The sequence below is a fragment of the Siniperca chuatsi genome, linkage group LG5 (genome assembly GCF_020085105.1).
Source record: "Siniperca chuatsi isolate FFG_IHB_CAS linkage group LG5, ASM2008510v1, whole genome shotgun sequence".
Classification (NCBI taxonomy): domain Eukaryota; kingdom Metazoa; phylum Chordata; class Actinopteri; order Centrarchiformes; family Sinipercidae; genus Siniperca; species Siniperca chuatsi.
This window is the reverse complement of record NC_058046.1, coordinates 11,877,724-11,992,200: the sequence shown is the minus strand read 5'-3', so window position 1 is coordinate 11,992,200 and position 114,477 is coordinate 11,877,724. Positions and strand designations below refer to the sequence as shown.

At 40.5% G+C, this 114,477-nt stretch overlaps 4 protein-coding genes across 10 annotated transcripts; 2 read left to right on the top strand and 2 right to left on the bottom strand.

Annotated features, from left to right (window-relative positions):
* Positions 1-2,545: 2,545 nt before the first annotated feature.
* slc15a4 (solute carrier family 15 member 4) lies at positions 2,546-26,396 on the bottom strand. Its single transcript, XM_044195738.1, has 9 exons — positions 25,939-26,396; positions 25,108-25,737; positions 22,548-22,840; positions 21,735-21,876; positions 21,403-21,483; positions 18,770-18,950; positions 14,949-15,107; positions 10,767-10,925; positions 2,546-3,813 (listed from the first exon to the last, which is right to left on the bottom strand). Exons 2-9 carry the CDS (start codon positions 25,684-25,686, stop codon positions 3,662-3,664), a joined length of 1,746 nt encoding a protein of 581 aa, XP_044051673.1. The 5' UTR covers positions 25,687-25,737; positions 25,939-26,396; the 3' UTR covers positions 2,546-3,661.
* Positions 26,397-26,417: 21 nt separating this feature from the next.
* glt1d1 (glycosyltransferase 1 domain containing 1) lies at positions 26,418-43,675 on the top strand. Of its 7 annotated transcripts, none has more exons than XM_044195744.1 (13): positions 26,418-26,777; positions 27,109-27,260; positions 27,406-27,511; positions 29,038-29,089; positions 30,017-30,053; positions 31,997-32,053; positions 36,817-36,915; positions 37,611-37,660; positions 38,868-38,930; positions 39,743-39,786; positions 40,253-40,368; positions 40,977-41,075; positions 43,107-43,242. In XM_044195744.1, the coding sequence occupies exons 1-12, from the start codon at positions 26,710-26,712 to the stop codon at positions 41,042-41,044; spliced, it is 912 nt and encodes a 303-aa protein (XP_044051679.1). In that variant the 5' UTR covers positions 26,418-26,709; the 3' UTR covers positions 41,045-41,075; positions 43,107-43,242. The 7 variants fall into 7 exon arrangements, with proteins under 7 accessions (XP_044051679.1, XP_044051675.1, XP_044051674.1 ...); XM_044195739.1 differs by having other exon boundaries at positions 26,424-26,777; positions 40,185-40,368; positions 43,107-43,675; XM_044195741.1 differs by having other exon boundaries at positions 26,425-26,777; positions 40,248-40,368; positions 43,107-43,675.
* A 529-nt stretch (positions 43,676-44,204) lies between these two features.
* LOC122875981 (transmembrane protein 132D) lies at positions 44,205-74,062 on the bottom strand. The gene is made up of 9 exons (XM_044195737.1): positions 73,506-74,062; positions 67,363-68,239; positions 58,285-58,422; positions 52,759-52,957; positions 50,297-50,440; positions 47,097-47,302; positions 46,571-46,835; positions 46,131-46,322; positions 44,205-46,043 (listed from the first exon to the last, which is right to left on the bottom strand). The coding sequence occupies exons 1-9, from the start codon at positions 73,576-73,578 to the stop codon at positions 44,727-44,729; spliced, it is 3,411 nt and encodes a 1,136-aa protein (XP_044051672.1). The 5' UTR covers positions 73,579-74,062; the 3' UTR covers positions 44,205-44,726.
* A 34,447-nt stretch (positions 74,063-108,509) lies between these two features.
* Positions 108,510-111,815, top strand: fzd10 (frizzled class receptor 10). Its single transcript, XM_044196971.1, has 2 exons — positions 108,510-109,199; positions 109,327-111,815. The coding sequence occupies exon 2, from the start codon at positions 109,333-109,335 to the stop codon at positions 111,082-111,084; it is 1,752 nt and encodes a 583-aa protein (XP_044052906.1). The 5' UTR covers positions 108,510-109,199; positions 109,327-109,332; the 3' UTR covers positions 111,085-111,815.
* Positions 111,816-114,477: the final 2,662 nt, after the last annotated feature.

The window sequence follows — 114,477 nt, the reverse complement described above, 5'->3', positions numbered from 1 at the left end:
ATATACCTGGCTAGTATGGTATTCCTCAGTGTGGCTGAGAAAGATTGATCTTGATAACTGTACTGTTTCATGGGAGTCAAGCCCCATTCTGTACAAACAAGATTCTCTAAACCTGCACATAATAACCAAGGTTGATGCCGTAAATCCAGATGGATGCACGCTGTTAAAGCATTTTACGGTTCCTTATTTCACAGATCATCTGTCTAAATGAATATCCTTAAACCCGCTGCTGTGCTCAGTCCCAGTGACAGTGAACAGTGACAAGACTAGCAACCTTTCTGGAACAGGAGATTGTGAGAGGCTCTACATATGTTTTCTTTTCCATAGCTCATATTCTCAGCATGACTTCACTGGGGATAGCATGATAGAAACAGATCAACCCTGAGTTAAACCACATTGTCTCTTGTCTACACTGGTCCATTTGGAATCTCGCACAGAAAAGGCTCCAGGATGCCGACCAACAAAGACAGCTCAGATTAGATAGGTCTATGTAAATGCAGATGATTAGTACCTAAAGATGGGCGATTTGTCTGCTTGGCCATTTACTAAACATTGTGTCTGCAATAGCTTATCTTAATTAACATGTGATGATACCTCTAACCCTAACCCCTGATCCACCAATTACTGGAGGAAAATCTTCTGGAGCATCTGCTGGTCGCTCATTACACAGGTAAGACCCAGTAATACAATTAAAAGCAGCTTAACATTCTGTAGATTATGTTAGGCTGCCACGTGCCCCCAAAAATCATTTAGAGGAAAATGGTCTTAATTAAGCAATAAACATAATGGACATGGAGATACACACCTTTAAAAAAATCTTTATTATTTCCTACCAATTATGAAATAATAAATAAGACCAAGAGTCTACAGCCATGCTAGCGGCTTTGTGAGACTGTAGGCACAGCAGTGCTTTGAGCTAAATGCTAATGTTAGCATGCTAACATGCTCACAACGATGATGCTAACATGCTAATGCAAAGCAGGTATAATGTCTTAATGTCCATCTTAGTTTAGCATGTTAGCATGCTAACATTTGCTTATTAGCACAAAACAAAGTACAACTGCAGCTGATGGGAATGTCATTATTTCATTCATTCAGGTATTTGAACATGAACCAAAGTATTAGACCAATTGAAAATTTGACTTGATGATGGCGCTGGATGAAAAGTTAAGGGATCACCAAAATTATTACCATTCATGCTGAGGGAGACATGAATGTGTGTACAAAATTTCATAGTAATCTATTCAATAGTTGTAGAGGAGAAGTCAGGGGATCACCAAAATCATCGGGATACAGCCTCTGGGAACCATGATTGTCTGTACAACATTTCATAGCAGTCCATCCAATAGTTGTTGAGATATTTCAGACTGGACCAAAGTGGTGGACCGACAGGCCGCCAATGCTGCCATTGCCATACCTAACCCATGCCACTAGCATGGTTTAAAAATATATACTATCAAATTGAGAACTCTATAACCTTCAAAGGCAATTACCTTGGCTCATAGAACATCTTCAGTGAAAAACAAACAAACAAATTAACAAAAAAACAGTAGCAAGTATAATGTATGCAGGGGGTGCTCTCTCCAAGGCACTGTGTTTAAATCCTGGCCAATAAATTAACTTAAAATATTGGGAGGCAAGTACCAAAACTATACATCTTAGTTAGTTATTGCCTTGCAATTCTGCCTTCATAACCACTTCGATGTGTCAGAAATTCCTCTCAACATGAGAAACAAGCCGCCACACTAGAATTATGACCTGGAGGCAATGTGTTGGTTTCAAACATCAAGCTGTCTGTTCAGTCACGGCTATGTGGGCTCCCTGACCAAATTTAACAGGAAATGGCCTCTGCGAGCCTCACGGCTGAGAGGGCTTAGCATTAAAAAATTATCTGTGATGACGTGTTGATTTCAATCTGGCTGATGAAACTAAGAAGAAACATGCCGCCTTCCCCAATGGGAATGCAAAACGAGCCTTTACACCTCTTGTCTGCAACCTTTTTAACAAGCAGCTTGCCACCAAGTGTGTTTTTTGTAACATAAATAATTTAAGCACTATACTTTGAGTTTCCCTTAGGACCAACAAACCATAACCCTGATCATGAAAGCACCCTGGCAGGCTTTAAAGGCACAATCCATGAATCACATGTAAACAACAGGGTCACCCCTCCGCCTGAATTTAAAACAGGACTGGAACATGTTATTACTGAAAGTTATTGTTTTCTTATGCATAAAGTATTTGTTTACACCAGTAATATATTTGTGAACACAGGTGTAAACATATAGATGTATACATTTAGAATAAAAGGAGGCTACTCATTTTTAATTTATATTTAGAAATCCTCACTGCACAACCTGTAACAAAGCAGTGCTGGCATACAAGAAAAACTAATAAATATGCATAATAAATGCAGAAAAAGGGGATAAAAAGCTTTTTACACCCACTGTGTTAACTAACAGCAGGTAAGGTGATGTGACAGACATCTGAACTAGCTTTGCAAGTCGTTCCTTATTTAGACAATGGCTGAAAATGACAAACACAATTCTCAATTTTATATACTTTAATGGCCACAAATATAACCACTAAACAATATGCCAGTTCTGTAGCATTATGAAAACAATATAATTCCAAAATAAACGTAATAGAGGACTGAGATGACAAAGCAAGTGTATATAAAATATGCAATAAAACAAAGAACATCCATTTATCCGACCAATTACACACAAACTAAAATCACTCTAACAGGAGCCACATACTGTCAGTGCGATAACTTCTTGCTTTTTATGTGCTGTTACAAATGTAACTTTATTTACACTACAGGGTAAACACTGTTCTGAGCTCCCAAAGGCAGTTTAACATTTCTTGGAGAGTTATGTCACTCGACACTATTCCTCAAGTCCTGAGTGTTGTCTTGTTTTAATAAAATTCAGTACCTTGTGCTATACCTATTCTGTGAATTGAAAAAACACACGCACAAGCATTTTCTTTCTCAATATAAAGATAAAACAAATGCATCACAGTCTAATAAATACAACAACAAAACAGAAGCTTCTTTTTCATGATTTTCTGGCAAAGCTGCAAAGCCATGATAACACTGTACAAAGTTCCTGACAACAAATACTGTAAAAGTTGTAATTTATTTTGCTATGAAAGTCTAAGTATAAATATGATGTCAATGTGAATGGGTTACATTGTTTAATTTGAATGTATTAAGTCCAGCGCTCCTTTTCATCACGATCCAAGCGTTAATGCAGTGGATATTTTAAGAGCTACACCCAAGGTTGTCTGTTAAGCTTAGGGTTAGTTTCTAATTTGCCATGTGGACATACAGTTTTACAGCTTGACCAGAAATTAAAAACTGCCTCGAAGTTTCAGAGGAGTCATGGAGTATTTTTAACATGAGGAGTTACCTGTGCATTTATCCAGTGATGTAAAACCATTATTGTTATAAAAAAGGATAAAGAATCCCCACTTAAAAGCTAAAATAAAAATAAATAAGAAATATATAATCGACAGGATCATTTGTGACTGACAGAGGTAAACCTAACTTTTGTAGGATTTGATTAGTAAATAGTAACTATTCGACAGGGTCTTTGGGCACTGAGCAATATGACTGGAAAAGGCAGGTGTGGTGAGGGGGATATGGGGATGTGTGTGTGGGTCAAGAGGATGTGTGTCTCTGCCTTTGGCTTCCTGCTCTACCCCTCTGCTTGTCATACTTGACAGAGACAATAAGGAAGAACAGCAAGGTGATGCCCTGGATCCCTGCCAGGAGGAAGAAGTAGTAGTGCAGAGAGCAGTCATTGATATTACCTGGAAAGAGAGAAAACAAGGACATTATTAGAATAGAATATGTAACGCCTTAGCTGAGACTCCAAACTGCTAAGAAGCAAGACTGGCATTCAGATTACGCTTAAAAACTGTGAGCCGCATGGCAAAATGACAAATATGGAAATTTGGAGAACAAAAGAGTTGCGACATATTCAGAGGGGGACAGCAGGAGGGTTCTTTTATCATAAAGTACTACTCCATGTTAAAAGAACACCAAAGGCAAAGGTAAACGGCCACAAGCTCGCACGTGTGTCAGGTAGCTGTGTTTTTACTAGACATAAAAGGCAGGTTTGAAATGAGCAGGGCAGGGAAACATGGTTCTGTCAGGAATTAAGATTCAGCGGAGGGGCTTGTTACTTCTCATCTCACCACAGCGTGAAACCTTCTGAAAGTGAAGACGGTTGACCCTGCTCTTCACCGTTGATGCAGAAAGGGGGTATTGATGATGTGGGACTGAAGTTTCAGAAATAACAGCGCAATAGCCAGGGAGTCTTTCATCTGTATTAAAGGATGGTTTGTTTTCTCATGGGAATGGGATGCAATGAAAAGGAGGAAAAAATAAACTGATGCTTCCACTGTGATTTGCTGTATGACTTGTGTACAGGAGGGAGGGGAAGACAAACAGGTCGTGCTGAGACTGACAGACGCACAGTAGGTTTCAAGCATTCAAAAATGGAGAAATGCTATTTCTTGACATTCCCTACCCATTTTGTCCTATTAGGCCTGCAGAATTCAACCAGCAGCCTTTTAAACTCGAACTGTCTTAACATTTGCTGCACTGTTGATTGAAGTTGTCGTCCTCAGGAGGAAAGCTCTAAACAAATCCTGTTTTCCTCTTGCAAGGGTTTTACATGAAGGGCAAAGCTGACGACAGTACAATTGTCTCCGCTGTTCAAGTATGGAGACAATTGGATTGGCATTAGAGCAGCTTTTGTCCTCTTGACCATGTCAGACAGACCAATTGACTTTGTAGCCAACAGCATTAGATGAGGCTGTTTGCTACTTTGCTGGACAAGGGGACATTTTGGGGTGAGCTGGTTGCCTTGTATTGAGCAATGGAGGATTCAATTTTCTTTTTCCTGCTCAAGCATATTTAAGAACATGTCTTCAGTTTATGTAACAGGCTCTATGTAAGGCACAGTTTCATCAGTGGACAGAGATACCTATAGCTTACATCCTACATTATCGTCAAATGAGTAAATGTGAAGCCCCGGAGCAATCTACCGTCTTCCTCAGAAAGCTCCTATTAGCTCTTCTATGTGGAGCTGTCACAACGAATAAAGAGCCAGAGAAAGAGAAGCAGGCTTGATTTTAATTAGATATGGGGGCAATTGTCAATTCAAGTTCTGCCTATTCACATGGCACCTGTCAATTTAAAGTTAAAACAGGATTTCTAAAGATTTTTCATTTATTTCACACCTTACTTTTTGGCTATTTTATTGAATCATTTTGGAATGTGTTCAATGTGATGCAGTTATACAAGCACAGCAGACACTAGATACGTCTTTAAACTAGACTGTATAATGTCAACAGCTGTGATTAAAACATGCCAGAGTTTCACACCAAAGGCCTGTATAACAGCCACCTCTATGCATTAGAGGCAGCTCACAACAGATCCTCCGCTAACACAGAAACCTACATGTCCTAGTACATGATTTAACAGGGCATCCCTTGCTACAGATCAAAGAGCAGGATTAACTCATTTGAAACAAGTGCATGATCACTTGCGATCAGTAGAGTAGATCACAGTCACATGTCACCGTTGTGCGATAAATAATTATTTTTCCAGTCTCTCTTTTGTATGCGTGCTCTTGTGGATAATTAGAAATCAAGGGAAATAAAGACACACTGTGATGATAGGATGCATCACACGGGAGTGATTCTTCGTCAATGCTCTATGCACTGGGCCATTTCTATAGCTTGAAACCTTTGATCTAGGAACAGAGAGCTGACTGATCACTGTGAAGTTCTGCCAGAGCATTAATGAAATGAGTGGCAAATGGAAGACCAGACACTCCTGTTGTCACCTTAATGTGGTCAAAAGTTTAAATTGCGAAAAACCAAATCAGTGTTTGAATAATTCATGAAATGCAAAACAATGTGTTTGACAGGAGAGCACGGGAAGAAAAGGGAAGTGCATTTGCAGGGGGTGCGCTTCTATTTTAAATCGATAATTCACCTTAAGAGTCTGCATCTGCAGTCTTAATTAACAGAGCAGTATCTTAGAAAAAGCAAGGAATATAGCATACAAATTCGAGGGAAGACGTATACTGGCCGAAAACAGCAATATCCAGAGCGTTTAGTAAAATATGATCTGTTTAAAGTAGAATGTGGACAGTATGAAAATAAGTGCAGGATTTACAGGGACATATTCAACACTCTATTCAAAGTTTGCTCTTAAGCAGGTACTGAATGTCAGTATGAGGCATGTAACAAATCCTGATTTTAGGACATTTTTACTCCTGTGCCTGATCCTTTACCGCAGCCTTAAGATTATTCTGACAGATGACTCTCAACCTCTGTTCCAGATTTCATAACGTCTCTCTTAACTAGGACCTAAGGAATAGAAAAAGGGAACTGGCAAAAAAGCAAACATCAAATTTTTTGGAACAGTCCTGAAAATTGTGCAAGGTTTCAGTTTTGTAATGGTTCTTGTTCTAATTTCATTATACATTAAGTTAGGCTCTGCCTCCTCCTTTCAGCCTCCGTCCCCCAGGGTCCACTTGGCTGCTAAGCATTTTCAAAAATATGGAAGGCTAATTACAGCAGCAAAAGACTAAACAAGGACTTGCTGTAAAACACATTAATGAAGCCCATAAATATTTGACAGTTATTTTAAAGGCAAATTCTTAGCAAGGGAGAAAGTAGTGCAAACCAATCAGAGTGGGGTATTTTCTCTGAGACTTCTCTGTGTGCTCAGATGTCCTGTTTTACAGCACTGAGTTAGTAAATGACAAGTTTGTGATTACACTGAATGTCCCGACAGAAGGGGTCAGCCATCTTATATCTGATTGATATAAACTTGTGGGACAATTTACCTACGAGTGGGTTTGAGCAGACCATGCGAGTCCAGATGAAACGGGTCAATATCAATTTAATATTTGAAAATGGATCAATTGATCCAGAACTTCAGTGCAATGACCCAACATTTTAATGCTTCAGTGCATTCAATGCCATCCTCTGCCTCAGAGTGAAATCAATGCATGTTTGTTTCAGCTATAAATATAGTTATTTTCTGCAGCTCTCCTGTTGCTCGTAAAAACTTTATGATTGATGCTGGAGTTTTGTAAATGGCCACAACATGCTAACAATTTTTATATGCCCTCTATTGCCTCTGACATGTCTAATACATGCACCAAAAATTACATTATCAAATAGAGCACTTTCAGACAGAATAAGAGTTCATGTTAAATTTCCCAGATCTGCCATTAAAGGCTTCCATTAAAACATTGACATTTCACTGAGTGTGATCCAACACTTCATGAGCAGGATGTGCGAATGTCAGCTTACTCTGAACACGTCCCAGACATCTGATATAAGTCAGGACTTGAACACTGGCCAAAGAAAAAGGCAATTTCCTGTCATGTGACCATCGCGGCTTACAAAAACCATTCACTTTGAGGGAATGATACTCCCACAAAGGTGGAACAAACTGAATGCAACAGACATTTTCTAGAAACAAAACCCTCCTTGTGTGTAAAGAATAATGCTAGTGAAGAAAGTAAAGGCTGATCTTTGATTGACTTGGCTTATGAGGTTAAAATGGCTCCATGCTGTCTCTGACAGGAAGGGATGAGATGGTGTTGTACCGGGCCTATAATAATACCAAATAAAAGAGTGTGATGGATGACTACTCAACCAGATGTAACCACAGCGGGAAACGATGTGCTGTGGGATTTGAAGGATCAATAGTTTCAACACATAAGCTCACTCTGTTTTAAGTTTGAGAACAGATGTGGCTGAAATACTGTATAATCATTTTCATCACAGCGTTACAGACTGATGCCACAGGCTTTCAGTCGCACATGTGGTCATTCACTCCAACATGCTAAATGGGAAAGTCACTTATGGAGACTCAAAACTCCAAGAACAAGAGGCTTAAAGAAGAAGAACTTGTTCTTCGGTAACGTTCTTGCTATGAGTTTGTGAAACACACATACTACCTGTGACATACCTGACACAATTGGGATTATGCTACACGTTTTTACGGTATTCTTTTTATATTTACAGATGTTTTCATATTGTTGTTAAAAGGTTGGCACATTTGAACATTTGATGAATGAAGCTGAAACCAGTGAACTTTGGTATTTTGCTTAGAAATGGCCAATAAATTTTCTGTCCATCGACTATTAAATCTGTTCGACTAATTGTTTCAATTCTAGCCTGCATAAACTTATGCTGTATATTTCAAATGAAAAATTCTTTTACGTCAATCACATGATTTTATAGTGTCTTATTATGTACAAATTGATGACAGAATAGTTGAGCCAATAGGCTACAACATACAATGGGACTCCACAGTTTCCTTCTCATTAGGACCATTAGCATCACCTAGGTATCATTCAAACCATCACAAAAAGACAATAAGTAAAATCATACATGTGCAAACACTGGCCTAAACTGAAACAACCACACTATTCACTAAAACATGTACACTGTTAAAATTAAAAGAATTTTAAAACATACATCTCACTTGCATGCCTACAACAAAGCGCACAATAGTAAGAAACATCCTACAGTTATCTGACTGCCCCCCTACCCTTTAGTCTGTCCTCCATTAGTTGCCTGTTAAGTTTAACTGAGAGAGGGACAAATGGATTGTTTGTATGATTTTGCTTACACAATGGGACCCTATACCTCTTTCCAGAATTTATTTTCACACGGGGTATTGGGGTATTGGGGTATTGGGTATCCCATGATCTGCCATCTTTACCAAACCAAGAATTTAAGACTTGAACTGACTTGAGCTGGTAATACCGTAACAAAGGATGGACTCAAGGACTCTTCGCACTTTACGTATGCTGACTAACATTAGTTAGTACAAAGCAGGGAGAGATGGAGCTACAGCATGACTGGAGAGCTGAGCATCTACCACTGTGATGCCAGACTAGCAGTGCCATCCCCATGTAACGCTCCAGGGACAGCTTTACTTAAGAGAAGCAGGGCTATGTAATCAGACCCCCAGCCTGTGATTAATGTTGCTCATCTGTCTTCAGGCCCGTGCAGCTCAGTACAACTTAGCACAGCTCACCCAAGATGCTGTTTACTGCACACCATTTTGCCTGCAGCCATGGAAATAAGCTGAATCCATTCCACCTAGAGAGCCATGAGATGTGGAAGAAGCTAGCATCCAACAAACTGAAAAACCGCCATGAAAACAAACAGCATGATTCCTGACTGTACTTAATGCCTAAGCTTTGTGCCATGTGTCTTTTATCAGTGGCCAGGAGGATGTTTTGTTCCATTTCTGCAGCTCACCTTTTAAATGACTTGTTTTCGGAAGCAAAAAGAAGTCTTACAGGCAATCCGGCTCTAGTTTAACTGCCCCTCAAGTGAAGCAAGGCTGAGCGAAGGATGGATTTATGATGCATGCCAAGCATCTTCCAGTGCTAACATCATCAAAAGTACCTCCCTACCTCTCGGCACACTGTATTAATGAGCTATTAGGTGTTTGTGGGTAAACAATTTACAGCGTTGGCTTATTTACCGCATGCTCAGGGAAAAGTGCATCTGGGTTGGGAGCCTCCTCTCACTAGGGAGCCCATCCATCTGCTGCCACCACCACGCTATTCATTCTACCACTTGGACAGATTTACACAAACCTTTTGTCGTTAGTCTGACATGTCTATTTATTATGGGAAACTCTTAAAACAAGGGAACTGCACAGAACATTGCAGCCCCCCCGCCCTCATGTCGAATCTACAAAGTCTTTAAGTGGATTTTAAATCAGCACAAGCTATGAAAATTCTTAAGGTATGTCCCTGGAAAATAAATTTCTGTATTCTGAATCGATACCAACAATTCTATTCCTACGAGTCCATACATACAGTCAATGTGCAAAGTAAATAGTGCACGATACATGCACTGGGCACCTAACAGCAGGTTTGCTCATTTCAGGAGGATTATGGACATCCCTAAGAAAACTGCACGAGTAAAGATCAATCCCCTCTGTGCTGAAGATATTTTGAGAGTAGCATCATTCTTTAAGTTTAAGCACAGACAAAGTCATCTCATGTAGGACTGAGTCACACACTGGAATCTCACACCAATTAGTTCAATTGCTTTTTTCTGTACGTCAGGACTGCATAGAGCTTTATATAGAACTGCACAACTTTATTAATATTTATTCAAAGCTACTTATTCAGGATAATATCAGTATTATTATGGAAGTGGTAAAGAATGATGATTGATCAAATAAAAAACATGTTAAGCTTTAAACCTGCATGTTTTAAGTTAATACAGTGAACCGGTTAGCTAACAGTTGCCTATTTACACATCCAGCAGTTACAGAGCAACATTAACATTCATTTGGAGTTGTGTTTCTGACCACCTGGTGATTATAAATCTAAAATTCTCTCTCCATTTAGTTCTGTTTAGTCTCCACCAACTCCGACGGAAACATCTGGCTCCTTAGCTGGTAAATGCTTCACTATGTTCACCAGCTAGTCGCTAACCTTGTCTGTTTGGTGCTGAGCAGATAGTGGGTTTTTAGAGCTGAGCAGAGAGCAGAGTCAGGTGAAAAGTCGCTGTGTGTTCATAACTAGGAGCGACTACTTTCACATTACAAATAGTAATTTGAGCCATTGTTATTATAAAAATATAGATTATAGCTGCTTTACTTTGTTATGTTTTCTTCGTCTTGGTGGTAGTTTGCAACAATGACTGCACACAATATATTATAAGCTACTGTTTTGTACTGTACTGCTATCTCTTACCAAAGTCTTTGTGGGATGACATCCAGCCAATCTCCTTGACAGAGACAATAGCCAACAAGCCAGAGCCCACGAAGGAGCCAATCCCAGAGAAGAAGAAGAAGAGCCCCATGATGGCACTCTGCATGGACTTAGGGGCTGCAGAATAGGCAAACTCCAGACCTGCAACAAAGAGAGTAAAAAGTCAGATACTTGTTGAATAGTTGTCGAATATGTAGAGTATAAAATATTGTAAAACCTGTAGCAAATTAAAGAGAAATCTTCACATGCAGCCAGTGTTAGCGTAATGTTGCCTGTAATATCATGTTATTTAGTCATATGCTTTGCCTGAACAGATACTGTCAAGTTCATGTCTGTGATAGTGGAACAAACACGGTAACACTATGTACTTGGGTATATGTCTTTATGCTGTAACATGATGGGTTTTGTTGACAGTGACTGTTTTCCTTTTAGTGTATTGTATGTGAGACCAAAAGGTTTCCTCAGCAGCTGCCTGACAGCTAATTTTCCATGGTGGCACTGGTCTGTGGTGCCATTGTTGGGTATCTACTCTGCTTGGTAGCTGGTCTCCAAAAAACAGTTATTTCTGGAAAACACATCACTCAGTATTTACTGTGTCTTGAAAGAAATAAAAAGACTGAGAAAATGGGCAAGGGACCTAAGAGAAAGAGATGAGGAGAGAAGAGAAAAAAACATAAAATATGTGTCTTTTTTGCCCAGAGATCTGACTGCCTGCAAGCTGACATTGATAATTTCATGGAACCTCAAACATGTGATTTTTCAAATGAGGCCCCATAGCTACATCTGTCGGGAGAGATTAGGGAGCTGTGGTTAAATACGTTTGCCGTTTAAGACCTTCCTTGGAGGGGACATTGTACAAATGAATGTGACAAACAGTTTCCTTACAGATACCTGCGCTAGTCGTGCAAAAGAAGCATTATAAGAAATGGAATGAGTTAAGAGCATGGCAAACATGAGGGAATTACTCAGTGGAAAACATGAATGACCTTTCCAGAAGTTCACAATGATACATTTGTTTATATCCTAAGATAACCTTTTGATAGCAACAAACACTGGTCAGTAGCTATGCATATCGCAGGGAACTGCAACATTTGGTGAGGATTCTTAGATACAACTCTGCACAAGTGACGTCCATGGCTTTCACCACACACAAAAAAGCAGCTTGACCTTTCTCGACCAAAAGGCAGAATTATTTAAGAAAAGAAAAAAAAAGAGAAAGGCATGGAAGATTTTTTTTTCCTCCCAAGAGCATTGTAGGGGTGATTTTTCTTTCTTAGAAAATAACATTAGCCTTTAACATTTTTAAAAAGTGCAACTTGTAATTAAAAATACTGTAGGGAATCATTTTGCAAAAGTTTTTGCATATTCTTATTGCCTGAAAGCAGACAAACTTGGGTGGTGTACGAACAAAGAATTACCCATCGTCCTACAAGACTGGGGATTGCAGCGAGGAAGTTTGATGTTAGATTTATTCAAACAGAAGGGGGAAATATTTCTCTTAACTACACATATGTCAGAATTCTGTCAGCCAATTTTCCTTGAGGTAAGCCCTGTGGGATGGTATGTAGGGAGAGAAGAGAATAAGTTTATTTTAAGGATCCCTATAGCTTTGTTATGTTCATAGGGACCCTGATAGTTTTGTGCGAATTCCAGTGTTTTATAGAAGCCTTATGAAGTTCTGTTCAAGGACTTTATAATACCTAAGCTTATTAAACAAATTTCAGTATTCATGGATTTTAAACTTAAAGATGATGAATGTGAATGTTCACTCCTACTAAAACTCTGCAGTGACTGCATCAGCTAGATAATCCCTCCAGTGTGGTGAGAAAAAAAAAAAGTCTTAAATATTAATGGTTCAATCTTCACTCTTGATATAGAAATAAAGCGAGTGCTATATGGCAGAGCCTACAACAACATGACCCATAGTAATAAGAGAATGACTCAATCATGGCTAGAGGCCTTAACAAACTCAAATCTAAGATAATTGAGGCCTGAAGCCATGATCATGACTGCAGAGAAAAAGAAAGAAAGAAAGAAAAAACTATAGACAGATAAAAAGATACAAAATAGATCAACACCAATACAAGGCAGATTTCTGTTGTGCATTGCAGAGTATAGTGTAGGATGGAAATTGGCCACAGCTGCCACATTGCAATGTTCTATATCAAATTAGTGCATTTCTCACAGACACAAACTCCCCTCTTTTAATAAAGGAGAATATTGTTGCTGTTGTTTCCATTCTTGTGTCAGATTTTGCGGCCGCAATTTGATATAACATTAGAGCAATTTCTCACTTTGTCACATTATTGTATTACTGGGGCAATATGGCCTTACTTCTCATAGCTTTTAATGAAACGACATTTCCTGTTTAGGTCAGGGCTCACAAAAAGAAGAAGAAGAGCTGGCTTGCTGAGCAGTTTTCAGTTGATACCCTGAACCTATCAAAAAGAAGTTTGCAGCTGTCAGTTCCAGCATGAACTATTCTGACCTGCTTTGATTCACTGCTTTTCTTTTTAATCATTTTCCGGAAAAGAACAGGGAATCTATTTCTCCGGGGAGAGCAAACACTGCTAAATTTATGGATGGCCTCACATTGATGAGCATGTGTCTTACAATGATATTTACTTGTCTGAGCAGCAACAGTAATATAACTTTGAATTCAAATCAGACCTGGGCCCATATTCCCAAGCTTCCTAGTGTGAAAAGCTGGTCCAAGTGCTGTCATTCTAAAAATAATTCTTAGAGTTGTGATGTTTTATAAGTACATTCTCCTATCCTCTGTTAGTAGGTAGAAGATCAAAACTATTCACACAAGTTCTCAGCCATTAGGATAGCTTCTAAGGTGACAAAATAATGGGGAGGAGGGTTATTACAAAATTTAGGACTTTCAGGAAGAGTTAAATAATCTTAATGACACTCCCAAGTAGTATCTAGTCATGCAGATCGTTTTGGTTTATTGTGCCAAAGTTTTGAAATATCTGTCTTTGGAACTTTGGCTGCCACTCCAATACCCCAATGGAGATTAATCAAATTTTGTTTGTGCTCTACAGTGAGAGATTTGTCAACCTGCAGAAATGTTTACTACCCATTACAGCATGGAAGCAATATCTCTGGTAGGCCATTGTGGGTAATGTTGCAAATCAATTAGCCAGATCATGTAATATACTGCTGGCTTTGCAGTAAGCCAAGGACTTCTCTTTTGTTCCTGCAGTCATTAGAGTCTACAATATAATACCTCTAAAAGTGGGAGCTGATGCATCACATTCTTACAAGGATGTTCAAGACTCATTCTCTGCCTCTTTGGTCTACATGCAAATATAACTGTCAGCACCCTCAAAGTGCTGGACATAATTAAATATACCATCATTTTCTGTGTATTCAAGTGGAATATGTCCCTATGAACAGCGTGTCAGCTGGGGAAGCATGCTAATTGGATAATTAAGAGTTGAACTTGCAATACAGTGTATGACAGCACAATCTGTCAGTATTATCTCTCTTGAGTGTGATTGTGTGTGGTGGAGGGGGCAGGGCATACACTGTGATTACTATTTCATATGCTGGTATATATTTGTGTTCATTTTGGTAAACATCAACACACCAGCTGACTGAACATGGGGGTTAAAAGTTTATGTTATGATATTAATTGTGCTGCCACTGTGATTATACCCTCAGGGATACATGGTACAGTATAAAAGGTACATATCTGTGTATTTATCCATCTTATCATCTACTGTATCTGTTTGGACAACAAGCAGAGGAAGAGCGCTAATATGAGTCCGGTCACTGTCACAGCTTTCATCATCATTTCAATTTAAGGTTACTTTATCCACACCTTATTTATAAAATGTCCCATTACCGAACATTGTCTTGCAGTTGTGTGAGAAAATCAGGATAATCAATTATCGATCGACTTCTTGAGCTATTTACTCTGGACTACAACCTGCAATCACATTAAGCTGGTGCAGTTTGGCAATGTATCAAATAAACTGTTCGAAAAGGGTTTACACATTAGTCTTCACAGTGCCTCAGTGTGAGGGTGAATCAGACCAGCTCAAGCCATGAGGCTCATCACTGGAGGATACTGTATTTTACTGGTAGTGTGAAACATCATGTCTACCTGACCACGGTGCTAAATGAGACACAGGAGATGTCAAACAGCTGTACCTGCAATGCTGGCAAAGATTTCGCTGATTCCTATCAGCACATATTGAGGCACTTGCCACCATATGGGTAAATCTGCCGCGTAGTAGATAACGTTGCCAAGCACCTGGTCAATGGTACCATTTGATTTGACGATCTCCAGGCGTTTTGTCTCCAAAATACCTGAGGGGACAGACACAGAAAAAATGTACATGAGTACAGTTAGCTGTGGGTAAATGAAAAAAATGGACAAAGCATTGTCCTAAATCACTACACACAAACACATAAGCTATAATTCTGCAAGATACATACTAACCAAAAGAAAAAAATGCAAATAGGTCATTGGGTGAATCTTGTATATTTCAGTCAGGATGAAGAAACGCTCATTAAAGTATCACCCTGAAGTCCATGATACCAACAAACAGCCAAGCACTGTCAGAGTTAGCGGAATCAGTGACAGTCCATTAAGCATTTAGCTAGTTTTAAGGCTACCCTACCACTTCATTAAGATCACATCTGCATGCATCCATATACTATAGCAGTTAGTAATGGATCAGTGCAGACAGTTCAATAATAAGAGCCAAGCAGTTGTCATCAACCACTGCCGCCTCCTAAAAGCTTTATTCGATAGCTATTATCATGTAACCAGCGGCTATTTTCAGATAACTCCCAGAGACAGCCTCCTATCATAACTACACTTAATACTGTATTTGAGAGGAGTTGTAGCCTTGTAATCCTACTATCCTATAATACCAGCCGTCCATCTCAGGCAGTGTGGCCACTGGGCTGCCCAGAGCAAGTCTCACACTATAAACACACATCCCTGCTTCCTCCCCCCCTTACAAAACATCACACATGAGACAACCGAGTGTGATCCCTGGCAACTCTGCTCCAGCTTTTATAAAAAAAAGAGATGCTTTTGGACACCTAAAAGTCATTGAGCTTTAACCAAAGCAGATTAGCACATAAAGTTAAGAGAATGTGATAAAACATGCTAAAAAAAAATCTCTTCAAAAGCAGTATCAGCGGAGCTTTTCAGAGCTGGCCCCAATATGTGGCTGAAGTCTAGGACTGTTGTACACAAATGAAAAGGGGATCAGAAACAGTCCACTGTCCGCTTGACAGCATGTCTTCAGCTGTCCCTTTGCACTGCATGGGAGGTCCAGCTGTCCTTGTGCCATGCATGTCAGTGAGCACGATGAAACCCTGTGAAATACCGCTGCACCAATGTCATCATGACAAAGTCCTGCACATTTCTTGCACATGGTGATGAAAGTGATTCTAACTCTGAACAGCAGTGGTGTGGCCAATGTTGTGGACACAGAGTGGCAGGCTGACAATGCAATGTGTTGGACTGGCTATTCTCTGGGCATGAGATGCCACACTTGGTCATTCATAACTATCCATCTGTCAGTCTCTGAACACAACATGATTTCAGCTAGTGGACAGATGCAGATAAACACTGAGGACACACAGAAAGCCAGCTGTGGTAAATACAGTTCAAAATGTAACAACAGTGTAAGGCAGTTTCCAGGAGTCAATGTGTGTAACTGAATTAATGTGAAGCAAGGAAATGCTGGGGATAAACAGCACACAGGCTCAGCAAATTATTCTCGGATGAATGATTGTTAAAAAAAGATGCAGATACAATATCATTAATACTGTATCTCATTAACTCATTTTACAAAGTACATTATTGTACACATCTGATCCAATCTGATATGACTCCTAAAATCCAGGTCAGAACTGTGTTACACACTAGTTGTGTATTCACCTACTGTTCTGTGACCAATGGCTACACCACTGCACCATCGTAAACCCTTTCTCTCCACTCTCAGGACTCAAAATTGCTTTCTGCAAAATTCTGAATTTATTTTGCCTGAATTCAAATGCAAGGACTAGACTTTCTTTCAAGAGGCCAAATGGAAAAGTAAATACCTGAATAGCTTTTGAACATCAGAAATGAATATGTTAGAGCACCTTTCCTTCTAGGAATGCTCATGTCCTCTGAAATGAAAATATTACTTTAAACCGAACACATTAGACATATTAGATTTAGTTAATAGACCTTTTACCACATCTCGCTGATTGAAAAGGATATTTTTGATGGGCTAAGTCAGGCTTAAATAACTCTCAGACTAGAACATCCAAAGACTCTCTTTCACCAAACTTTCTCAACTCTTCTTCACCATGTCCATATATAGTAAGGTACAAGGATGAGAGATGAAAACACACACAGACACCACACAGATGTTTACTATTCCCTTTAATCTATGGCTCATACATTCAGTCTATAGAACATAATCACCACTTACTGTATATACAGCTGCTTGAATCAGCCACTAGTAATATGTGAACTTAGATTTGAGTGGATTAAAAAGGCCCATAATGTGATAAGGTGAGCTTTTACCAAATAAGGAAAAATGTAATGCTCCTTTTTAGATTGATATTGAACCACATTTAAATACTGTTTTGGTCTGTTGACGATGTGGCATTTACACATTCTGCTGTCAGATGACTATAAAGAGGCAAGAATGAATATTTTTTTCTATGCAGACGAGGTTCAACAGAATTCACCAGTTTGTGAATATGACATGGCACATGTAAGTATGATCTTATTTGATGGCTCTAGTAATCTTGTTGTAAAGTGCATTCATGGGGCTGCTCATGCAGCATACACAACAGGTAAATTATATCTGATTATGTTGTGCTCAAATGGCATCTATGGAAATATTTGTTGGAGCTTTGCAATCTGGACTCTAAAATCACTTGATAATATAATTTGAAACAATGAACAGGGCTGCCCAGACCTCTAATAGGTACTTTAAGAGTTGAATTTCAAATTATATTATTTGTTGTATTTAAAATGTTGAACCACTGTACATTTGTTAGTTCCTAATTTATCTTCATTTTTGTTTGCATGGACAAAATATTTAATAAACTCACATTTTAAATTTAATTATCCCTCACAATAGTTGTCAAATTTGATTCAGTGCATGTTTAACAGTCAATTGGCAATCTGGTTGAAGCACACCAGTCAATATCTGAAAGGTCACAAATGACAAAATGATGATGTAGAATATGTTCATATTCTGTGTGGCGGATGTATTGTGCATCCGAGATAGGAGAAAGGGCAGTGGTTGTGGAAAATATAATGTGCAGTGGTTCTCAGGAGTGTTACTGATTTGCTTTCTTCCTGCCTCGAGGCTCGCCTGAATGTATCAATGCAGCAGCACCTGACAGGCCTGGCTGAGACTTTATTTCCAAAATAATCCACAGGCTGAAAGTGAATAGGACTGAGCAGCGCTGACGCATGCAGGCGCAGTCACTCAGGACCAAAAAGTGAGATGCCACAGCTCCCCCTGTGTTCTACAGGGTGAGGAAAAAGGCAAAACTCCAGGGGCTGTTATTGCTTTTGCCAGGTGGAAAGTGATGTTTTGATTCACAGACAATTAATACATCTGTGAGAGACCATCTGCTGAGTCCCACAAAAAGCAACACAGTAAAAGGAAATCATTTGTTTAAAAACCCCAAATCATACTTAGAGCAGATCAAAAGATGCCTCAGAAACAATATTCCCCACATAGCATGCCACATTTGTGAGGAACTGACATATTAGTACCATGTTTCAAAAGTCCTCCAAAAAACTTATTTAAAATTAAAATGAATAGATTATGTAAATGATGCACTACAGCCGCATTTCTCATTGCCTTGGAAGAACTGACTACATGTGGCATTTACCACAAGTTTGAACACAATTTCATTAATGTAATGTTGTTTCATTAGTGTTTGTCTGGTCTACTTATGTGACAGCATAGAGAGGACGTGTCTGTTAGTGCACTCACCCGCTGCTACGGCTGACCACATAACAAAGAACATCCCCACTGCAATCCTCTTTAGAGAGGAAGGCAGCAGGCCGCGGCGTTTCAGGATGGGGTCCACCACTTTGTCTTTAAGGGGAATCAGCATAAGGATGAGCACTGCATCAAACATGGTGAGCCAGGCGGCCGGGAAGCGGAACGTCATCTGGGGGATCCAGAAGAGAAAAATGAGGTAAAACTGTGCAAAAAGCAACAAAGCATGAAAACTACGGACAATGTCAGTGCATTCCAACACAGTTCACCAAGCGTTTGTGTGAGAGTGTGTGTACTTGGGGCTTGATATTGCTTTGGCACCCCCAGGTGGTCAAAACCAAACATAATGAAAAGAAAAACATTTATTCAATTCACAGTAAAAAAAAAAAATTTCAAAAAGCACACAGTCATATCAATAGTAAGTAAATAGTAGAATTAGCATTATTATATTATTGTTGTTGTTTTTATTACTATTATCATAAGTAAGCAGTAGTAGTATTGTTGTTTTTTTTACATGCTTATCTATTAAATGTGTAAGTGGCATACAAGACAAAGTGCACATAACTGAATCAAAAATAAAACTTTTCAGCAAAAATCTAAATCTATTAACATAAAGTGTAACATATGAAAGGAATAATTACACTGTGCAAACAGACTGGATGACATATCAATCAGAGCAAAAATCCATTGTGAGCATACAAAGTATCTACAAGTTAAGGCAATATCTCACTGAGTGAGCAATGAAAGACTGCAAACTGCAGGAGATGTTTTCTGCAATTTAAATTCCAAGTGCCATCTGAGCTCCTAATGTGTCTCTGGTTTAACACTTCTGATAGCATCATTTATTCTCAAATTGAATTTCCATTTCTTGGAGTAACTGCTGGCAATCTATACGCAGCTCCTTAGAGAGTGTTTTCCTCCCTTGTTTGTGCATTATCATATTCAAAATGATAGATAGTGCTAAGTGAGAATTTTCCTTTGTCAAGGAAAGCCTGGCATGAATGACGGAGGTGTCCCAGCGGGCCCAGGTCTGTGGTGGGCATAACGTTCTGCTTTTTCTATTGTTCTATTGTATGAATACAGTATATACTCTATATCATGGTTCCCAGGTTGTGAACTCAAGATATGATAAACAAGTTAGGAAATAAGAAAAAAAAGCACATTATCTTTTGGACAATTCAACAACAATATTTGCTTTTTTTGTGGAATACTGGGTAGTTTTACCTCTTCAGGCAGGAAAATGTAAACAATGTGAGAAGGGAAAAATCAATTTCTTTTTAAAATGTGCATTGCTTATAGGAATATGTTATTTATGAAAAGGGGCCATGGGATGACTTTGCTTTATATATAAAAGTCACAAGCCAAAAAGGTTGGCAACCACTCCTCTATATGGATCACAGTGTACCCTAAAGATGAATTAAAGGATAGTTTTAAATTTAAAAAGTAAAGTAAAAGAATAAATACCTTACAAAATGTAATTCAAACCATTAGTAATGCAAATAGTCAAAAATCATTTACTGTACATTCATGAAGACATGCCACTACAACAGAGTAGTAATCTCAGGACCTAATCTACTTTTAACCAATTACAGCACATTCACTCATGTCTCCCATTCTCAGTTATTATTATTAGTATGGGCTGTTTCCTTGAAGAGACAGTATTTGTTCAGCTTAGCCATTGAAATGTGTCAGGTGAGGTGAAAGAGCAAATCACAGAGGCATCTAATCTCACTTCCCTTTTGATGTTGAGAAGTGTCAAAGCTGGTAGCAGAAAAGGCTTAGTTCCGTTTTTTAACATACTAGGTAAATAGTATGCGAAGGGAAGAAAAAAACTCCAATATACGGTATTTCTTAAACACAGTTAAACACAGTGGAATATGAGTAAACAAAACTTGTGTATTACAAGTAATTGTGTAATTGTGAAATGTAAGAATATATATGCCATTTATACAACACTAGGTTAGATTGTGTGGTTTACAGGCAAGTGTTTCACTTCACATTTCCATGAAGTCAGTGCACTTCACTATCATCTCAAGCGTGCCTGTTGAAAAAGGGGCGTACTATACATATTACACTACCTAGTCTATTCCAATTTCATCACTTTTAAACCTATGATTTTTGAGTCGTGTATCATGTGGAGTGACTGAGGGGGCTTCAGTCATCAAAGCCCTCCAAAAACATGACATACAATCAGTCCGTGTTAGACATAGATACACCAGAAACACTAGTCAGGAAGAATCAGTTGGAGGTGATGCTGTGGGGATCACAGACAGGTTGCTTTTCTGTGAGGTATTAGTCTGTGAAGTAAAGTTCTGACTTAATCCACAAAGCATTAACAACCTTTACTGCTGCCTCCAGCTGTTGCCTACCATTGTGTGTCAGTGACCTACTGACTCCTTTAGTTTCAGCAGTGAAAAATCTAGTTCAAACCTAATTATGTGGAGGCAGGTTGGATCTCCAAACTCGTATGTTAACTCGAAGGAATTATATAGTAGTTGCTTAACATTGATTGTAAATAACAAATCACAATGTCAAGCCACAGATGTCACCACACTGATGCCAATTTTTTTTTTAATTAAATAAGAAACAGGTACTTGGACTGAGAGTGTCTGCACTTAGGTTACCTGGTGGGAGTCAGCAGTGCTGTTCGAGGCACTATCAGGAATCCTCAGATGGAGGCTCTGCAGGACATACGTTGTCTGCATCTGCAACACAATAAAGGAGATTAGAGTCTCAGCATGAAGTAATTCTCCACTTTATGATCACCAGGATATCTGGTGCAAAACCATTCTTCTCCAATATTGAAACGGAAAATAATCTTCCTTCATATTAACACATGTGTGTGCCTATCTGTATGCAGAAAGTTTATATTCCCATATTAAATTTCCTCACATTTTTCATCTTATTTGAAACATGGCTCATACATTTGGTTCAACTTAAAATGGGTTGATCTTACCTGGAAGTACACAGTCCAGTATGGGATAAGGGCAAAGAAAACAGGGAGGATTTTCACCAGAGCTTTCACTTCGTCTACTTTCTCTTCTGGAAATTTTCCTCCATAGGTCACTTTGGCACTGTCTAGTAGTGTTGGTTTGTGGCTTCATGGGATTAAAAAAGAAAAAACAACCTTTAAAATGATTTAAAACTACAGTGTGATTGATGGCATAAAAATAAACATAAATACATATATATTACACTAGAATTAGTCTAAACTCTAAGTGTGAGACTTAAGCAGCCGTTTTTGTGAACATCTTACCCTTAAATAACAGCACTTCTAGAGATAGGAAAAAAACTTTATTCTAAATCCTATAATCCCCATCTCTGGAGAAAATGTCTTAATAAAGAATTCTTGAAAGGCTGTGGGATTGGCCAACTTAAAATATTCAGTGTCAAGTTTTTGAACCAATTATGCTACTTTGGTTCAAAGTCAAGTAAGAGCACTTCAGAATAACTTTTCGCCACAGGGAATGAAGATGAATGCCTGGACCAAGCAGAAAAAAAAGAATTATACAGGGGGATCAAAGGAGGCTTTAACATAAAGGTCTACCAACAACGCCTAGCTGCGTTATTCCCCTGGATCAGTCACCATCTGACTAAACTTTGCCATGAACAAAACTTGCTACACTATTGGAAAGAGCCTTCCCATTGTGAGCGTGCTGTTTGTCATTGAGGGAATGAATTTACCACTTGTATTGCCTAACAATACAGTTTTATGTTATCTATTCCCCATCACTGCATAAAATTCTCTAAAATGACATGCCGCTCTCACCGGAGCAGGTTAGGCTCCTTTGGTTTCTGGGAACAGCAGGCGAAGCCCAGGATCTTGAACATATCTGTGAAGGCACTGCCATCAGCAGGCTTGGTGATGAAGACAGTACGTCCCAGGAGAAAGACCAGGAAGGAGACCCCGAGGCACACAGTGGGAATGATGAAGCCAAGCTCAAAGCTGAAGTTTTGCTGGATGTAGGCCACACCTCCCAGAGACAGGATGGCTCCTAGGTTGATGCACCAGTAGAACCAGTTGAAGAATCTGCGCGTGGCCTCTGGTCCTCTGTCTTTGACCTAAGATCACACACAGTGCAGGGTGACAGCAACCCATCATGTCATTGTAAGTCAGCCACATATACAGGGAGAATGTCAAAAAACATTGTCTCATAGAAAAGACCTTGTACTCTGAACATTGCTACAGTTGTGTGTCATACCAGTTTGATTGTCAACTAGCAGCATTTGGAAGCTATAAAAGAAGTGTGGTCATAAGCACATGCAAGTTTTCAAAGCCACATGAGGAAAATAACTCCTTAAAGACCAAATCTTATGCATTGAAACTGCAGCTGCATTGGTCAACAAAACTACAAAATGTATTATATACAGTAGACCAGCTTGAAAAACCTGACAATACATGACAAAAGAGACAAACTGCACTGACAAAGAGGAACAGTGATCACAAGCTGAAACTGACAGGGATGTGACATCTCATTTCATTCCACACCTAAAATGGTTAAAATGACTAATTATTAGTGAAATATTTTTGTAGCTCTATGATTGCATGGAATGTCTATAGCCACATGAAATCGGTAGAAGTGTAAGAGAGGGGGATTTTTCTTTTCTTTACGTAGGGGAGGGATAACCAAAACAAACAGCAACTTTTGCTTTATTCTTTATCTGCTTACTGTGGCTTTGAGCATTCTTACAGAATTTGCTATGATAGCCTACACCATTATCTTACCAAAACTGCAATAAATTCAGTTAAATGTCCATGCAAGCAAATAATATTATTCTCATAATGGCACTGATCCATTCCACATGCAGTTGTCCCTGTGGAGGAAAAGATTTTATCAGTGCATGATGAAGTGGATATGTCTTTTATATATGAGCACAAAAGATGCAGTGGTACAGCTACAATTAACTATTGGGGAGATAATGTCACAGCATTCACAAGCTGATGCTGAGCATAAATCTTTCTGGGGTCCCTCTCTGCAGTTGTGCAGTGTAATTAAAAAAATAATCAAGCTCAAACTGACCACCTGATTGCCATGTGTTACCAAGAACTGCATTATAACACATTTCAAAAAATTTCAGAGTTAAGTGGTTGTATTCCCTCCAGCCTTTAGTCATGTCAGGACATGACAAACATTTAACTTACTATCTTGTTTCAGTGTTGACCCTCCATCAAATACAGAACATGATCAGTAAATATATCAATGATTGTAGGCCAATAGACAGTACATCCGCAGTGACTCATAAAAGGACAAAAATACAGATTCCTCCCTTCTGTGTCCTGCCTACACATTCACATTAGCAGCCCCAGAAAAAACTGTAACTTTATGATCACTATGTTTAAGCTGCATATTAATAAAAAAAAACAAGCTCACAACATTGACTATGGCAATTTTCACACTGGAAGAGAGTACCATTATTTCTTAGACAGAAATCAAGCCGCATGTAATAGGAAATCTTCAGTTTTACTCAAACCGAGCAAATTTCAAGTATTAACAGCTTCCACTGCCACTTAACTAGGACTTTCAGCTGGAGGAGAATTAGTGGGAAAACTGTACCTTTAAGAGATGCAGTTCATATTACATCTTCAGTACTCCTAAAAAAATAACATGTTTTGTCAAGTTTTCTAATGATTTTTCGCTTGACAATCACTGGCACCAGCAAAATGTAGCTGGTTAATTCCTTATATTGCTGTTTCTCTTTTGGTTCTCGCCAATGTATGGATTTTGCTTGATGTTGTGTATTGTGTGTGTTTGAACATGATCAAAAGGTAATGAGCGTAGTGGGCTCAAGTACTAATCATATTCACCCCACTAGTCCCCTTTGAAAGGTTTTACCGACTCCTGGTTAGATTATTTTGAAAAACAATGACCCCATTAATGAACTTTCCCATTTCTATGACTGCTTCTTGTAGAGGGTCTTCTGGATAATCTGACATTATTTTGTCATCAAACTTACAGATGTGTTGTGTTTCATGTCTTATTACTACCAGAGTATCATCAAGGCATTGTTTGTATGTGTTCATTCACGTGAGTGAGAGAAAGAGAGGGTTTGTCATTGACTATAAATTATGCTCCAAAATGTCAACTTTATAATGAAAATACTTATAAGTGACCATGATGATCAGGGGCATGCATGTCTAAGTGAATTGTCATGGTGCAACAGATATCCCATGTCGGACCTCCATGATGTCACATTGCATACCAAATCTTATACAGGCTTATATCAGAAAACAAATCTTATTCAAAGAGCTTCTAGCCTATAATGAGATATCTGCATTCTTTATTTAATACAGACATTGAGATCTGAAAGTAATATTTTTCATACTCTACCTGATCTGCCCCAAAGGGAGTGATGTTGGACTTCACAGTACCCACACCTAACGCAATTAAAATAAGTCCACTGTAGACTACTGGGCCACAATATGGGGCGCGAATGGGGCAAGTCACATTGCTTGGAGGGGTACTGTTTGTGCTCAGACACTCAGCAGGTTGCACAGGAAATGCAACCTCTTCTCCACATAGGTGAATCCTGGTGTCTTCATTTGAAATGAAAGGGAAAAATAACATGCCAATAAAATATAGGATCAAACTTGAAGCAATTGTCCAAAATTTCCCAAGGTATGCATCTGCCATCCAGCCTCCAAAAGGTGAAATCAGGTAAGTAACTCCCATGAACATCAGAGGTGCCTGGCTCGCCTGAGTGCCCTCCCAATAAAAGGGACTACTATTGAGAAAAAGGACAAGATTGGATGTGATGCCGTAGAATGCAATCCTTTCTAATGATTCAGCCAGCAGGATGGCTGCACATGCCAGTCTTCTTCCCTGGAAAACTGATGGTGGTGAAGGTCTGGTCCCAGAACCTGAGTCCAAAAGAGGGGTGCTCTCATTGGCATCCCTGTTGTTAGCCATTCTCAACCAACTTAATGGCTTAGGTTCTTGTTGATTGTTAAAAGTTCCGACCTGCAAAGAAAATAACAGAGGAGGTTAAACAGTCTAGTGAAACGTTGTCATCACCGTTTACATAGAGAAAACAGCTGGCTGTGCCGAACTCAAAACATCTGAATAGTCCAAGGAGAGCCCCCTTCTTCATCACATGTAATACAAGCACTAGCTTTAGCATAACGTTAGTTTGGTAAGAGTTTGGTTTTATATTAACCTTACCTTTAATTATTGTAACACGTCCCAGTGGTCTTCAACTATCTCCATTAACCTAGATAATATTTACAGCTCAAATGTTTGCTTTGTCCCGTCTTAAATCAATACTTTGTCAAAGGAGAACTGGAAGTCAACAAAAAACACTGTCACAGTACTATCGCGTGACATATGGCTCATCAACAGACTGTCGCACTTGCGTGGCTCTGGAAACGATCTAAAAATGATATGTACCCGACGTGCCCTGTAAAGCAAGGCGAACAGCCTATCCATGTGATTTGGAACTTTGTTCCGTTTACGCAGACGTTGTACCATCGAGAGAAGGAAGTAATCGTGCGGTTTTTGTTTTGTTACGGCTGAATCTGGCATTGACAAACTTGTCAGGAGAAGGAGGAGTATGCTCTGTCGGTGTTTTTTGTGACTAAAATTGTGGTCTCGAAACAAAACACTGAAATGGGCCAGTAGTGTCTGTAAGTTACAGTACGTGCTACCGTCATGTGTTTCCAGGGGATCATATAGGAGACGGACTTGTAAACATGTCAAGCGTGGGGTGCACTGCCAAATAATGAGCTAGCCTTGTGGTGCTGGCTAGCTTTGCTCTACGTGTAAAATGTAGATGCAGGCATGGGTACAGGAAATGTGATAGGAGTTCAGTTTAGCGAGCCTACTGAAGCAGTACATAGACCTCTGCTTGCTACATTATTCCATCTGGTTTTCACTAATGTTTAGTTACATGTTAACTAACTTAGTTAGCTCGTCAGACCAACCTTTAGTGAAGATATGAAATTACTCTTTCTTGCCTGTCTCAGCCCCAAAACTGGGAACCACACTACAGCTGAGAGAATAAGGTAATTTACATTGTTGTTAAGTGTAGCTAGCTACAACAGCTGTGGCTAATTAACCAGGGCTATTTGAGATAGCCCTGGTTAACAGTTGTGTTGTTGTGAAACCGCCTACTTTACTGTACAATGGCTATAGTAAATCAGCTTTAACTTGATTAAGGAAAATGAAGCTCCAGGCAGGGAGCAGTGTAGACAACCGCAAGAAACAAACAAAACATTTGATGACTGCAAAAGGCTTTTGAGATAGTTTTAATGTTTGTAACTTTGTTTAACCATCCTGTCTTCCTACCAGCCATCCATATTCTAAATATTATTCAGCCAGATTCTTTTACTTTAGGTCCCACATTGAATCAGCAGGACACACTTGTGAGCTCAGAGATGCAGCAGAATTTCAGTCTCCTGCTGAAGTGGCAAACCTAGTGTCTCGAAATCCTCCATTTGAGGGTGCACTGGCCATTCATCTGTTCAGAGCAGGCAGACTTCTCTTAGGTAAACATTCTTGCTGTTATATGATCTGTTTACTTATCTCCATACCTTCAGTTAATTGTGTTTGTCAACATAATAGACCATCAAATATACTGCTACCTGTCAAATGTCAGGACCTTTCTGTTTTATGTCTTAACCTTTACACCAGACATCCAAGTACCCTTTGGCGTTATCTTTGGCGGTACGGACATAAATGAAGATGTGAAAGTTGAGCAGAAGCGCGTGGTTATGGAGCAGGTGCTACTGAAAGCCAGGTGATGTTGCTGCAAACTACTATTCTAACCCATTTAATTCCAAATAGCTCCAAATTGAGTACATGAATTTTACTTCGTGATTCAACACATCACAAAGACAGTTTGTGAAAATATGTGCTGTTTTCTTGACCACTGTTGTTATCTGTGGAGAACTGCAGAGTCACAATTTGCATAATAACAAATATACATGATGAAGAATAGGTTTATATATATATATATAATAATAATAAAAATAATATATATAGTATAGAATATATATTATAAATAATAAAATATATATATAATATATATTAATATATATATAAAATATATGTGTAAAAAGGGCCCTGTTACTGTGCATGCTCATACATTGGCATTGCTTTCATGTGACATTTAAATGGAATGAAGCTATCAGTATTGTTATTAGTTACACCTGTGCTTCTCCTGCTATGATGAGGTAACGTATGCCATGAGAAAAGTCTGTTTGAACAAGTTATGTGTTATAAGCGTGATATAAATGTGGCAGTATAGTCATGTTAATATATCAATAATAGATACTTTATTGATTATTAGTACCAATATGCTAGTAATGGATCACAATGTGTTTTACTTACTTCCTTTTTTATAGGTTTGATGCAGAAGTGCGAGCAGGAAGTAAATGTGACCATTTACACCTCTTAATTGAAGTTGTTCATAATAAATCAAGACAACCTCTAATTTCATTAATCATGTGATTTTCAGTCTTGGACACACTAACAAATATTTTACTGCTTTACAAGCTCAAAATGAAACTGTTGTAGATATTACTATATGAATTACATGACAATTCAAAATATTAAATTGTTGCAAAGCATTTGGATCATATTGACTAGGATATCAATTATCTATGGTGTGTGTGTGGGGGGCTGAGAACATGCAAGCCAACTGTGCAGGTTATGTGTTCTCTCCTCCTCTAGTTTAACATCAAAAAAGTTAATGTGCACGCAGGCTTAACAATATCTTGTCCTGTGCCCTGACATCAGACTGGTGTCTCTGTTATCATTATGATGAAAATAGATGGTAGGACATCCATCTAGTAAATCTAAGGGGATAATTGCCTTCTGGGAGAACTGGGGAGACCCAGGTCTCATGACTTCAAATATCTGAATCCTTGCACCTCCGCTGCTTTCTCACACAAACCTTGATCACGAAATTCAGTCACCACTCTGAGCCCTTTTTAATAATGCATGCTCACACTTGCGCAAATTAATATCTCCCCACTGTTTTTTGCTCTACATTCCCTTTGTTTTCCTCTTTGTATTATTGGTGTATTCATCCTTAAATCCTTTGCCTTCAAACCACAAGCATTTTTTCTGCTCTCACGTACTCAGTCTCAGCCTGGAGACTTTTGTTGTTTTACTGTTGTTACCACTGCTTTTTCCTCTATTGTTGTCAAAATTGTCATTGCATGTAAAAGGCTAAAACTTACTGTCAGCAATGAAAATTCTTGTTTTACTGAAATGGCGTTTACAGGGCTGATAATGAAGTGTTTTTTTTTTTTTTATCAGGTTCGCAGTTGCATTTACTGACAAACTGAAAGAAGAGGCAGAGTTGTTTTTGGTATGATTGTATTCTTTTGTATTTTAATAGACCAACTGCAGTAGTTTATATCTAATAAGCATGTGCAAGCATCAAGCATATAATGTGGCATAGGTTTGCTACCAGTTCTACTCATATAAGTTTTACTAGAAAATGTCTGTATGTGCCTAATTGTTGGTTTTTCAGTATGCTTATCACTGCCTGCTATGCCGCACCCACCACATTAGCAACTAAGAAGACTGTCATAAGAGATATTTTAACATAAACAAAATATTGACCCATGTATTACAAAGCTAACAAAAATCAAGTAGTGAGAGCAAAAGTTTTTTGTTTGCATTTTATGGCACAACAACAGACAGCAGGAGTCTGACAGCTTCAATAAATAGAACAGAAGGGCTTTTACTATACAAACACAATACCCTTCCCTGTCCCGTAATATTGGCATTAAAACAATATTACCGTGTTTTATTTTCAGATTAGATTCCAGCCGTCGGCTGCAGATTGAGGCGAGTGGCATGCTTTATCTCAGCCATTTAGTGCTGACAGCAGGCAGACAGGACAGGCACTGAGAGGCATCGCCACGCTTTTTATTGTGAAGAAAACACACATAGGGGATGGATCTAGTGTGATAACATCCAGTCAATTTCCTTTCCATCCCCCCTGATTTATTTTGTAGCATCCCCATTATCTTAGAAACTGCTTTCCTGACTCTCTTTTAAAGTTTGGATTTTGATTAAATATGTTTGGAGCACAAAGTGCGTTAATTGGCTGTTTCTATTGTCTGACATAAAGAGAAAGAAGCAGTTAGTTAGAAGAAGTTAGTAATAATCAAATGTAATTTGTATAAATAGACAGTACCAATAATTACTGACTGATTTAAAACATTTATGTATTTATATTTTGGTACTTGTTTTGACCAGAATTTCCCAATGTTTTTTTTCTCTGAAGCTGTCCCAGAGCAGTAAAATCTATGTCCAGCCCCAAGGTAAGCTCTACAGGATGAATATCCTCGCCTGATGCTGTGCATCTCTGACTCGTCATTGAAGTGTTGCATTAATCAGCTTTGACATTTTTCCCTCCGTTATCATGCTGTCTGCAGTACAGAGTTGTATTTGCTCTTGCCATTGGCCCCTGTGCCATGTAGGACAGCCCAAATCACTTTTCCATGTTGTTTTCCACCAGTAGCCTTGTTTGGCAAATAGTGTCCCTTCATAGATTAGAGGAGAGCCCTGGGCCAGCTGCATGGCTGAGCCCAGACCAGTGAAAGCTTATTTTTTAATGCTTGTCACCAGATAGTGATGATACTGAAGTGATTTTTACACGGACCACACAAAATAATGTTTTTAAAATACGTTAAATCTATTTTGTTCATTTTACATACAGGTTACATACGAAGGGTTCATTTGCAAAAACACATCTCAGTTTTTAATTTATTTTCCTAAATCTTGTTTTTTTTTGTGCACTCAAGGGAATATCAATCAAACTGGTGTTGGGTTGTTTTGATAAGATATCTCAACATTTTTTAGGCTTTCATAAATCATGTTTTTTTATTGTGCACTCATGGGGAATATCAATCAAACTTGTGTTGGTTTATTATCTGCAGATTAATTCCATAACTGATATGTCTTAATCCACTAAAGTTAGGCACGATACGAGGTGAATAAATTCCAGTTTTTGTTTTCTTTGTCGCCATCTTGACTGTAAGGGAACTGGGAGGGACAACTGACTGTGATTCAACTCTTCTTTGTTTGGGAGGGGAGAGGGAGGTACGGAGGGGTTTTATTTTGTGTGGTGTGTTATAGCAAAATGTTCTAAATAAATAATGTTTAAATTCAGAAGTTTGGACTTATTGTCCCATTTATTGTTTCCTTATTAAGTTTATATAGTTAGCCGAACCCAGGATGCTCGGTTACAATACCATTACAATATTCTATGCGTCGTAAAGAAAATTGAGACTAAACTATTCAAAAACACTTTATTAAAAAACATTGCATACATTTATATAAGAAAACTAATATTATACTATACAAACAAACGTTCTACCCGTCATTCCACTACTCATGCATACACGCTGGACACACAGCCTGCCCTGCACTCCCCGTTCCCCACCCACATGCCCCCATACACACCTAGTTAGGGGTTCAAGCCCCAATGGGGCTGAAACCCTTTTATGTTTGTGCCAGTGCCATTATTATTATTATTATTATTAGTTGTCTGCCGCTTCAGCTCAAATTCCCGGGAGCTGGAATGAGCTAGAAACATGAAAGTTGGCCCAATAACTGGAAATGATGTGCATGTGCTTCCACAGAAATATGAGCCCAATCGGCCACATGGTGGCGCTGTAATTAAGGGCCAAAAATGCACTTTTGAACAGGCCACGCCCCTCACACCGTCGAAGGACGGGAAATTTCTCTCACAAGTCTAGCTCAATGTGCTCTACAAAAACGCCTCATGGACCACTAAAGTCCATTTTTCACATCTCCTAAATCGTAGATCCGACAACTACAAAATTTTCGGTGGCTTATCATTGGACAAAGCTTATCAAAAGTTGTATAAAGCTTGTTGATATCTTATTTGGTTTTCAAGATATTGACCAATGAACTTCAAAGGGGGCGTGCCTCAGCACATAAATAGCTCAAAGTCAACAACCAATCATCACAAATCTTACAGGATATGTCCACATAAGTACCTGAAACATACCCTGAACATTTATGAATAAAGGTTATGAAGAATATAAGATGTGATTGATGTTTTTAATTTTGAGTGTCACATAACCAACAAAGTTCAAGATCAGAAAAGCAATACTGAATTTATTTATTTAGCTAAACACCACGTTGATCATTTTTTGCATAATGGATTAGCATTGATGTACAGTTAAAGCTTTACCAACAACACTGTGCCCTTTATTGGTCTGTGTTTATTTTAAAGGTATCCAGACGGAAGTGACTAAGAAATTCTGCTGGACTGAATTCCTGAGGAGCTTAGGTACTGTTACTGCTTCGATTCATTACAGCTATTGTCTAATGTGGAACTTGATAACACACAGACCTCGCTGTGGACAGTTTTCAGGTTAGTTTATTTTTATATATTTTTTGCCTTCAGTATAAGGCCTGTGGATCATCCAGAGTAAGTAAATAAAACAGTATTATTATTATTATTTTGTCACATAATATAACTGCATTTTAGCTTGGTATTTTGTGCTCTTTAACAGCAACTTGTTATTGGCAAGTGACATTTTGTTCAGGCACTGAGTCAGCCTGGTCTAAGCGTTCTAAACTTCACTGACAGTTGTATCTTACCTAATCATTAAGGCTATGTCTCAAACCATAGCAGGTATTGTTGTGTGCACAGCCACAAAGCATTAGTGGGACAGGTGCAATAAAACGGAGAGGTACTTGCACACTGAATCTAAGCTCCCTTGTAAAATAGGTTTTATTGTTGTCGTTTTGCCCTGCTATACACAGGTGTGCCACATATTTGTAATCGTTTGCAATACTGTACATAAAAGTCCTCTGCCATATTCTAGATAGCATCCTTCGCTCCTTACTTCCACTATTAGTCCAAGACTGTGTAGTGCATAGCAGTGGAGCTACCACTGGGAGCACAACGGGGAATACATTCATCCACCCCAACCAGAAAAGTACCAATCTGAAAGCATACAGTAATTTTACTCTGCGCTACCTTAGATGCATCAGTGTGTTGCTCAGGGAGGCCAGAGTTTGTAGCCTTTTACCTTTCTCTCCACAAACAGCCTGGACTTTAGATTGGACATCGCAAGATGATGTCCATCCCAGGTACATTAGTGCTCATAGAGCACACTGTTGAGAACAGAGAGGGACAATTGATTAATAGCTCTCCAGCCCAGGGTCATTTGTCACCATGCTTCACAACCGGTGCAAGTAATACTAATTGCCCAAAGTCACTTCTCCATTTGTTATACTTGAAATAGGAGTCACTATTGTGCTTTTCCTCAGATGTGATGAAAGCACTGTAATCTGATTCAAAGATGGGTTTTAGAGCTGTAAATATTGTTCCACTCTCTGCATATGTGCTGTCTGATGGTGTTAATTTGTCATTGTTCGTGGCTGTGGATCAGATGCGTTTAATATCAGTAAGAGAAAATTTGTATTTTTCTTGCCACAGTGTTATCACCACAGTGCTTTAACAAGACAACATTTTTACTTGTGTGTATGTGTGTGTGTGTGTGTGTGTATGTAGTAAGGACTAGTGAATGTGACTCCAAGGCAGAGAGAGATTCAAATAAAATAATAACTGATTCTGCAGTCTATACTTAATTGTTGTAAATGTCCTTTTGTGGGGATAACTGTGCTCAAGTTGTCATAAAGCTTTTTAAGCATTATTGTTTGGTTGTTATTAGGTGGTCTTGGCTTTCTGCTGTCTAAAGATTAGATTGCCCATGACCTCCTTTTGAACCTTGATGACCTGCTTTGTCACCTTCAATAATCACAACTGATGTCTCAACAACATCAGTTGTGTTTTAGTTTTCCTCAAACACAACAACGCAGTCTGACAGAACTGACTCCTGCTGCAACCTGTATTCTGTATTCGGTATGACAAATTAATCATTACTAAATAGCAAGAGTTTATTGTATTTAGGCTAGCTTAATGAAGGTGTATGGAGGTTTCAGTGTTGGGAATACATGTATTCTGTGTGGCCCTGTGTTGTAGTGGCACACAGACCTCCAGCAGTGAACATAAAATAGGCAAAGCAGCCCCCCTACCTGACTGAAGATACATGATTATACTGTATGTGTGTCTGTGTTATCCTTTGAAAGCCACTCTGTGTATGTTGTTTGTGGCCCCTGCTGTGTGCCTTGTGAGGTGGGGTAAAGGGGATATATGAGGCAGCAGTGTAGAGTGAGCAATGATGCTTTGAATCACTGAAGGATGAGGGGAAAACAAGCATGGGGTCTGTTGTTACCTTGTCCAGTTACTTGGTCCTCGGGGAATAGAATTATTATTGAATAAATTAAACAGGAAGCTTTTAGTGAAGTCTGTGTATGAATTGGTAATTAAAAATCAGAGGATGAGGGACGGTTAGATGTCAGGTCATCTGATAGTGTGGGAACATGATCAGAGAACAGTGTTTGTGCCATGGGGGCATGTCATGCTTGAAAATGGCGTCATGTTCCTTGGTCATTATATTACAATGATGAGTTTTCAGACTGTTGGTTAAATTTGCAGACATTAAAAATATATCACTGACAGCTTCTGCTCATGCAAAAAAAAATGCAATGTGTTTTTCCGGCTAAAGATATTTCAAACGCACATTTCCGAATACTTGGCTCACCACGAAGTGTTAGGTCACAGGCACAATTACTCATACTCCCTAGTCAACTCTTCTTGCGATCTGTATTGGTTGTTTGTGTCTGTTATTTCAAGATGGCAAGTGTCAAGCCATATGTTATATAATTTTATGTAATGTATAATTCATTCAGTCGTTTTGGCTGACCAAAATGCTGCTCTCTGATATCTGGCAGTCCTGATATGGAGAGAAGTTAACTAGCCAAAGTTCTTCTGACTTCTTAGATTTATGACAAGCACCTGCAATTTGGGCACAAACTATGTTCTCTTTCGAACTTGTTCGCTGCTTTAAAACCTCACATATACAGATTGTTTATCAAACCTCGTTCAAAAAGAGACATAATGCTAATTGGCTTATTATATCTCACCTGTGTAGCTTTGTTAGTATGTGATTTTCTAAGTTTTTTTTTCATTGGTGTTGTAATGATTTTGTCCACTCCCTGCAGTATCCATTCCCTGTGTCACCCTGTGCCACTCAATAGATTAATAGGAACTGTTCAGATAGAGTGATAGTGTGCTCCCACATCCATGCACACACATATACAAACACACGCACACATACTGATTAAAGTATTAGGGGATTGTTCAGAATGCTGTTCTTAAATCAAAGGCAAACGAATAAAAATGGGTTTTGCATAGAACTCACAGAACTGCAAAGAGAGAGAGAAGAGAGGCACAACAGATGATTTGTACAATTTGTCAATTTGTCTCCCCCGAGGAAAGATTAATTGATTTGTCTTTTTAATTTATTTGAATTTCTTGCTCATTTCGACAGGTCTGTGCTCTGGTATGATTACAGCTATCCTCTATTATTTTCCTGCATCTTGTTCTGAGATAGTGGCATGTTTGTTTCCCTTAGCTGACTTGCATTCTCATCCTGCAAATCAATGCGCAGAAGTTCGATAAGTCCCACAGATGAAGAGCTTTTTTGACAATCGGCTCCTAGGATCAGGGTCAGTGCCCAGACTCCACGCTGTCGGTTTAAGATGCTCTTTAATAGCATTAAAAGAGCTGCCTCAGCCTCCTGATCTGGACTTATCTGGCAGCAGGGGATTTCACTCGACTGTCACTGTGCTTTAAGCACGTGTTTGTGTGTGTGTGGTATTATTTTCGAAACGGTTTGTTTCTCAGTTTGTCACAGACACTTTCAAAATCATTTTAGTATGGGCTTATTTTGTTCTTCATTTAAATTTTGGTTCAACACTGCTTTGCCAGCAAACCATTGCCAGCAGTACCATCTCAACATGATTTATCCTTTTGGGTCATTGTCAAGCATTAATGGTCAGGGATTAAAAATGTATTTTCTGACACTCTGGTAACCCTCTAATGTTAAAATATCCTTATACATCTGCTTGTTTGTTGTTCTTCTATTTAGCCAGCAGACTTCGACCTTGAAGCGTTGCCTTTACACCAACCTTGCTTTAAGTTTACATAAAACCAAGACTGCCTTCTCAGGTGTTGTAAAGAACTGAGCACAATGGCTTTAAAATTGATGTAACATCTGAATATTCTCTTCACATGATTTTTACATTCCACTTGTCAATCCACCCAACTGTTGGACAGATTGTCATGACACTTTGTACAGAGATTCATGGTCCCCAGAGGATCAGACCTGCTGACATTGGTGATCCCCTTACTTCAAAAGTGAAAAATGTCAAAAATGAAAATTTGCTCCTTACTTTGTTAATGACTGAATACCTGCAAAGCTAATGACATTCCTATCAGCCTCAGCTGTAGTGTTTGGTGCAAAATAGCAAACCCTAGCGTACTAACACACCAAACTACGATTGTGAACATGGAAAACATTATACTTTCTAAACATCAGCATGTTAGCGAAAAAGAGAAAAAAAGCACAGCATGTGCTTCAGAGTTGGAGGTGCTGGTAACTGTAAGCTCATCTGATAAAGCGCTGAGCTAAACGTGTTGCTCTCGTCAGTCTTAATAAAAGATCCTTGATTATATTTTTGTGGGTTGAGTGTGAGTTTCTGACTAATCTCTGGATTGATCGTGAAAGTTGGATGATCTGGGAAAAGAGCTGATTTAGTGGCACTGTCTCTCAATGAAAGCAAGGTTCTCAAAATGTTTGATGTTGTTGTTAGCATGATGTTGGGTTGGCTAATTTTAATCTAGGACTGTTCAGTGAGCAAATTGTCACCCAAAAACTCTGGCTCTGTAGTTGTGATGCCGTATTACACACACTGATTAGGCTGCAACCTTACAATGTTTTCAGCAGACTATTTCCCTGCTGAGTGTTACAACTCTGATCAGAGAATTGTGCAAGCACATTAGTCACTGCTGTCTTATTTTCCTCATGACCTTGGGTGATGTATTGCTTTCATTATCTGCTGATGTACTTGGGATGTTCATTATGCAGCATTTTGATATTGTGGTGCTGTCTTTCTGTGTGGCTGGCTTCTGTCCAGGTGTAAGCAGTGAGCATGTGGATGAGCTGCGGGTCTTCCTGTTGGTCTGTGGCCTCAGAAGAGTCAAGGATCCCCTCTATCTGCTGGAGGTTTTTTCAGGTATACCATGTAATTCATCCTGTTTACAAATATTTTATATATGTACTGGTAATGAAAGACTAACACATAGTAATATAGCAATAAGGCCAGCTAAAAGAGGGGAGGGTGTTTCTTGCTGGCATGTATTCAGCCGGTTCAAACTTAATTTCAGGTAAAACCCAAAATTGCAAAGCCTTTCTGACTGTATTTCTGTGTAGCCTGTGGTAAAGGCAATGGCAATGTCCTCATCAATTAGGAATGAATGCAGTTAGATTCTTCTGACAGCTCAAGTTGGCACCACAAAGACACTTTATCTTGCTGAGTCTTGCCTTAGTGGTGTTTATTTTTATGATGACTACCTTATATGTCTTATATGTATCTAATGTGAGAATTGCCACTGATTAGCAACATCAGTGGGTTCTTTTTTAAATCCTCTTTTATTTTATGTGTCTTTCCTAGCACACAATTATGGTAATAAGAGAGCACTAGAGGGCGTCAAATTATACATTAATGTTTCATCCTGATAGAAAAAATTGATGTGTGGATTTTCACATGATGTATCTTAGAATTAAATTGTACTATCCACATGCTTATAAAGACAAACATATGGTGCACTAAGCAACCGCTGTAACAATTCTATGGAAAAACAGCTTTTGAGGAAGCTGCTGCTGTTCTTTTTGTTTTTCCCCAAAGTGTTTTATTTCCTTCTCTTTCAGAGTGGCATTGTGAGAATCCACTGAATGTGTTGGTCATTATTGGGCCAAAGGTAAGTACACAGTCATTATACAGTAAGTTACAGAAATTCAGGCAGCTTCTAATTGGATGTAGCAGAGATACTGGCTTTAGCTCTTTAGCCGGAATTAACATTGGGAGGAAATGACAATCTTCTGCACAGGGCAAGGGTCAGCAGCAGCAGAAGTGCACCTGTTTCTTTTTGTGTCTAACTGGCTGACTGCTTGATATACTGATCTATTGCCTATTCCAGATTGGCACTTACTTTTCACTGGTGACCTGTAGAGAGCTACCTCATTTTAATACATCGGGTTGGGCATATATCTGGTCATGTGCTGGTATAAATTACAGCCAAAGCAGTTTGTAGCTTCTGTCCTGTGTATCATTCCATCCTCAAGACATTAACTGCATATATACAGGCTATGTGGTTTCATTTCAAGCAAGTCAAATAATTGGAAAAAAGCAATTGAACTCTTATAGCATGCCATGATTTATGATATCCATAAATCAACCAGTCAGCTAGACAATCAAATCAGAGGAGGGAGTTTTTGTACATTTACCGTAAACTTTTTTTTTTTTTCTGATTGCACTTTTATGTCAGAATTTCTATCTGCTTAGTATTGCAGATATGTCATATTCTGGCCAACGGCAACAGCTTCACTGCTCTTACAACTGTTCTCCCCCCCCCGGAATTCATTTCGAATCTCTCACTCATTGATTTCTCTGTATGTATGTCTTCATCTTCTCCTCCCCCTGACTTGCTTTGATATGACATCACTGTACAGTGTTTTAGTGTCTGTTTTTTCTTTCAAACAGTGGTGTCAGGCAAAAGGTATGTTCTGCTTTAGTTTTGCTCAAAAACAACTGAATTAGACATGGCCAGGAGCTTATACACGGTCTTACTGCCGCTTCTTGCTCTGCTATGCTTTGTTGTTATTTGATGAAATGGTTTAGTGGAAGCAGAGCTGTGTGATTCATCTCGACACCCTTGAATCACAGTGGAAGCGTGTTTGTTTGTTTATTGTTTGTCTGAGAAATGAAAAGCCATATATTATTATAGTAAACATGTATTTGTATGACCACCAGATGTCCCCTTGATAACTATAGGATTCCACTTTTGATTAAACATAAACATTACTGAATAGATTTAGTGAAGTAACAATAAAATCTAAAAATACAAAACGGAAGTTAGAGTGAGACATGCTCTGCTCAGACTGTCATGACATACTATGAATCCACAGCTACTTCATCCAAGTAATAAGCGCTCTGGCTGCACAGCATCTGTCATTAAGAGGAAAATTCAGGTCAGTTTGTCAGCAATGACACATCTAACTCCTTTGTAACTGGGCTTTATCAAGCACCACATATTCTGTATTATTGAATAAAATCTTATTTTAAAAATGTAATGTTTCTTGGGATGTTAGCAGGCTTTTACACCAAACATTTGTTGCTTAAAAACAAGAAAATATTGTGGCTAATGATAAAACAGCTATGCCATTATCACATCACAGGAAAGGTATGACAGATTCACTTGGAAGAACTAAACCATTGATAGAGCCTTCCGCTTCTGACTGGTCACATCCTTCCCCACCATGGAACAGTACAGAATCACTACAGTGCTTAAATCATTTGTGTTTAATACAGCCTTTATCGTGATCTATCCCCCCTGCTGGTTTTACAATGTCTGCTAAATCCCAGATTACACCAGGATACAAAAATGTTTCTTAGTTTATAGATTCTTTGATTTTAATGCACACGTGCTTTACAGCAGATTTCGTTTAGAAATTCCATGAGTTATAACATGAAAGAGAAAAAAGTAGGAGCTTGCTTGGCAGCCTCTTTGACCTTAATTGCTATGCTTTGACTTTTCTGTGGGCAGGCTAATGCACGCAAATCCCACATTGCAATTAATCAGATTGGCCACCAACCCAACCCTGACCCCAATCTCTGAAAATACAGGATTACCAGAGAATGATTTGCTGATGATAGAAATTATTAATTGTGTTATTGTTTGTTTTATCCTCCCGATTAAGTCATTGCTGGCATCCTTGATGAAAGCAGAGCTTTTCAGAAAAAGGGTTTCACTTGTGTTTTGTAATGTTTCCATCTCTCTTAGATTGATCCTGTACTTACTGTTGAAGTGGAAGATGTTGTTAAAAGGTAAGACTTTTTTGTTGTGTATTCTTTACACATTTCATTAAAGAAAACTTGAGATCTGACAGTCTAATTGCCAAGACTTTGCTCATGTGAGAATACTTATCTTTCTATTTATCCCATGTGGCACAAGAAACTACCTAAGCAAATGTAGCTTACATTTATCTTGACATAATGTGAACAAAATGAAAATCTGAGGGGAGCGCCAAGATCCTCTCTTTTTTTATCTGTCCTCCCACTCTCAAGTCTTGGCTGATGAGGTTTTTCACCAAGGGCCTTCACCACAACAAAGATTTTTGCTGCAGGAAGCTGCCCTCTCTAGTTAGGACTTTACCTGGCCTCTCTGTGCAAGTCACACATAGCGCAGCTGTGTTTCCTGCCCTGAGCTTGTCACTGCCCTTTAGCATCATCCACGCCTCTGTGAGCCCTGAGTCACGCAGAACTGAGCTTTGCCACTGCTTCTGCAGAACAGCAGGGGTCTTCTTGGCCCAGGAGAAGAGCCAACAGGAGCTTCATGCTGCCATGAAAAGGTGCTTCGCCGTGGTCAACAGCTCTGTCTCAGAGGGCATGTCAGCAGCCATCTTGGAGGTAAACATCTTCAGGGCTCATGGGCAACTGGACAATAGCATGTCCTGACTTCAACAATTCAGCCACTAAACACAATTTTATCTTTTTATAGCTCATGCATTGTGGTGCAGAATAATATTGTGGTAATGAGAATTTGGTTTATCAAAGTATATACTGAGAATTTGCCACCCAAAGCCCTTTTTATTTTTAATTTTAACCGTGTGAATATTTACAGGAGTCCTTATCTCGCTGTTTCTCACTCAGCTACAATGTTATCTGACCACTTCAGGGACAATTACCCAAATTAATTGCTTGACTCAGTCTTCCCATTCCTGAGTGAGCAAAACCTGCAAATCCACTTAATCTCTTTTAAATAGTTGATTAAGACAATCCACAGTAGGCTTAAAGTCTGATTAGTGTGTTAGCATGTTTCACTCAGCAACCTGCTGAAGGTATTAGCTGTTACAGATTGTTAATTCTGTAAGTGAACTAAGGCACTGAAGAGCAGAATAGCCGAGCTGTTTCCAAGGTGCTTTTTTCATAAGAATGAGTTTCTGTGAGCGCGTAACTTTTGTCTGTGACATTGTAAATCTCAGCGACTTGAGGGTTTAATCTCTCTGCTCCAACAGGCCATGGATCTCGAGGTACCCGTGTTGGCCAGGGACATTCCAGGAAATGCAGCCGTAGTGCAGCATGATTTCACTGGCCTGCTGTACTCGTCTCCTCAGGTACATAGTGACAAACACAGGTCACCACATAGCATCTTAAGCTCCATTAAGATTTAACACTGTGTTGATGGACAACAGAGAGGATAAACTGCATATACGCTGTAGCCAACAGCTACTTGTCACCTTAACTGACCAGGAAAGTTCTTACTGCTAATATGTAGTATTAAAGCACTGTCTCAGGATGACTGAAGATGTTTATGTCCCCTGGAATAGATGAAAATGGAATGGAAAATAGGAAAACTTGACCTAATTTTGTAAAACTTTGTACTTGAAATTCTTAATAATCCAATTTAAGCAGGTAAACTATAACAAAAGGAGCTGATGTTTCCTCAGATGCTTAGATTAGAGTCAAAAAGTGCAGCCTCCATGGACAGAGAAAAGATACATTACCACACAGTGATGAAACACATAGCAGCATGCAGGAAAGTGCAAAGTGGGGGGCTCCCATGAGAACTATTCAGTCTGATATTTAAATGAGGTTTGATGCTAAAGGAGAACAACATAGGTTAAAGCCAGTTGGCAGAGGGTTTGGTGCTATCAAGACACCATGCTCTAGCATGATGTTGTTGTAACGGTGGAGATAAGTCCTCTCCGGGTGGGGGATCACATGTGCTCAGCTGAGCTGCCAGGAGGAAGCTCTCACAGATGGTTGCATCGACTTGGGCTGGATAAACCATGACCTCGGCCAGGACTGATGGGCAGCGAGTGCTAGTCTTTCAGCCAAAACTTTTCTTGCAGTGGATCACACTCAAGACTTGTTTTGCATGCTTTAAAATCTCTTATTTTTGATTGACAGTGTTTCTGGTTCTTTAAGCCTTCAAAGTAATTACATGAAGAGTATAGGTATAAAGAAATGTGTCCAAGAAACAAACACAAGCATTTGGAAGCTTTAAAGAGAAAAATGGCACTTCCTGCCTGGCTCTGTAATGTGCACTAACAGTGAAGTGATTATAAGCATGCTGCTCATAAGTTGAGCTTTAATCCTGTTGCTGAGGATTTATAGCTCTCATATGGCCATACAGAAGAGCTGTTTCCTACCAAAAGCCTCTCCAGACATAATCACATCACTTGAGTGAAGTATAGTGAATTGGCCTGCTGACTGGCAGTGGCTAAAACTTTGTGCGCCCATTGGCTCTTTACTGTAGTAAATGTTGGCAGCTCAGTTTCATGAACACCTTAAGGCACTTTTAGTTCCTCTTGTTGGAGACTTTCCTCAGTCTGCTGGGCCAACAGATGAGCAACTAGGATTCATAATGCTGTGTGGATACAACACAGCTCAGATCACAGATCACATCATCATTTTTATCCTCATCTTCCCCTCCCTGTAAAGGTTGTGCAAAAGGGACCCCACTGCAAGACTCCAAGCAGGCAGGTTAAGGAAACAAAAACGAGCTTTAATAATTAAAGCTAATAAAAGTCCCAAAAAATAGGCAGCCAACAGAACAGAGGGAGCACACTGAGGCACAATCCAAAAAAACAAGGAGACTTACAAAACTAAAGACAAACCGGCAGGCAGGAGTACACAGGACTGGGGCTCCAACGCAGGGCACATGGTACGATCAGGGCAAGGCAAACAATCAGAAGCAGGAAGTAAAACCACAAAACACATGAGGGAAGGAGAATATTACAAAATAAAACAGGAAATAACATACATAAACTCTCAAACCATGACACTCCCCATGTCCCTGTGACAGCCGGTGGTAGTACAGTTTAACTATAGCAGTCACTTTGTTTGTTTTCCCTTTTCTTCATAAGCAAATGAGAGGTGGCAGATATTAGGATAGAGTGAAAAGGTCTATTGGACAGCCGTATTTGGATCTGGAGCCATAAATATCTCAATCCTCTGGCAATGTACAGACATTTTCCAAGTATTTACTAATCAGTGTACATCCGTTTATCTGAGTTCTGTTCTCGTGCCTTGAATTATTTTTTATGCTTTAAAAAAATAACATATCCTCAGGCAACTTCAATAGCAAGCTTCAAGTGGCATTTGGCAGTAAATGAGACTTGTTTTGCCTTTATCCCTGCCAGGAATTTGTGCATCAATCTCAGAGGCTGTCGTCAGATCATGAGCTGAGAGAGAGAGTGGTGAAGAATGGAAAACTCTATGTGGAAGTGCATCACAGCCTGAAACAGGAGAGAGAAACCTACCAGCGGCTGGTGGACACTCTGCTCTGAGCATAAGGTCACAGCATTCAGCCCCACTCTGTATACTTTCTCAGGAACTTCAGCGACAGAGAACAAGGCATTACACCGGTGTATTTACCTTGCATACATTATTATTATTGTTATTATTATTATTATTATTATTATTATTATTATTATTATCACAGGTGTCTTTATTCTCAGTCTTTTAAGACATCAGACTACAAAGATGCCTGTACAAAATAATCCTGTTTTATCTGCACTGCCAGATTGAAATTATGCTGCAGAGCACTTTGAACCAAAGACTTAAAGTAGAAATGGTTGTTTGTCTTGTTAATATATTTTACGCACTTGAAATTGATGATGTACTGTTATTTATGGTTGAGTATAAATATAGAAAAACTATGGGTTCTCTTTTTATTCATTCTACTTAATAAAAGAGACGAATAACTCCACTGATTGTTTTTGACTGGTTGGTGATCTGAAAATGTATGATAGTTGTAAAATTATTATTCCCTCTATTGAGACAAAAATAGCTGTTTGTCATACTTAACATAATTAAGTATGACATAAGTGCCATCAAATGTAGTGCAGGATCAGCTAATGTAGTCTTTCTAAAAGCAGTTCCATTGCTTTTCTTTCCAGTCTGTATGGTACCACATTCATTTTTAATAAAGTGCAACGGTTGGGTTGCATGCATTTAAGGGCCCAGCAAAAACTCAATTTGTTTAAAGGGCAGAGGTGCACAAAAGGTTCTTGTAATTTTTACGTTACAAAGGTTGATTTTGGCAACATACTGGGGCATGGACTGGTTAGAAAAACATGAATGTTCTCAGTTTCTACAGTTTTTGATTCAACTGTAAAATTAAGCATTACTCGAAATATAGACAAACATCAGTAGCTGACCTGCATACTGTTACCAGAGATCAAATGCCTCTTAAAAAACTGGTAGGTGCTTAACATAGAAAATCAAGTGAAAGGCAATAGATCATAGTGTTTTAATGAAAACAAAAATCTAATGAAAATTAGATCAACTTAAAAAGGTCTTGGATATTGCATAATAGAAAACACCCATTTCAATTAGTATTATGTTTAATCAAAGCCACATTTTTGGTGAAACCTATATCTGTCAGACTGAGTTCTGTATTATAACTGGTAATCAATATTTTGTATTTGTTATTTAGGATACTTTTTTAGTATTTGTATTGTATATACCATCATGTGAGTGCAAAAATTTTGAGAAGTAGATATCCACATGCAGCATTAACATTTGGTGGCTCTAAACATTGTGTGAGAGTCCATCTGGTCAACCAGCTGAAACATTACCATACACATCCACACTTTGATATTAATAATAATATACAGTACATGTACATGTAAAAGGCCTTGAAAATGTAGAGGGCAGTTCCAAAATCACATATTCTAGAGAGTTATTAGAGTTAACAAAGGCATTGAGGTGATCAAAGCCACATCTACTGTACGTGTGAGGTCTGATCAGGTTCTGTATTATAATTGGTCCCCAGGCTCTGTAATGGTCACTTGGGGTTCCTCCTCACAACTGTCCTCCTTCCCAACCCAGTGGATGCCATGGCCGTTCTCCCTGGACGGGAGATGTGGCAAATGCTGGCGCTCCAGAGTAGAGAAGGTGGTGAACTGGACTCTCTTCCTCTTGCTGGTGGGTGAATGGAGGGACTCGGTGTGCATAGGTTTGCTCCTGAGGGAGCCCACGCAGCTGAGGGGTGAGTCTGTAACAGAGGCCAGGCAACTGGGTCTTCTGGACAGAGAGGCAGTCTTATCCGGCCCAATGTCTATGACAGTGGTTGTAGTCTGGGAGTCTTGCTGGACAGGACTGCCTGGCACGCTCATCACCAGCTCAGCGTCTGTGCCGAGCCATACCCAGTCATGCCTGTGCCCAGTGGGCTCCTGACCATGAGAAGGAGGCTTCTTGTGCCTGAACTTAACAACATATGAGATACAATTAACCAAAAAAACCAGGATGGCCAGGCAAAAGACGCTCAACAGAGCATACATGCCAATCTCCAAGTCTGTGAGCGGCCTGTTGTCCAACATTTCTTCCCCACCAATTTCTACCTCTGCTATCTCCTGCCCAGGTACCTCCACCTTGGTGGGGAAGTTGTTATAGTTTACCAGGTTCCCAGGGGCCTTCACAGTGCTAGTAAAACTAACAGTGCTCATATCCTCCACTATCATATTGTTTGAGCCATATGCTTTGCTGTCACTGGGGCTGCTCATCATGCTGATCTTCACCATGTTGGTAGGACTGCTGGGGTTTCCTGAATTGCTAGTCTTACCCACTCCTCCGAGGCTGCCACTGGTCATGAAGGTTCGTTCTGTAGATTTGATTGTGGTTGTGATCTTCTGCATGGCTCTCTCCTCTCTGTCTGTGATTGAGCTGCGCGGTGGAGGATCCTGGGACTGCTTCCTCTCGCTGTCTACCTCTTCCCCATCGTTCCCATAGTCATTGCCGTTGTCCTTGCTGCTAACAGTGCTGCTGTCGATGCTGCTGGTATTGCTGTCTGGGTGCCGGCTGTTCACCTGAAACATAACCTTGAGGCTACCATTGCCCACAGCCACAGTGCTTTTGCGTTTGGACTTCTGGCAGGCCTCACAGATGGACATCTCTACTCTGATCAGGACTCCCTCACCCTCACCCTCTGCCACCACAGCCGAAGGCGTGCCCTGCACTGACACCACCCCCTGATCTAGAGATGTCACCGTCACTCGGTAGTAAGCAGGATCATAAATGTCAAGAGGCGTCTGGTTGCCATCACTGAACTGCACCAACGCGCTGACCAAAGCTTCCTGAAAGAACAGAAAATAGGAGAAATTGTAATTTTGTTTTTATCTACAGTTCATAGTTGAGACATTTAAATGGATTAAGACTGTTACCTGTTTGGGACTTTGCAGAACCTCCTGTGTGGTTGTGGTTGCCAGGATGGCCCTATTGCTTCCAGGACTGAGCTGTAAAGTCATGGAGAGGCCTGTGACCAGCTGGACCCCCAACTCTGTGATGGTCACTTTGTCATCCATGACTTTGATAGTTGTTTTAGCCAAGATTGCATCAGACAGTGGCGAAAACACCTGTCACAGATATAGTAGATTCAGTAAATTAATTAGGGTGCCTCAGACTGTATCTCTTACCAGAACCACTTCAGTTCATCAGGTTCAAAGTAAAACCTTTGCCCTCATAAATCTTCAATTCAACTTCTGTCTACTCAAAGAGTAAACTACCCCACCCAATTCAGGGTCTGACTGGCTGCATCTTTCTATGATGTTGGTCACAGGCTGTGCAGGCCAAGGTTAATCCAAGCAACAGTTCAGTTTATTACCTGGATGGTGGTGGTCCCAAGGTCTCGTCCTGACAGCACCCTTCCTGTCTGCAGCCTTGCCACCCGAGGGTCCTCCACCTTCATGAAGTATCGAACCAGCCTTGTGACATCCACCTGCCAATCGGAGCCCAGGAAATAGGCCTTCGGATCCCTAGGGTCCGCCTGCTCTGCCACGAAGTGAGTTAGCACCCGCACCAGGGCGTGCTGAAACTGCAGCATGCAGCCCTTGCCCTTCCTGTCGTCTTCTTCACTGTTCCAGCCAGCTCTGGGACATGAGCACAAAAACACACATGTAGGTCACACCTGTCATACGGTAAATGCTTTGACTTGCTACACTCCAATCACTCAACCCTGTCTCTTTGCTTGATTGGATCACATTGAGAGTACATTATGTAATGGAATCAGAACCCTAAACCCTTGGAGAGATATTATTTGTATGGGCTAAAGGGCACTTCTAGAAATCCCATCTAGAAATCAAATAAGGGGTGTTTTTATGGCAAACAAATGGTTTGTTTGTGTGTCCCACCTTTTTGATGTTAGTATGGGTACCCTCCAGCCTTTGATCTGGCTCAGCTCTGTGTCTGACACCTCAATCTGAAGGGGGAGTCGGGGCATCCACACGTTCAGTTCGAGCTGAGCACTCAGGTAGCTGTAGGTAAAGTTCACCATCATCTTCACCTTTCCCTTCGTCTCTTTGCCATTCACGAAAACATAGTCGCACCTGTCCGACACCTGGATAGGAGGATAATATATATAGGGAACGATCCATCAGAACATGAAGATCTTCTCATTTTAATTTCCCTGATAATATCAAAGAGTTTGTGTAAGTACGCTTGTGTAAACAATCTATATCAAACTCAGAGTGAGACTGTTGTCAATGAAGGAGAAGTTAGTCATCTAACCAATGACAAAAAATAATCAAATATTCTCATAAAAGTCACTATTTTAACAAATAGGCCATTCTTACAACAACAAATGGCCTTGCTGCAGTTTTGCACTGCATGTGTTACCATAGTAATGTCAGCTGGCTATAATAAACTACTGCGATGATCACCGGTCCGAAGCGTTAGGAAGAGGCAGCATTGCAATTTTATGTTAATCAAAATATCATGTGGTGCAGTGCTGAACATCAGTCCTTCACAGCCAAGTGCATTCATTACACCGTAATTTCAAAGGTGACCTTGGTAAGTTTGGGCGACTGCTCAAAGATCTCATGGACATTTTGAGACACGAGTCAGGAGGTTTTCCTTGGTCCTCTCAACAGCCACTGCTTTAAACAAATTGGATAATTAACGCAGCATTGAAATTCAGTCACCAGCCCCTGGAAGTGCACAGGGGAGGGGAGGGGGGGAAAACAGTGACTTTGACAGAAAGCCTACAGAGGAATACAAATAGCAAATAGAGTCCTGCTCTCATTTGCGTGAACCCAACAGTAAGCTAGAGGATGTGCTATCACAGGGACATGCTATTTTTGAGAGTATCTCGTGTCATCATTGTATCTGAGCATCAGTCATCCTGCACCCGTGACCAGAGCTTAAGCTTTAGAATGACCACATCACTAAATGTCATCCTAGCTGCTAACTGAGATGCCCTGACCACTGCCAATAATGATATGCTTGATTTGTATCCAAACAACAGATTGAAAATATGTGGCACTGAAGTCCTTGAACAGTTGTTACTGAAAATTTCTAATGCATGTATGGACCAATAGACAAGGACTGATTTAGCTCCACTGTAGTAGTAAGTATTAAGTAAGTCATTTAGAGTTCTCATGTTTTTAATTGGTTGTGGAGGCAGTCAACCAGTCATCCATGATCTAAGACACTTTGCTCATTTCTTCCTTTTCAGAGAAGCATCTTCCAAGAGCTCTGCTGAACTTCCATGAGCCACATTCAAATAATATTCTGAAGCATCAGTTAAAAGGGAATGCCATTTTAATGTGTCATCCGCCCACTCATCCTCGTCACAATCTCATTCTGCAGCCAAGAATATCCCTCTGTGTTTTTGGTGTCAAAATAGATATTCATTTAAAATGGTATTTGACTTTCATCATTGGGTACAGTATTAAAGACAGACAGAAATTGTTGAAATGCACGCTTCACTGACTGTAGTTTCCTTGTGCAAATAGGACAAGTTAAATAAGTTTTAATGAGTATGCAGAATGAATATATCTATTGCAAAGGGGCAAATTAAGTTTAAGTTCAGGCTTGATTTAAATCAGTAAGTCAAATTGCTATGCCATGCCATTAAAAAGTCCTGATTAATCAACTAAGTAGACATCTATGCACAATATGTCCCTGCCTAACATGTTCAAGTGTCAATCCTTCAGTCCTCAACTGATAAAGAGAACGCCTGTGCACATTTTAAGTCTCTCCATCATTCAAGCACATATGAAAAACCATTTCATCACGGCAGATTAGACTTTGTTTTGCTTTTGTTTTGTCATATGAGCTATCCATACTAGATAAATCCTTCCCCATCTCTCACTAGCAGATTTGTTACTCTTCAGACACACCAGAAGAGAAAAGATTTCTGAGTCAAGCTGTTAGACTGTTGGATTGGAATAAAGGGAATATTTGTGACTAAAGCTGCTCTTTGGTCAGCAAATACACTGAGAGCTACAGTAAGCTTTAAACAACAGCAAAGACAGCTATATTACAGGGTTGAAAAGAATTATTTAGGCCACATCTAGCCTCTTGACATCCTCACATAATCCTGCTTTTCTTATAACTGACACCCATCTGCACTTAATACATGTGCACTTACTGTATATGCTGTACTGTGAATCTCCTCATGGAGCAACACTCTGAACAGAATACTACATTTATTTATTAACCCAGAAGTGTTGTTTGCTAAACCTGCTTTGGGACATATTTGACCAGCAAAAAACTATTAGAGGGCAGTCCACTGGAGTCCCCTGCATGTTTGTTTACAATGCCACTTTACTCTTGAGTAAATACATTCACAGCCTCTGACCTCAGGGGCCAGTGGCCTGACTTTCAATTTCATCAGTAAACAAAGCCGGCTTTTGGCAGTCAGCCATGCTCAGGTCCACAGGATAAAAGGGACAAGTCACGGGATGGGAGCACAGTGGCAGACTGTGAGGTCATTTGTGGTGAGCGATTTAGCTCAGTGGCTGTTCATTGTCGGTGTGATTGATGCGCAATGTTGTTGTATCCCAGCGAATAGTTTGTTTTACCATGTGGAAAAGTGACAGAGAGCAGAGGTGACTTTGCTACAACTTATTTGTACACATCTGTCCTTACCATCACACACGAAACCAACCTTGCTCCTATGGAGCATTTGCTTAACACCCACTCCAAATTGCCTTCCTGCCCCTTAGTGTCAGGGCCGGCAGACAACACACAAACATCTCATATTCTTCCATTTGTTGCTGCTTACTTCATTTTTGTTCTCAGGTAACAATTTACCAGTAGCACTTGAGTGATTTTTACACAATAATTCTGCTGAGAAAGTGGTTATGATTTAATAAAAAAGGTATAAAAACATTCTTTGAAAAAATTCAGAGCAATTTCACCTCTTACCTTTTCATTGTCAATGTGTCCCCATTATGAAATAGCCTTAAGAAGCCATTTACGCTACAATAAAACCATTGCACTTGGAATGTGTGAAACCAAAGGAACTAAAAATTATGTATCAGAAGGTTATTGTTCCCTCTACAGTATGTGGAGGTATGTAACAAGGAGCAGGAGGAATAAATCCTACCTTGAGTACATCTTCATCAGTGGAGCTACAGTCTGTGTAGTCAGACACATCAGTGACTACTCCATCTTCTTCCACAGCTACTGTCCTCACAGGCATCACCACCTTCTTTCCAGTCAGAACAGCTGTATTCAGGATCTCTGTGTCCTGCAGAGAGGCCAGGAGGCAAAATCAGTACATATTACTTACTTCCATAGAATAACAAATCACATACAATCATTTGATTTGTTTTAATTTTACATTTTGACATTTAGCTGATGTTTTCATGTAGTGCAAAATGTTTTTGGTATAGGAACACTGTGGGATGAAAGTAGAGGAGAAGGGTAGGGAGAAAGGTAGGGGAGACAGGGGCGATGAAGTGTGACTCAGTGAACCAGTAGTCCTGATGAGGTAAGACGGCTGGTCCCCCTTTGGGAAGGCGGCGGCGGGAGGGGGGGGGCAGGACCACATAGTAGAAGGAAGAGCTAATCTTGGACTTTTCTGCACAGGCATGACAAATGCCTGTGCAGCGATGTCATATCAGTTCAAACGTGATTAAATAACTAGAGCCATGGACGTGGACAAAGAATAATCTCTACATATATACAGTACAGCCTGTTCTTTAATGCTCAATGTATTATTAAATAGGGTAGCTGCAGCAGGTAGAGCAGAGTCCACTAATCACAGGGCTGGTTCATCACACTGAGCCCCAGTTGCTCAGGATGGTGAGGACAGCGACTTGGTAGTGATAGGTAGTGAGTGTGTGTGTGAATAAGAGGCAAGTTGTAAAGCGCTTTGGATAAAAATGCTATATAAATGCAGTCCATTTACTATTCCATAAATGGTTTTGCTGTTTCTATGTACATGTACAAATGTAATGGTGAGGTGTTTTGTTAAAATGAACTGATATGAATACAATTATTATTAGTAGTAGCAGTAGTAGGTACCTCTCTGTCTCGCTCTGTTTGTGTTTGTACAAACATGCATTTATATGCATGCATGGATAATCAAAGCATGAAAATGAAGCAGATGGATATGTGTCCTCTGTAAAAACACACTGTTTTAAATGAAGTTGAAATAATTGAATATCGTGTGTGTACGTGTGTGCAAATGAGTACGAGAGCAGTGGAGTGCTGCCCAGTCAAGATCTGTGAATGATCATTTGAATCAAATTGAAGGAGACACTTGGCCACTCAGAGTATCAAAATGAAGCAGATGGATAAGAATCCCTCAACTGTAAAAACTGGTTTAAATGAAGCCAAAATAACTGAACATCCATCCATCCATCCATTTTCTACCGCTTGGTCCCATTAGGGGTCGCGGGTGACTGGAGCCTATCCCAGTGACTTTGGGCCTTAGGCAGGGTACACCCTGGACAGTGGCCAACTCGTCGCAGGGCTAACACAGACACAGACAAGGACAGACAACCATTCACTCTCACATTCATTCAATACGGGCAATTTAGAGTTATCAATTAACCTACACATGCATGTCTTTGGACGGTGGGAGGAAGCCGGAGAACCCGGAGAGAACCCACGGCAGCAGCAGCAGCACTTGCTGGAGTTCGTAGAGCAAAGCTAAGAGTGATCAGTCAGCGCTAATGTCCCCTCGAGCCAACCATCAAATCTCCTCGTGTTTGGCCCTCTGCCTGAGGTCAGCTTCTAATCCACAAGAGAGATGAACCACGTCAAATTCACAAATCAGGACACCCTAGCATAGCCTTATAACTTTAAGCACTCCGGCACTGTTATGATGGAAATGCATCAGACAGCACTGTTATCCTGTTAATATAAGTAACCTACTGCCCAAAAGTACAACATAAATTACAGTAATTCTAAACTTTTAATTGTATAAGTTACATATTTCATCAATAATATGTGGTTGAACAAATGTTAAGAAACAGGGAAAAAAGGCAATAAGAGTGTATTATGTGACAGCTTGTCATTGTTATATGTCATTCCTGCAAACAATGGTGTACTAAGAAGTCATTGACCCAGGTGACAGATAACTCGGATTCAATATTGTAATTCAAAGTGGTGTAAACTCTTGTGTAATGTTCCGTATTTAGTAGTGGAGATTATATCATGGATTAATTATAGAGGTAGCATGATAAAGAGGCCTGCGGCACCAAAATAGAAGCACATGAAGCAGCTGTTAGGAGGAGAGGATGACCACATATTGCACGCCAGAACAGAGCAGAACAACACAGAAGAGAGACATCAGCTAGCTGACAGTCAACAACACAAGGTCACTCTCTGCCAAAAATAGAACCCATTTACTAAACAATCCAAAGCATATCCAGCCTTCTGTGTATGCAAACCAGACAGGAATGGATCAGAGCAAAGTGCATTTTATGATATTTTCATGCACCAACGCTCAAAGGATGCAGTCCAAGTGTTGGCATTATTGGAAACGCTGCTGTCAGTAACATCAGTGCCGGTTTTAATAATGATTAGGTGTGACATGGAAGCTGTCAGCTAACTCACCATTACAAGAGGGGCCAGGCCAACAAAGTCTCTCTGAGTAGTATAGATCCTCATGGCTCCTTCAGTCTTGGCTACATTTTTGGTTTTGGATGCAGATGGTAGTTCCAGCTTCCATATGATCACCTGACTGTCGAGAGGACTGCTCAGCTCCTCCACTTCAAAATCCATCTGAAGCACCTCCAGCAGACTGCTCTCAAGCCTGAATGGGAAGCAGGAATGGTTAGAAAGTTATGTATACCATACATGAATACATACCTGTCTATAATTCTTAAGGGTTTCTTGAAAAAAACTGTAATAATGACATGGAAATGCAAATCAGCAAAACAACACACTGTAAAATAGATGTTACTGCAGCTTCCCATTGTCATATTATGTTATTATCATTTGGTGCAAGGAGTGCTACATTTGTGTTTTAAATAGTTGGGAGGGATCTGATTCTTTCAACTTCTTCATAATGCAAATTAGCACCAGAAAGGCAGAATCTTTCCATCACAGCCACTGATACTTAATATGATTATTTCACCATTGGGTTCTGCAATTCTCTCTCCACACATTAAATTCCTGTAGAGATAATCATGTCTGAGTAAAGGTGCTGTGATTATACCGCAGTGTATCCTTCACTTCAGCCTGTGGCTCATTGTTTTCAGCACATGACAACTCAGTGTAAATCCAAATCCACGTGTAGCTGAGCCCAAAGGAAAGTACATCACATGGGCTTTTGTTTTATTGTGTCTTTTGTCTGATGAAGACACACTCTGCATTAGGATGCCAGACATTTCATATTTGATAAATAGCAGTGAACAAGACTAAGAGTCTACAGCTATGCTCGCGGCTCTGTGAGGCTGTTCTTAGGCACAGCAGTGCTTACAGATGAATGATAACATCAGCATGCTAACATACCTCTAGCATGTGCTCTAGTTTCCTTTAGGCTCCTCATCTCTTTGATTTACACAAAATGTATCACTGGCTAAAAATAACACAAATGTATTTGATCATATGTGAAGCTAAAGATAACTAAAATAAACATTATCAGCCAGTATGACCAGAGACAAAAGATCCTTATAGTCAAAAGTTTTTATGGTCAAGCAGAATCACTTAAACCACTAAACAGAGGTATGGAAATATGATGTGGTGTCAATGCTGCTGCTGACATATTGACAGTTCAGAATGCATCAGTAACACCTCATTTACTGTATGATGCAAAGGCATTATGTATTATATAGGCTACAATGATTAGTAGACCATGTATCCCTAATGTATGGATTCAGTTAGACTTTAAATCTGCAGTGATTTCATATTAAGAAAGCTGTTGGTGCTGTTGAAAGAAAAGTAAAAAGTTACCGGATAAAGATTGAGACTGGATTTTTGCAGATATCCAAGAAAGTGTAGAGATTTTTAGGAGAGGGATGTGATCCCAGTAGTTGCGACAAGACCCAATCCCCCTTTTTTTTTTACTTTGTAGAGGGCTTTGCATCTCCAGGCATTTTCACAAACTAAACCAAAAAAGAATAGAGCTAAATTTTTCCATGCTGGCCCTACCCTTGAGTTGCCGGTACTGTTAAATGTGAACTGAATAAAAGGTGGTCCAAGGACAGCGGCATCCTGCATAACAACAAAGTATAAGCCTTTGTAACTTATAATGGCCTCGCAGTGATGCCAGCTAGAACAGAGTGTCCTAGTCATGAATTCAATTTTCTCCTATGGCCCAAGTAACTATCCTGGGTTTATTTCTTGGCAATGTATTGAACTATAGAAAAGATATATTGGTGGACAAAAACACAATAAGCATGCACAAAACCACATGGACATTATCACACTCACTGCATATGTGCGTACATGTTAGAAATATCTGTCGGAGCTGTGCAGACACAGTAAGTCCTGTTTACTGCATATAAATGACCTCTAAAGGGCTGCATACCAGCCGCCTTTCTGCATTAAAGCAACAACAATTGGAGAAACTGCAAATCATATTTTGTTAATCCTCCATTAAGTTCCAAATTCAACAACAAAGCATACAAAAGTCCTTCTCAGTATCCCCCTCTCACTCAGTGCTCCATTATATCTGCCCTTATTAAGGGCAAGACAGAGATTTAGTGTAAATGAATAATCTTAGCATATTGCTCAGAGACCTGAGATTAAAAGATAAGTATTCAGTAGACAGTATTCTGGTCAAATATCAAAACAAGACATGCTTGACTCACATAAGCATGCCTATATCCCCTTAAGTATGCATTAACACAGATATCCATAAGATAGGGGATGATGCTGTGCTATTTACGCCTTCAGTCATTCTTGTGAAGCTTGCAGGGGAATGATACTTCAACAACTTGTTTATGGCCGGCAGTCTGTTTGTGAGAAACAGTGCTTTAATATTAAGATCCAAACCAAGCTGCTGCGACAGAGGATAAAAAAGCTTTAACGTACAAATACAGCAGATACTTTTAGTGCTCACTAAAGCCAGAAAGACAAAAAGTCAGAGAAATCCCCACAGTGGTGTGACAGTAGACACTCTCTGCAGGGGTTCTGTTAGTTTCATGACATTTTAGAGAGGATTAGCCAAAATGACTGAGTGAAAGAATATGTTAACCCATAAAGAAGTTGTGATAAACAATGTCATAATCCATGCCAAATAGGGAAAACAACTTAATGAGGTCACACCAATAATAACAAGCACAGATAAGGTCAGTAGTTCTGGCTCTGTTTAAAGCAAGCTGTGTCTATTGTTGTATGACCTCTGAAGAGTCAGTCCGACAAACCCACGTTTAGTTTCAGGAAGTTAAAATGTATCCCTGTCCTGGAGTAAGTTCATCTTTTTTATATTACATTGAAGCAAAGTTCACTGAGAAATGTTATTCTATGTCTACTTTTATTAGTGGGTTTTTTTCATCCTTGGAAAGTTGGCTGCATATACTTGCTCCTCTCCAGCTATGCCAACCATTCGCACACAGATTACAGCCATAGTTTTACAAGCATTTCTTGGAGCTGCTCTAGAGGCAGAAATAATCTTACTGTTTCAGTTAAATCTCAATGGATCTGTTTTTGGGAGCACTGGCAAGCTTGAATGGCAAAAAAATTGTGTGCACAACAAGATAAATAGTATTCCGCTAAATGTACGTTGCACTCAGGACAGTTGGATGGTCAGCTAGAACAATTTGCTCACCTAGCGGCATGGCTCTGTCAGTCTGTTGGTCCTCAACTTACATTATGATATATATATATATATATATATATATATATATATATATATATATATATATATATATATATATGTATATGTACAGTATCTATCTATATCCATTCATGGTCCGCTTGAGGTTGACATTTGTGGTTTTGAGTGAAGTGTCTCCACAACAGAGATGGAGAGATGGAGAGTGATGGATTGCCATGAAGTTTGATAGACATTCGTAGCTCCTCCAGGATGAATTGTAATCACTTTGGTGATGACCTTTTCATCTAGCGCCATGAAAATATTTATTTGCTCAATACTTTGGTTCCTAATCAAATTCTTGTAATGACAACCGCCTCGGGTTGTAGCCCTACTTTGTGTTTAGTGTTAGTAAGCAAATGTTAGCATGCTAACACGCTAGACTTACATGTAGAGTTTCCACCACGCTCAGAAAAATTGGTGCGTTGGATGATGACAGAGGAGGGTCGTACTCAATGGCAAGACGTGACTTTATTTACAGAAGACACTTCTGTTGTTTAAGTCTTCATCTTCTGTAAATTTAGTGACTGAGTGTGACCCTTCTGTGTCATCATTAGCATGCAATCATGTAAAACTGAAATGGTAAACATGGTAAACATTATACCAGCTAAACATCAGCATGCAGACATTAGCATTTAGCTCAATCTACCGCAGTGCCTAAGTAGCCTACTGCCTCACAGGCCACTAGCTTGGCTGTATGTTTGACTCTTGTGACTCTCTCTTTTTTTGCCTGTATTAAATTTTTCAGTTAGCCGTATGAGGGTTATAGCCGATGTGATATAAAAGAACTGAAACAGAGGTTTAACTTAAGGCTACTGTTGTGGCAGCAAGGTAAAAAGCAATAATGGAAGGCTTGAAAGGATGTGGCATACACTTTTTACCCTGTGTTCTCTATGCCCTTTTATTAAAAGAAATGTGTCCTGTAATCTCAGGAGGCATGGGCAACGCTTATATGACTTAACTCTTAAATTAACACTACTCCCCTCAGTTCAGTGAAATAAAGCTGCACTCAGTTGAACTTGTAAGGACGTCTGAGATAAACTGCTTGTTGGGGAAAGGGTGTAGCCCCGTTTAATGAGGTTATGGGTCAAGTTAAGTACTTCTTAGAAGCCCAAAAAGCTGAGTTTGATCACACCAACCTGCAGATGTCTTGTAAATAGTTTTAGTGTTATGTTTGAAAATGGCTCACTACCTTCCCTGTTTACAGCTTTTAAGTCATAGGTTAAAATATGTTTTACTGTTTACTAGGAATGCACAGATGTGCACGGCTGGTAAATGACTAGAAATGATTCAAGCACAGAGGAGAAGTGGACAATAAAGGGAAAAAGGCAATAGCTGTTTACAAGGGTCAGCTTTACAGGAGCACTTGCAGCCAGCCTGTGCTTGGAGAGTATAAGTGTCACAGTCTGTCTTGTTCTTTCCCCGTCACTCTGCACTCCCTCACCTGATTATTGATTCCCAGCACCTGTCACCCATAGCACACCTGCACATAATCAGCCACTCTACTCCCTATATAACACAGCTCCTCACCTCAGTCAGTGTCCGGTCTCGTTCATGGTAGAGGACAGAACGCTAGTTCACCTATCTCCTAGAACAATTTGGACTCCCTTCGCCGAAACCTACCCATTCTCTGCTACTGCTATTCAGTACCTCTTCCCTGGCTCCTTCGTGTTCCTGTCATCTGTGTGGTTCACTTCAGCTCCAGTCTCAGTGTATCTCCAGTCTTCCGTGTGTGATCACTCCAGCTCCAGTCCCCGTTGAGCTCCCGTCTCCCGTGAGTCTTCCACTCCGTCTCCTGGGTTCGAGTGTCGCTCGTCTACAGTGAGTGTTACTCTAGTCTCCTGGTTCGAGTTGGATCTACCATCTGGACTTCCCCCCTCCTCGCCAGATCTCAGCCAACTCCAGACCAAGGACAGTAGTTCTCCCCTCATTCTATATCCACGCTTTTTGTATTAATAAAGTACTCACTATTCTCCTTGTGTCTCCGGCCTGATCTGTCCGTAACAATAAGAGATGTCCTCCCAGGACGCAGCACAATATGCTTCTGCAGTAAGCTGTTGTCAGACTTGTGCAGTACAGATGGTTTGTCTTTTACTCCACAGGTGCACAGACAAATTCTGATATGCTTAACAGGACATACATCATTACAATTGTGCCACATGAAAAAAAATCCCTTTGGACCTTTAGAGTGTTATTTGTCCATTCAAACAATAGCAATTTAAGCCTATAAATATGCGATGTGAAACTTCCCAGCGACAACAAAATACACACATGGATAGAATACACTGGCATATAGAGTAATGTGAACGGAACAGACTTGCCTTTTCCCAGGTATGGGAGCCTTCCTCTGACAAATAACAGTGATGGCTCCATCTGCACCCATATCCAGAGTGATGTCCCACAGTAAAGAGTTACTGGGTGTCGCTGTTCGAAAGGTCACACCTTTCTTTATTGTTGCTCTGTGAAAAGTCAAAAACAAAAAGGTCAAGAATGTGGTAAATGTGAAATGTCCCATATTAACAACCAATGGAATTCAGGGCAATGAATGATTATTTTCCCAAAGTTTAAGCAGTATATAATGTGAACAATTAACCAAACATATTTGTAAAATTTTTCTGATAATTTTTTCATACCTTTTGGAATTTGCTTGTGACAAACTATGTTATAGATTGTTCCCAGCCCCAGTGTATGGTAGATTTAAACTTCCACATAAAAATGTATTTTCCTCTTACAGCATATATTTGATTTATTCATTCAACATAGAACAATCATGAAACTGAATATTTATTAGAGCAATCAATCAAATAAAAAAGTGGAGAAAAAAATATGTCAAAAATCAGTGATTTACTACCACCCAAACCACACTCATCCTTCCCAGCATTTGAAACAGCAAAGAAAATATTATTCTTTCTGTTCATCCTTATGTGCAATTATTTAAACTGTACTAATAGATCATTAGTTTTCTTGGCCTATAATTTGTAAATGGTAAGCATTATGCAGCTGAACATGTAGACATTCCCAGTGGGCTTCCCCAGCATAAGCAGCTTGCAGTAGGTCAAATGTTAATGAGATATTCTTCTACAAGAATTGCAATCAAGTACGGTCTGGGGATGCATGCAGGCACGCATGTAAAAATGTAAAAAACAAACAAACAAACAAACAAAACAGTCCTCTGCTGCAACAATAATAATAATCCATATGGTCAACTATTCTTCTCAATAAGTATTGCTCCTTTTATATATGCTACTGATAGCTCTGATAAGACTCCCTGAATACTCAGTAACAGCTCAGACAAGTTGTCATCCTTGTGTTATTCTTTGGTTTTCATCTGCATGCAAAGCTGTGTGGTTTATCTCTGAATCTTTGAGATAAACAGTGTTGAGCACATTATGAGTGTCTGAGGAGGTGTAATCTATGATAGGAGCAACAGCAATCTGAGCACTTCTATTACTTTGGGAATTTTGATTTAGAAAACCAGGCAAACGAAGAGGACACATTGTTCCTTGTTCATAACAGTGAAACAAAACAGTCTACCAATCTCAGTCGCAATTGTCTTCTAATTTAAATATTTAAGATGACCTCTTAATGGATTTGTGGTGAGACATTTGTGTGCGCATTTATGTATGAATGCTTGTTTGTGCCAACATCCAACATATAATCTGGACAGGTCTCCAATGGTCACTGATCTTGGCATGGAAGTTTCTGTTGTAGAGCCACACTGTCTGATACGACCCAGTGCCTTAATTGCAGGACTGCAAGATAGAAAGGTCTCCCTTTTTTCCTCTGTCTCTTTCTCAGAAAGAATTGATTTGGCTCATCTTGTGGCATTTGTGACACAAGTTGAAACAAAGAGCTCACCAGTTAAAGGTCACAATTCAACACAGATGACTGAGCAGTGTCTCTTTCAATAGTGGTTTCAATCTTGTGCCATCGTGACCCCGGAGACTGCCAGTTTCCATTCCAGCTGCACACAATACCAGCTGATTTTTCTGATTAACACAGGTTCAACCAGGGAGCAGAGGACTAAAAGGTGAAATCGTCTGGTGCTGCGACTGGCTGTAAAATAAAAACCTTTTGGTCATGACTGCACACAGCTGAAAGCCAGTTTTAGAGTCAGTGGACACTTCATGGCCACATTATTCACAATAACGTAGGTAGTTGTATTGAAGCCTCTCTCTCTCTGTTGCAACAGTAGATGTATCTCAGAAAACACACTGAACTTTCACATTGAGAACTCCTTATTAAATCACCTCTGGCTCTGAGCAGTTCTCATCAAATAAAGCACAGAAAGGAGCCAAATACTGTAGCTGTTGCATGATCTCTGTGTTAGTAAAGTAAATGAAACTAGATTCTCTGTGTACTGTGCATTACAGAGAACAACACTAGCGAACATATCTGCATAGCTAGTCTGTTGTTATAAGTCAGAGGGTTCCCAGGAGGCAGCAGAGCCAACAACACGGGACAAACACTAAAAAGGCTACATGAGCAAGAGAAATACATGCGGTATTGATGTGAGAGGCTACAATGATCTGGTTAGGAAAGATAAAAGATGAGGTGATAACAAGAAGGAAGGTAGCAGCACCATGTTAAACATGTTAATTGCAGAACGATAGAGGTAACAGAATGGCACATGTTAAGCTCAGTTAAGCAGAATTAGGCTGATTCCCACTGATAATTAACATTCAAAAGAGAGAACTAAACATTTTTAATCACCTTAAATCCAGCCCCCCTAGACACCCTCCATTTCAAAGGCCTCCAAACCCAAGAGCTGAACCCAGAAAAGAGTCCCCTATGTCAGTTGGTGCTGAGACTAACTGCCCCCCCTTAGACACACTCTGACCAGTCTCACAACAGCGCTGCTTTCCAAACACCAATCAGAGTAAACCAAATTATAACGCAATGTAAAGAAACCTATTTGGAACACTGGAAAGAAGAAACTACAAGCCAAAGTAGATCAGAATGGTATCTGGCCCTAAAAAGAGATTGTGAATTGGCAGAATCTCTCTCTACTGTCAGAGATAGAAAGCAGAGACAGATCATAACCAAGTACAGGCTCAGTGACCACAAACTGGCAATCGAAAAAGGAATACACAAAAAAATCATGGCAACCAAAAGAAAACAGAACGTGGTCACTGTTCGACAGGTGAGGCTGAGACAGCCTATGATGTTGGGAATGCACAATACCACAGTGAATGTGCTATCGGACAATGGTGGCTGTTCATCATCCACAAGCAGCAAAAATCTGCCCATTATGCTGTTAGCCGAGTGTTGAGTCTGATTTTAGTTTTGTTGGTGGGCTCATATTCAGTCCTGTCAGACTGTGCTGAGGGCTGAGATGTAGCATTTCTTTGAGGTCTGTTTACCATTTCAAATCTTTCCATCACTTGCTCTGACTGTCACTATTTTTCTGACTGCTGAGCTTCTGAAAAACTCCAGAGCCAGGAAAAGTGCGTTGTGTTATTATGACAACAGGCAACTGAGAGTTGTCACGTCATTAGCTGCGGCATATAGCTGCATATTAAACATAGTTTTTAATACAGTGATTTTGATATTTACAGCTTTTTTCTTCTATTTTGATATGTTTGAAAAAGTAACATAAAACTTGGTTAAAGCTAGGGTAGGTAACGTTGGAGAAACTAGCAAGAGACAGCTAGATTTTGAAAGTATCCAACCAAAAAAATCTCACCCTCCTTTCAGGCCTCCCTCCAAAGCCACTCCCCCAAAACACATTTTCATGCGGGCTGACTGCAGTCGTGCGTGCAGGTAAGCAGGCAGGTAGGCCAGCCAAAATGATTGGATAGGCTTATTACAGGCCTGCGGCAGCCACAGATACCAGATTTTTTCGGGGGGGTTTTCAGAGCATTTGATTTATTGATTGCTGTCGGGATGTAAAGGGAATTTCAACAAATATAACAAAAAATGCTTCTGAAATACATTACCTAGCTTTAAGGTAAATGTTACGATGAAACGTTATTAAAAATGCAAAATAAATGAACAGTGATATGACAAATCTCGCGGCACCCTTGGCCCGTCCTCAAGGCACCATGATGGGAAACCACTGGTCTACAGCTATGCTAGCGGCTCCATGGCACTCAGCAATGCTTTGAGCTAAATGATAACATCAACATGCTAATTATGACAATGCTAATATGCTGATGTTTAGCAGGTATAATGTGTATTAGTGTATTGAGAGCAACTTAAAACCTTAAAAAAAAATTCGACCCGATGATGGCGCTAGATGGAACATCAAGGGATGAAGTTATTACAGTTACATTAAGGGGGTGCAAGGAACATCTCAATAAAATTTTATGGCAATCCATCCAACAGTTGTTGAGACATTTTACTCAAAACCACAAATGTGAACCTTGTGGTGGCACTAGAGGAAAAGTCAGAGAATCACTAAAGTAATTAGGATTTATCCTTTGGAAGCTATGAATGTATGTACCAAATCTCAGTGCAATCCATCGAATAGTTGTTAAGATATTTCAGACTGGATGAAAGTGGTGGACCGGCTTTTAAAAAGTATAAAACATCTTTCCCATGTAATTACACATTGCCCTTGCAAGATTTATCAAAATATTGCAATAGTTTTTGATGCAACATAGTTTTTTCAACATGGCGCTGCCTTCCCCAACTTGTATTTCCTATTCCTGTATATAATTGCACTACTGATGCTGACTGTAGAGAATTGTAAGTGCAATGTGACCGTTTGCTTTCGATGGGGAAAATCCTTAATCCGGCATAATCAATGAGGTAAGCAGGATGGCATGCTCAGTGTATTAATGAGAAAACCTTGGAAGACTGTTAATCTAGCAATGACTTCGGAATAACATAACATGCTCTGTTGTGATGAAACAGCTCTGTGCTTTGAGCTGAGTGGAACAGAGTTTAACTAATAAAAAGTGACAGTAACTATCTGAAGCCCTTTTTTTTCTCTCTAAAAAATGTCCCTGTGACTGGAAGAGGTGTTTTTCTTCTGAGTGGTCTGAAGCAGGGACCAGTGTCCATGGCTTTGGTTAGCAGGCCCTGAGGAGGCAGCGGGCAGGGGGAGGCACCAGGGCAGAGAAGATGGATGGCTGTGGAGACTGAGGCTGACAGCGTGTGAGAAAAGCAGCTCTTAGCTGCTGCACCTGCCATCCATCTCACCTCTGACCAGGCAAGGCATGAGTGGCACTATTGTTTCACCTTTTACATATTTTTCATTCACTCACACACACATGCATGCATGTAAAAATACTGCCACACACACACGAACTGCTGTACAAATAGGTACACATTGTCAAATACACTCAAAGCAGACCTTGTTGGCCCTTGGCCTTCTTCACTCAGTTCCCTTCCCTTATTTATTTGTGGAATGGTGTTTTGTTTAAACGTATTTGAAAGATCACAGAGCCATGGCCAACAAAAGAAAGTAAAACAATGAGACATTTCAAAAAAGCGAATACATAATACAATGAAACAGAGACTCAGTCTGATCAAAGACCAACAAGATAGATTGTATCCTCTGTGTGAGCTGCACAGCCTGGCCCAGATGCATTTCATCACCGAGGCTGCTATCGAGATGCTACATAGTGTTTGTAATTACTTCCCTAATATAATTTGTGTTCCCATCTTTGGCTTTGTGAACGCATCACTGCGGGGCCACTGTACCACCGGTGAACCCCAGTGCAATCGGAAACAGATGCAATCGTTAATTATGCAGGCAAATGTCCACCGTTTAGCCAGTCTGATAGCCAGCCATCGGCAACGTGCTTATCGTACTTATGGAGTAGTTGAGGGAGTTGGGGAGATGTTCATGCCAACACTCCTGCCAGATGGCAGGCACCGCAGCACTAAAAATGGATGTAAAAGTCATATTTGTCACATAGATGAATGATTAGGCTCCCTGGTTGAAGAGCTCACTCACACAGTGTCCTGTTGATACAGAAGCTCAAGTTTATTTATTGCCACAATGCTGCCTTTAAATAAAACCCATAGAACAAGACAAACTATTGTGCTTTGTCGTTTACTTTTAATAGCTGTGAAGAGGAAAACAAAAAGAAAAACTGGAAGCTCATACTTCATGCCAATCAACTTCCTAAGCATACACTAAAAGGATAATCTAATTACTCTTCACATGGGTGTGTGATGATGGCAGTACAATGCTTTATCTATGACCTTTATCAAACTCTCACTAAGAATGACAGGTTCATTTTGCTGGAACGGACAGGTGTGGCTTGTCTTTCTCTCAATCGACCTCAAATTTGTGTGTCCCTTGACTCCAGCTATAGACATCAATAACAGGTTTATCATGCTGATGAGAGAGTATTAAGCAAAGCTTAATGGGACATTCAGACAGTGATAAAGCACACAGACAGCTGTTGAGGACTGGATGCACAGGGCTTGTTAATGTGCTGATAAGCTGGGGGAGGGTACTGCCGTGTTACTGACTTTGTGTTAGAGGAACAGTGAGTGTATTTTGTCATGTTTATGGGAGGCAAAAAATTTAATTTCAGAGTTACCAATACATACTAGACTAAACTGCTCATCGCATTAATTGAATTACTACAAAGCTTCCTAACAAGACTGACAATATTCCAACCAAGTGATAGCTGTGAGGAGAGGAAAGGAAAGGAGAGGAGTTGAGAGAAAAAGAAAAGAAAGGAAAGGGGGAGAGGAGATAAAAAGAAAGGAAAGGAAAGGAGAGAAGAGAAGATGAGAGGATGGGAAAGGAAAGGAAAGGAGGAGAGGAGCAAAAAAGAAAGGAAAGGAGGAGAGGAGATAAGAGAAAAAGAAAGGAAAAGAAAAGAAAGGAGAGGAGAACAACATTTCTGCTCTCTGCTTTTTGTTTAGAAACGTGTGACTGAGTAAATGAATTAAGGCAGCAATGATTGAAAGTGACAGAATGAAGAGGGGATCAGGATTTCTTTTTTGGATTCATTGCTTCAGCAAAGATCAAGAGACAGAAAGAAAAGGAAAACAGCTAATTAATTCAGTCAACAGTCTAACCCTTTAAAACACATGAAATGTTGAGAGACTACTGCAGTCTCAACTCTGAAACCTGACGAGGAGGACAAGTGCATCCCCGCACAGCTGTTCGCTCAATCAACATTTACCTATTCTGGCATTCACAGTTGATCTGAGTATGTGACTGTTGAAGTGAATGAATGCAGGACCAGGTGACAAAGGAATTAATAATCCATGGCCTGCACATCTTCGCTGAAGCATGTGTGAGCAAGTCAAGGCAGAAGTAACTCACAAATTATTTATTTTTCAGGAAGTATTGATTATGTACCCAGGGGTGTAGCAGACAATTCTGGGCCCTATGCATAAGCAGTCTCTGTGGGCCCCCTTCCTCTCTTGATCCATCCTTGGAATTACCTTTAGTTACCGCTATATGAGCTCACCTTGTCTCACGTCCTCAGTAACATTATTAGGAGATGATAAGGGACCTGCTGCTGCTCCACTCTCTGTGGCTGTTTCTGAAACTGAGGGCCATGTGGTTCATGATGTTAAGCTTTGGTAAGGTAATATTGATAGATCATGTTACATGACATTGTTGCTATGATGCTTATTAATTGATATTATGCAAAAATATATGCTCCAAGCTATCCTGGTTGACTGCCGCCAATCTAAGCAACACACTATTAGTTTAAACCATTCTTAAAGTGTATTAGTTGTGCTCACCTTTCTTTTGAAAGAAATTAGTCAAAAGCTGTTTTCCCTCAGTTTGCTTTCTTTCTCTTTCCTTTCTTTCTTTTGTTTTTTTGTACCCTGATTTCCCTTTCTTGGGGAAAGACATGACTTGGTGCTTCTGCACCAGCAGTCACTCGGCTCAATTAGCTGCGTTTAGAGACAAATCCCAGGGGCAGACTAAACCATTTTGCGCCTTTTGTAAGGGGTGAGAGGGGCCTCGGAGAGCCTCCACTACTTTTATTTATTTTTTGGTACAAAGTTCAATCTCTAAACTGATTTATTCAGCCAATTTCAAACTTTTCATTCCAGGCTTTTTGAGGCCCCTGCCCCAATTGGGGCCCTGGGTAGTCAATCCCACTCTTCCCCCCACTACGAAGCCCCTGTGTGTACCACCGTGTTTGTCACTGTATGAGGACAGACTGTAATTATTGTCCAGGAACTAAAACACTTTTGGATTAGCTGCCTTCAAGGACTTTCTTGTTAAGCCAGTTCTTAAATCAGGACACCTTACTGGACTGGATCACTAAGCAGCACAGCAAACAGCAACATGATGTGAATCCAAACCACATATTAAGGAAGGATTTGACATACTTTGCTCATGATCCAAATCTACACACAAACCAAATTAATAACTGAGACATGTAAGGAAAATGCATCTCACGCCCCCTGACAGTCCATTATTCACTGGCTCGGAGTAAAGCAGATAGTGTCTAGAATAATAATAAAAAAATAACTCTCTAATCAAGTTAGCGTAAATCTCTACTTGTCTTCTCTGACAGCTAACCTTGACAAATCTAGCCATGCCGCAATGTGATTCTCTTTGATCTCCATCTGGATGATGATAATAAAAGGTATTACACTGAGGATGACCATGAAAACGATCAATTAAACGGTGAGAGCAAGATGGAGGCATTTAATTCACATTCAGTTTTGACGTGTCAGTCTCCCTTGTTGCATCATTTCATGACATCTTGAGAGAAAGCCATGAGAACAGACTTGTTATATCTTTCTTTTGTTTTCTTTTCCTCTAGAGGATAATAAGTCAGATGGTTGAGGCATTCTTTCTTGGGAAATAGTACATTTCTTAAATAATATCTGTACAAAATTAGCCTCTATTACCTCCAGATCTCCAGAGGAATAACTATTGCTTTAAGATGGTACTACAACTGCTCTCATCTCTGGTCAACAAACATTTAGCATTGCAAAATGAGGACAAAGCCTTAAATTAAATTGAGCTATGAGCTGGTAATCCTCATGATCTTCACACATTTAATAGCTGTGCACTGATATGACACAGATCCCGAGCATACCCTTTAAATTTGATTCATGTCAACCTCGATGATTACCACTCTTGAAACAGCCCTTAATTAATGTCATCAGGTAAGTGCTTACTCAAACATGTATTTTTCAAATTTAAGTTGAATAATCTACCACAGTTAACCTGTATCATATTTTCAGAGAATAATAATCCATGCTAAATCCCATTTCCTCCAGTATTCTCTTATTTTTGATTACACAGGATTTGTGCAAGAATTAGAGAAGAGGACTAATGTGAACAATTCTCCATACTGAATTCTCATTGACCAATTCATTTGGACTTCATTGAATTTGCAGAGCCCTCTGAAGTGATGGCAGTAGTTCACCTCAGTGTTTGGTAATGCATCTTTACAATATATCCAGTTTGACCACTACAAACTACGAGGCAACAGAAAACACAGTCTTACCTGAGAGTGAAGTTAGTCAGCTGAGCAGAGCTGGCCATGAGTATGTAGAAGGTAGCAATGTCAGTCTTCTTCAGGGGTTTGGAGGTTGTCCGTATGACAATGGCATTACCAAGCTTGAGCCGAGAAAGTGTTGCCATTCCTTTAGGCACCTGCAGAAGACGTACGCTGCCAATTCTCTGCATGGGAGTGACAGGAACATACTCTGCCTGCTGCTGTGAGCCACCCCATTGACTTCCATCCACAAAATTACACTTCCCATTGACTTTGGGCTGTGCCTGGTAGTACAGCTCCACAGGGTTCCCAGCAGATGGGTCCTGCCTCTCTCTGCTGGTGCCCTCTGACCCCGGAGCAAACCAACCAGGCACAGGAGCCAGCTCAGCCATGCAGGTTCCCCTCTCGCCTCCCATGGCACAGGAACCCCTCACCTCCTGGGTCTGCCAGAAAGCATACACTGTCACACATGGTAGCTCATCCACAGTTCCTTCTCCCCTGCTCCAGTCCCTCCCCGCAACATAGAAGAGCACCCGCACTTTGGGTTTGGAGGAGAAAACCCGAGGCGTGAGCACGAAGGCCTGGATTTTCCAGTTAAAAGTAAAGACCTCTGGAGCGTTAAAAAGCTGCACAGACTGGACCAGGTCTAGAGGCACAAGCTGCTCTGTGGACATAGTGCTGTAGCTGGCGTTGACAGCTGGCTGGCGGCTGGCTCTTAAGATAACAAAGGGCTGTGTGTGACTCTGCATGCTGGAGTTCCTCATGAAGTCCTGCCCAGCCTCCTTTAAGAGGAGGTAGTCAGCATCTCGCACCTCGTAGTTGACCGGCAAGAAGGCAGGGAAAGGCACAGGGCTCTTATTGTCGGTCAGCTCTTTACTGCTCAAATCTGTAAGGTAGAAATAGAAAATTACACTAGGCATTTTAAAAGCCATGGGAATATATCATAATGCTGAGCTTAACTTTAAAATCTCTGTAACAGAACACATAGGTGAAATAATGTAAATTCTAAAAGAGAAGCTTAAGAGTGTTTTAGTTTCTGAGGCAACAGCAACTGTTTGAACAGAGCAACAGTTGAACTCTATGGCTTTGCTAAGGGACTGTACAAAAACCATTGGTGTTGTGAGGGGGGCTGAACCTTCACTTTGTAAAAAAGCAAGGCCCTCCCCAGGGTTATTAATATTTTCTTTGAACCCTCCTCTTGACTTGAAACTGCAACACCCTCCCCACAACATGTCAAATTGGTAAAACTTGTTTAATCATGTACCCCATTCTAAATCTTAATATCTTAATGGAACTTCTAATGTGCACCACCAATGTACACATGAATAAAACCCTGATACAGAGACAGAACTGATGTCCTCTGCATATAGCAAGGTGCACCTTAATGAACATGGCACAAGTTAAAGTTGTCTTTTTGATGTAACTATTAACTACATTTGAAAAATATAAATTTGGACGAGATCAAATAAAAGACCCTCCCCAGCTCTCCTAAAACCAAAAGAACCTTGCCTTCAACCAAAAGAAAAATTACAATACCCTGCTCGTTTTTTGACTCCCTCTATGCCTCTAGTAATTTTCATGCAGTCCCAAAATAATATCCAAGTAGCTAATCATCCAAGTAGATAATATACCATAAAATGCTACTCCATTTCCTATACAATTTACTTTTTAAAACCTGTTTAATGTTACTAAAATGTACTTTAAGTGCCCAGTGATTCAAAATGTCAAATTTCCTTTAAGGATATTGCCTGTCATGTTATATGTCCATGTTTGCCTTCCACTGCCCCAGTTTCACCTCCCACATGGATGAGCTGCTTTCTCTATATGGAGAGGAAAGGTTGGATCTAATACATCTGGTACAAGGTTGAAATCAGCCATCAAAAACTGGGATTAAAATGGCTTTTCAGATTGTCAGCAGGCTGTGAATACCCAGCAGATCATCCATGAAAGAAACACGAACGGTGGCGCATCACCATGAAGTAAAAGACAATGTGATCAGATTCTAATGAATGTATTAGGCTAACTAAAACAGAAATACATCTGAAAATGTGTATATTATTCAGTAAGATGTGTATTCATGCATCAGTTGCTTTGTGTTGAACAGTATGCTAGTACAATAATTACAAGGACTGGCTGACTGTTAAATACTGATCACAAGTGCATAGAATGACCTTTTTATATGAGTGAGTAAAAACAAACCAACAGCATAGATATTCTCTGATCTGGTTTAAAAGCTTAATGGTTAGGGTTTTCCTCAGTAGAAATGAGCAGAGGCAGAGGTCACCCGGTCATCATGTGTCCTCATTAAACGTCCATTTTGATATAATTATAAAGACTATTGCAGCTGACATGAGTGTGCACTGTTTATCTGGTGGCTAATTTCCCTACTTGATGAATTAAGGACAAAAAACACTGGTGTTTACTCTGCAGATTATAACAAAATGGTAGAAGCTGCATTAGCATGGTATTGCATAGTGAAAAACAGCTTTAGTAGCATCTCAGAAATAAACAAATCACCCACTAGTACACCAAAACTAACAATGTCTTTCAAAAGAGATAATATCTAGATCTACAGACTACAAGATGCCACTCTATGCCATAGAATTTTGTCATTGAATTATTAATTGTTATTTATCCATTGAGGATGGCTTGAAGCTTTTCTATGTCAATGTCATCATGTCTCTCATGGTTGCTGGCATTTGACGCGTCTGTCTATCATGGTCTCTTCTGCTTTTCATCGTCACTCATCCACCCCAGCAAAGAGCCTGTCGCGATGGTCTGACAGTTCATACAGCAATAACTATACCGCATGTGTCACAATCATGTCAACCCAGCAGCCCTCGGAGAAAGACAAGAGCATCTTTTTTTTTTCTCTCTTCAACACACAGGCAAGAGTGTCAGTCATGTTCGCAGAGTGGGCGACACACTGCATGAGAGACCGGAGATGGGAACGGGGCTGTCCTGGCTTAGCCTACCAGTGGCCACGGTGACAGATATGCTGTTTAATACCAGAGCTGGCAGCAGCTCCGGCTGGACTGAATATAAACTGGCTCACTGTCTCCAGGAGGGAGAATGCACCGCCAATGTAGCAACAAAGTACTTCACATGTAAGCTTTTTTGTAAAAAAACCCAAAGGAGACAATTTAAATTAAGCATACATAGCACACAATCTAATATGGTCGCAGACTTTGCAGGCAGTTTGTTTATGATTCATGGCAGGCTAAGAGATGCATCCTTCTCCTTTTCCAATATTTTGGATATTTAACAAGTAGCCAATGTAAGCAAAACTCTACTTCTATGGTCCTCTCATCATGATGAGAGTCCTGCCCTCAACTGATAAACATGAGAGCAAATCCGCTGCACCAGCTGTTCCAGCCTCTAAAATCACTCATTTTGAAGCCCCTGAGCTTCCCTTCCTCCCTGGCTGAGTCAGAAAGTATCAGTATTGCCATGCAGATGCTACATCTGCCTCTAAAAGTCACCTCTCCAAAACTGCTCTCCTGCAGACTGAATATGTTCAATGCCTTGCATTGTTGCTTTATTTAATTTTTTCTCTACAGTATCCAGGTTAAGTGCTTTCTATGAGGAAAAAAACAGGTAGAGTCCCTTTATTCCAGGGTTTAAATCATAAGTTGTTAATCAGATCTTTGTTCATCCCTCTCCATGTCCAAATGAAAATGATCCCTGTATGAAATTTGATTCAGGAGTTGGTTTTTTACACATCATTTGAAACTAACACTACTGTTCCTTTGAGTGATAGCAGAAAATGAACTTTAGGTGGGGATCTTCTTTCCAAAATGGATATGTGACTTTTTGAAATAGAGCTTTTCATGTGTACAGTATCCCTCAATTGTGCTGTGTTTTTAATTTGGCCACTTGTATGAAGCAAATACAGTCCAATAAGAGCTTTACTGTCATGCATAAAATGGAAATGGAAAGTAATCATGGTACTTAAGTTTGAAAAGTGTACCACAGTAACTGAGATTTGTTCTGTGTATCTAAGTAACTGCAAAGTTTACTTAGGGATTAAGACTCACAGATTCTTTATAAAAGAATGTTCCTCATCACCAGTTTTAATAAAAACACTGTTGTATCTATTGAGCTACATTTTGCATGTCAGCTAACTGCTTTTCCATGTGCTTGTCTTTTAGCATTATTTCTCCAATTGTAATCAATCTTTGTATTATTCTATTAAAATGCACAAAGCCCAAGCAACCACTTTGAATTCTAATGTGCAGTAATGACTTTTACCATATGTGCAAAACAGCTTGCAGAAATGAGCCGACTCCCAATAGCATCACAATGAATGTCTGCATTTCAATCAGTAATTAAGAGATTAAAAAGCTTTTTGTGTTTCAAAGTTGCTCATTGCTGTCTGTTAAAGGTTTTTGAACACATTTTTGTTAGCGTTATGGGTCACATCTAGCGATACACTGATTATGAATGATTTAAAATAAGAAAGTGTTGGCATTGGCCAGATGCTAATAACACTAATCAAGCACCTACTGTATAGCCAACAACATCCTCTGTTTTACAACTGATGATAGCACTACGGTATGTGTTTTTATCTTTTGATTGGCTGACCTTTCCAATACATCTACCTTAAATAAAGTACCAAAAGGTCTCATTAGGTACTGACAGCATGATGATAAATACAAAAATTTTAGTCTTTTGTGGGACACTTTGACACTTGGGAGGTAAAAAAGCATCTTACAACAGAGGAAAGACAAGCTGTTACTACTTTCAAAAGTTGAAAAAAGTTAAGTATCTTTCAGCAATGTGGGTAATTGTCAAAGGGAAACTAGAAAGTGGGAAAAACTGTGATCCAAAAAGGAAGACATATTGTGTTTTGGAAACATAAGCCATGCTACAATGTGGTGTTTGCTACAGGCACCTAATTGGAGTATTGTTGTCCCCATTAAACAAAAAGTCACACAGTTCGCTTACATCTACCACTTTTCAATGGTAGTATATGTATGTTCTGGGGTCAAGACTCTCTTGCTGATTTGTTGTTGTGCCATTTACTTTATGTCATGAGAGTGAATTATGTGTTGACAACAGTAGAGCTGCAAAATAGGCCTGGTCATATGCACTTTCCAGGGATAAAAGTTAGACTACAACACTTCTTATAAGTCAGACCTCATGGTCTAGTCAAAGTACTCTTGACAGTTTTATATTCTCATCTTACATGCTTTAGGAAGTGCTTTATACAAACATACAAAGATGATGTAGTACTGATCATTTAGCATGTAATGCTCTGGGGGCCTGGGTAGTGAGAGGGTAGAGGAGATAAGGAGAGAGGGGGAGAGAGGAGAGAGAGAGAGAGTGAGGCTTAAGCTTGTGCAGTGATTGGTAGGGATTGCTATGTCCAATGAGACTCTTAAAGCTGCTTTAAAAAATCTGCTTGATCGCAATTTCTCCATTTTTGTCATCTTTTTTCTCCACATAAATCAGCCAGCTTGCATTCCCTAGATATAGCCATCTATGAGGCAGATGTAGGCTTGACAGTAAATGCCTTTGTGATGTGCTTTTTTTTCGTCTTTTTCATTATCAAAGTTGGGAATTTAGATTGTCTGCTTCTTGTTTGCCTTACTGTGTGTGAAAATTGGGTACCCCGGAAAGCAATACTTCCCAGAGAGAAGCAAAGTACTAAACATTAAGGCATGGCTCATGTTGTAATATAAACCCATCAAGTCTTTTACCCCTCACCATAATTTCATCCTAAATGTTTTATATCCCACTCACTGCTGAGACATCACAAGTAAGACACATATGCTCATGTCAGGCTCACTGGAACGCTGTATCACTGTGGCTTAAGATGTAACTTTGTGGCACAAATGAGGACATTAATATATTATTTAGACTTGTAGAGAAGGCTGTTTTACTGCTGGCATGGCAGTGCTGAGAGAAGGCCCACCTCCCATCAGTAACATGTGCACAAGATGGACAGTTCTGTCTTATAGCGCATTGGTTTTCAGCTGCTATCATTAAATACAGTGTAGACACAGTATGAATGCTTAAACAGTGACAGTCCCAAGAGGCTTCAGGTTAATTCATTGCCCTTTGACATTTGCTGGTTTTGCACTCATCCCTGATGGGCAGTTTACACATCACACACAACCATTTTTTTCAATTTCTCCCAGGTCACTTACCTTGTGCGAGAACTGCTGTAATTATTGCAAAGAATATCTGTAAGATCCTCCAGCTGTGGTAGTAAAAGCTCATTTTGGCACTCGCTCGCTGTTCCAGACAAGTTCCTGTGTGTGGTTCGGTCTTGTTTCAGCAGAGTATGAAGCGGATCGTTTCATCCATTTCTGCAGTTCGCACACTTAACATAATCACACCTGTGGGAGTATAAATTGTAGTGTAGTCCGTGCTGCAGGTAACAGCGCATTGAGATCTGTTCGTCGGCAGGTCTCCTGTTATGCGTAAAAGTTGTGCGTAACGATCCTGGAGATGTCGCTCCTGAAGACTTTATGTCGGGTCAGAGGATGTGGGAGTCTTGAGCTGAAACTGTGTGATGGAGAGTGTTCCGTTTCGGTCAATATTACTACTTTAAGCGAATTATCTCAACAAGTCCTCCAGACTGAGTCGGTTTCCCAGTCTGCAGCCGCGGCTGGGGCTCTGCGGTGTTAAACGGCTGTTAGCAGATCACTGACTGTCTTGTGCGCAATCCTCAGGGCACTAAACTCATCATCCGTCACTGTTCATCCGCTCAGGAAGCCACGTCCAGTTCGGAGCTGGTAGGATTAACCCTGCGTTGGTTTGAATATCGTGTCAGAAGAAATGATCAAACGTCACGTGTCTGCTGATTTTTGATCACTGAATTTGTTAATGTGGGTCTTGACTGTAAATTGACCATTGATTGTCAATATACAGTGAAACCTATAGTCTATAGCTATTATGGAGGAATTATGTTCAGATAAGCATGAATGTAGTAGAAATTACTTTACCCACATCTCAGTTTTATCTTATGTCTTTATAGTGTGAAATATCATTGAAAGTAGGATCAAATAAATGCAAATATCATAAGAATAAAGTCTATTCAGGGGTAAAAAAATACAAATAAATGAATACTTTTCTAAACGTATAATTTAATTTCGCTTCACCTGGTGATTGTTCTCTTATGGATGCCATTGTCTACTGATATAGATACACTGCATCGCCAAACCATCTGCCTTGTTTTATTGTGTAAGTCACCCAAAATTATGGATGATTTTCTACACAGAGAGCCAAGAAATTGCAACCTTGTCAGACCTTGGCTGGTAGTGCACGTAATAATCACACTTTAAATTCAACCAGGGCAAATCAGGCTAATTAGGACATGATTGCGTCACACTTACCTCATTATTACTGTTCATTCAAAATTTAGAGACTGGTTAAAGAGGAATCTTCTTCTTACATTATAAATATCACCAAAACTGAACACTTTTACAGTTTTTATGCATATTGCCCATCAAAAAACACACCAGTTTTAATTCCAGTGATATTAAGATTCTAATGGTCTCTGAATGCTTGAGAGCATCAGGTGGGTTTTTAGTGCCCTCTGATGGTTAAGAGGAGTTTCTATGTCCATAAAGCAAAGGTGAGTGACTGGCTATTGCTTGCAGCCCAGTTGCATCAGAAATTATTAGGTTTTCATCTCATTTTAGCTCATTTTGTTAACAGAGAACCTGATGAGTTGAATTTATATTCATGCATGTACCCGCATAATATTTTTATGTGCAGGTGCTGCGTAAATGTGATGCTAAAACTAGTGCAACACACTGTTTTTGCATGTTTCAGGAAGAGGGAGCAGATTTCAGTAGCATGAAATACAACCATCCATCATCCAGAAACAGAACACGTGTATTAATATTTACACCCCAGTAGAACTTGGTGCACATAGTGACTTTTTTCACTCCAACAAGTTACTTGTTTGCAGACTTGTAGTGGTAAATGGGGCTTTATTGACTAATAAAGAGGATTAACCAGCATATCAACACACAGAGTATGTGACCAAACCTCACAGTATCTGGAGACAGGAGGAAGTTGCCACAAGCTACTGCTGTGAGCTTATTTGAGCTCCTCCCTAACACTGCAGCACTGTGATAAGCAGCAGCAGCATCTCTGTGTTGGGGTTGCTCCAGTATGCTGTAGTGCTGCTGTAGGATCATTTAGATCCTTTCCTATTTACCTGCTCCTCACACACAGAGAAACAGCAACTACACTGTGTTTTAAGAAAGGCTGAGGAGATGTAGTTGTTGTAGCGGTACAGATACACCCTCAGTGTTGCCTGCACATTCATACTCACCAACGCAGAACTGGAGAGGCTGTATAAAAAGGGGACACGAATCCTTGTCATACATGCATACAAAAACAAATATAGAGATTCAGCAGGCCTTAATAGCTGAATCTGCTTTGGAAATTAAAGTTTTGACTTGAGGAATTGGCAGCTGAATCGTTGAGTAAGCTCCCAACCAAATCTTGATTGAAGTAGCTAAGGCATGCTCTTGTAAGGAAATAGCCTTTGTAGTCACCTGATGTAGCACATAAGGGGAATCACTTGTCAGAAATGTCACACATTCACCCATCATTCAACATGACACTAAGCATGCAAAATAAATAAATAATCAGAATTTTGTGACCTTCTTCTAGTAACGCTTATAAGAAGCATCCACAATAGTTTGCAGGTGTAGAGAAAACATATGGTGAAACCTGTCAAGAATATGTTATGAACACTTAAAGGACAGAGCAACAACACAGGCCTCCAGATATGCAAGTTAGGACGCTGACATAGATGGATGTCACAGCAGAGATGTGCTAGAGTGGGAAGAGTGGCCATAAACTGGTGATAGATGTGAGTGCCACGCAGAAGGGAATGTGTTTTCAATGTACATCATCCTTCTGTTTGACAGGTAGAGGTATCTTCTGCTGAGGTGCATTTAGCCACACACGATGCTCTAATGTTCCCATTCTCATTTTCATTGCAAACTCAGAGAGTAAGTGAACTAAAATTTACATATCGGTACAATAACATTGTTAGTAATCACTGAAGGTTGAATATATAGAGTCCTAGGTAGAGTATTTATGTGTGTGTATACATGTGAACTGATCTGCGTTCTCCTCTATATGTCTTTCACTAGGCCTTTCCGCTGGTCCTACATGAGTTCTTGTTGTTCTACTATGAGTTCTACTATGCTTAAATTGTTTTTAGTAATAACATATTCTGTATGATTCTATTTGATAATAATGCAGTTGTAAATTCGCACTTTCTACAAATTCACAAGTCTGCTGTTGTATTGTTAAAGGAATTGTCCAATATTTTGGGAAATACACTTATTCACCTTCTCGCTGAGAGTTAGATGAGAAGATCGATACCTTGCTTGTATTTGTCTTTTACCTTTGGAAAGAGCCAGGCTAGCTGTGTCCCCCTGTTTCTAGTCTTTATGCCTAAGCTAACTGGCTGCTTCATATTTACTACGCAGAAATGAGAGTGGTATCAATCTCTTCATCTAACTCTTTGCAACAAAGCAAATAAGCTAATTTCCCCAAATGTCTTTTGCAAATGTCACATTTGCAGAAGGTACATAGTCAAAATGTTAATAGGAGAATTTTTCTCAGGAACTAAAAAAAGTAAGCTAAAAAGACAAAGCAAGTTTGAGGAGAATAAACACCAGCTAAAATAGATGTTTAACAGATGATCAATAAAGTATATGTGACAATTCATGAACATACCCTATCCAAGATGTTTTTTGTGCCTAAACTAAACCAAACCTTTATTCATGAAACAGCTGAATTGTTTTACCTCAACTAATGAGCTGTTGAAATGTTACAAATACTCTATAAACTATCTGTAGGTGGACTATCCAAGTAAAGTGCAACCCTATAAAATCAACAGCAAATGGTTTATCAGCCACTAATAAAGCCATCAGTTACATTGTAAACACTTTATAAAAGGGGCCTCGTTGGAAAGTAACACTTTTTAATGTTTCTCTGTATTTGAGAGACTTTAGCATTCCTGAAAAGAAATTTCTCCCATGGAAGACTAACTTGTAATTTAACTCTGAGAGTGTTGAAAGTCAACACTGTGCTAGTGTTTGCTGTGTGGTGGGGACTGGGTCTGATCTCGAAAATTAATTATGAATCTTGGCTGTAAAATGCCTGAAAGTTGTGTTCACATCAAGTTTCACAGTGTTGATAAGTTTTGACTTATTTTAATTGACAGTTATTTTGAGTTAACAGGTGTTCTCACCGGATAAATCAACACCTTTGCAAATATAGCTCAATATTCAAATCTGCTAAAGGTGTTTAATTAATTCATTAGAATCCTGGCATCATGTTAAGTTTTAATACTCATTATTTTTCTGAATGCAGGATGCAGGATGAGTTTTGTACTACTCTGCAGGCAATTGTCCAGAACAAACAGGACTTTAGCAGTGTCTGTAACACACTAAGTGACAAGAGCTTTGTAGTAACAAAGGGTCTATACTGTAGGAGGAACAGGGGAAGACATGTTGTTTGGAGGAGACCCCACAAAAGCTTCAGATCAAACAGAGTCTTCTTAAAACCATGTCAATCACTACATGCAATTACAGTTAGGGATGCTCCCATCTTCAGTAGGCACACTTTTCCATTATATTCTACAGTGGATAAAACAGAAATAGACAACTCTTTGATATGCTGGAAGCTTCTTCCTATTAAATAAAGAAAATGGCTTCTGTGCCCTTAATAGGAGGGAGGCGGCTGGAGGCTTTTTCATATTACATGCTCGTTCAGCATCCGCTGCACTCCCACACAAGCTGCTCTCCAAACATTAATAGCAAGTCTGTAAAACTTGAAAGGTACAAAGCAGAGACCTGAGCAAACACAAACTCAGATACCTCAAATACACCCAGGAGCCTGATCCCTCTATTCCCCAGGGTCCTAGAGGCTAGTCGCAAACATGCATTAAGCTTGACCATACAGGTAATTCTGATTATAAACTCTGTTTTAGATACTTTACAGTACGTAGAAGTACAGAATGTGCATTGGCATCATTTCATGTAGTGATAGCCACTAAAAATGAGATGAAAGTTCTGCCAATGCTCTTGAGTGGAAATAGTGATGCTTACAAGTGCAAACTTACTTATTAGTTCACTGCTTTATTTGAATAGCACACCAATAGTTGTTTTTTCCAAACTCGTGTGCAGAGAAATGCTGTCTGCCGCTTCCTAATCCAGCCCAAACCGGGCCATAAGAGACAGCTCTCCATGTTTGGGTTGAATACCCCTCAGGCAACCGAGGAAGAGTTTGTTCAGCCTAATCTCCACTGTGTGATGTGTGACTTCTTCCCCTGCCGTCGTACTCATGTAATCTGCTGTTTGCGCCACTCTAAGTCTGGGGAGTAGCGAGGGGTTGAAGCAGGAGACTACATGATGGGAACTGTCATCTCTGTCCCATCGACGGGTGCTGCCAGTATCCTGCTAATCCCCGGAGTAATCCCATCACTACAACAGAGAAATCAGACACACCAAGGCAGGCAGGACAGGGTTCTGCAGCCCTCTACACTGCCAATACACACTGTAGTGTACACACACAGGCACATGCACACAGTGTTAACACAGCAACAACAGCCACTTCATATGAAAATTGGCTCTCATGCTTGATTGACGACTGCATTGATGTCTCAGCAAATAACAAACATGACTGCAGGAAGCAACTGAGGATTGTTTGCATTTGGAATGAAATTGAGTCACTTCTCAGGTTAAAAAAAAGACACATGCACCAAATCTTGGATGTGAGTGATTGAGATTTGCCTGTGGTGCCATGTTTTTTCACAACCTCTTCCAATCCAAGGGGAGAGCTCACATAAATACTATTTATCTAGTTCATAGATGACTTCTCTTATTCAAAGAACAAGGAGAAATATTCTCATTAGAGAAATAATCAACTGTCTGAATAAGATTTTGTTCTGTTTTTTCCAATGAATCAATGGTTCTGTGAAAGCTTAGGATCTTGAGTATCATTGAGCTGAGGCAAAATTTTCTAAAGACAAGAAAATCGGATGTCACCTCCCTGTGTAGTCTCACAGCTGTCTGAAACCAGATGGAACCTGACTGGGTGAAAACCAGATGTTTGGTTGCTGTGTAAAAGCTGCTTCTCACTCCACGATGCAAACATTTCTCCCTTCTCATATTTTCTTTTTTGCCTAATGAGGAACCTTTGATGTCTCTGAGAGACAAATATTTTTTACTGGAGGCTGCCGTCTTGACAATTATTCAAAAAATATGCTAACAATAGTGACATAAAACAATAATAAGATCTTAACATCTAAAGATGTGTTTCCTTTTAAAGCCAAAAGAAGAACAAAATGCATTTCAGGCAATTATCAAACAGTTTGTCTCCTACCAAGATCATTTGTTACACACAGAATTCTCATGTTTTAATAATTGTCTCATTAATTTCCACTTTAGTTATCTTAAGGAGGTTGTAGAGGAAATGAAATCAGTGATGCAGTATTCAGGCCACAATTAAGCATAAATGTCTCAAAGAGAACTCAACCCCTCATCTATCTCTTGCATCTGTCATTTATTTCTATATATTTAGCCATGCTAGCAGCATGGCTGTATGGGTGGAAATGTCAGTCAGTTGGTCCACCACTTTGATCCAGACTGCAATATCTCAACAACTATTAGATGGATTGTCATTCAATTGTGTACAGACATTCATGGACCCCAGTGTATGAATCCTAATGAGTTTGGTGATCCTCTGACTTTTTTCTAGTGCCACCATGACATTGACATGAGGTTGTGGTTTTGTGTGAAATTTTTCAATAACTATTGGATGGATTGCAAAGTAGTAATTTGGTACACATTTTTATGTCCCCCTCAGGATGATTTGAAATCACTTTAGTGATCCCCAGACTTTCTATCTAGCAGCATCATCAGGTCAAATTTTTTATTTGTCCAATACTTTGGTTTATGACAAAATACCTACAAAACTAATGACATTCCCATCAGCCTCACAATACTTTGTCTTCTTCTTTTCCTTTCGGCTGTTCCCTTTCAGGGGTCGCCACAGCGAATCATGTGCCTCCATCTAACCCTGTCCTCTGCATCCTCTTCACTCACCCCAATTAACTTCATGTCCTCTCTCAATACATCCATCAAACTCCTCTTTGGTCTTCATCTAGACCTCCTGCCTGGCATCTCCAACCTCAGCATCTTTCTACCAATATATTCACAGTCTCTCCTCTGAACATGTCCAAACCACCTCAATCTGGCCTCTCTGACTTTATCTCCTCTGATGTACTCATTCCTGATCCTGTCCATCCTCGTCACTCCCAAAGAGAACCTCAACATCTTAAGCTCTGCTACCTCCAGCTCTGCCTCTTGTCTTTTCTTCAGTGCCACTGTCTCTAAGCTGTACAACATCGCTGGTCTCACCACCGTCTTGAACACCTTTCCTTTCATTCTTGCTGATACTCTTTTATTACACAACACACCTGACACTTTTCTCCACCCGTTCCAACCTGCTTGCACTCGCCTCTTCACCTCTTTTCCACAGTCTCCATTGCTCTGAACCGTTGACCCTAAGTACTTAAAGTCCTGCACATTCTTCACCTCTGCACCCTGTAGCCTCACCGTCCCACCTGGGTCCCTCTCACTGACACACATGTATTCTGTCTTACTGCGGCTAAGCTTCATTCCTCTGTTTTCCAGAGCAGACCTCCATCTCTCTAGATTTTCCTCCACTTGCTCCCTGCTCTCACTACAAATCACAATGTCATCCGCAAACATCATAGTCCATGGAGATTCCTGTCTAACCTCATCTGTCAGCCTGTCCATCACCAGAGCAAACAAGAAGGGGCTCAGAGCCGATCCTTGATGCAAACCCACCTCCACCTTGAACACCTCTGTCACACCTACAGCACACCTCACCATGGTCTCACAGCTCTCATACATGTCCTGCACCACTCTAGACTCCAGACTTCCTCATACAATACCACAGCTCCTCTCTCGGCACCCTGTCATATGCTTTCTCTAAATCTACGAAGACACAATGCAACTCCCTATGACCCTCTCTGTACTTCTCCATCAGCATCCTCAAAGCAAATGCTGCATCTGTTGTACTTTTTCTAGGCATGAAACCATATTGCTGCTCACAAATGCTCACCTCTGCCCTTAGCCTAGCTTCCACTACTCTTTCCCACAACTTCATTGTATGGCTCATCAGCTTTATTCCTCTGTAGTTGCCACAGCTCTGCACATCTCCCTTGTTCTTAAAAAATGGCACCAGTACACTTCTCCTCCATTCCTCGGGCATCCTCTCACTCTCCAAGATCTTGTTAAACAAACTAGTCAGAAACTCTACTGCCACCTCTCCTAGACACTTCCATACCTCCACAGGTCATGTCATGTCATCAGGACCAACTGCCTTTCCACTCTTCATCCTCTTCAACGTACTCCTCACTTCACTCTTGCTAATCTTTGCTACTTCCTGCTCCACACCAGTCACCTCTTCTACTCTTCGTTCCCTTTCATTTTCCTCATTCATCAACTCTTCAAAGTACTCCATTACTTCCAGTACTTCCATCCAGTACTTCCATCTTCCGATCACACTCCTGGCACCTGTCAATACATTTCCATCCTTATCTTTAATCACCCTAACCTGCTGCACATCCTTCCCATCTCTATCTCTTTGTCTGGCCAACCTGTACAAATCCACCTCTCCCTCTTTAATGTCCAACCTAGCATACAAGTCCTCATATGCTCTTTGTTTGGCCTTTGCCACCTCTACCTTCACCTTACGCTGCATCTCCCTGTACTTCTGTGTACGCTCTTCAGTCCTCTCAGTGTCCCACTTCTTCTTAGCTAACCTCTTTCTCTGTATACACTCCTGAACTTCCTCGTTCCACCACCAAGTCTCCTTGTCCACTTTCCTCTTTCCAGATGACACACCAAGTACCCCCCCATCTGTCTCCCTGATCACATTAGCTGTAGTGGTCATGTCATCTGGCAGCACTTCCTGACCACCCAGAGTCTGTCTCAGCTTTTTCAACTTCCACCACTTCATCCTCTGCTCTGCCTTTGTCCTCTTCATCTTCCTCACCACCAGAGTCATTTTACACACTACCATTCTGTGTTGTCTGGCTACACTCTCCCCTACCACTACTTTACTGTCACTGGTCTCTTTCAGATTACAACGTCTACACAAGATGTAGTCCTCCTGAGTGCTTCTACCTCCGCCTCTTCTGGAAGAAAGTGTTCACTACAGCCATTTCCATCCTCTTTGCAAAGTCTACCACCATCTGTCCTTCTGCGTTCCTGTCCTGAAGACCAAACCTGCCCATCACATTCTCATCACCTCTGTTCCCTTCACCTACATGCCCATTGAAATCTGCACCAATCACCACTCTCTCACCTCTGTGGATGCTCTGCATCACTTCATCTAGCTCACTCCAGAATTTCTCCTTCTCTTCTAACTCACATCCTACCTGTGGGGCATAACCACTCACAACATTCAACATCACCCCTTCAATTTCCAGCTTCAGACTCATCAACCTGTCTGATACTCTTTTCACCTCTAGAACATTCCTCACAAACTCCTGTTTCAGGATAACTCCTACTCCGTTTCTCTTCCTTTCTGACCCATGGTAGAACAACTTGAACCCTGCTCCTAAGCTTCTAGTCTTGCTATCTTTCCACCTGGTATCCTGGACACACAGTATGTCCACCTTCCTTCTCTGCATCATGTCAATCAACTCTCTAGCCTTCCCTGTCATAGTCCCAACATTCAAAGTCCCTTCTGTCAGTCCTACATTCTTAGCTTTCCTCTTCTCTCTCTGCCTACGAACACACCTTCCTCCTCTCCTTCTTTGTCTTTGACCAACAGTAGTCCAATTTCCACCGGTACCCTGTAGGTCAACAGCACCTGTGGCGGTCGTTGTTAACCCGGGCTCCGACCGATCCGGTATGGAAGTCATTGTCACCCTTCGCATTTTTAATTTGGCATGTGTTTTACGTCGGATGCCCTTCCTGACACAACCCTCTGCATTTATACACTGGCACAAGAAGACACTGGCTTGTGCCCCCTTGCGGTTGCATTTGCCTCACAGTACTTTGTGTTAATTGATAATTAGCGAATGTTAGCATGCTAACACGCTAAGCTAAGATGTTGAACATGGTAAACATTATACCTACTAAGCATCAGCATGTTAGATTGTCATTGTGAGCATGTTAGCCTGCTGACACTAGCATTTAGCTCTGCTGTGCCAAAAGTGCAGCTTTACGTAACCACTAGCACGGCTGTAGACTCTTAGTCTTGTTATACAGAAATGCCTATAAAGAAGTTTCCATTTTGGGGTTGTCGAGGAATATCTCTAAGAATAACCTCCTCCTTTCCTCTGTATTCCCTCTGTTGTAGAAACTGTGTAGAGGTTAAGTGGTAAAATGGATAATAGAGGACTGGGTTTGTTTTTTATGGCAGCATCACTGGCTCCATGACAGCTATAGTGGATTAAATCTCTACTACAATACAGTTTGGGTGACAGCTCTAGAGGTCAGACAAGGAGACTAGACAGACTCTTATTTCAGCTGCTGGCAAGCTGAGAGGCCTTAACCTAAATTTAATATGTTTGCCAAAAGGACATGTACATACTCAGTATGAGGAGACTGTTGGCTGTGCACCTTAACAGTGAAAGAGAAACAAGAATAGATGATAAAGTGATGTCTAGCCTTGACTGTAATCGGACAAGTGAACTAAAGGGCAAAGATGACAGGTTATTTAAGTGCAAGGACAGTTAAGTACAATGCAGGCAGGCAGCAAAGATATTAATCCACTTTGAGAGAGGCCCATAAATGCTACCCGAAGGACCTATGAGGCTGATGAGGTTGATGGAGGGGTCAGTGTGAGTGAATTGCAACACCCCATTGGTTGAACATTAAGGTCATGAGGTAGACCTTGGTAGAATCAGATTGTCAAGGATGAGAGGTGCCGGGGGCAACGTTCAATAAAACATGAGAGCAATCTTCTCACCAGGAGTAAAAGTGCTCGGCAGTTCAACTCCAGGCAGCCCAAACAGATTTCCCCAGTGAGCCAAAAGCACTGCAGCTGCTCATTCACCACGGCTGGCAATCCAAGCTGCCATCAAATCGACAGCCGTTGCCAGAAATAGTGCTGAAAATTGGTCAAACTATCACACAGTCTCTGACCTCTGACAAAGCTTATCTTGCACAAGAAAAAGTATGGAGCTGAAATGATAGTGTCTGTCTGCTCCAGCTCCTCTTTCTGGCTCATTAGTTGCTGATATTGGATAGGTTATCTGAGCTTACAGCACATTTTAAGGTTGTAGCCAGCTCACCTTATCCTGAAAACTTTGCAGCAGAAAGGTTAAATTTTTGTGAAAATATCACACTTGAAACTCCTTTTGAATATGGTATTTAAACGTGTGCCTGCTGCTTCCCCTATATGTCTCCTGTGTAGCAATGAAGGTGTATCAATGATGTCTACATCCTGAGTTTGTTCCATCGCTGAAGACTGCCTGCTACAGGGCATGAAATGAGGAGACAGATGATAAGCTTCTCCCTCACGCTCTGGGGAACACAGTCAGCCGTGACGGAATGAATCATGATGGGGAGGAATCTCAGAGTCAGATAAGTATGTATACACCAACACCGCATGATGCATTCACAAGCACAATATGAACGCCCCATGGCCTCTATTCGGACGTGGCCACTGGATTCTTGAAGTCCTGGATGCAAATACACAAAGTGTATGTGTTTCAGTTCTGAGTAAATTCCTGCACATGAACAGAAACAGCAGCCTAAGTAGTAAAGCAGTAAGTTGTACAGGCTGTAAACATCAAACTTCCAAGTCTTCCCCTTCAGCATTCTTAAAAACACTCTGCAATACTAGAGGGGCTCCAAATCTTAAACCCAATTTACCTTTCACTGATAGAGTGCCAAGTTCCAGGAATTACCTGGCGAACTGCGATCAGGTCCAGAGCATTAACAGGAATATTCTCTTCCAAAAGTCAGACTTTTTCACATCCAGAGGGTGGTTTAGGAAAAGGCCAATGAGTTGATGTCAGAGCTCAACTTTAATTTATGTATATTTCTTTTCGTGCAAACCCACAACAGCATGACATGCAGGCTGAGCAGTTAGTCAGCCATGTTATTAGAATTTTTTTTCTTACTAAGGAGGATGGTAAGCACATGAGGAGTTTTAGGGCAGGCAGCATGTCAGTCTAACAGCAGGTGAATGGACAGATATGACATTGTATGTAATCATGTTAAGTCAAACAAATGATCAAGTGAAATGTGTAAATGTCTAAATATCATGTAGAGATGCCGCAGTGCAGTTGTGCTGCCATCTAGTGCTACAAGGCTGCACCTCACTGCTTGTTGAGCTTGCAATGGGATGTAAAATGTATTCAGTTCTGGGCTGCATTCATTTTCCTTTCATTTATCTCCTGTGACGCGCACACGCCCGTGTGTGTGTGTGTGTGTGTGTGTGTGTGTGTGTGTGTGTGTCTGTGTGTGTATCACTAGGGATTGCGCTTTAGCACATTTATTCAGAGCATCTTACAGTGCCAGGAGTGCACATGTCTCTAGTAAGGGTGATCCCGGAGGGAATCAAAGCCATAGTGCTGGCAGTGTTATTGCCATGCTCTATTCATTTAACATCACAGTGTGCAGCTTTACCTTTTCTATTGAAGACATAGTCCTATAAACTCTAATCCACAGTTTGTTATGTGGATTATCACAGGGACATTTTCTGGATAGACAGGTTACTGCTAAGTTTCTTTAATGTAATTTTTCTATGCTTTGAGTACTAAAAATTTAATTTGCTTTACCTCCATTGTATTGGGGTGGTGATGACTTTTTCTATTTTGGGTAAACCACACCCTTTAAAGAAATACGCTAGGCATTGATAAGTGTGTTGGTCAACAAACATACAATTCTCCCTTTAATCTCAGATCTCTCAATCCATGCTTATATGTTAGCATACCATATAGCCTACAAGCAAAAGTAGTCAATTCAATTCAAAGGCTTTATTGGCATGAAAGGTTTGAAAAACAATTTTGCCAAGACATCAAAAATGTATCAAATATTTGGACAATAAACAGACCACTGATAAAAAATATAAACAAATACATAAAAACAGTAATATTGAAAAAACAAGTACATAAAAACAGATGGAACTTGTCAAGGCTCTAAAGTAATTTAGTAATAGTAATTGGCCAAGTCTGTCAGTTTTGTGGAAATATAGTGAGAGGCAGCGGTAAATGTGAACCAGCACAGACTACCTTCTCTGCTGCTGTAGGCTATGAACAGCAGGAGACTGTACATAACAAAAACATTAGTGTTAATGCTAGCCAGTTCCCATAATTCAACAGTGTGTATTCTTAAGTGCTTGACATCCCTTTAAACTTTCATCTCTGTAGATGTCACTTAACAAGCTGACGAACAGAACTACAAACTAGCTGTGGGTCACTAACAGATGGTGGCAAAAGTATAAGTAGCACAACTAGTCCTTTATTGGACCTGCAATAGGAAATTCTTTTGTCACTTCAGGCGATACAGATGTCACCTCGCGTTTTGTTATTGCTCCCCTGTCCTCCACAGGCTCCTGTTGTACTGTGGCTCTGCCCTATGATTGACTGTGTATGCAGCAGGATGAGCCATACCAGGGCAGAGCCACTTATCACTCCAGGATGCAATGGATGACCCAGGAACAGAGATGCAGCCTGGACCGCACACTGTGTCATCTGTCAACCGGCCACGTAGGTGAACGGGAGGATGAGAGGAGATGAGCAGAACTGAGATTTAGAGCCGGCCCTCCTCACATTATCTCCCCTCACACCATTGCTCATGTTGTGAAACTTCCTGGAGCTAAGAGCCACTGTGACAAACTTTACAACCAGGGAATAAAGGGACAGCTGAAGGATGAGAGGAGGCATGCAACACCATCAGGTGCACGCTGTTGTGGCTGTATTTCTAATGAGAATTAGACTCCAAATCACTGTATTCATCAAGTAGAATGAGTGTCAGGGAGTTTGTCTTGTCAGCACTGATGCAAGGACATATCGACAACTTTGCACCAGTGCCAGCTAGACAAATCTCAGTACATTTATTCTAATTCAAGGAGAGGAGGTTACAGTTTGATTACTAAACTTCAACTTCACACTAAGCCTTATTCTCTTCTGCCCTGCGTCATTGGCTGCACAGCCAATGGACGATCCAAGGGGATTAAAGAATGCATTGTACAGTAAAAATAACTCATCATCACTCTAGATGCACATATGATAACTGACCCAGCCAAAGCCCATCATACATAAAAAAACAAGCTCTTTCCTTAATTGCATGTACAGTTCTGTCAACTGTTCAATCTGCTGCAAGCGACGCAGACAGACACATCTTTCCATCCAGGGAGAGCAGAGAGAAGGATGATGCATTCAGTGGATCTGACAGGTACCTACCTCTGATCCAATGTGATTTATTTCCACACAGAGCTTGGATGTGGCCAGTGCATCGGCAGGTCAATTTGGTTTGGGTAGAAGAAGAGTTTTCTGATTGATAGAGTTGGGGCCAGCCATGTTCTCTACGCTTGGCTCCCCCTCCATCAAGGCCCCTGCTATGGCTGATTAATCCTCCACACACAGAGCAGAGGCTCTGGCAGGGATTTTGTGTGTATGTTTGGGTAAGCCTCCATCTCTGACCTAAGACTGCCTCCTCCTGGAAGCAAGCTGTCGTCTGGTTCATTTTGGCATGGGTGCATCTTGTTAGTTTGGACATTTTTAGATATGTCCATAGTATAAAGCCAAGAAAATGTATCCAGAGTCCTCCATTACCTGCAGAAATTATAATTAATCAAATACATTGGTGTCACCACTAGATGGCAACATCAATTTAATTTGATAGTTTTTTAAATTACAGTGGAACAAATTAGTTTAACCATGATCTGTCTTTATGAATTTGAACTGTATGCAAAATTTGGATGACAACATTTTAGAAAAACATCACTAATATTAGGATGTACCCCAAACCTTTGAGTCTATTGTCTCAGGGGGCGTACACATCCATCTTCCTTCCCTTCATCTAATCTAATCTCAATGGTTCTTAACCTTTTCTGTCAGACATACCCCCACAGCCCTGTCAGATGAACTCATGTAGGCCAATCCTTCATTGACACTGTGCTCATTGGAAACACTTTTACATGAGAAATTATTCAAGAATTAAGAATATAAAAGTGGATTTAATAGAAGATGTTACAATATTATTTTCACACAACTGTCAATGTGAAGTTGCTGCTTTTGCATTTGTATAGCTACAGTAACACGTGGAGTGGCAGAAGCTGGATGTTTCAACCATTTATCTAATACTTTAAGCTATCAATTTCAACTTTTTATTAATTACAATCAGCTATTTCAATCATTTATTCATTAAATTCAGCAATCTATTTTAACCATTGATTATTACTTTTAGCTATCTAATTCAACCATCTGAACCATTCATCCATTATTTTTAGCTAACTGTTTGTCTTTGCTTCTCTGCCCACTTGCTAACTATTTTTCACTAACTCTTAGTGTTCCGATGTTATAGCTAACTTAATATGTGGACATATTTCTTACCGTAATTAAGCTGTAATTTCTGTTTTTTCAAATTACTTTATCTACACCACAATCTTTCCACGTACACCCTGGCAACTGTAGAGTTACCCCCTGGGGTTCAAGTGCCCCTGGTTGGAAATCACTGATCTAAATGTCAGCTTCACTGTGGTTTTCAAATAAGCAAACAAACAAGACAGCATTATTCCCCCGCTTCCACAATATCCACTGCATAGTCTCAGAAGCAGGCAAATGAAGGAGAGCAAAGCTGCTGACTTGCTGCTTTATCAGTCACAACTGCATAGCCAGCCCGCTCCCTGTAGTTCACTTTAATCCCACTCTCCTGGTGCTTTCTCTCAGTGCTCACCCTGAGCCTGGCTGTGTTGGATGAGACTTAACAGACCCTCAGCCCCTCACATCTTCAAGGCTCAGTGTGGTCAAAGTGTTGCCTGATGTCCCACTGACCCAGCCCACTTCTAAGTATCTGTCCAAGGCCTCCCTTTTTGTCCGGAAACCCCCCAAAAGGCTTTTTATCCCTTTATTCAGGCATGACATCAGAATTCCAGATCAGGATTAGGGTCAGTTTCTGGATCAGTTGTATCAGATATCTATTGAAATATATCTTTCCATCTCTCTTTCTCCTCTCTTTGCTGGTCCACCAAAAGATGTTTTTTTCTTGTGTTCTCCTTCTCTTCTCTCTTGGAGATGAATGACACATCAGAGATAGCCTTCAACTAATCCTATCCTTTATGCTCTGTGAAAGTAAGTTGCAAGCCTGTAGCCCTTTTGCACTTTATTTGTTGTCGTTTGAAATCATACTTAATGTCATGCTCGACGTCAGATGGGAGCGCGGTGCCTTTTTAAATTTCACTCAGAAACACAAGAAACTTAAACATCAAAGCAAGACAAGAATTCTTCCATTCAAGCTGTTGGTTATTGTTGGAGTTGCTCCAGGAAATAGATGATGAATGCATTGGCACCGTGCTGGCATTGTTTTTGGTTGGTGAGTTTTAAAAGCTTCCTACACTGCTGTCATTATATAACACTGGACTCCAGACACCAGGGCATGATAGATGCAAGGCCGAGACGGATAAAATTAAACTTTCTCTTTTTCTGCTTTGCTCTCATCTGAGCTGAAATTGCTGTCAATCACATTGTGCACTTATCAGCTGTGTTTGCTAATTTGTCCAGCAGGTGGTGCAGGAGAGCCAGTGTTCCAACAGACAGACACTCAAATGAGGTTAGAGATGGTGTGTATGTGGGCGGTGGACCAATCCCCAGAGCTTTACCTGACCTCCCATTCCCCTCTGCTGCACACACCTTGTCAGCAGGTTGGACCTTATCTCTCTCCGACTGAACTGAGCCATTGAGCATACACTTGACCTTGTCATTATCTTGTACCTGGCTTTGTTTCCACTCTGCTTTCTCCCTTTTGTGTGTTTCCTGACTTTCCCTTTCCGCACTATTTGAACAAAGATAAGACCAGTCTATTTACACCCCCACCCCCTTCACCCACCCCCATCACACACACAAACTCTCTCTCTCTCTCTTTCTCTCTTTATCTCTCCTTTGTTTATGAAAGAGCCTTGTGTTTTTTACAAAGTGAGGCCCTGACCATGACCTTCCATAGTGGTTTTTAGGTATACTAGTCAACATCACTAAGTCTTCTTTGTCTCATTTGCAATATAGAGGAAGGACACAGATCATGCTTTTTTTATCCTCAATACAAAGCATATTTAATGTTGTAAACAGAGGCTCTTCCTGTTAAACATTATAAACAGACTACATACAATTAACTAACTTGGACTATAAAGAAAGGCAGGAAGAGGAGTAACACTTAGGCCATTCATCTCACCAATTATGTGCAGCATAAAGTCCAAATAAAGAGAGAAAAGTCATTTGAAGAGCAGACCTGAGAGTAATAAGAATAGAATGTGATTACAGCCAGGTAGACATTGACAAGTGTAACTGTAAATAAAATATGCAATACAAATAAATAAATAAAGATATTATTACATCCGTTAAAGGAATAGTTATATATTTTACTCTTTCAAGAGTACTGATAATTACAGAGGTTAAAATACCACATCTAAAGTAAAGAGTAAAGTGACTTGTGGTAAAGTGAACAATTTCCATTGTGTGCTAGTTTGGTATACCAAGCAGCAGGCATTGCTCTAATATTTGTCCTGTTACATTTTTAACAGTATTCTTCTGACATGAAATAAATAAAGGAAAACTGTGATGGTGGTTTAGGAGCTTGTTCTCACTGTAACCGAGGGATGCGGTTTGAGTTTCAAAGTCGCTTTTGGAATTACAATACACATATGCTACCCATAAAGCAAGCCTCAATATATCTGTCCATCAAAAGGTTCACTGACAGCATGAGGAGAGATGTTGCTCGCCTTTGATTCTAATGCTAAGAGCATAATTTATGTAAGATGTTTGAATGGCCTTTTGAGTAAGAATAGATTAAAGGAAGTTTCATGCTTGAGGAGCCAAAAAAATGCCTGCAAAGCACTGTTTTTAAAACTCCTGGGGCTGCAAGAGGGTTGATGAACAGGGCTAGTGCAAATGGTGATTAGCTCAAGCTATTTATTGCGCTAACAAAACAGTGTGCCAATCATGGCCATCCCTTGAGTTTTCCTCTCTTTTCTGTAAATATGAAAGACCTTGTCCTGACAGTGACTTCAAACATGGCAGCGGCAGGCCCCATACCAGGCCATGGCGTCTCCCTGAGTCCTTCCCCCCCACACATCAAAACCCAGCTGACAAAAGCGGCTCTAGGTGGCATAATGAGACGCAGTTCCTTTCAACTATGTGTGAAGTGTGACATTCTCTGTCTTCTTGGGTCGTGTGTTGACACTGCGGCCTGCGTGTGAGGAGTTGACCGGACAGTCCAGACACCCCCCCACCCCGCTCCATGGACACTAGCCACTGAGGGCAGCATCAAAGGCCTGCAAGTACCTTAGGTCAACCATCAGGGTCGTGTACACACACAACTGACTCAAAGGGAGAGGAGAGCAGTTTTGGTGCAGCCCTCCCCCTCGTAGCTTCCTCAAAATTGTTTCTTGTGTGTCCAGAGGAAGGCCTGTAGACCAAAACATCAACTGATAACTCAATTTTAATGAATCATTCTTGGGAGGCTGTGCCGGTTAACTGTAAAGCAGTTTTAGGTCTATGTTTCATGCTCATGTGCACCCTATCAGATGGGAGATACTGGAAGGCATGCTCCTGCCTTGTGACTGACTCTCTGGTATTTTTGGAGGTGATGAAGACCATTATCAGTGGATTAACAGAAACTAAGATGGTGGGGGCTCACAGTGTTGGAACATACTGCCCTAATTCTCCCTTGCCTGTATCCCATGTATTACCCTTGTCCACTGGCTAGCAGATAAGATCCCTTGAGAGACGGAAGCTATGCAACCACTCACTCACTGCACCTCTCATATGACCATAATGCCAGAGCCAAAAGTAAAAGGCAAGTTCAGTAAGCTGCATGGAGCCTAACCATGCTCCAGTCCACAGACAGCCTTTCACTAAAGTAGAGGAAACCTGGGCTCTAAATCCTCTGGAGGCACATAAAGTAGCCTTCAACATGTCACAACACAGCCAAAAAAACAAAGACTGCTTTCTGGTCCCTGGAAGCACACACACAACAGCTGCATTCATATTCTCCCACCATTCATCCCGATTCATGGCATAATACAATTGGACAGGTGGACTGATAGTATAATATGGCTTAGTATTTTTATCCTATTCCTCTCACTTTTCAAATAGTTTACTTGGAGCCCGAGGGTGTGAGCCATCCTGTTTTCTATAGCCGCCGAATTACCTCAGAGCACGCAGTGCCTAGCTCGCTGCCAGAGAGGGAGGCGAGTATTGTTTTCATGACAGAGATCAATGGGTGGGTGAATGTGCTTTAATTCTGCAGGAGCTCCTCTCCCAGGCTAATAAATGCAAGCCTCCCTGCTGACTGGGCTGTCGTGCTGAGCCCAGCGGGGGTCAGCCTTTTTGTGTTCCTGTGCCCAAATTATGGAACCATCAATACGCTCCCTGGAACCAGTCAATAGAAGCCCGCTTTGTGGCCAAGGGGAGACCAACTTCAAGGCTGATCAAAAAAAAAATCCAAAAAAAACCCTTAGCTCTGACACATTTACCAAATAAGATCAGGATCAGAATGTAGAGATATATTATGCATTCAAAAATACAGAATCGCTTGTCTTACTTGTGCCAAAGGTATTGGGTGTGTCTCACCAAAGGGATGCATCCAGCCGAACCTGTTTTTGAACACTGTTAATAATTATTTACATGCTGCAAATTCTTTAGCAGTGTGATGCAGGCGGTTCATGGTGTCATTGAACTATAATTGTGCTTTGAGCTGCAGTCACTTGAGAATTGTTTTCTGAAAGTCTATGAGGGGATAAAGTGGGGGTAATTGTCAGTGGCAATAACATGGCTCAAATATTATCAAAAAAATTAAGCTAGACTGGAAAATATGTTGACTTTCAAAATTCTCTAAATTTTGTAAGCACAATTAACAAAATCCATTTTTGAACATGGCTTTGCTTTTGAGGATCCCTGAAACACCACTTTTCAACAAAATACTACATTTGTGTTGCCTGAAGCAGGGGTTGTGACACTTTCTTTTGAAACGCACAGGCGATAAAAAACTGTTGTCATGCATGAGTGTGTTTCCATACTGCCTTACTGCTGCTTGTAGCATCAAGTGAATTATTGAGTATCCAGCTTCAAAAAGCTTGTAAAACTCTGTCCTCCTCAAAATCTCTAACTTTTTACTTCCCCTCTTCCCTTTTCTCTCCCTCTTTTATTTTTGTTGCCTTCTCAAACATCAAGTTGTCTCCAGATTTTCAAACAGGTTGAAAAATAAGAGTTTCCCCAGCTTGCAAGCGCATTCAAAGGGCGCGTTCTTCAGATGTGCCACCTTGCAGCGTGGTGGTGGCTGTGCAGGAACAGGATCATTCAGATATGCTAATGGATCAGCGGGGTAGCTCCAAGCGCGGCTTACCCCGCTTTAAAAGACAGCTGCCTTCTCCCTTTCTTTTCATGCCCTACTCTCAGCCTGCCTCTCTCTTTCCCACTCTACATTGATAGCAGGTTGAAATTTAATAACCATTAAATTTCTACTAATTAGACAGATAGAGCAATTAGCTGGGTGCATGTAAATCCAGGTTGTGAAATAAGTTGGACAAAGAGAGTTCAGAGGATGAGTTTGGGCAGTCATTGAACGCAGCTGAGGTTAGAGTCGGCACAGTGTAATGATATCATGCTCAATGCGGAGAGCTGCAGATAATAGAGCCAGTGCCCACTGGCCCTCCCCTTGGTAAAGTGGCCCTCTGTGTCAGTGCCTGTGTATGAGCCATTGGCTCTGCCATCGAAGCCCCAGTCCCACACTCTCCTGGGCTATCTATTCTCTCTAGCCAGAGTCATGCTGCGCAGGAATCCTGGGTGCTTGGGTTTCTTTCAGGGGCCTTATAGTCAGTCATAAATCGGAGGGGATCCTGCCCGGCCCCTCGCTCTCGCCCCTAACCCTGGCTCCAGCTGGCAGGGGACGATTGTTGGAGAGCCGAGGTCATTGCAGGGTCGCTCTCTGTGGCGCTTCTTAACTCCCCTTGCCTATTTTTTTTCTACCCCTCCTCTCCACTATCCCCCCTCCCACCCCCCTTTCTCTGTCTCCCGGCTGAGGTTGCTAGGGCTTGGTATTTGCTTTTTAAGACCATGTTGTAATTACAGAGGAGCTCTACTCCCCTTGCCGCCTCTGGCTCCCTCTCCTCCATTTTTATCACTGCTGATTGGTGGTAAGAAGCTATACTGGGGCCATCTCACCCCCCACAACAGGCTTTTGTGCTGCCTCTTCCCTGGGCACACACAGAACTGATTCATTCACATCTCATAACCTTTACAGAAGTAGAAAAAGACCAAGGTGGCCTCTTCACACCAATCGGACAGCAACCAGAGGAGTGGAGGTGGGAGTCACCAACAGAGAGGAAATGGGTGCAGGATACTCAGCATTCGTATGAGGAAACAGCAGTCCCTGCAAAACAAACTGTAGAAAAACAGGTATTATCAGTAGTACTGTTGTAGCATAACTGTAATGGTACAGTGTGGTTTTTTCTCAGAATCAAAGTGGACAATTGTAATTGCAAAACAATAAAACCTATTAACTTGGTCAACAAACAGATTGCCACCGGGTCAGGCCACATTTCTTTCCTGTACAGGCCTATGGCTGCTTGGGGTTTTTTGGGAGTAAGAGTCTGTGTTTGCTGTTTTAGCAGAACTACACCACAGAGAACATCAGATGCAGCCCCGAAATGTCTTTTCTGTGGGACTGCACCCCTCTGCCAACATCTGGGACCATAAACCAAGATCAAAAAGTGACAGTGAAAATAATACGGCAATGACAACAAACAATCATGCCACTGGATAATAAGTGGAGGAGAAGTCCCCTTAAACCACAGTTTGGCCAGGGGGGTCCTCACAAAGAAGAGAGCAGGCACTAAACTATCCAGCTGCTCTAGTGCTGGCTCCTTTGTATGTCTTGAATTTAATCTCATTTGTAATATAACAAAAACGGGGTGTAGGTGCAAACTGCAAAACAATGTTGGAATAAGAACTAAAGTCACATAGTGCAACATTTACTGCAGCTGCTGCTCAAACTATCCTGGGCCTAGGGGACAGAGGCCCGAGATGCAGCCACTAATCATAAATACATACTGTACGTATAACCATTAAAACACAGTCTGGAACTAAATGATTATATCCACACCACAAATCCTTTCGAGTGAGCATTTGAAGCTATGCAGAGGCTTGTCTTTCCCCTAACACACTTCAAAGCAAACGGAACCAAAATATCACAAAAATGCGTACAGTGTATAGCTATAGAAGCATGGCTTGTCTTTCATGTGTATGGAAAAGTGCCACAAACAAAGCATTGTTCCCTATGAAATAGGATACAGGCTTGGAAGAGCCATTGTTCTATTTCAGTTTGCTTGAATCTCTTCTGTTGCATGCTGGCTTGCTGCTTCACCGTTCTGACTTCTGACAAACAGCATCTGCACCAGGGACGCCACTTCCTCCCATGAGGCAGATGGGAATAAACCCAATATAATCACTTCAAATAAACAGGATGCCATTAATTGTTTGCCCCATCAATTGAAGTATGTCCCTTAGTATTCAATGAGAACTTGATTCATTATTTTAATGGTTTGACTTATTGGATGCCAACGAGGAGAGATAAATTGTCTGGCAAAGAATGAATCACTGGTTGGAGCCCACATTACTCTGCAGAGGCCAGGCTTATTCATAACTATAGTCAGTATAGACGGTAGTATAGTATAGACGGTTAATCCATTATACTGTAGCTCTGCAATAACCACATGTAACTATAGAGAGCTGAAGTGAAACCAGAACTTCCAGGTTCTGTTCAAGAAAACGTCACTCAAAATCATACTGACATTTGTAATAACGCTAATAACTAAAAATCCAGCCTTGGAACATAGAAATACTCAACAGTATGTCATGTGGTTTACTCTTTATGTTTTGATAAGGACAATTCCTTTTTTAAAACTCTAATCTATCTAATATTGTTGTTTCTTAAATATTTGTGTTTTTAGTGGACTTTAACGAACATCATTTCCCATAAACCCTAGACCATTGCAGCTTAAACATCACCAGCTTGACAAAATAGGCAAGTCCATGGGCTGTAGCTAGCTCAAACATGTCTGTAATAATAATTTTACACAGCAGACATAAAAATTTGGAAAGATGACATTAGAGGAAAGCATAAGTGGATATCAAAAGCCAGGACTCCATCCAAATGTAACACAAATGTTAACCAAATTTCCAGAAAATCAACAAAACAAAATGCTAATTAATGTGCGTTTCCATCCACTACTGTTATGAGAATATTAAGAGTTGGGCGCATCAAGACAAACAACTAGTGGCGCTAATTCTCCAGTCAGTACCATTAAACCTTTGAGGAAAAAGAGGGCGCAACAAGATGACATAATTAAAAAGTCCACCCCAAACTGTGGAAAACAATGTAAAAAACCAGGATGGAAATACAGCATTTATGTTTGTTTCATGTATTAATTTGAGTCTCCTCATTGCTCTACACAGATCTGATGTTTTCATCTAATGCTATTTTTAGTCACCAACTTTTCCACCTCACCCAAGCATAAAAACTTTTTTGCGACATTTTGAGGGGTTTTTTCCCTCACGTTCAGTGTTCAGGTTTTTATGCGCAAATTGAAAATGCGCATAAAAACAGGTGGATGAAAATACACCTATAGATATGGATGAAACCAATTACGATGACATGAATTCCCGCGTTGCTGCGCTGGTGAAGTTTCATAGAAGCTGTAAGGGGGTTTATGTATGCTAAAACATCTAGCATTGTTTACTTTGTTAAAATCACAAAGGTTTTAACTTCTAAAAGCAAGTGAAGTAGAAGATACTAATTTATCTTATAATATGGAAAGTAAACCCCATGTGTAAGACTGCCGACAAGAAATGTTATCATTATATTTCGGAGCTAAAACAACAGTGTCAAACTTTACATCTCATAATGGACTGCACTCAGGCATGACATTCGTACAGGACGAACAGATATCAGATGTCAACACTGAGCCAAATGTCAACGCAAACAAACACCTCCAGCAGAGCAAACAATTATTAAAGAGGGAGCAAACAGAAGCAGTCTTTGCTGAACTGAAGACTTCCTCCAGGCGTTGTCGGGTCTCTCTGCTTTGACATCGTCACAGTGGCAGGTTAACAGCCCGGCTGTGGTCAGATCACAAGGGCAGTGACGGCTGGATGAAAGGGCTTCACCAAAAGGTGCTAATGGAAACATCCTGAACCTGAAACACCAGCATCTCTGTCAAAACCACAGAGGGAGAGGAGGTGAGAGAGTGAGGAAGAAACAGACACTGAAACGCAGAGAGGCTACCGTTGTTTGTCCAGACAGAAAGGGTCATGGTGGTGATGGCATGTCCTATTCTTTACTGTGATAGCTAGAGGATAGGGGACAAGGGTGTCAGTCGTCAACAAGACTGTTTCAGCTCCCAGAGGACAAGGGGGCAAGCCGAGCCGGTGTTGTCTTTCACTCCTGCTGACCTGTTTGAACTACAGTGGGCCGTCCGCTGTCACCCTGTTTAGACAGCTAACAGTCTGCTCATTCTGAACCCAGACTGTCAACAGCACCTGACACTCAAGACGGCACTTAAGACACAGAAGTTTTGTTTATCCTCCTTTTGGTCTTTCTCTCAGGTGAATGAAGGCATAGATCTTCTTAACAACTGTAGTGAAGATGAAACATAATAATAATTGGATGCAACCATGAAAAGGGTTGCTGTCCTTCTTGGGAGGTTCACACAGATATCATTTTTGATGTAGTAACACCTGAGTTGTTACAGTAAGAACTGCAGATAGAAGTTAGAACATGCACAAGCAGACACAAACAGATCTCAGTTGTAAATATTGTCCATTATGTAACAACACGAAGACCAATTAAAAGATATCAACCTTATAGGTGTGTCAAGTTCCACTTAGGTTTTAAGTGATGTTCAGACTAAACACAAAGCTAATTTTAGAGGCAAGCGCGATTGTGCAAACAGACTTGAAGTGGATCTGGGTGGCACAAACTTCATGGAAAAATATGCGCTCATTCAGAGGGTTATGACTCCAAATTATGAATGTACAGAGATAACAGAAAAAAAACTTGTGTTTCTGAGATCTGTCAGCAGTCGAATATGTCGGATCGATTATTCATGAGTTTGAGGGCCATGCAAATTACAGGAGTATCCGGGAGAAACAACAAAACCGGAGGAAACCGAAAGGAGGGTGCCGGGAGATAGCCTTGAAATACGGGAGAAACCCAGGAAAAACGGGAGTGTTGGCAGGTATGCACTCTTATGTCTGTACAGTAAATACACGGCTACAGCTAGGAGCAGGTTAGCTTAGCATAGCATAAAGACTGGAAACAGGGGGAAACAGCTAGCCCGGCTCTGTCCAAAGGTAAATCGCGCCAACGAGCACCTCTAAAGCTCACTCGTTAACAAATTAGATTAATTAGATCCATACAAAAACAGAAGTTGTGATTTTATGGGAGGTTGTGTGCCAGGCTCTTTCTTGGCTGGTGTGCACAAGACTTCCTGAAGTCTTGTTGTCACCATGAGGTTGCCAGGTAACCAGAATTTCTTAATGAAATATTCCGTTAATTAGTGAGCCTTAGAAGTGCTAGTAGGTGGACTTTTTTTTACCTTTGGACAGAGGCAATCCCCCAGTTTGCTCTTTAGCTAAGCTAACCAGCTACTGGCTGTAGCCTTAAATTTACAGGATAGATACGAGAGTGGTATCTATCTTCTCATTTAAGTCTCATCGTAAAAGCGAATAAGTGTATTTCCCAAAATTTCAAACTATTGTTTTAATTTAAGTCAAATTTGTGCAAATAACGTGAGGCGAAAATTTACTTCAGTCTGAACACACCTTTAGTCAAATAAATTCTTCTTGACTGGGTTACTATGATTGTTTGTAATGAGAAACTCTGTTTTAAATGAAATAATAATGACTTTAAAAGCCAGACAAAATACTGCTCTATGCTTTAGGCCATGAATGCTTTTAAAAACGAGTTTAAGAGCTCAAACCTAGCCTGAGTCTGTCGCACCCAATAGTAACAACGGTCATCTTTGAACATTCAGTGTGCACTTATTCTTTGCTTAAGCCACTGGCTTCTTATCAGAGCCATCACCAATAAAACTGATTTCAAATCCCTCTACTAAAGCCTCTACATCAACGTCCTTTCCCATGACAAGAAGCAGCTACGGTCTCGTCTGCAGGAACTATGAAGCAGAAAAAGGAATGTGTGCGTTTGCATGCATGTTTGAGATAGATAGAGATGAATGTATATTGTTTCATGTGTTCTTTAATCTTAGGAAAAACAGCCCTTCCCCAAAGATATCATCCCGCATACTTTGGAGATAAAACTGAAGCGTATCAAAAAGGATGCATAAAACTTGCATGTCAAACAGCTCCAAACAGGACGACTTTTGACTGACTGTCTTAGTGGCTTCTTCTTTTTGACAGTGTTGGATATGTTACAGGTTCCCAGTTCGATCACTCAGGAGGCAGTGATGTTGAAATGGGAATCACTTGGTATTAAGTTTGATATCAATGTCAGTCTGGGGCACCTCTTGAACACCAAACGTGTAGAAGTCAAACAGCCATTGCACTTGCTCAGAGTGTAAGGGGGGGAAAAATGCCCACGGGCACATTCCATAACTGGGTTACCAACAGCTGTCTCTCTGACAAGAGCTGAAATTTGTGAAAACAAGATATTTTTACTGTTACTATCATTTATTTTATTTCTGAGGCCTATGACTGCATTCCAGACTGTAGATATAAAGTTTACTTTCCAGGTTATAGCTCAACTTTCAGAAACTGTTACACAGTTTTTGCGCTGTCTGTAAAGTACCCTACAATGGTATAACCTTTAAACTTTAGAGGTTATAACATTGTAGGGTAATTTCTCCTTCAAAAATAGCCCACAAGCTTGATCACGCAGCCACGTCAATGTTCTGGGGAGTGCTGTTTTGATATTTGAGCCTGAGGAATGCCTACAGATATAGTGATTCCTCTGTCTGAGGAGGAAGCTTCATAGATGAGGTAAGACTGCTTACAGCTATGAAACAATATCTGAAACAGATTAAAAGACATTTTCCGCAGCTTGATTCATGTTCCTTTCAGCTCGCCTAGGTGTTACACCTCGCAACAGAAAGGTGAAGAGATCATAAAAGATGTGCAAATGCACTCTTGCATGTGTTTGGGAGAAGCAGAAAACAAAGAGAGTTAATTTTTTGTCAGCTACTGAAGCCTCCAGTGTTGACTTACAGACATTTTAGATTTGTTATCAGTTTTTTCCAACATCTTTGCTGCATTGTTCTACTGTAGATAAAGATTAATGGGCAAGACTGTGTAAAGATTCAACATGAGGAGAATTACATCAGAAAGAGAGAAATACTCTTGGTCTGTGGTGTCTGCAGACACTGTTTGTTCCAGCTCGTCTTCAAACTTGCTCAGGTTTCACTGCAAGGCTTGTCAATCCCTCCCAGGACTTCAAACGAAGCACTGAATCCTTCACCTGCACCTTCACTCATCCCTTCACACCTTGCCGACAACCTGCAGCGCAAGTACAGCGATGGTAAATTATCTGTAATTACCTAGATTTGAGCTCAACATAACAAAGACATTTTGTTTGCTGTTGTGTTATTACTGGAACATCACATTCAAGCTAGCTCTCTCATTAAAGCTGACATCTCTCCAATGTGCAGTTATCTGCTGTGCAGCACTGAGAAAACTTCATCTGTGCCTGATTCTTTGTGCTAACATGAAAGCAAATAAAAGCGGCCAAAGAAATGTCTGTGAAAGACACTCTTCAGTGTTCTTGCAAATCTAAATAAACTTCAGAGAGACACACGCCACATGTGGTTCCTTAAAAAAGAGATTCATGCACCGGATGAGAAGACAATGACAAAACTTGGCTCTACACGCCTACTTCTATCCAGAGCATCACAGCTAATAACAGCAAAAGACAATGCCGTTCCCATGCTTGCTCTTCATGCCACTCTTATGCTTGCCATTAGATGTTCTCATTATTCTTCCCTGTGTCTTAATGCAAAGTGAAAACAGATTTGGAAGGCAATGAAAAGTTACCCAATCGCTTTAATCTCAAGCGCTCTGTGAAATCCGTTTATCCCTGATCATTATGACAGTGTTTTTCTGTCTGTATCGATAGTCATTTCCTTTCTCCCTGCAGCAGTCTTAGAGTCTCCGATGCTGGAGCTGAGCACAGCACAGCCAGCACAGTCCCACGGAGTGCAAGCAAAGGAGGAAATCAATAGAGAAAATATTGCTGCAGGCTCACACATTTTTATCTTGCTTTGAACGAGTCAGCTTTAATTTTGCTTTGATCTCAATTTGCTGCTTTTGGGATAGCTTGGCTGCACATTCAACCAGGAGGAATACGCTTCCACCGAGGCTGTCTTACAAAAGACCCTTTCAACTGAGACCTTTATTTTGCCTATATGCGTCAGTGTCCATTACTGATTTACAAGGAATAAAGATACAAGGAATCAAAACAACTAATACTACAGGACTCTGACACACTGGTGCACATCTCATGCAGACAGTTCGCCAACTGCACTTTATCTATTCTAGTCAGGGAGGATTTACAGCCAAGCAGAGCAAATGTTGGACAATGTTAGCGAGGGGCCACAATAAAGAGATCCTTAGTGCTGCTGTCAGAAGTGGCTCAGTGTTGTTGTGGGGTAACAGGTTGACAAGACGCACAGCTGGCGTTGTTCTCACTGCTCTGCCAGCCACACCACCACACCACTCTTCTCCCCCACACATCATTAGAGCTGACACACCAAAAGGATGGCGATATTATAGCATCACCTAAGATCTGCTAAAGATGTCCCTTCCCTCATCCTTTTCCAAACCAGTGCATTCTTAGGAGGGGAGTTGTTTGGGAATTTGTTTCTCTTTTATAAAGCAGAGACAAAAGGGTAGGATAAATGACCGGGCAGAGAAAAGACCAGCGCCTTGCTGGGGAGAAAGGGAAGGCTCTAATCTAATTTGGTTAGAGGAGGATATGTGTGTGTGTGTGTGTGTGTGTGTGTGTGTGTGTGTGTGTGTGTGTGTGTGTGTGTGTGTGTGTGTGTGTGTGTGTGCATGCATGGCTGCAATGCACAGTATGAGGGGACTGTGGGAATGGGACAGGAGGGCTGCGCTATTGAATGGAGCCTCCAGAGCCAGAAGCAGTGGGGAGTCTCCCCAGATGCCTGATTCCAGGCCGGCCACTCAAAGAAGGATTAGACCAGAGAAGGCCTTCCTGATTAGCAATTCACACTCAAGTGCCCCCACGAGGACCTCTGTAATAATATTGCCATCAGTGTCCTTCACTGATGCAGGCAATAAAATGTTTACCCCCTTTTTGACTTTTTTTCCTCCTCCTTCATCTATAACGTCTACTAATCGCTCGCGTGTTTTTAAGAACTTTGCAGAAAAGTCATCCAGCTCTTGCATGCGTCTCCACGAGGACTTAAAACAAAAATGCGTTTTGCAAGCAGTTGACTGTAACTGTTTTGGTTCACTGCTTCGTCTCAAGCTGCTGATCTCCAACAACCCACCACCCTCCTCCACGTCCTCCACCACCACCACTTATTCCTCCCTTTCTCTTCTCTTTGCTGTTAAACGACCACCACATGAAAGAGTATGATGTAAGAACACTAAACTAATATTGCTGTTTCAAAGCAGCCACAACCCAAATGTTATTGGGCTTCATAACAAACAAAATTCATTACAACACTGTTTATTGCAGATTGGCACCTTCCCCAGTCATATAAAGGTCCACCATTCTTATTATTATACTAATCTACTCTATAAACACTTGAAAGGTTACAATAATGCAGTGACTTCCTCTTATCAACCACAATGCACAATGAATGAGGTCAGAGGGTTAACCTTCAACTGATGGGACTCAACCCATAATAACAGCAGTGAAACAAAGCAGTTATTAATGGAGCAAAGGGAAAAGAAGAGTGAAACAAATTAGTCCTCATTAATAATTTAGTTTATTGAACTATTTAAACCATACGAGCAAAGAATACTGCAGGCTTTGATGTTGACAGGGCTCTTCAATAATTAATTGCTTGATTCATATGCGTTTTCTCAAAACGTCTGACCCTTTACTAAAACTGGTGCTCTTATTAAAGCTCTGGCATTTCAAAGGGGACAGAAAAATACCATGTTTAATATTAAACTGAATTATCTTTGCCAGCAGTTGCAAAACAACCTTTTAAACTGGGATAGGACCAACTTTTGCTTTAATATTCAAGCATTCTCCTTTTTTTCTTCCTACTAGGTTCTTTACTGTCCATGTTCAGATGCTTTCCTATCATTTTTTTTTAAATCTTTGGTTTTTGGCTCCAACCTCTTCACAAATTGTGGAGTGGCGATGAATGAGAAAATAACAGATTATGTTGATAAATAGGATAATCTTGAGCTAAACACTGAATGCATGTGATCAGGAGGGAGAACAGGATCCTTGGACAATGTGCAGGGCATGTGGACAAATAGTCTCACCTCCAACTGAGTGTGTTGTTTCTTCTCATTGTGCCCACTGAAAGAGAAGAGGAGGGCCTTGGTTAAGAAGATTATTGCCCTACCCCACCCGCACGTTTAATCAACATGCCCTTTCAACGCCAGCAACAATGGCAAACATGTCTAAAACATCCCCCATCTCTCTCATAGCACACCTCACATGTTGGAACAGCATGCCAGTCATCTAACCACCGCTATCAAGAGAAACACTATGATTACTCTCACTGATGCAGAGTTGGTGTAAGCAGATCATGGTTCCCATCAAAGAATTGATGGCGTCAATTTCAGAAATGTCACTATCATAGTGGCGTGTTTGATACCCATCTAATTTCAGGCTATGCAAACAAAAATGTATTAGCTTCAACTCATTTTTACTGATCAAAATTCCCTTAAGAAGCCAAGGAGCTTTGCTTCCTCACCCTTCATTTCTTTCATCCATGGTTAAATATGTAAATAAATGTCTAAAGTCATTCTTCAAAGGGGAACAAAAGAAAAAGGGGGGTTGAGGGAAAAGACAGCCATAAAATTCCTCCGATTCTCCATAACATTAGCCAGAGGGGGGCCAGCTTCCAGCCAGAGCCTAGCAGCAGGGGAGCGAGCTCGCTCCATAGAATCACACATCGCAAATCCCACACACAAAAAAATAAAATATCTTTTCAGCTTCAGCCATCAAAGGGCCCCCCCTTTCACTTTATTAGTTACAGAATTATCTCACAGTTGCTGATTTCTCAGAGATGGAGCTGCGCTGCTTTTATTTGTTGCACTGTTATGTTGCAAAGATGAGATAAAGTTGCTGTGTGTGTGTGTGTGTGTGTGTGTGTGTGTGTGTGTGTGTGTGTGTGTGTGTGTTATGCACATGTGTGAATACGAATGAGCTATAGGAGGGGTTTGTATATGAAATGGGTGTGGTAGACAAGAAAAAAAATCATAAAAGAGACAGTAGTAGCTGCAGAGGCCACATATGCTAAAGACTGAACAAGCCTGATTACTACCCTTTTCTTCTCATTTTCAAAGAGATATCATCATGACCAGCAAAACAATCATGAAAGAGAGGAAGGCAGGAGCAAAGACAGGAGTGAGAACAGAACAAAGGCACTGAATTACAACAAACCAGTAGACTGGGTCTTCTTATTAGACTTTGTGACAGTATTATCTTGTCAGCTTCATACACCAAAAGCAGCGATAATAAGGGCAGATATTTGCTTTAAAATATGCCAGACAGGGTTTCCTGAAAGCTGGATGATGAGTAAATGGAAAGCAGAACTGGCCCTGCCTCTGAGAATGCACTGATATTACATTATTCTTCTTCACATTAAAGCTGTCATCTCTTTTTGTTCTACTCCTACACATCAGCTACATAATAAAGGTCTAGTGGAGAGGGAGGGACAGAGCAGGCATGTCAGCTGTTATCCTTGTCTTTGTAAGGGGTCAAAATATATAAAATGCATACTGCTACTGCATCTGGGCTTTTTTGACAAAGGAAAATGGTTTGCATATCAATGTGAGTTTCCCACCAAAATTATTTTAACACACAAAATACTGACGGTTTTAAAAGAATGGTATCCGTCAGGAAATCAAACTAGCGTGGCAGCTAAAGGCATTGCTTACAGTGTGGGAACACATTAGCAGCTGAACGTTTAAACAGTGATTCTATGGCTTTTTTGAAATAAAGTGATGAACATGAGATATTTTCTCTTCAAGTTTGGACCGAACCTCTTCAAATGTTAACAACTGGACAAGTGAAACCTGAGAAGCACATGGGCTGCATAGGAGGACGGTATTGTGTTTATAAGTGTATTCCTACCCTATATTTATGCTCCTGCTCCACACACTGAGCGGTAACAGCTGAAATGCCACCGCTAAGATATGCTATGCTTAAACCATTTAGGCACGCTGGTGCCAGGTTTCTCATCTTGCCCAGGCACATTTCTGAAATACTTCTAAAAGCACTTTAGTGACTCTTGTAAAAATGTACTAAAAGCACTCCTGTTTACTTGTGATCAGCCTTGATGAAGACCATGGCCAGGCTAGGGTATAAATCTTCCCCCCACAAACATTTTTACAAGGTAACGTGAGTGAGGTCTGGAGGATCTCACACACATACACGCACATAAATAAGGCAGAGGGCCTCATAACCTGATCTTCTCTCAGCCTGTGAGACCATCCAGCTCCTCCATGAGCAGACTGACACAATATAAAACCAAGATGGAGTTCTTAGTGTCTAACAACAATGCATAATCAGGGTTTACTTATGCCATTTATTTCAGCGGTCTATGTGTTGATATGTTATATTCGGCTTATTTTATGACACACTGTGGCTTTGGTGCTGCTGTGTCGTTTGTAGGCCAGCTCTCTACAGGAATTGTTTCGCTTTACCAAGGCTAATAAAAGCCCATCCATTGATTTTCTGAACCACTTATCCTGTTTAGGGTCACAAGGGGCTGCAGCCTATCCAATGCAGGAGACAGGATATACAGTAGACAGTTTATCACAGGGCTAATACATATAAAGTGAGTGTAACACATCCATACTCATAGGGAGATATGGGGTGAATGTGAAAAAAACTCTACTTTATCAGTCACCCTTGATTCAATGTGCAATCATGACAAATGATTTCAGAAGAAAAAAGTTTAAAAATAAAAGAGGAAGCTGAAGTGAATCAACCCTATTCAACCAACAGTGGCAGCTTGTTAGTGCCTTTTTCTCAGTAGCCACTCAGATGGACACAGGGCTTTAGAAATGCTGTTGAGTAATATGATTCATTCTTTCATTTTTAATCAGAAGTATCTTTATCTGATTTATGAGAATGGTTCATCACCCACGTAAATCTTTACACACAAAAGTAGCACAATCCCACGAACAGTTGGAAAAATGTTCAATCTAAAACTGAAGTTTATTAAGATGTGAAGAATGAAACAGCTATTTACTGTAATGTGTCTGTATGTCCACCTTGACATTCACTGTGGAACAAACTCTTGAGGGTCTCTTATTGGAATCAGTGACTAAAATAAAGGGTTCATAGAGCCCACATAAAGGGAAAAAAAAGGGGAAAAAAAGGGAAAGTTTCATATAGTATACAGACTGACAAACACTCTCTTTGGCAACAGAATATAATCATTGTTTTAAACTTTTTTACATCCATTGTCTTCTTCTTGTTGTTATGTGTGTGAATTCCTTGCCTAAGGAATGAATAAAGCATGTTCAGTCACTGCTTTTACTCAAAATCAGGAGGTCTATCTGTCTCGTTTACATACTGTATGTGTACATCAATATATCATTACATAAAATATATTAAAAATGTCATTATTTAACGGGGAAATCCACCCTAAAACATAATTCATGCATGTAATTATTTTCATCTTAAACTGATCAGCATTCATTTTGCAGGCATGACATTGAAATGTCTGGTCTATGATTATCGTATTTCTACACCAGGAAATCACTGTGGGTGGTTCCAGTCAGTCTACAAGAACTTGTCAATGGCAGTGATGGAAAGTAACTAACTACATTTACTCAAGTACTGTACTTGAGGACAAATTTGACAAATGTGTAGGCCTACTTCCCTTGAACATTTTAATTTTATGCTACACTGCACTTGAATTCCACTGCATTTCAGGGGGAAATATTACACTTTTTACTCCACTATATTTATTTGACAGCTGTTACAAGTTACTTTGCAGGTTCAGATTTTACATACAAAACATATATTAATAAATAAAATATGATGCATTTTTATAGAGTAAACTATAAAAACAGCACCACTGGTCAATGAGCTGCTGAAGGTCTCCGGAAAACAGCATCATCTCTGTTTTTAGACCCATGCATGTTCAGTCATTTCTTACTGTGCAGTCAGGACAATATTAAATTAGTTTTCATATGGACTCTCTTGTTATTTAAGGCATACCCTTAGTTTAAGTAAAAATATATATTTTGACCACTTAGCCTATATGAAACCCTTAATGCAAAATCAAAGTTTGCACTGGTTCAAAACATGTTTTAAAAAAAATAGAAAATGTTGTTCAGCTGCACAAAAAAACACGGATTGCAGTGATAAAAACTGCATAGCTAGCAACAAAAGAGTTTCCCCTCGGGGATCAATAAAGTATTTCTGATTCTGATTCTATATGTTCACTGTTTTATCTGTTATTTGAGGTGAGACCTGAGACGCATTCTAAAACGTATTTTGCAAGGGGAAACAATAAAAGGGGTGAAAGGGATAAAAACTTGCCCTGCAGTCACATATGTGCAGACAGTGAAAACATCAGTTGTAACCAAAGCCCTGGTTCTGGTGCGCCTCTGGACCGCTGTGCCTGTGAGCCGTATTGCGCAATATTTTGGGATTCTCATAAAACGTGTCTCTGTTCTGTTGTAGTCGAAGTTGAGCACAAACAAACAGAGAGAAGGAAGTTTGCTGTGAGCCTTTGAAACTGCTGTAATGAACAAGCTGTTCCGCACGATTTGAAAATAATCCGCGTGTCAGTGTCATCTTTCTTATGCAAAGTAGCTGTCTTTGAAGGCGGATCTTTTGGCAGGTTAGACCGGGACGGAGGCTCCGACCAGCTCAGACGAGCGCTGCCACCAAACGCATCAACTGCCTGTTTACGGAGGAGCATAATCCTGCGTTTCTGGGACACGTTTATTATTATCACGGAGGATATTTATTTCACTTATTTTGCTGACTGACTGATTGTTTCGGGTGCCTTGTGAGCAGCCATCCCCGCCGCATAAAGGACTGGAGGAAAATAATTTGTGTTGTTTTTCCAAGTTGTCGCACTGCTGCGCAGACAGATAGCCTGCTCCGGAAAAGTGACATGAAACGTGGCGTCGGACAAGTGAGGCTTTTGGAAACAAGTAGGGAACAGATCGGAACACACAGCCATTCTGTTACACTCACAGTAGACTGATATTGATACTGTGCGAAAAACTGAGCAAGTAGCTCTTCAGCCACTTCAGCCACAAACTGAGCGCTTGAAAGCATGGACCTGAACGCACGCTACTTCCAGCGAGAAAACATCGTCGGACCACTGCGGGAATTATGTTTTTATTAAACTCTCCAAACCTAAAATGAGGAAGCGGTGGTCTTTCAACAGATAGTTCTGTAAGTTTTTCCACATTGATCTGACACACTAACACCAGCCAGGTTTCATCTCTGACTTTTTAATGAAAGAAACTTGTGTGTTGTGGTAGTGGTGAACATTTGGCCTATTTTTTCTTTAAATCAAAAGGGGAGAATGCGTTCAACTGTAAACCTGAGCCTCATCTGTGTGCTACTGGTCCTGTGGAGTGGTGGGGGTTCAGCCATTAGCTCAATAGACCCTGACTGGTCAGGAGAGGGGAGATGTCAACAGATCAACATCCCCCAGTGCAAAGACATTGGCTACAACATGACTCGCATGCCAAATCTTATGGGCCATGATGACCAAAAAGAGGCAGCAATAAAGCTGCAGGAGTTTGCAACGCTGATACAGTTTGGATGCCACAGTCATCTTAAATTTTTCCTGTGTTCACTGTATGCTCCCATGTGCACAGAACAGGTCTCCAACCCCATCCCAGCGTGTAGAGTTATGTGTGAGCAGGTCAAGCTGAAATGCTCACCTATCTTGGAACAGTTTAACTTCCCCTGGCCTGACTCCCTGGACTGCTCCCGGCTGCCGACCAAAAACGACCCAAACAACCTCTGCATGGAGGCGCCCAACAACGGCTCAGATGAGCCTCCCAAAGTCTCCCACACCCAGCCTCCAGATTTCAGGCCACAGCGGCCTCTGAGCGGACAGGACCTGCACCTTAAGGACAGCGGCAGCAAGCAGACGTGCAGCAATCCGGGCAAGTTCCACTTTGTAGAGAAAAGTGAGTCATGTGCCCCCAAATGTTACCCCAAAGTGGATGTATACTGGAGTCAGGGAGACAAGCAGTTCTCTCTGGTGTGGATGGCCATCTGGTCCATCCTCTGCTTTGTCTCCAGCGCCTTCACTGTGCTCACTTTCCTCATAGACCCACAGCGGTTCAAATACCCCGAGAGGCCGATCATCTTCCTCTCTATGTCCTACTGTGTTTACTCTGTGGGCTACCTCATCCGACTTTTTGTGGGAGCTGACAGAATAGCCTGTGACAGAGACAATGGGGTCCAGTATATTATCCAGGAGGGTCTGGAGAGCACCGGCTGCACTATTGTGTTTCTCATCCTGTATTATTTTGGCATGGCCAGCTCCCTCTGGTGGGTTATCCTGACCCTCACATGGTTCCTGGCTGCAGGGAAGAAGTGGGGTCATGAGGCCATCGAGGCCAACAGCAGCTACTTCCACTTGGCAGCGTGGGCCATCCCGGCCGTAAAGACCATCATGATCCTGGTGATGAGGAAGGTGGCGGGGGATGAGCTGACGGGCGTCTGCTACGTGGGCAGCATGGATGTCAAAGCTCTCACAGGCTTTGTGCTTATTCCTCTCTCCTGCTACCTTATTATTGGCACTTCATTCCTGCTGTCTGGCTTCGTGGCCCTCTTCCACATTCGTAAGATAATGAAAACGGAGGGAGAGAACACGGACAAGCTTGAGAAGTTGATGGTTCGCATCGGGGTCTTCTCCGTCCTCTACACTGTCCCGGCCACCTGCGTCATTGCCTGCTACTTCTACGAGAGGCTCAACATGGACTACTGGCGCATCCTGGCAGGGGAGCAGAAGTGTGTGGACAGCAGTGGGCCGGAGTCAGACGAGTGTGTCATGAAGACTTCCATCCCCGCCGTTGAGATCTTCATGGTGAAGATCTTCATGCTGTTGGTGGTGGGCATCACTAGCGGCATGTGGATCTGGACCTCAAAGACACTGCAGTCGTGGCAGAATGTGTTCAGCAGGAAGCTAAAGAAGAGGACGAGGAGGAAGGCTGCCAGTGTGTTCACCAGCAGCAGGCCTTACATCAAACCTCACCCATCTCTCAAAGGGCACAGTACTAAGTATGAGCCTACACGGCCCCCTCCAGCATGTGTATGAGATGGCTCTCTTTGTATGAACCCAACAATACTTGTAAAGCCCTTACCTAAACAAGACTTTGTAATCAGAGTGTTATCAAAAGAATCAAGGTTTATGTTTTATTTATGCAAACTGCACTAAAGATCATGCAACATGAGTTTTTTTCTATCTTGAGCCATCTCATGCAACAAGAGCTGCCTTTGTTTGAAAAAATCTGCTGCTCCTGGATTCACTTATCCTATTGAGGAACTTGGTAGAGAAAAAAAAATCTTATTGTTCCCCAGACAAAAAGAGTGGAATAAACCATTTGGATGTGCCATGGGGTTACTTGAATAATGTGCAATAGATGTTTTCCTTACAGGAAAAAAGACACTTGTACTGTTATTGACAGATTACAGACAATGAAAGGACCCCATAGACAATGGAGGCAAATGGTCAGAGAGATGAGTGTTGTGTTTGGAGGCTTTTTAATGGAAATCGAGGCAGTGTCATATATGTTTGAACTGGAGTGAGAGCAGCTGTTGAAAAGCGCTCAGGACCTTACGAACTGCCCATTGTGAGGCAAATCCACGCCATAAATTAATCAAGCACTCGTTATTAAAAAAAGTTATTTGTACACGCAGTTGAGTTTTCCATTTTTTTTCTTTGCTGTTTTATAGCACAATGGAACGTTTGTATATATTTCTAAAAACTTCAGATTTTATAGAAAAAATAATAAAACGTTCTAGTTTTAAATGTTTGTAAAGCCGGAATTGTGTGTTGCAAATGTGTTGTTCTTCCCTCTGTTGGCGTGAGCCTCCATTCTCATACAGCCGTATAAAGCTTGGTTTTTTACTATTGCTGCACTTGTGCTTCTCACACTCGCTATTTCTCTACAGGCAGTTCGTAGCAGTCATTTTAATACATCATAAAAATCAAAATCATTAACCTTAATTTGTGAATGTGATGGTATGTCAGAGATGGGTTTCAACAATATGTTTGGCATTCAGAATAGCTTTAAAAATAATTGACGGAGACAAAATTGTTTACATGACCAAAAGGAGACAGAAAGAGATTTTTTTTATGATAGTAATAACTGATTGGTTTTACAGCCAGTTCAGACCAGCTCATAAATGTTGTATATCCTAACTCTTGCTATGGAAAAAAAACTTGCCCTTTTACATATAAAAAAGGATGTTAGTGCTTAAGTCAACAGACACAGGAAGCATAAATAGCGACATCTCTAGTCTTGTTTTTCAATGTTCATGAGGAAACAATGGGACATTTATGTCTGTCTCCGTGTGGATGGATCGAAGGCAACTTAAAGGATTGTCTATGGCCTTCCATTTGCTGTTTTTATTCAGTACAGTAAGGCAACAAAGTCACTTATGCATATAGTTTTAAATTTAGCATTTAACATTTTATTTCTCAGGTTTGGTGTAGTGGCTTTAATTTGTGCAGTTAGAATACATACTATTTGATTAAAAAAATTCACCTTGAAAGAGTGTACACAATTACTCCTGTTAGTGAATATTTCAGTCAATATTCATAAAGATGAAAAAGTGAAAGTGCTGATGTCATCAAAAGGACACATTAACATTTTATTGGTTGTGTTTATTTGAGTCCAAAATGTTAATGATTTTTTTTATATTCCTCACTGCCTTTATGCTGGATGCTTATATAACCTTTTGTACAGTTTTTCACCTCAGCTGAAGTGGATATACAACTTTATCTCTTCCTCTCTCTCTCTCCCTCTCTCTCTCTCTCTCTCTCTTTCTCTCTCTCTCGCTGTGTTGCATATGTCGGTGCGTATCAATGAAGGGGATATACAATAATCCAGCTCTCATTCAGGACAGGATTAGACTGTTTGAAAGGTTTGACTTTGAATAGAGGATTGCTGCTACCCAAAAATACACAATATCTGTCATCTCTTCTCTTTTTATCAGCAAGGCATAGTGACATTTCTAAAGACACATCTGGCCTTGATTTGAAGTAGGTACATATTGACTGAAGCAGCAAACTGAATACATTGTATGGTGTCCTGAGATGTTTGGTGTTAAACAATCCTTACATTGTCAACAGTTTTAAGGTACATGCTCTGAGAACCACAAGTCTAGTCTTGAAAATAAGCAACGGCAATTTACTTTTGTCTTGACAGTGCTGTCAGAGCAACAGGAAAACATGGATATTTAAAAGTCATTGACTGCATGAACAAGTATGTCAACCATTTAAGGCACAGATATGCAGGAATATTGATAGATTAGTAAGCATAATAAGCATGAAGTTATTCCTCTTAATATTTAAAAAAAGATGCAGTTTTGGAGTACAAGACCTTTCCTATCTTTTATCTGCCTCACTTTTAAATCTTTTTTGAGAGTTTAACACCTATGGTTGAGAGTCCTCTCTGGTCTAATAAAGTTTCAGAAGTGTAGTAATGCTTTATCCCGGAGGGCATTCAAGTTCCAGCATCAGCCCAACCCGTTATAACAGTCAAAAGCACATGACTCACAACCTTTATGTGGCTGAATCAAAGTCAGCCAGTGTCTATTGATACTCTAAGTTGCGAAAAAGGTGTGAGTGCTTCTGAGAGCTTCAACAGAGGCCACCTGGATAACAGCCCCCGAGGTGTCTAGGAAGGCTGTAAATATAAATGACAGTTACCACCCCCCTCCAGGGCTTCTTCAGCCAAGCAGGCTTCACTTCTCTTCTTCTCCTCTCTTCAAAGGGAAAAATCCTGCTCAGAGCAAGGGCAAAGTATTGTTGGCAAGAAAGTTTTTTCGGGGGAATCACACTCAGCTGTGTGTATTGTTGGATTTAGGCTTTTAAAAGTATAGATCATATTTCATCAGATCACAGGTTATCAAGTCAGAAGTGTCTTAGCAGAGTGAAACATCTTCTGCCTGGTGTTGCAGATCATTAATTAAGACGATGTAGTCCCTCATTCGTCCAGGAGTGTTCTATCGTAGAAAAGGTTTCAGTCGTAGTCATCTGGACACTGTTTTCAGAATCAAGACGTTTTGGCTCCCATCCAGAAGTCATTCACAATTGAGAATGACTTCCGGATGGGAGCCAAACGTCTTGATTCTGAAAACAGTGTCCAGATGACTACGACTGAAACCTTTTCTATGACAGATCATTAATTGTTGTTCCTTGTGATGACACGTTTTATTTGACAAAGCGGGGAACCCCGCTACAACTATGTGACTAAGGCTGATGAATCTCAGACTCACATATATCTAAACTCCACTGGGACGAATTCCGTCACCCCACACTCAGCCACTTCCTGCCTCTCATTCTTTCCGCTCTGCCATGCAGGAGATAGCAGTGTCGGCGTTGGCTTATGATGTGCTGACAAAAAGGAGCTTGTGATCAGTGTTGTTAAAACAGCATCAAACCATTGATAATTACTTGAGTTAATTTAATCTGACTGGTTTT

What these genes read in the sequence shown, in the direction of transcription:
- LOC122875981 (XM_044195737.1), bottom strand. Translation starts at nt 73,578, where the DNA reads ATGAGCTTTTACTACCACAGCTGGAGGATCTTACAGATATTCTTTGCA. An exon ending in GCTCCCATACCTGGGAAAAG is followed by an intron (nt 52,958 to 58,284) that starts GCAAGTCTGTTC and finishes CTTCCCATTCAG; the next exon opens with GCTTGAGAGCAGTCTGCTGG. An exon ending in CTGATGAAGATGTACTCAAG is followed by an intron (nt 47,303 to 50,296) that starts GTAGGATTTATT and finishes CCTCCTATCCAG; the next exon opens with GTGTCGGACAGGTGCGACTA.
- fzd10 (XM_044196971.1), top strand. Translation starts at nt 109,333, where the DNA reads ATGCGTTCAACTGTAAACCTGAGCCTCATCTGTGTGCTACTGGTCCTG.
- glt1d1 (XM_044195739.1), top strand. Translation starts at nt 26,710, where the DNA reads ATGAAATTACTCTTTCTTGCCTGTCTCAGCCCCAAAACTGGGAACCAC. An exon ending in ACTACAGCTGAGAGAATAAG is followed by an intron (nt 26,778 to 27,108) that starts GTAATTTACATT and finishes CTTTTACTTTAG; the next exon opens with GTCCCACATTGAATCAGCAG. An exon ending in AATCTATGTCCAGCCCCAAG is followed by an intron (nt 30,054 to 31,996) that starts GTAAGCTCTACA and finishes TTTATTTTAAAG; the next exon opens with GTATCCAGACGGAAGTGACT.
- slc15a4 (XM_044195738.1), bottom strand. Translation starts at nt 25,686, where the DNA reads ATGGCTAACAACAGGGATGCCAATGAGAGCACCCCTCTTTTGGACTCA. An exon ending in AAGGAGCCTAACCTGCTCCG is followed by an intron (nt 21,877 to 22,547) that starts GTGAGAGCGGCA and finishes AATCCCATGAAG; the next exon opens with CCACAAACCAACACTACTAG. An exon ending in AATCTTTGCCAGCATTGCAG is followed by an intron (nt 10,926 to 14,948) that starts GTACAGCTGTTT and finishes TCTTTGTTGCAG; the next exon opens with GTCTGGAGTTTGCCTATTCT.